This window comes from Echeneis naucrates, chromosome 22 (assembly GCF_900963305.1).
Source record: "Echeneis naucrates chromosome 22, fEcheNa1.1, whole genome shotgun sequence".
In the NCBI taxonomy this organism is placed as follows: Eukaryota; Metazoa; Chordata; class Actinopteri; order Carangiformes; family Echeneidae; genus Echeneis; species Echeneis naucrates.
This window is the reverse complement of record NC_042532.1, coordinates 9,004,065-9,105,009: the sequence shown is the minus strand read 5'-3', so window position 1 is coordinate 9,105,009 and position 100,945 is coordinate 9,004,065. Positions and strand designations below refer to the sequence as shown.

At 42.1% G+C, this 100,945-nt stretch overlaps 7 protein-coding genes across 15 annotated transcripts; 5 read left to right on the top strand and 2 right to left on the bottom strand.

The window, feature by feature from the left end:
- Window positions 1-1,479: 1,479 nt before the first annotated feature.
- Window positions 1,480-28,853, bottom strand: dnajc17 (DnaJ (Hsp40) homolog, subfamily C, member 17). Of its 2 annotated transcripts, none has more exons than XM_029493584.1 (11): window positions 28,662-28,853; window positions 23,523-23,592; window positions 22,036-22,094; window positions 21,863-21,950; window positions 21,613-21,689; window positions 20,866-20,983; window positions 19,987-20,036; window positions 17,769-17,846; window positions 15,919-15,999; window positions 15,179-15,298; window positions 1,480-1,738 (listed from the first exon to the last, which is right to left on the bottom strand). In XM_029493584.1, exons 1-11 carry the CDS (start codon window positions 28,740-28,742, stop codon window positions 1,616-1,618), a joined length of 945 nt encoding a protein of 314 aa, XP_029349444.1. In that variant the 5' UTR covers window positions 28,743-28,853; the 3' UTR covers window positions 1,480-1,615. The 2 variants fall into 2 exon arrangements, with proteins under 2 accessions (XP_029349444.1, XP_029349445.1); XM_029493585.1 differs by having other exon boundaries at window positions 19,987-20,020; window positions 20,880-20,983.
- On the top strand, window positions 7,956-11,223 carry LOC115035652 (cdc42 effector protein 3). The gene is made up of 2 exons (XM_029493586.1): window positions 7,956-8,205; window positions 9,638-11,223. Exon 2 carries the CDS (start codon window positions 9,765-9,767, stop codon window positions 10,383-10,385), a length of 621 nt encoding a protein of 206 aa, XP_029349446.1. The 5' UTR covers window positions 7,956-8,205; window positions 9,638-9,764; the 3' UTR covers window positions 10,386-11,223.
- A 3,406-nt stretch (window positions 28,854-32,259) lies between the features above and the next one.
- On the top strand, window positions 32,260-44,401 carry LOC115035634 (inverted formin 2). 6 transcript variants are annotated; one of them, XM_029493563.1, is made up of 23 exons: window positions 32,260-32,451; window positions 35,261-35,671; window positions 36,273-36,388; window positions 36,569-36,728; window positions 37,527-37,560; window positions 37,801-37,942; window positions 38,129-38,261; window positions 38,439-39,101; window positions 39,424-39,569; window positions 39,696-39,757; window positions 39,840-39,942; window positions 40,041-40,126; window positions 40,264-40,364; window positions 40,469-40,539; window positions 40,616-40,723; window positions 40,814-40,884; window positions 40,961-41,081; window positions 41,202-41,366; window positions 41,510-41,612; window positions 41,725-41,874; window positions 42,177-43,037; window positions 43,305-43,358; window positions 44,095-44,401. In XM_029493563.1, the coding sequence occupies exons 1-22, from the start codon at window positions 32,442-32,444 to the stop codon at window positions 43,355-43,357; spliced, it is 3,870 nt and encodes a 1,289-aa protein (XP_029349423.1). In that variant the 5' UTR covers window positions 32,260-32,441; the 3' UTR covers window position 43,358; window positions 44,095-44,401. The 6 variants fall into 6 exon arrangements, with proteins under 6 accessions (XP_029349423.1, XP_029349421.1, XP_029349422.1 ...); XM_029493561.1 differs by having other exon boundaries at window positions 40,616-40,884; XM_029493562.1 differs by lacking the exon at window positions 43,305-43,358 and having other exon boundaries at window positions 40,616-40,884.
- Window positions 44,402-44,917: 516 nt separating this feature from the next.
- adss1 (adenylosuccinate synthase 1) lies at window positions 44,918-48,825 on the top strand. 2 transcript variants are annotated; one of them, XM_029493576.1, is made up of 13 exons: window positions 44,918-45,167; window positions 45,935-46,037; window positions 46,122-46,184; window positions 46,282-46,332; window positions 46,461-46,527; window positions 46,649-46,756; window positions 46,843-46,924; window positions 47,007-47,133; window positions 47,220-47,374; window positions 47,916-48,040; window positions 48,201-48,298; window positions 48,391-48,540; window positions 48,657-48,825. In XM_029493576.1, the coding sequence occupies exons 1-13, from the start codon at window positions 44,979-44,981 to the stop codon at window positions 48,707-48,709; spliced, it is 1,371 nt and encodes a 456-aa protein (XP_029349436.1). In that variant the 5' UTR covers window positions 44,918-44,978; the 3' UTR covers window positions 48,710-48,825. The 2 variants fall into 2 exon arrangements, with proteins under 2 accessions (XP_029349436.1, XP_029349437.1); XM_029493577.1 differs by having other exon boundaries at window positions 46,122-46,187; window positions 46,279-46,332.
- A 594-nt stretch (window positions 48,826-49,419) lies between these two features.
- On the top strand, window positions 49,420-53,320 carry siva1 (SIVA1, apoptosis-inducing factor). Its single transcript, XM_029493588.1, has 4 exons — window positions 49,420-49,599; window positions 49,977-50,165; window positions 51,988-52,141; window positions 53,099-53,320. The coding sequence occupies exons 1-4, from the start codon at window positions 49,479-49,481 to the stop codon at window positions 53,145-53,147; spliced, it is 513 nt and encodes a 170-aa protein (XP_029349448.1). The 5' UTR covers window positions 49,420-49,478; the 3' UTR covers window positions 53,148-53,320.
- A 7,978-nt stretch (window positions 53,321-61,298) lies between these two features.
- On the bottom strand, window positions 61,299-64,992 carry zbtb42 (zinc finger and BTB domain containing 42). Its single transcript, XM_029493569.1, has 2 exons — window positions 64,862-64,992; window positions 61,299-63,499 (listed from the first exon to the last, which is right to left on the bottom strand). Exon 2 carries the CDS (start codon window positions 63,483-63,485, stop codon window positions 61,893-61,895), a length of 1,593 nt encoding a protein of 530 aa, XP_029349429.1. The 5' UTR covers window positions 63,486-63,499; window positions 64,862-64,992; the 3' UTR covers window positions 61,299-61,892.
- Window positions 64,993-70,813: 5,821 nt separating this feature from the next.
- On the top strand, window positions 70,814-100,435 carry akt1 (v-akt murine thymoma viral oncogene homolog 1). 2 transcript variants are annotated; one of them, XM_029493575.1, is made up of 14 exons: window positions 70,814-70,966; window positions 75,593-75,778; window positions 88,341-88,469; window positions 89,952-90,063; window positions 90,421-90,544; window positions 91,075-91,206; window positions 91,329-91,394; window positions 91,995-92,063; window positions 92,195-92,320; window positions 93,486-93,614; window positions 96,650-96,864; window positions 96,972-97,059; window positions 97,277-97,379; window positions 98,409-100,435. In XM_029493575.1, the coding sequence occupies exons 2-14, from the start codon at window positions 75,733-75,735 to the stop codon at window positions 98,486-98,488; spliced, it is 1,419 nt and encodes a 472-aa protein (XP_029349435.1). In that variant the 5' UTR covers window positions 70,814-70,966; window positions 75,593-75,732; the 3' UTR covers window positions 98,489-100,435. The 2 variants fall into 2 exon arrangements, with proteins under 2 accessions (XP_029349435.1, XP_029349434.1); XM_029493574.1 differs by having other exon boundaries at window positions 90,421-90,547.
- The last annotated feature ends 510 nt before the right edge of the window (window positions 100,436-100,945 follow it).

Sequence of the window (100,945 nt, the reverse complement as noted above, 5' to 3'; positions counted from 1 at the left end):
ACATTATCACAAGTTAAGGTCCAATTGAACCAAAATTATTTCTTTTATCGTCTTTGGATTATTTTTTTCTTAAAGAGGTTGTCACTTATTAATAACAAATGACAAATAATAGATTTATCCTGGAAACTCATGTAAATTCTTAAACCACCAACTGGAAATGATATACATTATTTTGTGCATGGGTTGCATAGGGCAGATATGGCATCCAAGTATTCGATTTACAGCTATACCGTATATACAGAAAAAGCATGCATTTCATGAGCCTCTCAGTCTTTAGCAGATCCTTGGAGATATTGTATAAAAAGTCCAGGGAACAATCATTGAAAACCACCAGATCTACAATGGAGGGCCTCCAGAATATGTTCACTTTTCATCACATGGGACCACAAGAATTCCCATAAATGTCTACCTATCGTTCCAATTGCAGTTTGATTGCTGGGTGAACATTGGAACTCTGTGGTTGCAATTCCTACAGTACTCGACTAATTTTACAGAGTTACTAAATCAATATGCCAGCAACTGAAAAGAGTAATTTTTTCACTACACCCTCTTAGCTACAATAATACGGTAATGATTGGTCACAGCTAACGAGACAACGGTTGACATTCAAATTCCATCATTAAATTGCTTTGATCAAATATGGTGTTACATGGCCAATCCCTCCTGCTCTTTCACAGCACAATGAACACAATAAATACTGTTACCATAACTGACCAGCTAAGTTATTACTGTTAAGTGGTACTGCATTAGATGGAAAAATAACTGCAATGACCACGGGCACACACACACACACACACACACCATTTGCAAGAGCTTGTACGGATGCACGTTAAAACAAATATATAATCCACCAATCGCACAGTCGCAACTCAACACATTTAGACATATAGACATGACCGAGATGATCCGGTGAGAATTGAATATGTAAATGGTGTTACGAAGGTGGTTTAAGTGACTTTGAACATGGTCAGTATTTCAAAAACTGCTGATCTATTGTGATTTCCACACATAACCATCTCTAGGGAGTATGCTAGGTGAAAATGGTTTGTGGATTCCGGAAGTCAGAGGAGAATGGCCAGACAAGTTAGATCTGATAGAAAATCGACAGTAATTCCAATAACCTCTAGCATTTTTGTTAGTTTTTCAAATAGCTTAAGTTTTGGAATCATATGAACCAGAGCTGAATTGTTAATTTACAAGACAACCACATCAACAAAACACAAAAATTGAGATTTACTTCTCACTATATTTTGAATTTGGCATCCAAGTTTTGATAGAATGTAATAATACTGTGCACCACTGATTCATCCCTGCAGCCTGAGTGTTCCTACCTCTGGGACCGCACAGCTTATCAGTGAATCCTGCAGGAGCCCTCGCTTCATCACTACTATGTCTCTCACGTAGTCATCCTACATTCTCAATAAAGGGCAAAAAACAGCACATTAAAACTACAGATTTGAAAATATGTGGTTCTTTTTAGTTATTAAAAATATTTATTTTGCCACAGTGTATCACATACAAAAAATAACAAAAGACACATATGCTTTATGAAACTAAAGCTCGAAACGGGTATCCATGAAAGTTGCAAAATGGTACCAAGCTGTGTTGTGTTCTGCTATGATTTGGAGTCTTCCTCGTCTTCTCTTTGCATTTGTTCTATGAGTCTCTGTCGCTCAGCAGCCTGCCTCATCCTCATCATCACCACACTCTCATAGTCACGCTCATTAGTCAGGGAACCCTGCAGAAGAAACGCACATGACAATAACAATTAGTAAAGTAATGACAGAGCTGAAATGGAAACAACCCAAAATTTTGTCAGTAAAACAACCAATTTACATGCCTCCCAAATTCCAAATTATTAGGATGGGCCTTTTTCTTTGTTTTCCAAATTGTTTTTCAGATTTGACAAACATACAGAAAAGGTCTCATGTAAGGGTTAAATATTTTGATAGACTAAGAAGTCACATGGCCCCAAAATAATTATTCAAGAGAATTTTGTCATTACCGAGGAAGGGAGCCTTAGAAAGTTCAACATTTATTTTATACGATGACAACAGTGAAATGGCACAAGTGTCACAGTCCACTGTATGTTTGTTTTCACAACCGTGAATGTGGGTGCAAAGGATGTAGAGGAATGGTGGACAGATGGTCTCACCTCAGTTACCATCATGCATGACACAACAACCAGCAGAGAAACTGTAACGGATAATTCCACTGCCTGAGGTCATTAAACCCCAAAAGGAGGAGGAGGGGGAGGCCAAAATGAGAACTGAAATTTAGACTGGCAGTCAAGTAGCTTTTCACTCTGTGTGTGTGTATGTGTGCGTGTGTCTGTGAGTATGTGATTTCTTTAAAGGGCTTGGACAAGGATGGCGAGAGATTCTCTTGCTGTTGCAGGAATCAGAGAGGTCAACCACTAGCTAATCAAGCAGGGTGGAACACAGGCCGGAAATATATATATTTATATACACACACACACACACACAGGATGCAGAATGTTTGCGTTCTGTTCACAACTATATGATACACACACTCACAAAGACTTTTGTGCCATTTTAAAAGGGGAGGGAGGCATGTATCCACAGAGTCAGCCACTGTTTTATAGGATTATATCCAGGAAGTCTGCTGGGCCAAGGAAGTGTCTATTTAACAAGACAGTGAGCTGCAGGAGAGAGTGAGTGAGTGTGTTCATGATGGACTGAGAGCGCAAGGGAGACCAATTTGAAGAGGAGACAGGTTTTTTTTGTCAGTGTGATCTCCGAGCTCTGGCATCTGGAAAACATCAAGGGGACTCCAGCATCCATGTGCTGAGAAAAAAAAGGGTAACTGTGGAAGAATAAGAGTGGAGAGGGTTGGTGAGGGGAAGTTACCCCCCACTCCCTCCCTCCAGCCCGCCCCTGGATTGAGGAAAGCTGCTATTATCATTCCAGTAATGTGAGCTCAAGCCCCTGTCGGACACTTAACTATGAAATATCACGCAAACGACATTGGGTAAATAATGCTTATATCTTCTAGCTGAATGAAACACAAGTAAATACACAATCATGCTGGAGAATATTCTCCCCCCTCATCAGCAAATACATCTCATCTCTGCCCTGCCCTCCACTGGTCACTCCACTGAAATGCACCTGAACTGGTCTGACCTATTCTCTTCCCAGTGTGGTCACGGGTGGACTCTACCAGGCTAATGATGTGGGAGCGATTCTGAGCTTTAGCAGGTGCTTTATGGTCAATGTGACGCATTTCTTTTCAGGATGAAGGATGTTTCCTTGCCTGGGGTGTTAACTTACAATGTACATATTTAGCCAATGCATCACTGTGTAACTAAATAGTTGTTGTGTGCATATGCGTGTACGTATGTGTCTGTGTGGTTTGCAGTAACACTGGGGCCCAGAGTGAGTAGGAAACCACAGAATACAAACAATGGGCCCCCGCACAAAGCCAAGACAGGAGGGTACAAGGCCACCACTGAGGTAGGATAATTGTAAAACACACATACGCACACATACACACAAACAAGCAGAGAATTAGCTGTGTGACATCAGCACATGGCAAGTCCTCTAAACAGAACATCCCAGCCTGCCTTGAGGCCAATAATGACATCATGAATACCAGCAGTGCTCTGAGTCATGCAATATAACATACGCACACACACGTGCAAACTGCTACACTCTTTCCCACAAAAGAGGAGGCATCTCTAAGTGCAGGTGGCCACTGCATTCCCTGAGAATAACTTGTGTTTGTGTGAGTATGTGAGCATATGAGGATGAGTGTGTGCGCATTTATGCAATAGTGACAGAATATCAAGCGGGAGGGACTTTCAGATGAAACGTCTACTTCTCCAAAAATATATTCAAAATTAAAGTTTAAACATTTTAAAAATTCAACAGCCTCAATGTTCCGTAATTTAAATTTTAATAGGAGCTTTTTGTGCGCTATATGCTAAGTACAATAGTTTGTTAGCATGTTAACTTAAAGTGAAGATGGCGATAAATAAAAGCAGGGAAACCGGTAGAGTGTTTCACTGGTCTCTTCACAAGTGAAAGAACAAAGTTTGATGCTCAACCCACAATACTTTTTCCTAAACTCAGAAACTCCAAAAATTGCTAATCTAGAGGTCTTGGGAACTCTACTGCAATGAAAAGTTCTTAATACAGACTGCCATTTCAATTATGGTGATGACATTTTTCTCTCCTCAAAACTTTTAGTGATCAATCCTGTCATGTAACTGTTATGATTACTTTGACTACCACAAAGGAGTGGTGTAGTAGTTTTTCTTAGTGACGTTTGAACACTATATACAAATTGAGGCCCAGATGTATTTTTGTGTGTAGTTAACCTTTTCAATGCACATGTCGTGCAAAAATCTGCTCTCTGAATGAATCGCCAGGAATCCACAGTTTCCATGTCTGAATACAAAAATGCAGACATACATATCTACCGATCACCAATTATGCACACACAACCATACATGTCAGTCTTTTTTTTTTTTTACAAAAGCTGCAGACATTACGGACTTAACTGGGATAGATGTGCACAGATTTATTATTTTTAGATATTAATTTCAGGTGTCTATAATACTACACAGTAGCCACAAAGATTTTTGAGTTGAAAAAGTACATCTTATTTCTTTACTAGTTCAACAAAATAATTGTGCGTGTAGATTCAGCAACTCAGTCAAGTAAAAGGAGAGAAAAGGTCATAGAGGATGTAAGATGTCATGTAAGAAGATGCAGATATATATGTCTATGCATGTGGACATAGTTGGTCACAGCACTGGATGGATTAGAATCCAATTGGACAGAGATGGAGTGCCCCTTTGGAAACATAAAGCTAAGGAAATAAACGGTGAAAAGAGAAACGGCAGCGAAGACCTGAACTCCTGGTGCCCTGGCATTTCTCTTTATGATGGATGAGCTCAGGGATCTTAGAATAGGAATACGTGGGGCTTTGGCCTCTATAATATCTAACAATACAGCCTTGTAAAAGCAAAATTATGTCTTTCACATCCTAGCCTTCCCAGAAAAACCCTGTGATTGTAAAAGATTTCCCATTACAACAAAAGCTGCCACGGGATTGGTAAGAATGCAGACTCAGCGCTGGAGATGTCAAAACGAACTCAGGTATTATGAAAGGAGAAGAAAAACAGAAAATTAAATAAATGCCCTAAACACAATTATTTAAAATGTCTGTGGGTTCAGTGTGCGTGTTCCCATATTAACAGGGCTCCTTATCCTGAATATTTAATGCGCAGAGCAAATGGCCAGTATAGTTAGTGTATTGTTTATTTCAACCATTCTTTTTTTTACCTGTATTCAAAGTAATCTAAAAATCACAGCCATGATTGAATAATTACTAATGATTCGGTGCCCGGGGAGACAGCAGTGCATTCCTAGTTTTCACTGACCGCCCACATTCTCTGGAAAAGAACAGTATGTTCAATACATTAAAATTTTTAAACTCAGGACTGAAAAGATATCATGTCTGTGTATGCAATAAAGCTCAAAACCTGCACAAGATTTATTTGTATCATATTACTACAAATTTTCTGGTGCTTAATTTCTGTCTTCATTGGATATTTCGGCTTTGGCTGAATGACACGGGAGGGAAACCAGCTTCAAACACATGATGTAGCAACTCACTTCACATCTGCAGCCACCCAGGGTTCTTTTAAAAGCTTGTAACACATCTCCTGATAGTTAAACACATTCTGTGATTCGTTGCTTTCAGTAAATTATAGAGCAAGGATCGCAGCTATTTTGTTAATGGTTCATGATAATGGGGAATAATGGTTAACCAAAAAAAAAAAAAAAAAAAAACTGTACCAGTCATACTAGTCTCTACTTTTCTATTCGTGAGAAATGAATGAGAAAGTGTGTCCAAACTGACTGATAGTGTATTCCCATTAATTCTGCCCTGATTTAAGGATACTGTACCCTGTCATGTGTCTTGGTGAATCTGCAATTGGTATTCAACGACATCACACCTGGACTTTGACTGATGTCAGATGACTGTCATGTGGCAGTCATACAACTGAGTCTGCTCTTCCTCTAAATATCTAGACCCACAAGTTTAAGTTGGAATACCTTCAAAAAAGCTCATCACTGAGTCATGACTTTGGAGACAAACAGCGATGGTAATGGTAAGGATGATGACAAGTCCTAACTGGAAATTGAAGACATTACAGAGTAGTTGACAGGGAGGTACAATCAGATTATGCGGACTGCCAAATTTCAATTATCTTCTTTCATACTTTTCATACGTTCAATTGGCTGATTACGGTATTGAACGATGATTTTCATGTAGACAGTGCGTGCTGTAAATCTAGTCTAAATGTTGGCTTAGGGCCTCCAAGGAGTGGAAGATGGAGAGCACACAACAAAGGACCAGAGGAATATCCACCAAAGCCTCAGTTTGGGCTTCTAGCGCCAGTCAAAGCAATATCTGGAAACACTTTTTATCCTGCAACAACAAGAACACGCAATATCCCAGATTTCAGGCACAGCATAGCTACATCAAACCACACTGCCCACTATGGTCAGGCCTTAGAAAAGAGGCTTACACAGAAATCCAGCTAAGGCTAAATTCATCAGCTCAGAGGCTGCATCGCATGATAGCATGACAGCACAACAAACAGAGTACTGTAAGTCCAATCTTGGTCAGACTGCAGGTCTTGTAGGGTCACATATACCACAGATAAAACGAACATGAAAGCAGCTCCGTAGTTATAGGTAGAAGCAGGAAGGGTTTGAAACATGTTCTGCGAACAGTCTTGATTAAATGTTATGATAATTTCATTTTTGTGAGTAATTGTGTCTGGTCTTACAGACTGTTCTGGCTCTACAGTGCAGAGTGAGAGAACAAGAGAATCAAGTGGCACGCCTATTGTTTACTGGATCAATTTGAAAAGACTAGAGGAAAAATGAAACCTATGATTGGTCTATTTTCTTCACACCCTGCATGTTTAAGTTTAGTGAACAAGAGGAAGTATTGCAACTCAGGACAAGGGCTTTCAGAGCCATGTTTTCGCCTGGAACAGTGTTTATTACAAGTCCTGGCGAGAATATCACAGGCTGATTTTAATGTGCTGACAAGATCAAATAATTCATAAAAGAATTGTTCTAAACCAGAGGAAAAAAATGCACAAACACATTAACCGATCCATTTTTGAACAAATTCAAGTGAGCTAAAAAAAGTTTGCTGTTGTGAAACAATTTCCAATTACTACATTCCAAAAGCAAAGACAGCACACCAGGAGCGTGAGAGTTAGAAATGACACAAGTTACATCTCTTCTGCAACCCAGCGCACTGTGCTTGTCCATACACGTCTGTGCGTAATAGTTTGCTTTGATGAAGCTATAGGCCTCCAGTCAGGCAGAAGGGCCTGTGGAGCGAGGTGGACTCAGAGGCTTTACACAAGCCGCCAGCAGGCAGGAAATCAGGATATCAACAGAGCACAGAAACAATGACAGAGATTAGAGATAAGTTAAGTCCCTCCTCTGGGTAACGGTCATGTTTGCTCACCAACTATGGCTTCCTTTTTATTTTATTTTTTTAAACATACGCACACATCTACACACTCAACCAGTTGTGCACCTATGGAAACTCTACTGCTCTCGTCCTTCCCACCTAACAAGCACACTAACGCTTCACTCAGAAGAATATTAGCTGTTGTTGCTGCCTCTCCATATCACAGACATTGAATCAGCAGTCCCTGCATTTCCCACAGGTAATAGGTCTTTCCAAAGAACCAGCAGGAACTTTATTGCTTATGACTAAGAGGCCAACTCACACTGCAACCACAATGATATCATCTGACGGTTGGCAAAAATCTGAAAGGGGATGACAGCTTGAGAAAAAAAAAAAAAAAAAAAAAAAAAAACCTCCACCTGGGTTCTTGAACACTCACCTGCCTAGTATGGATAAAGGTAAGATGAGGTTTCTCTGCAATTACAGTTCAGTGTATTAAATGCCACACTTTAGTGCGAAAGTTGACACAGCTGTGCCACTGAAGAAAATGTCATCTTAGCGAACTGCCTATCTGTCTTGAGACTATGCAAGGAGGGCTCCTCCGTAACCACTGAACAAGTCCTATCATGCCAAAGAAGATTGTCAGGCTGTGCAGGTAGACACAACCTAGTTTTCTGACAGAGACGCATGTTCACGTGAGGGATTCAAATGCCCTTTATTTCCTCGGCAAGACAGGTAAGAATTTGATTATCCGTGTTTATCGCTTTTGTTTTTCTTCCTCTGAAAGAACCTAGTGTATGAAAAGAAAAACCAGGAAAGCAATTTCTTTTATTTTATGGCTGAAATTGTGCTCAGACAGATTCCGTCACAAAGATGGATAATTTCTGGCAGTGCTGAGAGAGCTTTTCTAAAGTGTTTCTTGGCCAATCGATTTTAATGGAGTTCTTTAATTTTTACTTGGTCATGAACTGTTTCCTGAATGTGACACTCATGGGCAAAATCCAAAGACTCCTTCATGGCCAAACTGACATGTTTGGAAAGGAATGCTGTTGTGTCCATGCTCTCCAAACTCCTGCTGCTACTAAAGTGCCGATAAAACCTTTACAAGCCAACAAAACCTGTTTGCTATAGTGACTTACAAATTTACAGAGTGTGTGCTTCAAGTCACGAACATAGACCTAATGTGGGCAAAGCCGTTGTTGTTGGGAGACCATAAAATCACAGGCACTGAGCAGATTATCTAATCGACATGCCAACACTGATGAACTGCATTCTGCTTTACCCAAAAAAATTAGTCCAGGTCACGGAATGCCCTCCCCCCCACACACACACCAAGTTTGAGTTTAATTTCAAGTGGTGTTGGATTGTTTTATTTCAACCATGATGTTTCCTTTCAAAATTTGTCGATGGAAGTTAAATTATAATAATATAAAACCCCCAAACTACAAAATGGATATTTATTTTGAAATATAATGGTTACAGTGTGATGTTATTTATGGAAAAAGAATATTTTATTTTACTAACTTTCAAATCCAGACTCACTGCATAACTCACACCACAGCAAAATAAACTGACTGCATCCTAGCTTTTTGTGCCTCCTCTGAAAATCATAAACATATGTTTATAAGAAAAGTTATCTTCATTATTTCTGACAGAAACAGTAAAACCTCAGGCTCTTCCTAAACTAAATGAGAGGAGATACAACACAATTACATGCAGGACAACAATTGCCTTTAGGAATGTATTTTTGTTGCTTCTCTTACTGGAAGTCTTCAGCAAACTAACAGACTTCTTTTGCCGACCACACCTGGATTTACGGGAAAAACCTCTCATTCAAAAAGTAAATATTTGGGGGTGAAAGCTTCAAAGCATTGTTGAAACAGCCCATTGCTGCCAAATAATGCTGAATTTCATTAAAACAGAATCAAGAGGAGCAGGTGCAATCTCTAAATAATGGCTGCAGACTCACATCAAGCAGACTAATATGGTCCAATCCTTACATCTGGTGCTAAATTACATGACAAGCACAGGCCTGCTTCATATTCTAGCATGAGAGAGAATTTTGGATTATCAAAAACTGATTTATAATCTAGTGTTATATCAATTCCATTGACAGAAAACCTGCTATCATTTTTTAAATTAAAATTCTCCTTTTGTTTTGTTGCAGATGGCATTATGATGAACTTTGCCACATCCTAAGGAAGTGATTGTCAAATAGAGAAGACACGAAAGGCGACAAATACTTTTCAGGATACATAAAAACAGTTCACCTCATCTCAACCAGATCTCCAAAGATGCCATTTGGAACATCGTTGCACAGAAAGGCAGCCTCTGGTCGCTGGCCTGGCAGGAACTCAAAGCGTCGCGAGGTGCTGTCAATCAATATGATTAGCCTACCACTGGCAGATTTTCGCCACATCTCACACATTGGCAGCAATGCCTTTACAGACAGCTTTGGAGATCTGTCCTTCTTAAAAATGGGCCACAGTTTGCTTTTACAAAGCTCTCAGAGTGAGCAGAACCTCTTCATGGCCTGCTCTCCACCACCAAAGCCCCCTCGTCTGAACCTGGATGAGGCAGGGGGTTCAGAGAGCCCCAACTTGTCCATTGGCTGGCAGGATAAAACTCCCCAGAAGAGAAAGAAAAGCAGTTCTATGCCACTGCTGGACAGTGAAGACATAGAAGAACTAGCAAAGGAGGATGAATACCAGAGGGGGCATAATGCTCCTTACAATCAGACTCACAACTTTGAACGAGGTAGTGTGAGTTCAGATAAGGATGGAGACTCTTCAGAAATCTGTGACAAAACTGATGAAAAACCAAGAGATGAGGACAGTGGCTTTTCATTTAGCCTGGACCTCGGCCCCTCAATCCTGGATGATGTTCTGCGGGTGATGGACAATCTCCACAATTAGACAACTCAATAGCCAAGCATAAAAGGAAGAAATTGGAGGGGGGCGGGGGCAAATATGGTAACTATGTCAGTAATATAATAAATATCCAATAAACTATGATCCCAGTATATTAAGCAAATGGCCTTTGGGGGCAGCATCTATATTTAATGCAGGTGAACTAGTATACTGGAAAGACTGATAGAAAAAATTGTTTTTCAATATTTTATTAAAGCATGTTTAATTGTGAATCAGATCATCAGGAAACCTTTAGGAATACCTTTTTCTGAAGAGAACCAGATATTTTGTGTGTAGGACACTGTTAACTGTAGTACTTTTTGAAAAGAAGTACAATCCGGTTTGAGAGGTTAAACCAAGATCAGACAACAACACAAAGTTAATGATCTCCTTAGATTCACCCTTTGTAGAGGTGCATACAATGCTTAAGTTAATAATTTAACCCTGTCTAATGCCAAACTCCAAGCTGGACATTTTCTTTCTTTTACTTTGCTCCTTTTCTAGTGTAATCCCCCAAATCACAAAGCACTGTGCTGAAAGCGGCTGTTAAGACTTAAGAGTGTTGTGTTTAAGAAAAGAAAAGCTGCGGCTGGAATCCAAGGTCCTCGAGCTGTGATGTCTTGGCTTGTGGCGTGCTTGCCAATCTATTGTGTGCAGAGGGCAATTTCTCCTCCGCACGCATCCCAGAGGCCCCACTCAAAGGTAGACCAAGGTACCCCCCATCTCCCTCAATGCAGTGAAAACAAACACTTAGCTCTGCTTCCAATAAAAGCCAGCCAGTGGTGGCAGTTTGGGCGGCAGACCAACACAGGCCACAGGTCCATGACCTCAGAAAAAAGAAGGGGAAAAAAACTGGATCAAGCTGTTTGCTTAGCTGTAAATCAGAGTCCAATGCTCTGGTGAGTGGTGCACGAAAGGGAAAGTGGTAAAGAGTAATGTGATACTTCCACATATGCAGGGGGTGTCGAGGGAGGAGGACCAGAGACATCCATTAGTGCAGCACAAGTCCTGATGAGGTTTTAAATACTACCTTCTGACTAAACAGAACCCCAGCACTCATGAAAAATGCATGCTTGCATCTCACATACACAGCAATGCAAGGAAAGAGAAAAACACCTGTATGTGTAGAAACACCTGGTCAAACTGAGACTTTTGCAAAATATATTTTCCTCAGGTCTATAGAGAGGAGAGTCAAGGCAGTCTGTGCCTTAGTGAGGGGTTGACAGAACAGGCAGTAGGGCAAAGCCAGTACCAGTCAAATTATAAAGTGGCCCATGGGCCTTGCTGCAAAATAGACAAACCACAACTGTCTTACTTCTAGAAATAGATTTAGAATTCTATGTATGTCCAAACAGAGGCAGCAATGTTTGTGGGTACATCCACAGTGTATATCTGTTTTGGGATCTCTTAAAAATCATAAACTGCATATCACTGCCCCTGTTTCTTGTATATGTTATGACAATAACACGTAATGAAACTTTTTTTATGTTGAAAAATGTACTGTTTTGCATTTTGGTGAAGTAAAGAAAAATATATTTCAAATTCCAAGTTTAGTGGTTTTGTGGAGAAAAGTGCTGGTGTCAACATTTTAAGAGCTTGTTTGAGACTGTTTACACACCCCGATGGACTGACATTTATTTAGGTTGTAACTGTCAGAAGCATCTGTGGAGGCTGGAAGTCTTGTCTGTCCCTTTTACAGTTTAAAAATAAATTATAGCTTGAATTATCCAACACTTCCAGCATTGCAGTTCTGCATACAAGTAAGTTTTACATAAAAGTCTACATTAGACAGGCTTATCAAGCAGCTCTTCATATTAAGTCATGATAGTACAGTGAACTGGACTTTGACAAAACTGCACAGTTACTAATCATTCTCCTGCACCACAAAGAATTGCTTCAGTGGGTAACCAGGATGTCTGCAATTTGTTTATGATAAGCAGAGAAAGAGACACACTTACTTTATTTTAGACAATATTCCTGTCTGCTACAATAACCCCAAAGATTCATGTTTTCACATATTTTCTGGATAAAAGACAACAATCCTTGTCTCTAACCCTAGTGTCTAATTTACACAAGTGCCCTCAGTGTGAGGAATCACATAAACTAAAATCAACAAGCATTCAGCCAAATGACTGATGTGAGAAGAAAGAGCCTGTAATTGAGGACAAATTATCTTGTCCGCACTGCACAAACTGGCTGAGTTGTGAAGTATCCCAATCACATCTGGTACCACTTCACTCCTTCCAAAAATCTAAACTTGCTGTCATTGAGATTACCAAGAAACCCTGTCCTCTCACTAAAGAGTAGTGGTAATGAGTCATTTATTATTTATTTATTTATTTTGGAGGTTAGAGAAGCACAGAGAGAGGAGAAAAAAAATGATATAAATATTATTTAATATTTGGTTAGTTGACTTTTCCGTCCCTTATTTATTAATTCTTTCATGTATGTCTGTTTATATATCCACATTTTACAATTTAGAATTTTTAATTTATCTTTCTCTTTCCTTATTCTTGGCTGTATTTATTCTTTTTTATGGCACTCAAATGACTCCATACAACTGTTACATGGTTTTACACGGATTTACACACAAAAAGGGAATTTTGTGAAAACCAATATTGTTTATGTTTTCCGTATCATGTTAGGACACATCATCAAGCCAGCCCATAACAGCTATCCCCTCTCATGAGATCCACAAACTGGATGTAGTTGGGCGTAACGCAGTCATTTGGAAATTCTTAGGTGAGAGTGCACTTTCCAATCTCTAGCAAACCAACAAGCTGCAAATACAATCCCAGAATACCTGATCTGCTGCATCTGGTCTGTTTCATGCCAAGCTAGTAACACCACTGGCTCAAGATGGAAGAAGCAGGCAAAAAAGCTCAGGTTTAAATGCATACATTAGACTCATTTTAAATAATATGGTATGCTAAGCTATATAATAAATCACAAATAAAGAAACAGTGAATAATGATGTCATCATATCTCTGGAGACACCACTGGCCAGAAAAAAACAGGTGTCAGTGATTCCAAGTCCAAGACAGTCAGGGAAGTTAGATATGAATATTTGTCAAACTGTGGAATCCATACAGTTGTCCACTCGTACTAATACTATTTTAAGTACACAGTATCTGAGCAGTACACTATGTCTGTTACCACATATGCCAGAATTAATATAAAACAAGCACAATGAGTCATCAGGATTCACTGAGATTTGCACGTGTGTGCACGTTATAAAATAAATGTTTTTACTCATGAGAATGACTTACACTTCTTTCAGAAACCTTTTCTCAATCTCTCATTTATTATATCAAAAGGTGAAGATTTAACAAAGAACAGTCTGGAAATGAAAGGGGAGATTAAATTAAATTAATCAAGGAGCATGGGGAGCAGCACAGTTTGGAAGATGTGTCCCTTCTCTATTTTGAAAATTTCATATCCATGGTAAAATTGGATGAATAAGAGCAGTTTTATCTGCTTTCTGGACAAGAGGAAGCAAAACAGAGCAAGCAGGTCCACAGGTCCTCAGTGTCTGTGAAATAATTTAAAATCCCATCACAGTATTAGTTAGTTCAAGGTCTCTGGACCCTGACAGGGATCTTCAGGGAGAATTTGTGGCCCTTACCCCATTAGGCCCCTTAAATTACCCCCAAATTAGATATATCAAGCCTATCAGAGCTGGAACTGAAGCTGAGGCTGAAGTCATTCATGTGTTTCTCTGAGCTCCCAATAGTGAGAGCAGGACTCCCTGAGCACTATGTTTGGATTGACAAGGTTAAAGAGGCAAGTCCACGCCCAAACTGTTCATCCAGCTGGCTGGAGTGGGTGATGGAGTGATGAGGGGGATCTGATTTTTACATTACAGATAGTTTGAGAAGACGGATGCTACATCCTCTGGAGCTTTTAGTGAGAAGTATCTTGCTGAGGGCTAAAATGAAAATTACCCAGCTGTAGTTATGTTTTCATTCCTGGGTGTAGCACCAAGAATAAAAAGCTTAAACAATGATGAAATAATCAAATTTGGTGAAATCTGTGAGGTGCACCTGGTTACAATAATGACATTCATGAAGATTAGTGTGACAAGTCCCTGAGTGCAGGCTGACTCTCAGATGCAAACCCTGACAAGGGATCAGCGACATCGCACTGGGCTCAGGGGTGAAGCCCAGTTCAGCAACAGCTCAGGGGAGAAAGTTAGACAGACTGACAGAGAGATCGACAAACCCCAAAGCTTAAAGATCACTACATCGGGGAGATGAAATGGACCCGACAGAAAACAAATCATTTCTTAATACTAATCTAATGACAAGAAAGAAAAACCTTGCATTTTCCCAGTGGATACAGCTGAAATGAGGTTACTCTGTCTGGAATGGCATTAATGTGCTTTTATCATCTCACATGCCAGGCTATTATTATAGCAAACTGCCTCTCCCAAGTTGCAATATGAAATGCAGCATTCCTGGGGTCTCCCAGGTCAGACCCATTAATGAGCAGCCGACCAGGGGCATTGAGCCATTGCCAGGCCAGCACCTCACCACTCCAAAGTAAATAAACTGAGGTCCATTTAACCAAACAAATTGTTCTAGGTCAGACTAGGGGAGTGCAAGCACTGGGGCAATATTTGTACGGCTGATATGAAAATAAAACCTCAGAGAGTTTACATACCTCTCTTTGTGGAACATTGTTTAGGCAACAGTATTTGTGTTGGACATGGTATACATGGGAAGACTTGGTAACATGGAGCAGACATGCTTTACGACAGACTAGGGAATGCACAATGCATTTTTGTGTTATACCAGTACCTGTGAAGACGTGAACTGGCCAGGCTGAGATATGGGAGCAATAACCTCTGGCTGTCCTTCAAGCCATGAAATCTTCAAAGGGTTACCACTCAGGCCACTTTCATTCTTCGCTGCTAGCTCCTAAACATGCAAAATATCACGTTAGTGGATTTTGAGATGATTTTCCTTGTTATATCAGGCCAGAATAGCAAATTCTCTGAAAGTTTAAAGTTTTCATATATCAATCAAAACAGTTGGTATATTATACATATGAAAAACACATGCAGACATGGACAAAGGTGGATTATAACTGGCCAACTCCCCAGAGCAAAGATAGAACTATGAGATGAGTAGGAAGCAACCACAAACTGCAAAGCCAGGTCCTGGTAAACTGGCAGACATGTTCCTTGGAGGGAAACCACATGCCATGGTGAGGAAACCACAACACAAAAACACACAATCAGGACAAAGGCCTGAGGATCTATACAGTGGGGAACAATGAAGCAGCTCAAGTACAAGTACTGTCCAATGGCTTCCATCCCCACTGTAGATTGCTTAAAACATCAGTTTAGGATGCAGGGACTGTCTTGTGGCTGGGAAGTCTATGACAAGTGTCATTCTTAGTGATAATCAAACTTAGCAGGTGACCTGCTAAGGTGGTTAGCAAATCTGATTCCGTGCAAATGTCTGCTTTGGGTAAGATTTTCATTATTGGGCAAACAAATAAAGGACACAAACTGGGGGAAGAGTTAGGTACTCACAGCTGCTCTCACAGTTGCAAATTCAACCACAGCACTTCCTTTCTTCTTACTGGATAGAATAACATTCAAAATATCCCCATACTGGAGGTAAGGAATGGAAGAATAAAGGAAAAATTAAAGAGAGGAAGAGGAGAGATGTAAAACATTTAAATTAGCATTTCCTTTAAAAGCACAACCCCTCAATATGAAAACACAAAGCATGTGTAGACTCAAGAGCTCAAAACACTAATGAATATAATGGACTTGTGGGAAAAAAGTTAAGATTCAATATGTGTTTGGTTATTGCAAACAAATCACTAATGATATGGTTTTTATGTTTGCGGCTGAGACAGTAATATTGTAAGGAACATTCAGTAACATCATGTATAAAAGTGAGACCTCAGAGACTTCTCAAAAGAGGCAAAATGTCATCATTTTAGCTACTGCGTGTACACTGACAACATTTGACAAACAATATTTTTGGCTTAGAAGCTGGAAGAATATGTGGCAGACATCCAGGTTCCTGCTTTAAATCAGAGCATAAAGAAAAGCATGGTCAAAGAAGGGGATCGGGGTGAAGAGCATTTCAGCAATTCCCTGGCCACTGTCAAAGGCAGTTATGCCTCTGTTCAGATAGAAAGGGTAGAGGAAGGGCTTGGAACATCAGAACGTAATCTCTGTTGAAAGCAGTTTTTAAATTGGAGAAAATGCTTTTCTAGTTCCTCAGGGTGTGTATCAACTACAACCTGTCTTTTGTCATTAACCTTCATGCACCCAAAGATGGGACTCGGGAGCCAAGAGTATGAAGAATGTGGCCTTTGACAGTCTCATTCTGTGAAAGTGTAGCTTTCTGGGAACGGGAAAGTTCAGGAATGCTAATGCTTACTAAGGACACTCTAGAGCAAGCCAACAGTGACAAAGGAGACTCTCAAAAGGCCTCTGTTTCATAAAACACAAATATCTCAACATATTTTTTTTCCTCTTTAAACGAGCATGTATTAGTTTGGCCGGCCAAAGTACACAAGACCGCGCACGTACGCATGCACAATTGCACACGTACCATTACTTACTTTCCCACAGAGTGGTGGCTATTTCTACTTGCCCAAACCAATAACTGTCACTCAGTAGCACTTTGCCATCTCAAACATAAAATTTTCCTAAAATGTGTTCCCTTTGCCTAAGTATTAAAAAGGAACAACACTTTTTTCCCACTCTTCTCTCTGACACAGCCTTTCTGTCTGGGATTATATTGATTGAGTGTGTGCATAGGAGTTGTTCGTATGCCTTTTTCCGGATGAGTTGACGTCAATGACACTTGCCCTATCCTCATTTCAGGCAAACAAATGCCCCACCAAAAGCCCTTGTGACGGATCATAGCATGAAGTGGTACAAGGTTGCATGAGAAGAGCACATTTCCTAATGCCTCTCTCAGCGCTGCTTAATCACCTGGTAAGAGGGGCACAAACAATGGTGTGCATGACTTTAAAAGGGCACTATAACATTGCCCTCAGCACTTTCACTGCAACAAAACTTAATGGGCCTTGTTTAAGGGGAAGAATAAAATGATCTACAGCGCTGATGTCATGCAGACCTCGAATATTGTTGGATTCTGCAGGCAGATTTGTTAAGATAGAGCTTTGCTTCTGGACAAGGATGGAGAGATAAACTTTCAATCATTAGACAGTATGTGCAATCTTCTATTGTAAAATGAACTATATATTCAGATATAGTGAACTGAAAATTTTGATTAGAAACAATTCATAGATTAAAATACCCACATGGGAATCGATGTCTTTGGTTAATCCAGCCAATAAATTGCCTCACATATGAAAGCACTTTTAGCGTTCAGGCACTATGTATTTGATTTTTACCTTCTGTAGTAGTTTCAAAAGAATATCTTGAGAGTAGCCTCCATTTGTCTCATCATCTTTTTTACACTTCCACTTCAACTGGAAAGAGAATGAAGACATGAAGAAAGGACACATTAGTCATGGAGACATTCAAGAACTAAAGAGGTGCTTCATAATGCCTCAGCATTACACAACTAATTTAATTCAGCTGACAAAGAGACAAGGCATGCCAGGTAGGCTTCTAATAGCACACTCTTTACCATAAACAGCAGGACAGACTGGTGTTATGGGGGAAAGATATTGATAACTTCTTGGAACATCACTCTAGCATCACCTGCGAGTCCTAATGTCAATATTTATCCAAAAGTGTGCTGGATAACTAAAAAGACTGAAACTTAATACATTGATCCCTTGACCAAAGAGAAGCAGAGTCTCGCCTGCTTTACTGCAGCATAAGGACCCAATAAAATAATGAATTAAAACCTCCTAAGCAGGTTGATACCTAATATGGTAAATTGTGGGAAAAAAGTGGCAGCCATCCTGTAGGACATGTTGTGATTGCTATTGCAGTTAATCGTTTAACTGATAAAACTGGTTCCGTGCCTTCAGTTGTGATACTTGCTTTTTGAATGCAATAAAAGCTATTCTTAGAAATTACTGAGCATCTTTTTCTGCTTAAGAGCAGCTTCCACAAGAGGCATGAAGATAATTTATCCTTTTTTTTCTTGGTTATGGCCCTGTCACTAAATGCTGATGTGAATTCCCATAGACCTAAAAAGAGACATTGTGCAACTTCTCATATCCACGTACAAAGCACAACAGAACCTAGCCAACCTCACACTAACTGCTTAAAGTATTACGATAAATGGCAGCAAGCGTTGATTCAGCTCCAGCCTTCTGTTCACTGTCAGAGAAAGAACATTTCTGGGAATTTCCATGTCTACTTTTACCAGCAAATGTACATTCTTCTTCCAACATTCTCCACTGCTCACTGATAACCTTCTTAATCATTAATCTTGTAATTAGATGTGCAGGTACTTGCATGAGGTGATTACACTGACAATATGTTCTTGTTAGTGTATAAAAAATATACATAGACAAAAACATTTGTGCAAAGAACCCATTTGTCTCTTTGTGTGTTTAATATCCACCCATCTGTAGAAAATAACATTTCTTATGAAAAGTGGCTGAAACGTGCTTAAACAGAGGAGTGTCTTAATATAAAGAGTTTAAAGTTAATAATTCTGACAAAGATCATGTATTTAACATTGCAAAAAATATCTAAAATGAAGTTAAGATAGGTTTTGACTCAAAGGAATCAGATTAGAATACCCTGCAAGGGGAAAAAAATAGAATTAACTCTTAGTGGCTGAATGCTTCAACTGCTTAGACTAGCTACAGGTTACATCCATGGTACACTAGAATAATATCCCTTAATAACTTATATTACTTGATTTATATACATGTGCACGCACACACACACACCCATTACATGGTTATTGGTTGGTTTGACGCCCTATTATAACTAGTTGGTTAATAGCCTGATTCTGATTTGTAGCTATAAGTATCAACCAATAAGAAATACAGTAAAAACCAACTAACCAACAAATTAGAATATAGTTGCAAATCAACTAACCATTAAAAAAATGAAAAACATATTCACAATATTTCCAACTATACTCAATTTTTTCAAGTGAAGTCCAAGTGATTGTTTGTGACAGATTTGAAGAGATTCCATCATAGCATTACACAAATATCATCTGCAGTCTTGAGGCTGCTGTTTGTTTTTCTAACTGAACACACAAACATCAGGGAATATACTGCTGAACGAAATGACTATTAAATTTTAAAACCAGACTTAGTATCTAAACACATTAGCTAACATCCCCAGTGTCTGTTAATATGCACAAGCCTGGTCACTTCCAGAAGTTAATATAATAAGCCCTCTCTTGGCAAAGAAACAGTTCTCCTGGTGACATCATTGCTACTCTTGAGGAAAGAGTGTTAGAATATGCCATTGAGACAGTACATGTGGTCTCCAAATAATTAATTACAAATGTCTAAGATTCTATCAGCATCCCAGCTGAGGGTCCGCCTGCATGTTCACTCAGATGGGGCAGTTTCTCCTTAATATTCTGGGACCCACCTCCTCCTACAATCTTTACTCGAAGAATTTACCCAACCTTTGTCTGACCAAATCTCATTCTGTAAATGAAAATCCTATAGTTTAAAGTTTTACCTTCAATTTGGGGGTCACCCTATTCTTGGAACATCTATCCATTCCTGAGTCTGAAAAAACAAAACAATAACACGTACATGAGATGGTGAAGTGAAACAATTTTTTTGCCAGAGAAAGAAATGTAGCACTCAAGATAGCATGCAATGGACTCATGCAGATGGACTGCAATTTAAAACTAGCTGTCATGTGGTAAATGTATGGTTCTGTTACAGTCTGATGATCCACAGAGTGTCTCTCGAGATGGAACAGACAGACTGATCCAGAGGAGGCTGAGTAGGCCTGACTGCGTGCAAATGGAAGAGACGTGCTGACTATGCATGAGTAATTGTCCAGCCACAAAAAGGGATCGAGTCAAGGGCCAAGTTGCAGTACTTTACTTATACACCCACACCTCCATAGTCTTATTTTACAAGACTTTCTTTTTTTTTTTAAGTCTGCAGAATGGAGACTACAGAGCTCTAATGCAAAATTATTGTCAAGGGGTTAAAACTTTGATGGACAGTCTGGGTGTATGTGTGTGATGCTGGGCATTCCTATATTAACTTGCCAAGTTGACTTGCTGCCAAGAAACTAAAATAGACCTCTTCAGTGTTTTAACACAAAACATAAATTCAAACGTACATTCAGTTATTGTTATTGGGGTGTTGTTTTTTTTTCCTGTGAAAAATATTTGGTGAACCACAGGGTGCCTGGTGACTGCTGTGGGCGGACTGACACTATGATGGTTGGGAAACATCACCCTATTGAGGTTTCAGGAGAGTAAAATTGCTTCTCTGGATCTAACTGGATTTACCCAGGCAGAACAGGACTGCAGTGAACTGTTTTAGTTACGTGGGTGAGAGCAAAACAAATGATGCTAAATCTTGGAAGCAGACATACATCTCTGAGTGTACTCTGCTGTTTGCGGCTGTGTTTCTCTTTCCCTCTGGATCTGCTCTCTGATGAGCCTTTGTTCTTCCTCAAGCTGCCTGGATCCCTCCTCTCTTAAACGGGCTATCTGTTGGACAAAGAAGCAAAAAAGCAAATAGATAAACAACAGAAACATATGTAGCTTGGTTCTTCATCAAAGCACTTATGCAATTACATCGCCTGTGGCTCTCCAATCCTATGTCACCTTATCAACAATACCCAGAAAGTGTGCAGACCCCCGTATTTTACCAGTCAAAGCCGTATCACCTTGAGATCAGACAGAAAATGGAACAGTGCCACCTACTGGTTATCTCATTCACACAATACTTGAATGTATTAATCGTATTGAACGCATGCCATCATTCACCTTGGAAGCAATCACACTGGCTTTTATTTATCACTGGCTTTCTGAACAAAGTGCATCAAGTCATGCAATATTATCTAATGGGTGTACTGATAATTATGATACGGGAGTGAAAAAAGCCTCCTTCAGACAGAGCCTTTGTTCTTGACCCAAGTCTTTGGAGGACTTCAACTCAATCAGAGGGAAGTATTTGACGAAGAACAGAATAACAACACCTGGGCGTGCTTAAGAATTTCCTGGATGCTTTGGAATACCTTGGAACCAGTAAAGGGCTGATGCCTGATATATAATGGAATATTCTGTAGTGAGTGGTGGAATATCATGTCTCATATGGTTTCTGTGAATTCTCTTACCTCTTCTTCAAGTGTTCTGGTGATTTGAACTTCCTCCTGGCTCTGAGCTTCTGCTTGTCGCTCTCTGGCCTCCAAATCTGTTACAGCAAAACACATACACACACAGAGGACTGAATTGCCTTCATACTGAATCTCTGCTCCACAAGACAAAATCATGCTACTTATGACTTGATAATTTTCCAACATATTGGACAATTTGTGTAGCAGTCCTCATAATTTTAAAACAAGATGTTTTAACTTTTGAACTCACCAAGCTTAATTTTCTTTCGTTTATCATCTAGTTTTCTGTTTCGTTCTTCCGCTTGCTTCTTGGCTGCGCAGATCTTGTCATAAGCAGCCTGAAAACAGCATTTGGCACTGAGATGAATTTTGACTATGTGCGTGTGTATCAGTAAAATTGTGGAGAGAGCTCTGTGGTCCTACCTTGGCAGCAGCATCAGTTAGAACCTCAAGGGCCTGAGACAACTGGTGGAAAAGCTCAGCTAGAACAAACATAAATGTTTATTTATTATTCATTTCATAATCTTTCTCTAATCTTTTTTGCATGGCACAAACAAATTCCAATTATGATATCTTTCATAGCTATCTGTATCTTTATTAGAATCCCCATTAGTACAAGCTCATCTAACTGAACAAGCAATCCAATATGCAGGGAAGAAAAAACACATTATCATCCCTTCAATTTTCACAGAATCAAAGACAAACCACGTGTTTTGTCAGGAAAATGCTTCACGGGGGTCCCCAATAATGCACGCCTCCCTATCCATGAACAAATAAATACATATAACAAATAAATAAATAAATGTGGTGAGACAGGAAACATTTTATGTCACAAATATCACCACACAGACTCTTGCCCTCTCCATCAATCTTACTTACAGCACCCAAAGGGGCCATTGCCACAGTCACCTTGTCATGCCAGACTCGAGCTCCCCAGTTGTCATCTAAGATACACACGCTAAAATGTACACAAGGAGACCGCAATCCAATTCCCCATCATACAACCATGGCACAACTGCACATACAAGTTAGGTTTAACCATTCACTTATGAAAACCCTAAAGAACCGATACTGTTACTCCCTGTGGGGACTACTCCACACAATAACAGCAGGCTCTACAGATCATCCTACCAGCAGAAGCGGTCAAGTTACCTAAATGCATATAATCGGCTGGAATGAAATTTAACAGGGGGAGACCTGCCATGCCCACGAGGCAGGAGTGTCACAACATGGGGAGTTAAGGAAAATGAGCAATTGTGGGGGTTGTATTTAGTCAGTGAAGAATCATGACCCCCAAGTCACCTCTTACTCGCACACAACCTTTCCCTGTGGGGCAGCAAGTCCCAAAACTTGCTCCGCTCTCGTGAGATAGAGAATGGGTCTGTACATGTGCGGGTTAAAGTGTTGAGGCCCTCCAAACCGCTTCTTTTCCATTTCTGGGAAACCGACCCCCTGCTTTTGTATTATCCCACTCAACCCCACCAATTTCCCAGTTTTTTTTCCACTGACATAATCAGGAGTTGTCTGAACCATCCAGTAACCACATAAACCTCACTTGAAAATATGCCTCATGACCAGCCTTTTGTCCAAGGTGCCTTTTTTTTCCCCCTCCTGACAACAAAAGGCTACATTGAGATTTCCTGGTCTAATTGTGGACATGCTGGCTGGCGACAAGCCATACAAGGACTCATAAAGCCACGGAGTGGGTTGGAGTGTGGTGATGGTGGTGCTGGTGGTGTGTGGCTGGTACTGTCTGGCTAATGAGCCGGGGAGGAGGGGGCTCTGGTTAGATTTCCTACAGAGTACTATGGCTACGCTCTCAGGCAGGATTTAAATTGCTGAAAGCACTACTCTAAGGGTTTAATAGAGAGGTAGTGGAAAAGAGCAAGCACATTAACTGGCTCACTCACCTGCTTTTGGGTTGTCTGGGTTCTTGTCCGGATGGCATGTCAAGGCTTTCTGGCGATAAGCTTTCTTGATCTAGGAGAGAAAAACAAGGGCAAATAAAGAATGAATCATCCACTTAAACACAGATTTTGGGCATTTGAAATTTAAATTCTTTCACTCAGTAGCAATAATTTTTATCCTGTTGTCCTTGGCCTAGAAAGCGCAAGTCCGGATAAAGATGATGGCCTCATTTAAATAATAGTAACAAATAGTAACAGTCTCACATGGAAGCGCTGGGGATGAAATATGGTCTCAATTTAAATAAAAAAAAGTCTGGGATTGTATTGTTTGGATCAATTAAACACCTGTGCTGATCTTGTGCTTCATGTCCTTTTGGCATCTTGCTAATAGAATCTAAGCACCACAGTAGACAACGCAGAGTGACTTATCCACACAAGAATGCAAAATTATTCTCAGACCTGTTGTTCATCTGTACATTGAATGTGCCCTGAGTTGCTGGCTACTATTAGCATCTTCATTCTGTCTTTAACAAATCTGAGAAGGATGCAATTAATATTTTAGGCTGGTAGCCAAAATTTTTGTAAAGTGGAAAAACTGAACAATACTTTTGAGTATTGTAATATCATGTGACATTTTAGTTTTGGATATTTTTTTTAAGCTAGGCCACTACTTGGAATGTTAACCCTTCATTGGTACTTCTAGGGACCAGTTAATGACAAGGTGGTTTTCATTAGATCTCTGCTCCTCTGGAGAAAGAGAGGAAGCAGGAAAACTTTCCATGGAGACCAGAGGGGGTTGCAGAGTGTGGCGATGAAGCTCGCTGCACACAACCTCTAAGAGCGCACGCTCATATTTATGCATTGCATGCAAAGGACTTGGCACATGTATCCCCATATGTCCAAAATCAGACACAAACACACACACCGACATACATGTTCTCGCCAGTCTTAATCAGCCATGCCAAAGTTCTGCATGTTTTCACATGCACCTCCCTTAGCGTAAACCAATCTCATGCCAGTACGCTATAGGCCATAGAATTTGGGAGCTCCTTTCTTTCTTCAAACCTGGGAAATGTTTGCATTAAGCAGCTTGGTTCTGTGTGTTGTTTTGCACAATTTACTCTACAGACTCCACAACAAAGCATACAGACCTGACTTTACTTAAGGGCAAACAAAAGTTAAGGTAAATCTGAAGGAACTGGGAAGGATGGTGTGATCCGTCAATGTCCATGTCTTTTTTCACAGCGACTTCAATAAGTCTTTAGGGACAGTAGACTTACACAGATTCGGCAGGATGCCCATTGTGAAGGTACTAAAACTAAGACTCCTTACGGTTATATAAAAACCACAAGCCCCCAGTGAAGCCCATGGAAATTATTGTGGCTCAGATAGTTCTTAAATGCCACAAGTCCTTTCCTCCATCCCTTGGTCAACACCAGATTTTTTCTCATTATAGTTCCAACATTGAATGAAAACTTGGTTCACTGAGAGGGCTTTGAGAGACTAGACATCATTAAAAGATATTTAGACTTGCTCCTTGGCACAGAGCCTTCCTTCAGATCAAGACTGACATGCAGCGCTATGGACGGGTGCCAAACACATATGCTTACTGATGGCCTAAGTATGTTTCCCCTTTTTGCGCCTGTCTGTGTCTGTCCTTTTGTGGTTCTATGCGTTCACTGTCAAAAAGTTTTGTCCTGTACAAAAACATTTGTCAGGTAAAAGGGAATGAATATGCAAGTTTACAATCAGTTGTTGTGACCACAGGGAAGCAAAAAAGTGCCTGTGCCCTAAGCAACAGCCAAGCAGCACTAACAGTTGGACTACTTCCTGCCTCATAGAGCCCAATCAGTGCTTTGACATCACAAGGACTTCACTACCAAATTTCAGGTACATGTTGCTCACCATTTGCAGATAGATTTTATTTTAGTTTTTTAAAGCAATTTTCATACATGTGCAAGTAGCTATTGGCTTCTATTTCACACTATATAGTATAAAAATCAATAACAATAAAATCAACTCAAACTTGCTTACATGGTGTGGATCACTGCCTCATGGTTTTGCATTTTATGCTCAGATTGAGCATAAAACCCTAACCCTGGGGGGTGGGTTGTGCCTTACTTCACAACAATGTTATTTTGACAACAACGAATGCACCTTAATGCTTAAAAAACTAATTTAAATTCTTATACAGAAATCAAGTAAGTAATTAATGTGGATAAAAACACACCAAACTATTGCTATGGTTCTTTAAAGAGTCAGTCAGTGTCCTGGGTTCACAATCAGCTCACTCTCTGCTTCTCATGTTCTTTATCACCTGTGGTCAGCTTACAAGATAAACATGGTCTGAATCTGCTGTAAACGCTGGAGAAGTTTAACATTTTCAGGACAAAATTCTGGCCAGCTGAGCTCTTGGACAACCTCACACTGATTTTCTGGTGAGCAGCCTTATTGCACATTTTCATCTTTGTCTCACTGGGTTCAGCTCAAGACATCAACAAATACGCTGCTCTATACAGCATTTCACTTCAAAATTTCTTACTGCCCTTTCTCTTATTTTCTCTCCATCTCCTTCCCGTTTCAAAACTTCTTTTTACTATATCTTGTCAAAACTGCACTTCCAGCTCTGTTCTGTTAAATAATACATGACTACACCCATCAGTGCTGTATCACGCAAACCTTATGCTGGAAGACCCTGAAGCTCCTTTGTGCTAAAAACTAGAAGTCATGGAAAGGTTAGCACATGTGGAAAAGAGCTCTAAAATCAAGTGGCATCTTTCTACGGGACTAATCCAGTCACTGTAGCAATCATCTTTGTGTATTCAGTATGACCTTTTAGGATTGTCTCTTGATTTGGAACTGTAGCCCTTTTGTTATCAGAACAGCAAGAAGTCTGTTTCATTTTCTCCATTATACCTAAACTATTCTATACTGTCACATGTTTCCCATGGGTGACTTTGCAGAAAATAAAGAAAAGACCCCAATTGTGCAGCAGCAGGTCAACAGTAGCCTAATGGTTAGTGCCTGGTGAAACGCAGACTCTCTGTGCTGCCCTGATCCTTGCCTGCCACAGTCTCAACTGCATGCCTACATCTTGTCCTCATTACCCTACTCTTTGGTGCCAATAATAGTTGACAAACTGGTCCCGGTGCAGTCACAGTACAGTCCAATTAGGATCCCTAGCCTCAAGTCAGATTAGCTGCCTGATCTGCCATGGGCCCATCCTCCTTAATTACAACACTCTGCTATTTACAGAACTTTATCAGCTAGAGGAAAATAATGGAAATAACTAGAGGAAGAAGGAGAGGAGCAAGTACATAGGCTCAAGCCAAGAACAGCTGGAGAATGGGAGAAGTAAAACAAAAACTTCATTGACGATAAACCTCATGTCTTACATTTCAGCAAATTGCAAGTCATACCAGACATTAATCAGTATTATGCTGTATTAACTCTTAATCCAATGAATGATCTGATCATTGTTGAATCAAAATTAATTTGCCCAAAGCAGAGCAGAGCAGTTATAACTAGGAATAACCAGATTGTGTCACTCATATTTTTATTGTGTTTTTACTAATGTTACTGCTTGCACTATAACACATTAGTTACACTGCAATTTAAATAGCTGACTAAACCACGTTCATTTTGTGTGGTCTTGGCTATGGTGGCAATATGTGGTAGGTAAAACACACAGTTTTTATTCAAGCCATGCTGTTATGCATGAGCAGAACTCTTAATGGTGGTTACCCTTCCACAACAGCCTCCCTTGGCACTAAAGCGTTAAAACAAAAGTCATCAATAGTCATTAAATCTTAAGTCTCTGACATGCCATCTTCCACAGCATTTATCAGACAGCCAAGGTAAAAGGAGGCTCAACAGCAGCAAATACTGTAAGAGAGGAATAGAACAGGAGGAAGTTGTAGAACACAAATAATCTACGTCAAAGAAATATTTTATGAGCAGGCGCAAGGCCCACATATACAGACCAAAGCATCAGCTCCCCCTGTTTCTGATAAACAAATCTGATATTCGTGTTGCAGCAGAGGTTCCACAAACTGGGATGTGGAAACCTACTTTTGACATCTGTCTTCTCACACTTGATTAATTTTTGAGCTTCCCAACTCCAGGCTCAATTTTCCACACAGACACAAACCTTTGCTATCTCCTCCGACCATCAAAAGACCTCAAAGAACCAGCTTTCTGCATTTTGGAGTCTCAGTTCTGCTCAAACCACAACCACCAACTTCCTCTGGGATATTCCTTTGGGAAGGACAGGACTTTGAAATACAATTAAGAAATTAAGTTCCTCCCTTGTTTTGGCAGTGATTTTAATTTCCCCATGGGACTGTGGATTCTGTTAACTGGAAACTCTGAGGAGCGGCAGTCTTAAGGATTTTGCTGGATTCAGGTTGTTGTGGTCAGCCACTCTGGGCTGACAAATGAAAGTAAAAGTTGAGGTACCTTTCCAGATTTAAAAAAAAATGCACTCAAGAACAGAATTAAATTCAGACAAAAATGTGTCTGTAGGATGGTGGAGTGAGCAAACTGATCGTCCTTCGTCTGCCACTGATATCACTACAATTTCTAACCCTCTTCATTATTCATTTTCCAGACCTGATCACATGTAATCCTATTATCACACCTTGATTTCATGTGACCAGTTCTGGAGGTTTAACTTTATACATAGAACATAAAACAAGTTGCCAAACTAAAAAATATTCAACTTTCTTTCTATCTGGACTTTATATAGTTATAGGAAGCTATATGTCCTTATGCTAGACGGAGTGCTTCGCTCTCAGTGATCCCAAAAACTTAACTGATGCAACATCGCCGCTGTGTGGTGTCTTGTTTGTGTCACACCATTGTGTGTTAACCATTGGCCCATCAGTCTATCTTTAGCTAAACTGAGACTCAATTGAAATGTCAGTCCTCGTTCTGCTAACATTGAGTTTCTCTTTAATTCCGTTCTACATTAATCATTAAAAAACGTACACACAATGCAAACTAACACTCCATAGCCCCGTACGTCTTCACACACTTACAGCCTCTGGGTGTACAGACAGAAATGTGTGTTAATGTCTTCATTCCTGCAGTAGCAGGCTTCGGCTAACTAGCTTAACTAGCTTTGCTAGCTAATTCGCAAACCTCTTTCGCTGAAGCGCTGTTCTTAATGCCCAGTAACCCGTACAGGTCCATTTGTAGGATATCTTTGGCCTTTCCGGACATTTCTGCCTGCAGTCAACCACAGCTCTTACACGTTTGTACAACAAATGTAGACGCAATCTAAACGTTTGACGAGTTCAGCTGTTTGTTGCTGCAGGCCGCATGTGTTGGACGTATGAGACGTGACGTCTAAGGAAACCCGCTGCTACCTGGGAGCTGTAGTATTTGCTCTGCTGTGGTCTGTTTTAGGCATCAATTTCATTTTACTATTTCATTTTTTTGTTTGTTTTTTGTGGAGAAGTTGGTTGTATAGTACGTTTTCTGCCGGGCCGAATAGCATGTTTGACGGTGTATATTGAAACATGTATTCTCACAGAATGCCTTAATAGATCCTAGTTTCTCAAGCAAATGTAATTTTTAGAAAAATATACAGAGTTATAACTGCTAGCTTAAAAGTTTCTATTCGTGTATAAAATGTCAGACAAATGGCAAATTTAATCATCTGACTAAATTATATATATGCCAGCTTTTATTCACATTAGACGGCAAATTGCTAAGTGACATGATCTAGCCAGGCAATTTTTCCACCACAGCCAAGTGAGTCCAAGAATTCTGTCAATTCTGAAGTCTTTCACACTGCAGCAAGTCACTTTTGCATCCCACAGAGGGAGGAAGCAATCAAGTTGTAAAGTCACTTTACATTTACCCACAGTGGATTGCGTTTAATGCATGTGAAAAATATTTAAATAATTGCTTTTTTCTATGATACATTCCACTAGTTTGGAAATTTGCTTGCTTGATGTTTTCAAAGCTTTCCTTATTAGAGCTTCTGCAATCAGTGAGATTTACAATAGAGATAAGGCCACAGAGCACCTAAGGTCACACTCAGCACAGCAAGGAGCTGCACCAGTTCATCACAAACAATGAAGTGGTCACTGAGTTGTAAATGGAAAAACTACACATGAAAGGGTGTGGCATTTAGAGGCAGATGAAGTGACAATCTAACACCAGAAATGCAAACAAAATAGAACCACTAGTATTCTGAGGGAAAATATAAGTCATCAGGAACCATGCAGTTGTGGCTGTTCTGTACAAGAAAACTTAAAACATACAACAAGCGAGCAAGATATGAAGAAAGAACAAGAGTAGGCCATCACATAAATTAAAAACATAATGAGGAAATCAAAACTCTTCATGGTCAGAAACATGTTTTATAATGGTCTGGGAATGTTCTGGGATCCCTCAGGAAGAGCTGGGAAATTCTGGGGGAAGGGATAAGACAGAAATCACCGCGTATACAGTGACCTGTGGACATCTACCTCTTATGTTTCCACAAAACCACAAAATGTACTTGAATTCTCTTAAATCTGTGGATTAAAGTGATGACATTTTATTTATTCAAGTTTTAAGGGTGGAGAGTCATGTCATTTGGAGCAATTATGCAACAGACATTTTTTTGAAGATAACATCAGGGTTTTTTACTGCAATTATGCAACACACAAGCACACAATGTAATGATAAACCAATATCAATATCATCTTAAAATATACACATGCCTGTGGGGGGGGGGGGGTACAACACTTTTTGGGCAGCAGGGCTCCGCCTTTGTTTGTATCTGGCTAAACAATTGTTTAGCCTATACTTAAGTCTGTGGCTTGATCTCATTAGGCTTTTCAACTGCTTGGATAAATTGTAAATATAAACAATAAAAAACTTCTCTTGCTCCCTGTTTCCTGTTGACCTCTCTCCCACTTTTTACAGAAATAAAGGCATAAAAAGCCTCAAAGAAAATATAGAGTTATAATAATATTAATAGTAAACTGTGAAGGCATGTCCTTTGTAAAGGCAGAGATAAAGAAACATGCTGTGACATGTCCATCGCTACTTCAAAGGCATTTTATTAGTACATGATTCCAATCATTTTAGGTGCTCAAAAAAGATTAGCTTCTCTCAGGGTGAGCATCTGAGGTGTTGGTTGCTCTGGCTCCTATAGAGAGAGCTTTGTTCAGCCCATAATATCGTTTGTAATGAACCTTCTATGCTTGCAGGATACTAATAGCAAACAAAACCCAAACCCTGTATACACTGAGCACAGACACACCCAATAAGGGAGAAGGTGTTCCATCTGGACTGGTGAGTCAGTTTCTGCCTAAAATCGTGGCCAGAATCACATTTTGTGTATATACATGCACAAATAAATGAAAGTGTTAACGTTAACGATAACGTTGATATTAAAATATTAGTTTGAATGTGAATTATGCTGATGTCTCTTGTGATCCTGCTCAACACTTCAAAATGAAAACATTGATAAAAAAAATTAAAGAAATTCTACAAGGGTATTAAAAACCCCAGTCATTCTTATTGCTTTACCAACTTGCTTACATTCACAGTCCTAAAGAGCAATAACTCTCAAAGCATATGTGAATTTCGTGCACTTTCTATTCTTTCACCCACTTCAGATACTAAAATGGGTTTTGTGAGACATTACAAAGGCCCATTCTTAATCCCAAGCCCAACTGTGTAAACAGTATAGAGTAAGGAAATGGTTCATATTTCTCTGATTTCAGCTCTAGATCCCGAATTCTGATTATTGTCGGAATAGTTTGGACTTCAGTAAAAGTTCAAAGTGAAGTGCGCCACAAGCACATCGCACTTTAAGTCCACAAGATGCGTAAAATGTTGGAGCATATCTGAAGGCTGGAAATAATAATAAAATATTCTGATGGACTCGTGAGTGTCACTATAGTATAATTGTTTTCTGCAATAGTGAGAGGAAATGTTTAAAGAAAGACTTAAATCAGGTAACCCCGCCCGTGGATCGGATCCAGCGGACGGTGCGGTGAGTGTGGGAGGATGGCCCAACCACTGGCTGCCATCAGCATCACAAAGCGCTGCAAGACGCACAACAGCGAACATGCAAGACCGGAAGAAAAACAATGCCTTCAAAATAAAATCTTCCAACGACCAACAAATCAGCATTAATATTGTCTGATGAACCGTAACAGATATATTTGCATTTTAACTCTCCTTTTTACACCGCTGTGTCAGAGTGGGGTTCGTTACCCAAGTTAATGTGGGCAGGCTGGTTTTATTTCTTATTCAGATGTTTTTTAATTGGAGCATATATAACGTAAAGTTTCTGACAACACTAAGTCACTGCAAGTTAGCTTCGGTTGGGCTAATTTTTAGCCGTGCAGCTAACCTTTTTATTTTATTATTTTTGTGGACTCTTGTGTTGCTTATGTGTTTACTTGATGAGATAAGTCATTTTGTTGGCTAGAGGTAGTTCTAGTGTCCTTCTTAAAGTGTCTTTCTAGTGTCCTTTTTTTGTTTGTTTGTTTGTTTGTTTGACTATTACTGATGATAGGCCCACATTTTTTTTATTAAACTTTCAACTGTACTCAGAACCAATAATTCTAATTTCTAGACAGTTGTGGGAGAGAAAAATACATCAAAGTTTGTTTGGACCCTAAATTGAAAATGTAGGCCTTACGCATATATTTTATTCTGGAGGTTTTGGGCGGATGTCGCAGCTCAGTAACGCGGCTCTTTACTGCTCAGCAGTGAATGAAAGCTCAGGGGCCGTGGATCTTTAAAAGCTCTGCCATCCCGACATCATACAGCAGTTTGATCCAACAGTTTGAACTATTTTCTTCCACGTTTGGTCTGTGTGCGTTGTAAAGATGCTGGCCGGGTGAATGCGAGGCGCTGCCCACCCGAAACACACAGGAGGACGAGAAACTGCAAGTGTGTATTTATGGAATGAGAGCAGGTAAGGACTGAGATCCTCGGAGGTGATCTAGGACGATGCAACAGTGTGTTGAGATGTGACCTGTCCGCGGTGTTGTCTTCTTGTTCTGCCGCTGGATTTTAAGGTGGCCGGTCCGGCTGCGTCCTCCGGTAGGTGAGAAAATCGCACAGCAAAGTAACGACGTCGCACCGTTAAATATAGCTGTACAAGTCCCTTTTCAATCACGATGTGCTGGTGCATTCCGCAGACTGGCACTGATAACAATCTCCCGTTTTCTGGCTGTGATGTGGATGTGGTGAGCTGTTTGGACTGGATGAAGGCGAGAAGGTTGCGACGCATGAAAAAAAAAAAAAAACACACTTGAAATTAGTTTACATTTTCAAGGATATGTTTGGAACACACAGGACCTCACTTTGTGAAATCAGTCTAATAATTGCCGAATAAAAGCCCTGACAGTCTGGAAGTAACGGAAACTAAACTAAGACACAAGACTGCTCCAAAACAAGCTGCTGGACTTTGAGGCTTGTTGGTCACTCCCTTACAGAGCAGAGGGGAGGATAGGAGGAAACCAGCTAAATCTGTACCAGATGTTCTGGGTTGGAAGGATCTGCTTGTAAATGCTCTAACCGTTTATAATGTGGGTAAACCCAAAATAAAATAATAAATATTATTCAGGAAACCATGATGAACATCTGCCTAAAGGTATGTATAAGGTTAAGACAGTGCTCAATGTTCAACATGTAATGCCACTGAAAGCATCCTCATGTCATATGTTCTTGCTAAATATAATCTGGGGGAAAAAATGGATAAGAAAATGTGTAAACTGAAATTTATTAGCATTAAATTCATTAGTTTATTTTATTATTGCTGGGATACATGGCACACTTTGTAGTGGAAATGCTTCTAATCTGCTGCATAAGCTTTGCATATGTGTTAAAGGAAATAAATCAGCAGAAATGTTCCTGAGTGTTCCTAAGTGTTGAAGCTGTGCAGTAGCAGTGGGCTGATGTGTGGGTGGTTCAACCAGAGGACAGACTGAGTAGGTTTGTCTTGTGTGCACTGAATCAGCCTGCTATTAGTGGTACATGTGGGAGATCTGGCAGACAAGGTCCGCAAATGACAGTTTCTTATATTGGAGGAATGCGCAAAAAATGTCTAAATGCTGTTTTTTCCAATTACTGCTGATCTTTGATGTCGTTTGAAATACAAGCCAGATGTTTCTGTGCAAACAGCATGCCCCTCTTCTTGGGATCGAAAGTAGGGTGTTCAAGAACGAAACAAAAATTTCAGAAGAGGAACATGAACAGTCACACCAGTAGGTTTATCGCGTGCCAAAGTTCCTGCTCCAGGAAAGTCATTTCCTTCCCTTTCAGGTCACAAGGTTCCTGAACTATCCCGGGGAGTAAAGTTTAGAGGACACATGATACACACACACATGCCAGCACCAGTTTCTTTCAAGTGCCTTAGTCATGACTTTGGCTTTACAGGAAATGCTCCATGGACCGCAATAACTTCACACTCTTGAAAATATTCCCGGTAAAGCAAGCATCAACTTGCAACATCCGCTCTTTGCCTACACCAAACAGGACTACAAAATGCTCTCAGGAAAGTGCCTAAACTCATTTGCGCGCTTCAGTCCTACCAGGCCAACTGGGCGCGTCCCATCCTTTTTGTTGCTAATGAACACAGCTCTTTGAAGAGATGCCATTGTCTGGGTGCTTGCTGCCACGGTAACACTGTCACACTGGCAGCAGGATTAAAATACTGCAGTCAGAGCTAAGGAATGCGTAGCTTTGTTAGAATGCCTTGTTTTACATTCAAGTGAACACAAATCCAAGTGTTCCTCTAATTCAGCTCTTTAAAAGAACAATTTACAAATAGCTTGTAATCCTGTTTTCAGTTTATATGTTAGCTCCTAACCTGGAGAGCCAAAGTAGAGCTTGGCAACATCTGGATATTAAACACATACATTTAAAACCCTCCGGTCTGACTGAGGAGAACCTTTTTGCAAAGCATTGCGTTTGTCCATGCTCATCACTCAATGCCTCATCTGTATACATTATCCTTGCCAAGTGTGAAAGCAACAGCTGGTGAAGCGCTCGCACTGTTATTTTATGCTGTACCACCTAATATCACTGCTGCAGTGTAGCGAGTAAGTATTTTTAGCCTTTTAGAGAAAGTTTTTCCCCTTTTTTGGTCTGAAGTTTATTCTGTTGATTCTATTAGAGTGTGGGAATGTGCTTATTCTTGTTAGTTAAATACAATGTAGTGGAATAATTTTTTTAGAAACTCTGGGTTAGACAGGTTGATGCAGCAGGACTGTGCTCTGGGGACATGCCAGGAAAAGGGCACTTGTGGGATCAATGTGTGTATTCATGGCAGATGTTTTGCTATGATGCTTATGAAACAGCCAGTCATTTTTTTGCATTCACTTTGCCCTGTGAGTGTCCAGGTTGTCTAGTTTTTACCTCCTGGACATACGCTTGCTATGTGTTTCTTTATATCATGAATTAGGATACACATTTGCTGGACAACACTGAGCGTGGCTTTGTGCAGTTTTGATGAGCTGACAGGGAATCTCTCTTTTCCGTCGGATTAAGTTGGAATGTTTGGCAGCTCTGGTGATGACTGGACTGCTGACATATCTTTTTACTCATACACAACCTGCAGTGCTATCACTTCCTATTCTCTTTTCCTTTCCCATAAGGCGTAGTTGTATCCTGCTTCCTGTGCTCTACACAGCAAAGACAACGACTCCTATATTGGTGTGAACTAACAACTTTGTTTTCATGTGCACCAACCACACTTTTTATCCCGTTTTCCTCCACAGCCCTGCCATCCACAATGTCAGGAAAGTCAGACGGGAAAAAGAAGTGGGCAGCTGTCAGGGATCGCCTGGGCTCCTCACAGGACTCTGATACCCCGCAGGAAGCCAACCTAGAGAGTGCTGATCCAGAGCTGTGCATCAGATTGCTTCAGGTTCCCACCGTAGTGAATTACTCCGGACTTAAACGTCGTCTGGAAGGCAGTGATCAGACATGGATGGTGCAGTTCTTGGAGCTAAGTGGGCTGGATCTGCTCCTGGAGGCCCTGGACCGGCTCTCAGGGCGTGGATGCGCTCGCATTGCCGATGCTCTTCTGCAGCTCACCTGTGTCAGCTGCGTCCGGGCAGTCATGAATTCCTCTGCAGGGATCCACTTCATCATTGAGAATGAGGGATACATTCGGAAGCTTTCACAAGGTTAATGTCCTTGCAGAAGCATTTTAATATTGTGAAATAGTTATATATTGCCCATTTTCCTTCATCACATGTTCACCAGGTTTAGGCTCAGGTTATATTTGCTTGTGAAAATAATTACAGCCCTCCCTCAAAAAAAAAACAAAAAAAAAACTCGCATTTAAGGACCTGAGGCACCTCTTGTTTCTCGTGTATTATTAGTCAACATTTGTGATACTACATTCAACTGGTCACTTGATTCAGTCTGTCACTGTGACTCACGCTGCTGTGCAGAATTTTCTACTCATGTTCTCCAGTTCTCATACAGAGATGACTCATTATGGGTAACTTCAGGAAATCCCTAAAAATACTGTGTCAGTGTTGTGAATCTTGGATTCCCCCCTTCAAACATACACATGTTTATCTTAGATATAACACCTCATCTTTAGAGGGCAAAGTTCAAGATGAGCTAACAATGGTTTAAAAAAACCCCAAAACAATCTGCTTGTTTCTAGACATGAGGGAAGCTCACACAGAGAGAAAGACAGAAAGGAAAATTCTATAAAAGAAACAGGGATATATGAGCTTTCTACCTAAATTGGTGTGTGATCATGATGCTCCACAGCCTTGGACACCTCCAACACTATGGTGAAGAAGCAGGTGTTTGAACTTCTTGCAGCCCTCAGCATGTTCTCAACAGATGGCCACTGCCTGGCGCTGGATGCCCTGGATCATTATAAGGCAAGTAGATATAAAAGTAAAGTTGGTGTGGAATTTGTCTGACATTATCTTGGCTTGTTGAATAGCTTGAATAATAAAACCCAGAACAGTGCCCTCTAGTGGCAAGTGTAATAAGGATTCTCATAATTGCAGGACAACACTTGAATAAATTACTGTAACTGACCTTGAATTCCCCTTCAGGGCGTGAAGATGCAGCAGTATCGCTTCAGTGTGATCATGAACGAGCTGCAGGCAACAGATAATGTCCCTTACATGGTCACACTCCTCAGTGTCATCAACGCCCTCATCTTTGGGACAGATGACCTCAGGCAGAGGGATAAGATGAGAAAAGAGTTTATCGGTGAGTTCTTTGTTCAGCTGCTATTTCACAATTATTCAGGTCTATGAAGTCACATCATGAGCAAACACACAATGTGCCTCAATTATCAACAGTGTTTCCCCTCCAGGCTAAAAATGAAAGCAGGCCACCAGCAATGACTCTTTCACAAATATCTCTGTCACTGGGTCTTGTCTAAGAATAGGGCTAATGGCCTCCTTCTGCTTTCCACTGAATGCAGGAAAACTAAGCAAACCGTAAATGCAGACAGCATTGCGTACCTATGCAGTTCGCAACACAAAACGGGATATGTGAGAATTTCTTTTCAGTCTTACCCAGTGATTAGATCACACTTTGGTGATAAGCAATCTGAATGATACTCACTAGCTATCTCTCCATGTGTTTTCTAAGTAGATAATCCCTTTTAGGGTCAGCATCTATTTAAAAAAAAACAAACAAAAAAAAACAAACACTTGGGGATACTCATAGTGACAAGCAGAGCTGAACCAAGCCTCGCCAGCCAACGAGGCACCTGAACAGGCCCACACTTGAAGTAGTTTTGTTGATAAATAGTTTGAGCTATATAAACCCTCCGGGATTCATGAAAATGCCACCTCTCACCTTGGACCAATTAGCCATCTGATTAGCCACGCCTCCTTTGTGATTGCTCACCTGCGACATCATGCCATTTCCCCAAACCTAACTTCTTGCCATAGTGAAGAAATGTGTCAGTTTGTTTGAGGATACGTTTTCTAAATAAATAAATAAATAAATAACTGAGCGCTGCTTTACACAGTGTGCTGTGTTATTGTTGTCTTGCAGGGCTTCAGTTGCTTGATATTCTCCCAAAGTTAAGGTGAGCCTTCCCTCTGTTGTTCGCATTTGAATTTGTTTCAATGTGTAAGACAGGTATAATGGTCTTAAAGGGTGAAGTCCATAATCACTGCAAGTGGAATAACGCTTTTAAGAAAAAGATGTGCTCTTTTTGTTCATTAGTGACAGCAAATGGTTTAAAGGCCTTATATATATATATATATATATATATATATATAAAGAAGTGTTGATTTGTCCTCATCAGCATTCTGTCTTTGTGCAGGGAGCAGGAAGATGAAGACTTAATTATTCAATGCGAGGCTTTTGAAGAGGCGATGGCTGAAGATGAGGAGGAGCTGCTGCGGGTGTATGGGGGCATTGACATGAGTAATCACCTGGAGGTCTTCACTGCACTCTTCAACAAGGTTAACACTGCCTGCCTTTGTCATCTACTAAGAGAGGAAAGATTGAATTCATGATAACTTTGTTACTGATTCCCCACAATAATGAAAATAGTTTCTCGAATGAACTTTTTGTGGTAATGACACACGATTAAACAACTTGGATGCAAACATGACAAGCTTTCCTGATTTGTCCGTATGTATGTGCAGGTGAGCAGCTCTCCAGCCTCTCTTCAGCTGCTGTCCATCCTCCAGACGTTGTTGGTGCTGGGGCCGAACCGCTCCGATATCTGGCTGGCTCTGGAGGCAATCACTAATAGAGCCATACTGCTGGCCCAGGACTGTGAGTGAGCGCAGAAGCAACAGTTCATTCACCAGATGTCAACTCTCTGAAGAGGGGAGGCTGCTGTGTATCATTAGTGGCAGGATGACTAAAAGCTTTTGTTTTAGTGAGAGAAGTAGTTTCAAATAGGGTTCATCAGTATATGCATGTGTGTTTGTGTTTGGATTTGTGCTCCAGCTCAGATGGAGTCCTATGAGAAGCTCATGCAGCGGCTGATGTTCTTCAAAAGCAAGAGCTGTGAGGGACATCATGAAGTGGATGGGCAGCAGGTCATGGTGGATAAAGCAGTACAGACAGACCTGGATACTGTGCAGCTGGACGAAAGCACAACATCCCCTCTAAAGCCCCTCTGTCCCGCCCCCCCACCACCGCCTCCTCTACCCCCTAATACGACTGGACCTTTGCTCAAACCTTCTAACAATTGTCTGCCCCCACCACCACCACCTCCTCCACCTCTACCTGGAGGCCATGGTGGACCTCCCCCACCACCACCTCCTCCTCCTCCACCTCTACCTGGAGGTCATGGTGGACCTCCCCCACCACCACCACCACCACCTCCTCCTCCTCCTCCATTACCTGGCATGCCACTTCCTCCACCACCGCCACCACTACCCTGCAGTCCAGGCATACCTCCCCCACCACCTCCACCTCCAGGCATGGGTGGAGGACCACCACCCCCACCTCCCTTACCTGGCATGCCACCTCCACCTCCGCTTGTCCCAGGTATGGTAGTGGCTCAGAGCAGTCACACTTTGGGGTGCAGTACACCAGCAAAGGCAAACCGGTGTCCAACCCTGAGGATGAAAAAACTCAACTGGCAGAAACTCCGTACCGTTACAGGTGAGTCGATAAAACATAATTTTTATCATGAGCCAGAGGCTGCCTCTATCTATGTCATTCCATCAAACCAGTAAGGAGCTGTTCAGGTTTGATTAAATAGAACAACATGATAAAGAGACATGGGGAGTGCAGACGTGTATACAAATAGCTCACCATCTGAAAGGTCAACGAACCAATTGTTCATAATTTGGTATAATTTAATGTAGATGCTGCTGAGGATCCCCCCGAGCTTTCAAATGAGTTTCAGCCATGGTGGAGTATTGATAAAAAACGAATCCACATGAGCTCATGACAGGTTTCTCTCTCCTCCACATGCACACAGATGGTCACTCCATGTGGGCTTCGGTTCAGAAAGAGCCGCCTCCTCCAGAGCCCGACTACAGCAGTATCGAGCAGCTGTTCTGTCTCCCGATGACCGAGCACAAAGACAAGGGGGCAGCTGCTCCTGTCAAGAAGGAGCCTAAAGAGGTGTGCTTGGTCAACACTCGACATCGCTCCTCAGAGCTGTAGCTTTCAGAACAAACATGTCTGATTATCAGAGCTGAATAATCAATATGCCTCTCTTTTTTTTTTTTTTTTTTTCCCCCCCAACAGATTACATTTATTGATCCAAAGAAAAACTTGAATGTGAACATATTTCTAAAGCAATTCAAATGGTGAGATATTATATTCTTGCACTTTTATGTATATTTTTGAGCTCTTTTTATATCTCAGAATTTAAAAATTTTCTCTGTACAGCAAAAATGAAGAATTTGTAGCCATGATCCAAAATGGGGACCGAAATAGGTTTGATGTCGAGGTGCTAAAACAGCTTCTAAAGCTTCTACCAGAGAAGCATGAGGTGAGTTTTGGTCCCACATCCTACATTCCTAAGTATAGACGTTGATACACAGTTGAAAATAAGCTTGCTTGTCTGAGCTGGTCTTGTGCCTATTGTAGATTGAAAATTTGAAGTCATTCCAAGGAGAAAAAGACAAGTTGGCGAATGTTGATCGCTTCTACACCTCCCTCCTCACTGTGCCATGGTAACTTTCATCTCCAGTGCTTGTTTGGGACTTGCGCGCATGCTGCATACTTGATATTTTCAATTATATGTTAATTAAATTATGTCAAATATCTGTTCCGATATTTTTGCCCAATTCTTGCTGGTTTGTCACTGCAGCTACCAGTTGAGGATTGAGTGCATGTTGTTGTGCGAGGAGACTTCATCTGTCCTGGATATGCTCAAACCGAAGGTCAAGCTTGTAGAGGATGCCTGCCAGTGTAAGTTGAAGATCTTTGTTTTGGTTTTAATGAAATATCAGATTTTATGTATGATTGAAATGACATTTTTTCAATAAATTTAACTGGAAGTAACTGTTTCCCAGCTCTTAGAGCAAGCACGCTGATGCCCAGTTTCTGCAGGCTAATCCTTGACGTGGGCAATTTTCTCAACTATGTAAGAATGGCTTTATCTAAATTTTACTTTATCTGACATTGAGAGGTTGTGCGTTTAATCACTGGCCTAATTTCAGGGAAGTCACACAGGGAACGCAGAGGGGTTCAAGATCAGCTCTCTGCTCAAGCTTACAGAGACAAAGGCCAACAAGAGCCGCATCACGCTGCTTCATCACATCCTGGAGGTACAGACCTGGTTCACAGCTGTCATAACTGCCCACCCCTTCAGTCATGAAACTGTTACATTAGCTCACTCTGTGGTTTATTTTCCAAAGGAAGCAGAGGCAAACCACCCAGAGCTGTTGACACTGCCAGACGATATACAGATCTGTGAAAAAGCAGCAGGGTACAGAAACCTTTCAGGTTTACTTAAACTCGTGTTTTTCTAAAAGGTACTAAGAGGTTTTGCACTTTGTGTTCAGCGTAAACCTGGACTCAGTTCAGTCTGAAGCCAGTGCCCTGCTGAAGCGACTAAATGAAACTGCCAAAAAGGTCTCAAACTCTGTGGAGGAGGTCAAGGAGCAATACACAAAAGTCCTTGAAGTAAGATGATAGCCACTGCTTTCTCTACAAATGGAACCAAAATAGATTTGTGGAAAATGTCTCGGGCAAACTGATCCAATTAAGCTAAATATTGTAATTTTTTGCTTCTATTTGTTCCAGGAAAGTCTGGAGGCATGTCAAGCTTTAAGTGAAAAGTTTACCAAGATTAATAATCAGAAGAGTGAGCTGGCTGTGTATTTATGTGAGGATCCTAACCAGCTGTCACTTGAGGAGCTATTTGGGACCATGAGGACATTTCGAGAACTTTTTATCAAGGCCCTGAAGGTCCGGAAAGTTTCTTTTGTTGGGCGTTCTCGAATATATGCTAATATTCCAGTTTTTAATTCCTGCCCAAATGCTACAAAGAAGAATTTGTAAGTACATTTTGTACTTTGCAGTGAGTGACATCCTTTCTTTTATGATAACAGGAAAACAAAACCAGAAAAGAGCAGACAGCCAAGGCTGAGAAGAGAAAGAAGCAGCTGGCAGAAGAAGAGTCCAAGAGACAGAAGGGAGAGAATGGAAAAATTAGTAAGTTGAACAGCCTTTTTTCTTTCTTTCTTTCACGATACTGGACGTTTCTCACCAAGATCTTCATTGAATAGCAGTTGAATTCCTTCTTCTTTTTTTACCTCACCTCCAGTTAAGAAAGGCGTTGTGCCACCAAACGATGGCTGCATCATCGACCACCTCTTGGCAGATATCAGGAAAGGTTTCAGCCTAAGAAAGACCAGGCCAAGGTGCGATTCGGAAAGCCCTTCTAGTGAAATACGTAGCGATACCTGCCTATCTGGTAAGGACAAGAGACTGTGGCCCCCATCTGCAGTTCCCAGCTCCTCCCCTGAGCCATTTAACTGCAAGCCACAGCACAGCCTTGCTGCTTAAACTGGGGCTTTTTGTTCATTTTTCACACCGTGGTCTTGCTGAGCTAACGCCATTGCTTTGCTGCTTGGTTGTGCTTTGCTAGCATTTGTTTCCATGTGGAGCCTTCTTCTCTCTCATGTGTTCCTGCTCACTCCAAGAATTGTATTTTAAAAATAATAGTAGCCTTTGCATATGCCAACCACAACAGTATTATTTCCTTCTCCCCCTCAGGGTCAGGTGTGACGCCTGCAGACGGAGAAGCGGTAGGAGTAGCCACCATTTCCGCTCCCACCAGTTCACAGGCAGAGGCTCACCAGCAAAACGGCTTCATCAGCCCATCAGAAGAGACTCCACCAACACCGCAGAGTGTCATGTCAGACGGAGCAGCAGTACCTCACAACACACTCCCAGGAGAGCCAGCCATAACGCCACAGGCACCCCTGGAAAGACCTGTTTTGTTGCAGGAGGGTCATCACCCAGGGAAACTTCCTGCAGAGCCATCACTAGATATGACACCCCCACTTTCTCAGATTGAAGGGGAACAGCAACCGCCTCTCACCACAAATGGCTTTTCTGTACATTCAACTGAGACCAGCGTCCTCAGCCCATCCTCACTCTCAGATTCTGACCTTCTAGAGGCCGTGTTAGAGAGCACTTGCAGTGTGGTAGCCGACGAGAAGCCGATGCTTGCACAACCAGCTGACATTGTGAATGTTGAGATAGAGAACTGTCCTTTACCCAAGTCAGACATGAGTGTTACACAGGGTAATGACAGCAATTTAATGGGAGAGGGGAAAGGTGAGACTAGTAATAAAATAGCCCCTTTAACAGAGACTGTAGGACAAGAGAAGGGTGTAGAACAGGAATCAATAACAACAACACACAGCCATGATGAGGATGTAAGTCAGAAGCATTCAGACCCTAAAAGCAATGTGACCATACTCAGTGAGAGCATTGAGGGATTTGACGTCCCAGATGGACTGGAACCAGAGGATCTGCCATCAGTATCTGAAGCAGAGCCTCCGTCCCTAAAGCCAGAACCAAAGAAACAGCAGAGCTTCTTTAAACGAAACAAAAAGAAGATTCATCAAGGTAATCTATTCATTAACTTCAATAAAGAGAATGTTTGGAATGTTAGCCTCTCGACTTGTCTGAAAGGGAAATCCTTATTTGGTTTGTTTTTATTGCAGTTTGTATTTTATGTATGGGCTATTTTAGTATATATTCCTAATTATTTTGCATGATTCCATGCATTTTATTAGAGTATGGATGCAGTCTTTATTATAGATGTGATGGATTCAAATCTGTTGTCAGTTTGTTTGAATGTTCTGTTCTTCCGTTTTGACTCTGACACAAAAGGTAACAGTGGGAAAGGACACACTAAACATAAAAACGGCTGTGTGTTGCAGTGAGGTAGGTCAAATCGATGGGATGGCAAACTGTAAACAGGACCATCATCCTAATGAATCCAATCACCGTCGAAGCTCTGTCTCAAATAACACGTCATTTGTTGATCTAACTGGAATCCAGGTTTCATTTGTCTGTGTTGTCCAGCTTTTAATTCTCTCTCTCAAACTTTCTAACTCAGTTTTTCTTAAAAACCAGAAGTCCTAACAGTGTTTGACCCAATGCACGTGTCTTAAGGTGATTCTAATCATCAACTTGGGGAACATACTCTAAAAACTACTAAATAATTTAACAGCTAAGAGAAGCTAACATCAGTGTTGTAGTCACAAACAACCTTGACATTTGTGACATAAGTGTGAAGTCATTGTGGACTGAGTAATTTCATGTAAGCTGTCACTTTGTGTTTTCTCTGTCCATATTTTCTTGTCCATCAGCTGAATCTGCAAATGGGACTTTTTTTTTTTTTTTTTAATCATCTAACAACATACTTGTGTGCTTCCTGTGACGTGTGCCTTACTGATTTGACTTCAATGAAAGACACATGCTGTATTAAAAATCTTTTTATAACTAAAAAGAACTTAAGTTTAAAGCACATGTACTCGTGTTTGCACACCAAAGAATTTTGTGAATAAACCTTTTGGGCCTTTGAGCTAACAGTTGAAATATAATCCTAAAGATATTAAAGTATTTTATTTCCATATGTTGTGATTCCATAAATTCATTTTAGTCTTTGTTTCCCTAGGTGACTCCAGAAAAAGGAGATCAAGAGGAAAAAGAAAATCTTAATTTCACAGAGGAGTTCTGAACTGGAAGGACTACAGTATATTTTTTGTGAATCTTTCAGGAGGATTCGGAGGTCCTCCTTTTGCAATGATTTACTTTCCGAGACCAAGAAGAGAAAACCCAGCAGAAAGGCTGGGATCTTCACAGCATGGATGTAAAACATGTCACTTTATGTAAATGAATTATTGTCTTTGTGTATATGAGTTGCTTTTGATTCAGAACTATTCAAAAAAAAAGTTGTATATGCTCTGTATGTTTTTGGGGGTTTTTTTTGTTTGTTTTTTTTTTGGGAAGGGGGGGGTTGTACAATTGTTGAAATATTCATTGGATGTGTTTTGCTATAAACTTGATTTACCTTTCATCTCCTTAAGGAATGAAGTTTGGTGCAAGATATTTAATGTAACATGAAATATTGAAATTGTCTGGAATGATGTGTTAATTTCTTTACATACTAATCAGATGATCTCTAAGAGGAAATATAAAGACGGAATATAACGGATTGTAACTTTTAATGTTGTACCAGTTTTAATAAAAGTGCATTATTGTTAATCTTTTATTTTTTTTTTAATCATTATCAGCCCTTTTGATAAGGCCACTCATTGACTTGGTTGTGTATTTTAAACAGTGATCAGTGGACTCGATGGCGGTCAATGTTCAGCCTGTTTGCTCTGATCCTCAGCTGCCTTAGAGACAACCATCCCGCAGAGGGACGCAGCAGTGTGTGAGTGCGCGTCTGGCTCTGACATCATCGGCTATGAAGTTACACATATGGCAATGCCTCTCTTGTAGACGCTTTAGTCTTCTTGAGGCGGGCGGACTCGAGCCATCGCCACTACTGCCGCCATGTCGCTCTCCTGGTCGGCGAAAGACCACAAAAACACCGGCCAGCCCGCCGCCGCCGGGCCGAAGCGGTTGCGCAACGACATGGGCAACAAAGTGACGGTGGTGCTCGGAGCGCAGTGGGGAGATGAGGGCAAAGGGAAAGTCGTGGATTTACTGGCCACCGAGGCGGACGTTGTCTGCAGATGTCAGGTAAATGTTGGGCCGTCTTCATGCTGAAAGGTTTATTCTTGTGGAAAGTCCTGAGCGTGTCCCTTGGATTGTGCGCAACAGGTGCGCAGAGTGAAAACACCGTGCTCTGTGGAGAACAGAATATATGTAGGAGGGAAGCCTTCTGACTATCAGGACTGTGGATGTCCATGACAGATTAGGCGGACTGTCATTCAGCCCACTTTTTTTTTTTTCAGATGGGCTACATGCCAAATACCAATAATGTTAACACATGCCTGAATTCTTTGTTAGTTCTTATCCCTGATTTGAAAGTTTCTCTTCCTGCCTGATCACAGGAGAGCTCCTGGCAGGTTAGGGTCTGTCCCCTTGCAACAGAAACATAAGACTCAGGTCAGAAATCAGAGGTCACAGCGGCGAGGGGATGGACACTCAGTGAGACCTGCCAACAGTTGGTGTGTTGCACTAACTGCACTGACAGGACTGGGACCCTGTGTTCTGGAGGCTTGAGAGCCCCTCCCACTAGCCTGGAGCGAGGTCACATTCTCAGGGTGGCTTGATACGTGAGAAGGCCAGGCCTTAGAGTGGCGCATCCACCAGTGGCAGCCAAGTCTGTTAAAATAGGTGCTGGAAAAGCTTTTTGAATTGGGAAGAGGGTGGCTTGCCAAAATAAGATATGCACCTGCATGTTGCGGCATCATCTCAGGTGATTCTGCCTGCTTTACTGATATTATTCCCAAAAAGCTGGCTGTTGTACATGTTCAAAGTGAGCACCCTGCTTTGATTTACAGGGCGGCAACAACGCAGGACACACAGTGGTAGTGGATGGAAAGGAGTACGACTTCCACCTTCTCCCAAGTGGAATCATCAACCCTAAAAGCATATCACTTATCGGTAAGGGCTTTGATCTGCAGTCAATGTAGATCATCACTTCAAGTCTACCGAGTCTACAGTCAACAATCTCTTTTGCTCTTGTAGGTAATGGAGTGGTCATACATTTACCTGGCCTGTTTGAGGAAGGCGATAAAAATGAAAAAAAGGGTAATAACAAAAACACACTTCCCACGTGATGTGGGCTATTAATGTAAGGATAAATTGGCGTGTACTCACGTCAGTGTAATTTCTGTTCACTGACCAGGCCTGAAAGGATGGGAGAAGAGACTGATAGTCTCAGACAGAGCTCACATTGGTATGTTCCTTTACTGAAGATTTCTGTAGGGTTTTATTTTAATAAAATATGTGCGGCTTCAGATACTTAAGACACTTTGAAGTGTGAAAAGGCTCTGCTTTATTGAACTGTTTTCTCTCTCTCTGCAGTTTTTGATTTCCACCAGGTGGTCGATGGCTTACAGGAAACTGAAAGACAAGCACAAGAAGGAAAGAAGTAAGGGTAGGGAAGGCAATGTGGGTCGGCGTGGCTTTAGAAGGAGCCAGATCGCTCAGAATTTCGCCTAAAGATAAAAGATATGCAAAACCTACAGTAATCCCCCTTTTTACATTGACAGCATTGGAACAACCAAGAAGGGCATTGGACCTGCATATTCTAGCAAAGCATCTCGCACTGGCCTCCGTGTATGTGACCTCCTGGGTGACTTTAAGGACTTCTCTACTAGGTGGAGTTGAGAAACAAATGGCATACAAAGTTAAATGGTATCATGGCGAGTTGTGACATGATTCACGACTTCCTTGCTGCTTCCAGATTCAAGAACCTCGTCCACCAGTACCAGTCCATGTATCCATCCTTGACAGTTGACGTCGAAGACCAACTGAAAAAACTAAAGGTAGTACCTGATCAGAGGGAGCATTTAATGTATTTCCAATAAAACAAACCTATATATATTTCTGCTGTCATGTTTCATGCAGGAATACGCTGAGAGATTGCGGCCGATGGTGAGAGATGGGGTCTATTACATGTATGAAGCTCTTCATGGTTCTCCAAAGAAAATTCTGGTTGAAGGGGCCAATGCTGCTCTGCTCGACATTGACTTTGGTAGGGCCTGCAACATCAAATGGATGTTGTATTATTTTATATTTATTTTTTAGTTTTTTGTGTATTTATATAATATTTCTCTCTAGGAACTTATCCTTTCGTGACGTCATCAAACTGCACAGTGGGCGGGGCATGCACTGGTCTTGGCATCCCTCCTCTGAATATTGGTGATGTGTTTGGTGTAGCGAAGGCCTACACCACCAGGGTGGGAATTGGAGCTTTCCCCACAGAACAACTCAACGTAGGTGCTCGATGATACTTGCTATTATGTGTGGTGTGCTTCCTCGGCCATTTTATTGTATGAGGAAGAGACACATGGTATGTTATGTAACACACTGATACTGATGACTTCAACACATACAGTGTGTTTGTGATAATTGGACTGACACACAAGCAGCAGGACTGGAGGAGGAAAGGGCATGGTTTGTGTTTGCTGGGCGAGTGCAGCTGTCAAATTTTGTGGTTGACGGGCTCACACAATCTTTACCTCTGATGCAGGTCACATGTTCACAGGGATAAATTTAGGGTCAGAGCCCGGGTTCAAGATATATTTACTGTGTGTTCTGGGGTTGTGTTACTTGTCACGGGATCTGACGATAGAGACATAGGTCAAGATGTTAAAACTTTATCTCCAAGCCCTTGTGACATTTTATTCTACTGTTTATATAATTAGTAATTGCATATATTTAGCTTGCTAAAGGCTTTCCTTAATGTTGGACTTACATTGTAAGAATATGAATGGTGAAGTAACAGTTAAGGATATTCTTTGTGGTTCATTGTAGGCAGTAGGGGAGCTGCTGCAGACGAGGGGTCATGAGGTGGGTGTAACCACAGGGAGAAAGCGACGTTGCGGCTGGTTGGATCTTGTCATTGTCAGATATGCTCATATGATCAACGGCTTCACAGCGTGAGTGGCTATTCCACTTTAAGAAAAGTTTTTTGGGATCATTATGTTTTTAAATGCAGCAAATGTACCTATACAGGCAAATTTATTTCCTTCCACATTAATTATTAGTCATTGCTTGATGAGCACCTACCTCACTAATAGTATGGTACTTCTCTTGCAGCATTGCCCTGACAAAACTTGACATTCTGGATGTGCTGGATGAAATTAAAGTTGGAGTTGCCTACAAACTGAACGGAAAAAGAATTCCCCATTTCCCAGGTAATTTACAATGTCACATAGGAATCCATATAAGTTAATTGATAATATTTTTGTAGGAGCGAATGTTAATAGCCGATCTCTTATAATTATAGCCAACATGGACGTTTTGCAAAAAGTGGAAGTTGAGTATGAGACCTTCCCTGGTTGGAAGACGGATACATCTGCAGCCAGGAAGTGGAACGACCTCCCAGCCAAGGCACAAAACTACATCCGCTTCATTGAGAACCACATTGGAGTTCCCAGTATGTTTCACACAAAATAACTATCAACAAACACCAACAAAACCAGAAAAATGTGACTTACGCAGTTTTTTCTACTTGTCTAATCTTGCTCTGTATCTTTTTTTTTTTCCATTTAGTCAAGTGGGTTGGTGTTGGAAAGTCCAGAGAGTGCATGATCCAGATGTTCTAAAGGGAGAACTTCACCTTGCCTTGATGGACGCACAGTTAATGCGGCACAAGTGGCATATTTTCATCACCTAAAAGATCTCTTCCACAGTCTAATAAACATGATATATAGGTCTTGGATATGTTTGTTTTGTTGCTGGCAAAAAAGCCTATTCTTTTATGATAACAATTATTAGATTTTAGTTATACCAGAGGTGTCAACCTATAACCATGTCACCAACTAAAGCAGCATAAATGTTTTAAAATAAAAATAAATCAATCCATGGTGGGCACTCTGCAGATCACTTTGATTTCCAAGGATTGATTATATGGGATATTATAAGGATTATATATTATAAGGAATGATTTTATGTAAAGTAAATATGATCAGTTGAATGAGTAGTCCATAAACCATACATGTTGTGTTCATTGTGAATATGTAGATCATTTTATCACGAGAGAAAACTTTACTAATATAATCAAAATTAATATGATGAGAAAATGTGCATTTTTCCTTTATATGCTCTTTTAATCCTCCAACTATTGAAATCTGAATTTAAATTGGAAAAAACAACACTCACCTCAACCCCTGAAGGCAACACAATGCTGGGAAAGTTTAATGGCGAAGCCAAACGTCACGTGAAAGCCGAGCAGGTGTCGGATTGGCTCTGCTCCCTCACGTGATAGTGAAGAACGCGTGTGATTGGCTCCTCACTGCATCCGTTGCTACTTTTCCCGCAACAAACAAGTGGCTCGTCGTAAAGGATCAAGGCTGATGTTTTTCGGCTGCAAAAATGCCAAAAAGAGCGTGTCCTTTCCCAGAAACTTTCTCCTCTCAATACAAAATACACATAGGACAACAGGAATTGAATAATTACGGTGTCTTTGGGCACAAACACAGGCAAGAAATCTACGGTGAGTACATGTTAGCCGAGGCAGCGCTGCAGCGTTAGCTGCGTCAAAGCACACAAACGCTTGTTTGCGTAACTTGAGCAGAGACTGTAGGTTTCCAACAAAACTCAGAAGATTTTTGAAATAGTTGCCTTGCTACAGTTTGGTCATTCGTTCATACGACGGCTAGTCGTATGAAATTCACGCCCTTTCGTTAGTTTGGCACTTTGACCGTAGAAACCTGAAATGTAACTGTTGAATAAAAGTATTCACAGTATTTGCCATTACTGCGGAGTGAAAACGACAGAGTACAATCAGATTGCTATTGATATGCTGTAAACATCAGTTCCCCTGGTCACAAATCATTTCATCACAAGTGGCTCTTTTTTTTCCCCTCACAGAAAAGACGAAAGGTTTGCTCTTCACCGGTGCCAAGGCTGTGATGGGTAAAATATGGACTGGAGAGGAGAAGTGCACAAACCCGAGGCCACCTGGACAAGTTGAGACACCTGCATGTAGCCAGACACTGCTGAAAGGACAGACACTGATTGGGCATGATGGGAGACTGACCAAAGCAAACGTTGCACCAGGTGAGCGCCAAGTCAAAGGATGGTTACTGACGCATCCCAGAAATTGCATCACTTGACAGCTGAACGGAAAATCAGCTCTTACAACTTCATGCATGTGACCTCAGTAGCAATTAAACACAGCAGCAGACCGAGCGTTCATCCTTCTGTTTCTTACAACTAGTCTGCTGTGAGGCCTAGTGGTGCAGAAAACAGCAGCTGTTATTATATACCTCTTTTAGTCTTAGTTTGGCAAAAAGTTGAAAATGGTATCTGCTACATTTCAGGTATCACCTCATCTGCAATTCCAAGTGAGCAGAAGTGATAGAGGGTAGCGTTTAAATACTGCAAATTACTAACTGAGCAGACAGACTGGTCTGAGAATTGTCACTTCTATATGATCACAACAAACGCACAATGTTTTAAAGTTAAGAAATTGTAGCTCACACACTATAGCCTCTCAATTTGGGGTGCCATACTTATAGGTGAATGTCAACAAAACGACACAGATCAAATAAAGAGGCACACCATTTTCTATGTTTAATATCCCTTAAATAGGCTACAATGTGTTGTGTTGAAGATGACATCACAATAGACACTGCTGTCAGACAAAAAAAGAGGTACCTGGTACCAAAATAAGTAAAGTCAATACAATGCGGTGCAGAAAACCTTGAAACCTATGAAAGAGCGGAATGGAGCCACTGAAATGGAAAAATATTAGTTACGTTGAATCCAAAAGAGAGATTGACACTTAATAAACCTAGCTGTTATGAGCTGCATCCCAGAAAAGTAGTGGGGTCTTTCAAAGCACCCTGACAGAATCTATAAAAGAGGATCCCTTGAGGCACACACACAACGGTAAGACCTCACAGAGTGCATTATCCAACTGTAGTGAACATGCACCCATAAAATTGTTGGAAAGATTATTATAACTAAATCCACAACATCTACTTATGTCAGTGTGATGAAAAGTGTAAGAGCCACGCATTGGTTTTGGTACTGTTTATTTTGATGTCCTGTTGCCATGCCAATACGGAGGTTTGGGGTCACATGGGCATAGTAGGAGGTAGGTTAGGAAAAAAAAAAAAAACACTGACTAACCTGCACTCAGGTGGGAGGAAAGCAAGGGTAGCTGTAATTTTTGTGGGCTGCTTTCATATGTTGATACATATGCCAATACTGTGTATACTTCTCCATCAGACATGCATATCACTATATCAGAAGAATGCTGTAGCTTGTGTGTTTTATACTAATAGAAACTTGTATTAAAAATAAACTAAAATTCATAAATCTGTTTCTCTGTATCAACCAGCAGTGCATCATACACATTTCTCGACCTCTCAGTTGGCTGTAAAATGACTTGGGAAGGAAGTCACTGTAGGGCTTGACTGTAGGCATTCACGACAAAAAAGCTTTCCCACACTGCTGACAAGAACAATCTTTTTCTTGGATTGAAAATTAGTCAGGTGATCAGATGCACATGTGACGAGTTATTGATTAATATGCAACTTCTCATGTCTATGCTGGGTGTAAAAGAGACTCTACAAAAGTAATTCATAGCAAATGTGTGTTAAATCTTATGTGATCTGGTGACATTTCATAAATTTACCAGAGAAGGATCTTAGGGATGGGACGCTCGGAGGTTTTGCTTACAAACTGACAAATTAAAGTAATTTTCTCAGATGATTTTTAAAACATCTTTTTAAAATACTAAAGTTCAGTTGCTCCTTTTCACCAGCAGATGTCAGTGTTATCGTAGGTTTGACCAGTCAGTTTGGTTACTCTAACTGAGGTGATTTGCCACATGCTATTTAGGTGGCTTTATAGATGTGTGCTCTGCATCTAGGTGCACTGCCGGCTCCTGCAGGCTGCTGTGTGTGTCAAAGGAGCCAGGGGTCCAGGGCACCATGCTCCCAGTGTGACCGTCCAGCTTGTTCCTCCTGTACCCGCCAGTGCTCAAGCTGTTCAAGCCACTGCTGCTCTTTCTGCACCATCATAGAGTGAGTCACATTTTGATTTCCTTTTGATCCAGTTTCCAAAGTGCCTCAATATTAATGGAGCAGTATCTATATTTATATAATTTTCCTATTAGCTCTTGAATTTTTTTAACTACAACTATGCTGATCTCCAAAGCTTCACCTCTCCTGCACATTAATTTGTAATGTTGAATTAAAATGACTTGTGTGTTGCCTAATACAATCAGAAATACTGTGACCTTCAATATATCGGTGTGCATCCTTAGCTGGAATCCACTGTAGCTTTTTTTTCTTCCTCTCTTTCTCCAGAACTGAGATACAAGGTTTCGTTAGATCCCTATAAACAATTAGACTGCATACTGAGGTTAATTAGTTGTCAGTCAGAAGCACTCTATTTGCCATTAAAGACATGTTTATACAGCACAAGCTGTTCTTCATCTAGTATGAAAGGCATTTTTCCTGTGCTTCCACCATGTATTGTGTGAATCGAGCTGGACTGCAGATGTTCATTAATGTCAGTGGGCCAAAAAAAGTCCTGTCGTTTCCTTGTATTTGAAATTAGATATCCATAATAATCAATAGACATGATTTAAAGGAAAAAAAAAAAAAGACCACACTCAACCCTGCACCCTGTGGCTCCTTATCAGCTTTGGCTCCATTAAGTTCTTCTGGAGGTTTAGGCATCTGAAGGCAATGGAAGCAGGAAGCAACACTGCATCTTGTTCATCTTTTAGTATACATAAATTATACATGTCTTTCAAGTCTGTAGGAGATGTCCATTTATGCTGAAAAGATGGAGAATATGGAGGGAAACTTGTGAATTATGTTCACTACACTGTATGGTCATTGTGTGTTTTGCATAAGTAGCTCTAGTGGCTTCTATCAGAATGTCCAAGTGCCCGAGTACCGCTGAGCAAGACAAGGACTTTGAGCTGTGAAGTCATTCTGCACAGTCAATTGAATCTTTTCCTTTTTCCACAGTTATAGCAGGCGATATGATGAAGTACTGTGCTGCAGTTGCTCAGGATAAGAGAAGATTGGAAGGATCATGAGTTTAACATACTGTGTATGTAGTGTCCTCACATGATATTACCAAGACTGCGTTTTATACCTGTGATTTTTTTTTTTCTTCTTTTTTTATTATTTTGATCCAAATGTATTCCTGTATATATGTGTTTCTAAAGTCACTGAAATAAACTTGAATGGTTTTGTATTGAATGAAATCCTGAGACAGGTTTTTTATTTTGATACATTTAAGAGGTACAGTAACCATGAAAAATTACAAAATAAGATGTCTGCACAATAATTCATCAGCCAATTTCAAGGTAACAGAAGGGTCCCCGTTTGTCACTGCATCAGTAGATGGCAGCACGCTTCGGGGTCTCGACTGAGGCTTTCCACTGACTGTGCCATATTCAGGGTGATACTCAATCCATGTTCTCAGTGAATGAACAAATTTGTCCCACTATGCTAAAGAGGCACTTTTTCAACCTTTTAGTTTAAGTCTACACTTGGCAATGATAATGAAATTCCTATCCAACCAGCCAGTGCTGACCTTGAGAATCTGCTATTAGATTTATTTATTAAAATAAGACGACCCAGAGGTTGAACAGAACTGTGGGTTTTTGCAGCAGACAATTTGGCTGCAATCATAGCTGCTGGAACTGACCTTGATGTGTTGTCTCCACTTTCTTTTGGCTGCGACTCGTCATCGATGGCTGGTTTCAGGATCGGGTATTCTTGGTGGCACAAGTGTTTAGCATTGTGATATAGAAATCAATCAAATGGCGAGGTGTTTAGAGATATTAGCTTGAATGAGTGCACTGCCTTGAGCTTAGTGCAAATGTGTCCACGAGCTGTTGAGTCACATCCCCTTCTCAGTGGCCCAGTTGTGGCTCTGGTCTTTGGGGAGCTCTGCAGTTGGTGTCCGAGGACACCATTTGATTTCTGGCTGAGTGAACAGACAGCTGCTGGTTAGAAAGGCGTCAGGTTGTCTGCACATTTCTTGATAAAGCATTTAAGAATTTAAGGTGAAGAGAAAGACATTTACTCTTGAAGAACACATTTTCACTTTGATCCTTCATTAACTTGTGAAATCCATTATAAATTCATCTGCAACAGATTTATAAACCAAAAAATGTTAGTTGATGTTAAATGCAAAATTTCTATTATTTCCTGCCTCTCAAATGTAGGAATAATGATTACAAACTGAATATCTGGGTGTTGGACTGTTGGATGAAACAGAAGATATCTGCTGGCATCATCCCAGGCTCTTAGAACCTGTGGTTGGTACTTTGTGCCAAATCTTTAGACTCCTCAAAGTCTAAAGATAACCAACAGATGAACTGATAATGAAATTACTTATGTGAAGCCCCAATGGATTATTGGAGCAATAACTCCCAAAGGTACAGAAGTTCCCTATAATTAAATATTACTAACTAAATTGTCTGTCGTCCTGTGTCCTTGGCCTTTCATTTTCACTGCCCTCATTAGCATAGGTCAAATCAACAAGTAATCCACTATGGTTACATCCAATGAAGGAGACTTGATCCGTGTCATCACTTTTCTCTACATCAGTTATCTGATTAACTGAGAAATGGGTAAAGTTTGTTTTCCAATCAGTCAAAAAAGGTCATTTTTGAGCTTCCAATGATCAAACATAGCTTCAAAAAGTTTAATTTATTGTCTTTTGGACAAAATGCATGACAGTGGAGATGAGTGCCATTTATAAAGAATATGATCCTATGAATCATACCCTCTTCATTCATTGTTATCAACCAATCCATGGATGTTTCCTCTGCAACTGTCAAAGTAGTTCATGCTGTTGATTCTCTCCTAAGACTCAAAAAATTATGAGCAAACAATTTCCAACTTGAAGTGCACTAAAGGAGCCCACACATCCACCAAGGCTACGTCACTCCCGCAAACACACCAGACTTCAGAGAAAAGGACAAAACTCCCACTAACTGATCCAGACCTGCCCCATGTCCTATCTCTCCAGCAAGTTCAGTGCAAAACAGTTCATTTCACTCCAAGTACTTGGAGGAGGATTAATCCTGCTGACAAATGAACAGACACCAGTGGAAATGTAGCCCTCACGGTGACGGTTAGACCAGGCAGTGGACTTTCCTGTGTGTCATCTAAAATCTTGATTGTATTGATTTGGGTCTCAGTAGAGGGAAGGATGTTGATGCTTTTAGCCTCCTCTCCCCCCTCCGCGCTCTGCTAATAATGCTGATGTACTCACTGCAGCTGCCGGAGTTTTCAGTACATTCCCATTAATGACACTCGAAAGAAAGAAAGAAAGAAAAAGGGCACAGTGTACTTTCTCTCAACCCCCGTTCACCCCACCCTCATCTTTTTCCCTGGTACATGTATGGCTGGGTGTCTGCGAGGAGAACGGGGGCCACATCGTCACCCACAGCGCTCCAGACAGGACCAACTGCAGGCAGCCAGCGGGAGCACGTGGCTTTGTCTTTCACCCATTCTTTTGGGGACCAGCTGTGGTCTGAGTGCAGTGAGTGTCGAGCCCAGTGATGTTGCTGCTATAAATATGCGTCAACGAGTGTGAGTAAGTGACAGCTGTACAGTGGACCAAGGACACACTGCCTTGGCACTGTCGGAGCGAGCCACTCCAAAAAAGGCAAACCTAGTCTGAGACCACTAGTTGATATGTATTTATCCACTTGTAGCGACTGATATCTGCCACACATTGCTCAGATTCTGCCATCCATTATCCCTTGTATGGATAATAAGCTGCCAATGATGTTCCTTAATTGAGCTGTCTTTTTTTTTTTCTCTCTCTCTCTCTTACACCAGACTTTTATATTCTTCGTTGTGAATTAAATTATTATTTATTCTTGGGAGCAATATGATTTTCTGAAAGTCAAAGGAATGGCTCCTCTAAAATTAAGTGGATGATAACCATATGCATGTGTGTTGATATGGAGAGAGAAAAAGAAAACTACCCATGCATATGTGTGTGTGCGCATTGTCTGTACACAAGCGCATGTGTGACTGTGTTTGTGTGCCCTTTTCAAGTGTGACCACCTGTCTTTTGTTAAGAAATAAATAAATAAACACAGGCCACACCAGCTGTCCCTGGCAGTCCGTCCCTTCAGAGGTCAAGGGCTCCCACCGCTGGCCTTGTTGAGGTGGTGGACACTTACAACTTTCCTCTCAACTTCTCTGAAGTACCTCTAAACACACACAGACACACACAGAGACACACAGACACACGGAAACGCGGACGTGAAATCACTCCCAGCCAAATGAGCCAGCCCTTTGAGTTTCGGAGAGGAATGTTTTATTACACCATCGAATTACACTGCACATATCCCAGCTCATCACCCTGCAGCTAAGCCCTATCACATGGCCCCTACTTTCCATGTGAAGGTTTTGGTCCATAGGAAACACACACACACACACACACACACACACACCAGGCAGTCTAAGCCCTGGTTCCTGTTAGGCAGATGTGAGGTGTTGGTGCCAGTGAGTGCTCTGAGGCCTGCTGCTGTGGATGTTTAGAGTGTGAGGTGGCCCCTTATTTACTGTGAGCCGGCTGAGGCTGTTCAGGCTGTTTATGAATGATCTTGGGAGGACATTGTTTTCTTTATGTTGTAGCTGCCCAGCTAGCGCCACTGTGTCGTCTGTTTGTGCATAAAGTACGTGCAGGGGAGCTGGGCCAGACAATAGCCTTGCTGAACTACTACCCACGCACACAATAGAGTTGTGGGATGAGGGCGAGGTTTGGGGCCGTGGTTTTGGGGGCGGCGGGGCTGGAGGTAGGATAGATGGGGGCAGGGGCAGTTGGATGAAGCCCGTGTCTATATGGTGTTCCCAGAATGGGTGAGCTGGGGTTGGGGGGAGGGTGATGGGAACCCGAGCACATCCCCATTGGGATCACGTCGCAGAGCAGCTGGATTTCTTTCATGCTGCAGCGGGGAAATAATTAAAAGCTCTGGCCATTGAAAATGTCCAGTGAATTGGCATGAAGTTCCTTAGTAAGACACTCTCACACATTTGGTATATGTTTATGTAGATGCCCGCGTGCGCTTTAGTCTGCTAAAGCCAGTTTAATGAAGTTGCGTTATAGTTCCGTGAAAAATTCAACCGGCTTTGTTAACCCATGTTTATCTCCTTCGGAGAGTATTGGCAACAGGTCAGGACCCTGTCTGGAAATGGTGCTGTCCTTTAGCTTAGTTTATGGTTACAGAGGGATAGGGCCGGTAAGACCAGCAGTTTTATCACATTCTGTTGTCTCTGTACACATTGCAATGCTGCCCACATACCCCATCTAAATGATTGTTGCTGCTGTATGTCAGACAAGGACTCCTCTTTAATATTCTCCATTATTTTCATCCTAATGATTATGTGTGTCTGATTATAACATACAACTTTAAAAAAAAAAAAAAAAAAATCTGAAACTAACAAAAAACCCATATCGAGTGTGAAACTAGTGTGACTGTGTGTGTGGGGAGATAGGGGGTGCAAAATGAATGAAATCCACGCAACCCAAGAAAGTTGTTCCATTTAATTCTATGCATAATCTTAATGAAGACCTAAATCAAGATTGTCACATGTCCACAGCACACACACACACACACAAGCACACTCCAAAAGCGCAAACAAAGAAAATGCACATACAGTTATAGATCAAAGTAAATTGCCTCAATATCTAAGCAATGTCAATTCTGCATAAAGATTGTCCTCTAATCTCTACACCACTAACACTGAAGCAATTGATTACTATAAAATATACTTTTCTTATTAAAAAATTATATTAAATTCTAATGGCACTTCTACAAATTCTATTAAAAAGATTTTTGTTTGACATTTAGAAGCATTTTTCTTTTTTTTTTTTATAACCAAACTAAAAACAGAGACAGTCAAATGTTGCACAAGAAGCAAATGCAATAATAAATATTTCTCATGATTATACACAATTTCACAGTTGTAACCTGCAGAGGACAAAATTCCAGTATCCGCATATAGGTCATTTTTTGACTTATATACTTAGATCATACAGCATGAGTTAGGCAAACATAGCCCTCGGTCAGGAGTCGCACTGTTTCTGTTGGACTCAACAATCAAAATCTCAGTGTTTCACATTCAACAGTGACATAAACTGAGGAAGAGACTGTTAGTTCCTAGGAGTGCTAGCTGAAAAATAGACACCTTGTCTTCAGTTTAATACATCCAAAACAGATTTAGTCACAAACAAATATGATCCAAAGAATCTCAGATCGCCAATGTAATCTCTTACAAAGCAGCAAAAATTAAATGAAATAGTAATAAATGGACTTGAAACTTTTAGTTTTTGTGGTTTAACATTTTTTGATATGATAGAAAAAACAGGAACGACAGCTGTGAATGGTTTCACATCAGTGGGCCACTGTTGCTGTGATTTGAACTTTGACATCGCAGTCAAGGGCAGAAATGTACAATATAGAAAAAGGCCTTCTCCAGATGCAACACCTATTCGTGTGTCTACAAGGCACATTTGGTGATCATCCTGGAGGTATAAATAAAAACTGCAAACAATAAAAAGAAAGAAAATTTTCACATATCATTAGTTTGTCTAAGTCTGTACACATGTACATTGGAGAATCAAACGATTTTAACTTGTGCCACAAAAAGAAATTTCTTTTATGGAAAAAAAAAACAAAAACAACAACAACAAACAAGACAAAATCTACATTCCTGTGGGTTCAAATTTAAATATACATTACTAACACTACCCAACATCAATGTCTCTGAAATATATTTATTGTTCTGATGACTAACTGAAGTGATTAACCTGTCATGTGCAAGTAAACAGGGAGCCAAAGCACATTTCTTGAAAAATTACAAGCAACCCGAGCTCCAGTGCTGACTGCAGGTCAAGGAGTAGAATGAAAACAGATTGCACATAATTCTGCGAGAACAGGTTGGATTCCTTCGTGCCCTCCACCACCTAAAATTCTGACAAATCACACATTTTGTGTGTGTGTGTGTGTGTGTGTGTGTGTGTGTGTGTCCTGTATTGTCCAGTATTGAACATAAAAATAAAAAAAAAAAAGAAGAAAAATTAAATAGAACCCCTTAGGGTGTCTGTGCTGAAATGCACAGGTAGTCAGCACCTACATCTGACCTCTATTTCACAGCTGCCAAATATCTCGTGTCAGTATCAACCAGTTGTTATTCAATCGAATACTTTGAAGACAATACTCTAATAATTCTGATATTCTCTTGATAGATGTGTAGTCAAATCACTGGGGTACTGCTCCACACGCAGGAACAATGAAGCGTTTATAAACTGCATGCTGGGATAGGGGGGTTGGTCTTTGATGCCTCCAGACAATACACCTGTTTACAGTCTCCTTGGTCTCCCTTTGCTAAATACATTTCTCACATTCCATGGGTTCCATTCAATACAGAAAAGTGCAAAGAGAGACGTGCGCTGGCTTTTCTCCCCACAGCTAGGAGAGAGATACACAATGATCCCTTGAGAACTACCTGTGACTCTGTGGTGGTGGGGAACAATGCTTGTATTGTCTCATTTCTATAGGTAGCCAATGCTGAATCAGTGTGGCTTCGCTTGTGAACAACTGTTTCCTGTGGCACAACAGCAGTCAGAGTGGTTTCAAGCACTCCGATTTGTAGTGAGGTGGAGACCAATCACGCTTTGAATATGAAAAAAAAAGGAACCAATTGCCCCGGGGGAAGACATGACACTTTAAAAGACTGTAGTCTTAATAAGACACCTGACTCTCTAGACCTTACATGTTGTCACATGGAAAACAAACACTTTGATAAATAGAAGATATATTTACATTAAATATACAAATAGTAAGAAATAGCAGCCTAGACAATAGTGTTGAAACTATATGCATGCTAAAAACAAGTGCTTCTCTATGTTCCATGTGACAAATCTCTCAGAGGTTTCTACACGGTATATTAAAATACAATTACAGTAACTTGATTTGCACAGAGAAAATAAAACAAACAGCCCCAACACCAGTTAATGAGTACCAAAATTTCTAGGCAAGACGCGATGTCTGTCAAGCTTATAGAAATAAGAACTACACTAAAGTAAACCCTGAACCAAGTCAAACTAATAAATAAATTCTGATCAAGTCTTCTCAGGACAGATTAGACAAATATAATGAACTTTTAGTGCTACACCCCCTGTTAAGAAATTCATATAGCATCTATGTGAAGAGACAAAAAAAAAAAAAAAAAAAAAGCATTTCCTGCCCGAAGATACTTTCGAGGACTTTAGCATCACAAGAGGCTCCAGCTTCATCAGTAGTAACTTACACACATACAGTAAAAAGATATAATAATGGGAAAAGTTAATTCATAAAGAAAGAAAAGTCAGTAGATTCTGCTGCATGGCTCAGCTTTGATGAACAAACAGCGCTGACAAAAGCCCTCAACAAAACACTGAACGTCCACCTGTCTCCTTCTCCGCCCCCTTCCCCCTCTGGTTAGTGAGGGTTTGCTTTAAATACCATGTCAGTGAAGCCTTTGTGCAATACCAGGAAATAAAAAGGTAATTTGCTAGTAACTACTTGCCTCTGAACTCAAAGCTGGTCAAATAAACATTTATTTGACAAGGACTTGATTTACATTTGTGTAAATGATTTAATTAAAGGAAACTCTTGGGTCAATTGGCATTCAAGTGTAGACAATTACCTTTGTGTCCACCTGGTATTTGGAGTCTAATCTTGATGTTGAATAGGCCTTAAAAGTCACTGAATTTGACAAGACATGGTGAAATATCTCATCTTTGTTTTTAGTAAGTACACTAGGTGAAGTGTTGATAACTTCAGTAGGCACCAGTGTTACAGGCATTAGATTTTTTCTAACTACTTTCCATCCCTCGTCTGATTATACTACTTATTTCTAAGTAGCAATTACAAGGCTGTTTCATCGATGTGCGCTTAGCAACTGAAGAGCTGGTAACTCTCCCCAAGGCAAAAAAAAAAAAAAATATGAAGATATAATGGTCTGCTTGTCTTGTTATAAAACTATAACCAGGTTCATTTAAAAAAAATAAAATAAAATAAAATAAAAATAAAAATAATAATCATACTTCTAGTAGTCAAACTTCATTAGTTTTTTTGCCTTCTGATAGTAGACTTGTTAAGGACACTAAACAAATCCCAAAAAATAAATAATGATGATGATGATGATGATAATAATAATATAATAATAATAATGATGATAATAATAATAGTGATAATGTAGGAGTTTTTTTTTTTTTTTAATTAATTATATTGCTACTCACGGACGGTTCTGATTTTTCATGTGCACAAAGTCTCACCTACTCTGACGATTGTATTAACATATGGATTAGCCATCAACCATATGAACATAGGATGCTTTTTTTTTTCTCCTTTCAGCTAATGTACTCCAATAAACTCAAGAACAGATTGACACAAACAGGACAGAAACAAACAAGTGCATCATCTGATTTGTTCACCTTCGCTCACACAGATCCATCTTAAATCTCACAGCACCCATGTTAATCTCAACAGCCTGTGCACCTCTAACTGTCTCCCTCCAATCAGCATCTATGCCTTTAACTCAGTCCAGCACAGAAAACAGATCCAGTCCTAAAGTTGCCACATGTTAAAGTTGAGAAATGCCTTTGTGGGGGTAGAATCCAAAAGATGTGTTTCCAACAAATTGACAGCATGTGAACACAAACTGGAAAGTTGTTCAGTAATGGTATTCAGTGCGTGAAAAGACAATTTGTCGTATGTTGTGGCACTGGTGAGGAGTTTTATCCAATGGCAAGAGTCTTGACAAGGCCACAGTGAAACTTCCTGATGTGGCGGTAAAGGTCCCCAGACTGGGTGAAGCGCCGTTCACACCATTTACAAGCGTGAGGCTTCTCACGTGTGTGAACTACAGCATGCCGACTCAAGTTATGAGAGTACTGGAAGCTCTTCCCACACTGGCCACAGGTGTATGGCTTCTCGCCAGAGTGCGTACGCTCGTGGCGCTTAAGTGTATACATGCAGGAGAAGGTCTTGTTGCACTGCAAGCAGGTGGGGACCGAGCCGTCGGGGGACAGCTTGGAGCGAGCCCCTTCCTTTTCACGGAAGTGCGAGCTGAGGTGCAGTTGCAGCACATGAGGGCTGGGAAAGACTTTACTGCAGAGGGGGCACACGCACACCTGTTGCCCCGGGGGCAGGAGCACCCCACTGGAGGTGGAGATGTCTGAAGAGGCCAAGTCGTCCTCCTCCTCCTCACTGTCTCCCAGCAGCCTACCCCTCCTCTCCTCTAGCTCCCTTCCTGGGGCGCCCTCCCTCCCTCTGCAGGCCTCCCCCTCCTCGTCCATCAGGTCCTCCTCCTGGGAGAGCAGGGCGGCTGTGGAGCCGTTGTTGCCTGGGAAGAGGGCAGCGAACCCTGTCACCACTGAGCTCCTGGCACTATTCCCAAAGCGCTGGCTCTCAGGGCTCGTCGGCTCACTGTCCTCCTGCTCTGACAGCAAGTCGTGTTCATCTTTAACAAGTGGCTCAATGCCCTGCTGCTGGCTGTCGAGGGCCAGCTGTCCCGAGACGTAGGAGGGGTGTAAGGGATCTCTGCTAGACAGAGGCTTGAAAGACAAATCCAGTGCACAGTCCATGTCATCTGAAGCCCGGGACCTCTGGGACAGCGATACGGTAGAACTACTGACATCAGCTTTTGTTTTTCCAGCTGTTGGGACGCAGGGCTCGGCCTCTGCTGACACATAATTGACACTTACAAGGTCCGGGGACCTGCCAGAGTGACCGTTTGCCTTCTGCCTGCTCCGCGCAGACCTATCACAATCGGTGACAGCCAGCCTGACTTCGCTCTTGTCCATGTCAAACTCTTCTGCTGGGGGGGCCCTGTGAAGCCCCTGAGATGGTGTCTGGAGCTGTCGCCGAATGAGCTGCTTACTGTGCAGCTCGCCATCTGAGGAATTTTCCCTGTCCAGACAGCTGAGTCCCAAACCCTCGCCCATCTTTTCATCCAGAAAGGAAAGTTCCTTGTCCTTAAGCTTGCCTTTACACACTTTGACTATATCATACATGTGGAGGTAACTGGCTGCTGCCAGGACATCCTCCACCGGCAGAGTGCTGAATTCCAACTTCCCCTCATACATAAATTCAAGGAGCAGACTGAAAGCAGGGGCTGTCACAATGTCACTGTTGAGATGCACAACGTCCCTTTTGTCTAGCTGGTCCCTGTAGAAGAGATGGAAGTACATGCTGCAGGAGGCCAGCACGGCTCTGTGCGCTTTGAATCGAGCCTCCCCGACTAGAACTGTGCAGTCACAGAGGAAGCCTTGGTGACGCTGCTGACTCAGACACTGCAGCAACTGGCGGCTATGGTCTGGGAACTCCATTCTTCCTTCATAACCTGATGAAAAACAGGAAAAACAGGACAGGGGATGAACGAAGTAGAGGGCACAGCCAAGCAGCCGTGGCATGCCAGAGGCAAGCGCGTATGGTGACCGAAAACACACAGAGGGAGTGAGACGAAACTTCAGCGCTGATATGATTGAACCAATTAAAAAAAAAAAAAAAAAAAAAAAAGTGTCAGCAAACGGGCATGACCTCGACCCCCCCGCCGCGCTTTGTGATGGAAGTTCACCAAACCCTCCCCGGTGAAATCAGACAGGTTTCAAAGTGCACCCACCGGTCTCCGCCGGTCACTTTACCTAAGTTGAGAACAGAAGCGGTCCATTCTCTCCGGTGATGCAGGTTACGCTCCGCTGCGCTCACCCGCCCACGTACCACGGTGTGAATGGATCAACTCTCCAAACGGCCCTCGGCAGTCGGGGTTTTGGTGGTCACCCCCCCCAAACACACACACACACACACACACACACACACACACACCACCTCTACCGGGGGAAAAAAAGCGAATAGCGACGCGTCAGTGAGTTTCCAAACGCACACAAAACAGCGGTGTTTACAGACCAAGCAAGTGGAGCTGTGAACGGCAGCACCGCTCCGTCCGTCCGTCGGGGAGGAGGGATGGCGTGAAGAGCGGAGCGGAGTGAGTAAACTGCTGCTCTGTTTGCTAATTACACTGCAAGCTGTGGAGTCAGCTGCTCTGACATCACCGCAATGGAAACGCTACCTCCAGCTGTGCTCCCCTTTATGCCATATGTTAACTCCGCGCTGCGCAGTGCAAAAAAATTTATAGAAATAAATACACACCCAGAAGAGAAAAAAAAAACTTCCAAAACTGACTGGATCCGCGAGTGGTACAAGATTACACGGCATTTCCAACTTTTCCTCTCCAATCGGGTCATTAATCGCCAAAGGGAGAAAAAAAAACGCACTCGACGAGGACAAAACGCTTTGTGCCCCCTCCTTCTTTTTACTCACACACAGCTGTGAGGTGTTTCTTTAAAGGGGTTAATTCAAAACAGAGAGGGCAGATGGCACAGAGGGGGGAAAGTGACTCCGGTCAATTGAATATTAAAGTTTGATGCTACCGAGAATGCCGTGCGGACATTTTGCCCACATGAGTTCTGGATATCTTTTTTCATTTAATCTATTTTTTTTAAGATAAAGTGTAGGTAGGTGGTAAAGGGGCCGAGGGCGCATTGAACCGAGCACCATGTCCGTGTTGGGAGACGCATTGCTGGGATCCTTTTAAACAGCAGAGGAACTCGCAGCAAAAGCCAACTGCGCTGAACGAAGCGGCGAGGGAGACACTCTTTAACTTTCTCTTTCTCCGCTCCGAAGCACGAAAACACGCTCTACTCACATTCACTTCCGCCCACTTCGTCGTCTTTTTTCCTAAAAGCGCCGATTTCCTTTCATGATGTGCGGCCAGATGTTCGCTTCTCCTTGTCGTTTCTTGAGCTTCGGTCCGACCCCGGCAAGGCAGGCTGCACTCAGCGCTGCTGTGTGTCAAGCAGGTTGATAATGGCACAAGTCTCGCGATATTATCGCGCGGCCACAATAAGTTGGGGAGCTGCTCCGTAAATTCGCACAGCGGCGGCAGCAAGTAGCAGCGCACACTGGGAACATCAATTGGCTGCCTTATTAAAACACCTGTCCCATGTAAGGGGGGGCTGTGCTCTGCTCTGCAAGTTCAATTCTCAGTATGGAAAAGGGAGAGACGAAGTGTCACAACTTAGACGTATTGTTTTTAACCGAAAGCAAGCTCTGAAACGTTAAAGGTGTCAAAGTTAAAAGTGTAATTTGATCACTTCTTTTTTTTTAATCCAGATCTCATTGAAGTGAACGAGCTTTGTAAAGATAAAATCCACCTTTCAAATTTCACTAATTTGACAAGCCAAAAAAAAATGCTCTTGTGTTTTTTCTTTAATTCTTTCCTTTTACACCTCTTTAGCACAGAGAATTGGTATTTGTGAGGGTTATCCAAACCAATAAAAGAATTGCAAATTGTGCTTTGTGGTTTAGAGGGTCTGTGGTCTTTTGGGTACTTTTAAGGGCCGTTCTCTCTAATCCTGCTTTGGGTTGTGGAATTCCCTGGCACTGAATCACCCAGTGCCTTTGTTTTTCTCAGACCACACCAGGTCCTCGCTGTGTTTTATTTAGCTTAAATCATCTGAGGACAGGCAGGGTGATTTCTGAGAGCAGTGGTTTAAAAAAAGATGGACACATTTGACCAAAAATGAAAAATAACAACTCCTGAGTCTGTTTTGTAATTGTTAAAGCTACTGATGATGGCACAGTGGAGAAACAGGGGCTTGAGGTTGCAGCTGCTCATCTTGCCCCCCCACCCCTTCTCTTCCCTCCTCCTGTCCCTCCCTGCGCTCCCCCAACTGCCTCAGTCACCTTTGCCCTGTGTTCCAGCTGTCGTGTGTTTTGAAAGGGCCATTTGCAGCTCCTCACAGCCTCCTGACACAGAGGGGAATGAGCTATGTGACGGGAGGCGGCAGCCACTGGTCGGAAGGGGCCACCGGCTAGATTCTTATCCACTTACTGCTTTATTCCATTTTTAGTCCGGCTGTTACTCTTACAGACAGTGGATATCTGCACTCTGATCATGTCCAGATGATCGTGAGCAAGACAGTGTCATGGTCTCGAAATAAAAACTCTCCTTATTTAGTTAATTGGATCCTAGATAGGAAAAAACAAAATGATGAGTGACCTCTTACTTGATAAAAGCCCATCCAATAAACTAAATATATTTGAAATGTCTGATGTGTGTGGCACACGAAAAGCAAATTACCATTGAGCACTGATACACACACACACACACACCATCCATGCAGGGGCAACAGTGTGGATAAGAATAGGAGCAGTGGCCCCGTGTTTCACTGGCCCTGGCAAACTTAGGCGCCCAGTAGAGGAGGGGTGTGTGTTCACAGGGCAAGACAAAGCAGTGGTTGTGCCTGGGGACCGTGGCCTCAGAGAGAGAGGCTCGGCACGGTGAAGGTTCTCACACACACAAAAAGATAGAGAGACAGAGAGAAGGAGAGAGAATGAGAGTGGGGGAGCGAGTGAGGGGGGTGGGGGGGCACTTCCTGGAGGTTCATTCTTCCTCTCTGCAATCATCAATGGCATTCTCCCCCTGACCCACTCCTCTCTCAGACAAACAAAAGACCCCACATTCCAGTGTAGCCTGACCGGCCAACCAGCCAGCCATCCAACCACAGTCGAACCACATCACTCTCCCCAACTGGACCAAAGTCTCATCATGGGGGTGGGCTTAAGCTTTGTTGTAGATAGTTCTCCAAGGACACTTGCATTCTAACCTGATGCATTAAAAACCTTAACCTTCTTCTACAAGTACTGATTTGGGGGTTGAGAAATTAAGCATTCCTCTTTTTTCTGACCTTGGAGACCAATGCATTTTTGTCCGTTACACATTTAAAGGTGCTGTATTGTGTTTTGCTGCACTGTCTTACATCTTACTCATTAGTGCCACATTTTTCAGTTGTGCACCATAGTTAGTTACACATTAAAGTTTTGCACACAGCAAAATTTTTGTGATGTTAAAAAAATATAGTTGTTCAGCATTTGGGGAAATACACTAATTTACTACGAAACAGATAAGGGAACGATATAACAATACAACAATCTATGTCTACGTGGATGCTGGCACTGAATAGTTTAGATTAACAGTAAGTCAGGAAGTGTGTTGTCCAAAGATATTTGTGGCATCTGTAAAGCTCATAATTTTCCATCATATGCAAAGTTATATGCATGATTTTTGGGGGGGTTCCTAGCTCCTGATTTCCTGGAGTCCCAGTTGCTCCCACACAAGAAATAGTCCAGAATATAACATTTTGCACTTTGGCTTTTGTACAGATCAAACAAATGTGGCAATTAACGAGCTTCGGGGGTGCTGGTCGACAAACTTGAACAGCCAAGATAACAGTTTCCCACCTTTATGCCAAGTTAAACTAACGGGCAGCTGGCTTCAGCTGCATACTTTCCTCTCAAACAGGTGAGGAAGCGCATTCAACCATTCATTTCACACATCTTTTTTTTTTTCATTGTACAGATCCAAAGTGTAAATATAGAAGCGATGAACATGACACAAATTGTAAAAGACCTTTGTGGCAAATTTGTGATTTTGGTTTAATTAATAATTGTCTCTTATTTATTTCTGCAACACTGCAAGCTAAGAGCATCACTGTTCAAAACTACTCGCTATGAAACTGAATCTTCAGCTGCGTAACAGATAGATAATACAGCCAGGAAAATAATGAGGCAGTACAAGTAACATTGCACTGCAGATGCTGGGAGATGCAGTATTGGTCATACCCCCCACCACTTCCTCTCTGTTATGGACCTCCTGCTCTTCTTTGTCCAATAATTGCTACTACATGTTATCTATTCTCCTTCAACAGCCTCTGCTCTGTTTTGTTTGTTATACTCTGGACAGATACTGTGACTAGACAAGAATCAGATGAGTCCGTGGCAGGAAAGACATTATTAAGTCATTTTGACTCTTTGATCTTGTTACTTTTGCTTTGAACCTGAAAAACAAACAACAGGCGAGGCATTCCCATCACCAGAGCAGAGACAGCTGAGGAGGAGGAGGAGGGATGCCCTCAGTCAGCTCTGTCTGTATGACAAGAACAGCTTGCAGTGAGGAACATATTACAGTCTAAGTGACAAAGAGGGGAAATGACAACAGAGGGGGCTGAGAGACAGAGGGCAGAGGCCACCAAGTTTTTCATCACGGGGTGAAAGCTGGCAGCTGTCCCTGCTCTCTTGTTCTAAAATTATTTATCCTGAAACTTTTCACTGTCACTGTCTCACTTTTTTTTGTCTTGCACATATCTGCGGTTTAATGCACAACACTGTATAATCACAATTTGGGAAGAGATGTAATCTTTAAAAGTATGACAATGCAAAACATTGCAGTTGACGGTATATCTGACAAATTCATGGCGGCAAGTTTTTAGACATTTTAAGGTTTTAAGGTGAAGGAAACATGTTTTTACTTTGTGGCCAAGTCATCTGAGGGCTTCATTTGATACAGTGGATCTGACTTCTTTTAGGTCTGACTGACTGGCTTGCCCGTACCTGTCCTGAACTGATTTAACTCCTAACTGTCTGGCAGGAAGTCTTAGTGGCTGCAGGTGACTGTTAATCTTAAATAATCTGGTTTAACAAGCGGGTTTACTGTGTGATAAAAGATGATAGAAATCTTAATGCTCTCACATTGTACTTTTTCGATTTAATCAGGGCATATAACTAATTTCTTTAAATCTGCTCTGGTATCATGTTGCTCAGCTCTTTCGACAAAAGAAATCTGAAAGATGAAGAATGAAGAGTTAATTCTGGTTCTTGGAAAATAATATTTTGACAAACAATGCCTACTTAAGGCTCACTTGCCAGCTTTTTTTTTATATCTGAGATGGGTCTGTAGACTGGAGCGTACAGATTTGAATCCATCCCCTCATGGATAGAGTGTGATGGTGCATAGCACCCTTGTTTCAATTTCAACTGAGATAAATAAGAAGTGCAGTACAGAAGTGCCACCACAAAACAAATCATAGTTGTGTTAAGTAGATTTTGAAAGATCTAGCCTTAGACCCAGAGAAAGAAATCTAAAGGTTCTATTTAATTCTGAATTTCATGTCCCATTCTGCTTTTATTGGAAATGTCCAAGGACCTTTCCCTGGTCTTTCCGTATCCTCAGGAATCTCCAAAAATGCACCATAAATCATGAAGTAGCCAACCTCCTGTCTGAGTGCTGACAGGCAGCAGGACAAAAAGCATCACATACATGCCAAACTACTTACAATGGTTTCTTTTTAGTAAGTTTTTTAGTCTTTTTTTGGTAAATTGTCAATTCTAAAATGTTTTTAAGCACCTAGGCCGGGTCCAGTGTGGATATCAGTGAAAGCATTTTCAAAGTGTGACATTAAAATTTTATTCCTTATCAGCTCAAAAGCATCCCAAAAGCATCTCAAAAGCTCAGAACTCATGCTTTGGTCTGCCAACTGCCTTTTTTGCTGTTGCTGTTGCTGTTTCGTGGTTGAATTTGTTGTCCAAGTAAAACACAAAGAACATTAAATATATTTTTTTTTATTTCAGCATTCAGACTGACAATATTTAGATATGTTTCTAACTCTTTTAGGCATCTGCATTTCTTTATTGTTTTATCATGGATGTTTTATTTTTGTTCAGCTCTTCATTTACTTGGAAGTCTAATTTAACCAAATTAATTGATTAACTGACTATCTGACTTTAGTTGACCAATGCTGAGTACATTTACCTTATTAACACATCTTTAACTCCACTGCATATCTGATGTATTGGACTTTTTCTACACAGCATTATGTGCCATTATTACTACACTCTTAGCAACTGCTTATTCGTTCCTGCTGGAGCCAATCCCAGCTCTCATTGGGTGAGGGTGGGGTCCACCATGGACAGCTTGTCAGTCCAATGCAAGGCCAACACATAGAGACAGACAGAGAAAAACAACCACTCACACTCAGACCTGCAGACAATTTAGAGTCACCAATCAACAGGCATAGGAGAACATGGAAACTCCACCCAGAAAGGCCCCAGGCCTGGGAACCGAACCCATGACCTTCTTGTTGTGGGGAAACAGGGCTAACCACTATGCCACCCCAGTCATTTCTTTCAAACTTATATTTACGTGGCAACTTTTATAAGACTATATAACATTATTTAACAACAAGTTATGCGTACTATTATATTATAGTATGACATATAATCCATTCCAGTAGTATTAAAACAAATATTTACACTTAGTCATCATAAAATGAATAATCTGATTGATAAAAAGTTAGCTTTGGTGGTCAAGTTTCTTGCAGCTTAAGTATAGATATTTATTAGTGGTTGATTTTTTTAATTTTTGTTCATTTCAGTTTTCTGTGATGGTAAACTAAGTACCTGGGTGTTTGTGACAGACATAAAAATAAATAAAATCACAAACGTGAACAGGATAATGATAAAAACTTCAGCTACAACAAAGAAGTCAGATGGATGGATAGATAGTTTTCATCTGTCTTTCTCTCTTGTAGAAGCTGAGTTACAGATTCATGTGATGGTCCGTGGGCAGCACAGGCTGTGTTCATGGAGGCCATACAGGATAAGCTCGTAGAGACTCTGCAGGCTCGTTTTTGTTTGTTTGTTTGTTTTTTTGCTTCTTCAATGGGACGGCTGACACCACGCCGCTCCTCCTGCCGGAGAGCGGCAGATAAAGGGCCGGCGCTAGGACCCGGGAGAGCGGGCTGCCACAGAGGCATTGCAGACTGCGCGTTTGGGAGGTGTAGTGGAAGAAAGGCAAGAGAAACGGAGTAAATGAGAGCACTTTTGTCCAGATTGTTGAAGGACTTACCAACTTAATATTCCGCCGAAACAGCTCCCTATAATGAGACGGACACACAGTTGAATTCCTGTCCAGGTAAATGTCCGCGTTTGCTTCGCATTGTTAACTACAAGAGGTCGACAGCTAGACAGGGTAGGTCCCCATTGTACTTACATGGGATGCGGTTATTCTCACCCAAGCTGCCCTGCTAGGCCCCATATCCTTTCTATCGCTAAATGCAAAAGGTACTTTCCTGACTCCACTCCGCTTACAAGTTGTTTTAGCAGTCAAGCCAAAAGGCTTATGAAGGTCCCGCGCCGATTAATAACGTTGTTTTTTTTTCCACCAACAACACTTCGTCTCTGTGGATATTAAACCATTCATTTTTTTTTTACAATGACCACTTTTGAGACACAGCCCTGAGGCCAAAATATCTGCATGTTGCTTTGAACGCTCCGTCTTTACGACAGAGTTGTTGTTTTTACTTTACGGCCCGGGAGGTAAATGAAAACAAATGAGCTCAACAGGAGAGCAGTTTTCATTCATTGTTATGAAGTACCGCTGCGTTTGTTTACTGCTTTGACGGAATAATGAATCACCAGACAATCGTTTTACGTTTAGTTTCCAGCTTTGGTGGCCCTGTTGCAGCCACATGCAGTCACAGAAAGTTGTGCATCCTTGTTGACTTCTTGTTGTTCCCATGCGTTGGCTCTGAAAATGGACTTCCACTTGGCTCTTCGAGCAGCAGGGAGGTCATTTGAAAATAAAGGTCGTAATGGTCTTGATGTCCTGTTTTCCTCCACAGTAAACAGTACAGCAAGATAATGCATGTGTTTTAGTGTTTTTGTGATGGGTTTCACTCTCCTCACTGTCATCATCCCACCTACAGTGATGCATGTGTTTACTGAATCATGCTAAGTACAGGGGTTCATGTCAACTAGATTTCTATTGGGTGTCCATGTGAAAACATTGTCAGGTTTTGTGGATTTAACGCCTAGCTTGATATAAACCTCATGGTACTCATGTTATGTGTTTCCTTCCCCCAGAGGTCGCATTTACATGTACAATATGGAAAGAGAACATTGTCCCTGTGCATGTTGTACCTGTTATGCCTTTAAGCATCAAAAAGTTTTAGTCGGTCATGAGACTACGTCTGTCCAATGTGTGTGTGCAGTGGGACTTGGCATGTGACCCGGGGAAGACGTAACAAGCTGGTGTAATGATGCAGCCACTGACTGCCTGGCTGTCCCTGTTCTATTTAGAAAATACCAGTCACCTCCCACCCAATCCCCTTGTAGCCCCATTGACGCAAATGTGCCACCAGTTGCATGCAGAATCCGAAGAATGTTGTTTGAAGTTTTGTCCCGGTACATGGGCAGACTTAAAGCATCTGTCTCTGCTTCGGGAGTTAAGATGTACTATCACTGACGAGCGTACGTGCCTGATGATGGCAGTCCATGTTACAGTTACCCTCTTGGTCTGAGTCACAAAACTGAGAATACTCTTTGTTTGATTCAGCTTGTTTGCTGGTTGCTCATGTTAACAGCCAACTGTCGAGGATGTTAACGTGTTATATATATTTGAGTCACTCCAGGTTTGTGCTTTATCTTCAATTTCGTTTCTGGCTTGTCTGAACAGCCTGAAATGGAATACATTAACATGAATCATGGAGGGGTTGCTGTTCCTGTCATCATGGGATTAAAGCAGCAAGCCTCCTTGGCTTTCAAGGTTACACTAGCAGTGGTTTGATATTTAGCTACACCTATTCACAAAATTCTTATCATTGGTGATGTGTTTTCAGGGAACTTGAAAGAGGAACTTGGCACTGTGTAGCAGATCACAGTAGTACTGGTTACATCGTCTCTTACAAAGACAATTCAATTGTCACTTCACAGATTGTTTTCCAGCAGCAGGTGAGCATATGAGTGAGTGTTACATGAGTGTAATGTTGTACCTAGGTTACAGTTGTAACTGTAACCTAGGTGCTGACACAGTTGCTTAGCCAGCCAACAGCAGATAATGAAGTAAAAACAGTCTTGTATCTATTGATCTGTGATGAAGGAAGTAGTGTGGTGATGGCGGCCTGATTTTCAGCTTCCTGCTGTAAGCACAGGAGACTGTCCTCACCAGCCTCAGTGCCTCAGTGTCAGGCTCAACGTGTGGCATCTTTGCTGCACAACACAGATTTGCATTGAATATGGTGGCCCATGGAGCTGGGGCCTGAAAGATGAATGATTGAAAGCTGCACTGACAGCAGGGTAGCGGGTAGGCAGACAGGGCAGACAGGACGGGCGGGCAGGCAGGCAGGCGGGCGGGCAGGCAAGCAGGCGGGCGGGCGGGCGGGCAGGCAGGCAGGCAGGCAGGCGGGCGGTGGCCCAGAGGCCTGAGGACCATGTGACCTGCTGTCAGGGTACTGGGTTCATTCAGTGGCTGCTGGCTGCAGCGCTGGCAGCAGCCCAGCTTTTCCACACAGGCCGCAGTAGCAACAGGTCGCTCCCATTAAAACAGCAGCACTCTGTTGTGGCTCCAGAGCCGGTCTTGTGCATGTGTTGCTTTTTTGGCTGTGGTGTGTGCGCTCCAGTTTGTTTTTGTGATGTATCCCAATGTGTATATAATGTGTGCGTGCTTGTATCAGAGTACACACTAAGATGCTAAAGGGATCCAACGGTTTGTGTGATCCCTAGTTTGAATTGCACTTGGTGTGCTATTTCAAATCCCGCTCCCACGATCCTTCCAACATCGACTGTCCGACACAAGCACCACAACCCCAGTGCAATAAACAAAAACACTGAGTGAAAATAAACCCTGCTTTCATAAACTTACTTTTGCTCATTGAATGGAAGTGAGCAGAATGAAAGTAAAAAGCATGTTGATCACACATTCAACGACAGATGTACCCGAGCCTGGGGCTGTACTGATATGACTTGTAGTCTGTCAATAGTCACATCCACTTCCTGTTGTTGTCCCCACCAGTAGGCTGGATGGGGCCACTCAAACAGAGCTCTCTTTTGATGGCTTTACTCTGATGGAGCAGCAGCAGGCAAATTGATTTCAGTCAATGGTCAGAGATTGCCTAGTGCAGTATGTGACATTTGTGTGAATAAGCAAGGCAATTGATCATTCTCCCGCCTCGGCCGTGCACTCAAAGCTGTATTTATATCATAAAAAGTACTGAATGAATCAAAAGGTCAAGTGTTTTAGTAATGATAGCCTGCAATCTTTTTCATATGCAATGTTCATGGTGGAATTTAGTCCCATTATTGCATCACGTGACCGAGTGCTGTTTTATCTGGTTTTATATCAAACATTGTGAGTTAAGTTTGAACAGGTAAGACTGCTTCTGTAGCTTGAGCTTTTACCCACACATAATTTTCAGTCTGCATTTTACTCATACAGCTCCCTGAAGACCCTCTCACACATTGGCTTTATCTAAATGTGACAGCAGTTTGCTCCCACCACAGGCTGGGTGTGAATAAAAACAGCAACACTCACATTTGCGGCACACAAAGGAACTGTAAACAAAGTGCCTTCTCTTCTCAACATTCATTTTGTGACACCTTGAGGCCTGTTTTTAGTTGGTGGTCTAAAGCTTTTAATCATATCACATGATCGTTATCAGCAGATGGAGGTTTCTTTGTTGTCACATAGAGGTAAGAAGGAAAAAAAACATTTTCTTCAGCCGTCTGTGAATATTTTAAACATGTTACCTAAAATTTAACATAAAGTAATAAAGCATCACCATGGCTTATCTTGCGTTCTTGAGTAAAGCAAATGATCCTCATCACGATCCTTCTCATGGTATGATAACAGGCTATGATATGATATAGGATATTTAATCGTCAAGTGGCAAATCTAAATTGATGAAAAACAAAAATTAATAAAATTATATCAGAACATACTGATGAAGAATTATATGTTTGGAGGCAGCTGGACCTGAAAATGGAATCTGTAGAATGATCATAAATGTAGAATATAAGGAAGTTAATAATCAATGTCATGATGGGAGGGGGGGGCAGTAATTGGCCTCGTAGTGAAAGACTTGAGCATTGCTCTGTAGTGAACAGAGCATTTGGAAATTCAGTTTGTTGCCTGATGTCCAGTTTTATTTGAGTTTAAGCCCAAACAAAGATGTGCAAGTGGAAAAGTGACCCCTGCCATACCTCTCAGAAACTCATTTACCCAACTCTGCATAAACGGACACATAATGCTCAGTGAACCTGCACAAATACCTCAAATATCTAAACTTCTTACCCCTTGTCTACAAGATAAAGATCCAGGAAAAACTGATCTAGATGCATGACCTACCCCGGAATAAACCACAAGTTGTGCAACTGCAAAATAAGTTTTGAAGAATTGAGAATGATTTGATGACATTATTTCCAAACTCTGCTGCTCTAGTTGTGAGTAGAAAGTCTATCAGGAGAGGTGGTGTTGTGTGCGAACAGCATGGAATTTTCCAATATGGGAGACTTCTTTGTAAATGCCAAAAGCCACAGCCTTAACACAGATATTTGAACCTTGACGTGGAACAGGTTACACATGTGAAAAGGACTGCTCTGGGGTTTTAGCATATACTCCACTAACCGGACCATAAATCACAACGGTCTTCTCGATTCCACTGCCTCTCCTCTACTATGTTGACCTGAGGGTTAATATTCAGACAAGTGGAAAAACTCTTTCACCTCAATACAGGGCTAATTTTTACTCTTCTTCAAATAATAGGTAACCATCATTGAGAAGGCATCTGTAAACCCCAGGACCCCGTCTCCAGGCTCCTGTACAGGGCTGTTTGAAGAAAACTTGGGAAACGAAGCTGTGTCTCTTCCTGTGGGAAACCTGGATCCTCCACCCTGCCCACCAACATGACCAATGTGGTGATCGTCAAGGAGGGGTGGCTGCATAAAAGAGGTGAATAGATATTTTGCAGAGCGCTTTTTATGCTCTTTAATTGAATATCTGTTGTAAAGAGTCATCTGAGGAGCCACCTGAGGCCTTGTGGTGCTTAAAGCCATGCTGGAATAAGTTGATTACTGTGCTCACCTAAGTATTCACAAAATGTGCTATTGAATGTGCAACAATTGTTTACAATTCAATCAAGATGTAGCATGGTCATTATGACCTCATGTCCCAGAAACCCCAAGTGGGCAAACCAGCAGACCTACCAAGTTGGCACAGAACCCTGAACATGGAAAGACCCTAAAATATCTTAATTATGGAAACATTTCATTCATCTCGTTATTATTTGCATGAGAAATGTATTTCAACTGCAAAATGGCTTTGCTTAGTGCAAGTGTTCAGTACATGCAGAGCAGACTTCATCTGCTATAGTTTAAGTACAGCGTGGTGAGTCAAGTTTTTGACTAATTGTTAAAATATTTCACGAATCCACATGACCTCTTCTCATTCACATACTTCATTCCTGAGGTACACGGATTAGCAAGAATTTACTGTAGTTTGCTTGCATCAGATTTGTTCATTAAAAACTGCAGAAAAGCTTGAACATGTGTCCAAGTTGATCGATCACTGGCAAACCTATGCAAACAAGCAGTATGCAAGATCTAATGTAGAGCTGTAAGCCATCCAGTTGCAGAGTCCCCAGTGGGCCCCATTTTGCTGTTCTGACAGTGCTGTGTGGCGTGGCGTGGCGTGGCTCTCAATCGGGCACGAGTCCTGTTGTTTGGACGAAGAGGCATTCCTCACATACCTGCTGGCTTTCAGCAGCTTTATGTGTGCATACTAACCTCTACCTTCAACTGTGTCTGCCCCACTCCACCGCTGTCTCCACCAGCCCCACTGGAGGCAAATATGAAACAAAAATCACTAAATGCTAGGGGCCCAGTGCTAAACCAGGTTTTTACTGGAAAAGGTGAAACCAAGACTGACTGAGGGGAATAAGGTGATGGGAGCAGTTCACAAGGAGAGTTCTGGGGCTCAAGGGGGAACCAAGTACCACTGTGGTGCTGTCAGCCCTCACTCCCCCCTCCTCAAGGCCTGGGCAAAGAGCATAACAAGCTGCTGTTTTAGGAGAGGGTCAGCTTGGTTCGGTTCACTCGGTCCTGGGCAGACACACCCTGGCCATTCCAGGGAATGTAGGGATAAACTAATTTGCTGTTTGTGTTGTATTATAAGTTTTTTGCACATTTTTGCTGGTTTATGCTGAGAGATTTTATGAATAAAAATAGCTCAGCCGGTATTCCACAGCAGGACTGCACCTCTGTCAAGTCAACTTCATGAGGTTTCATGAGATTCTGAAGTATCAGCCATTTTTAAATATGTAGCTGTTTAAGGTAAACAGTGTATTTCATTTAGTATAGTTAGAAAGTACCAAAAACACTATTTTCTAGCTATCTAATCTACAATCCACAAGTAACATTTTTTTTTCAGATATGTGTCATTTATAACACAAACTGTTTTATTGCATCTGTCCAAGGGAAAAAATTAGAATAGTAACGTCTTTTCCTTGGAAGTAAAATTACATTTCTTCTCCCCAACAGTCAGGTCATGTGTCTAATATTGTTGTGTGCAAAAAGCACATTCTGCTGCTTATTATTAATTGTCCCACAGATTTGGCATATGTCCATTTTTCCTCACATTCAGGAGTGCTGATTAAAAAAACAGAAGATGTTGATTGATGGGCTGTGTAAAATATAACTGAAATGGGCAAATGATGACTGTTCAAATAACAGTCAGGTAGGGTGACAGAACATCAGAAAACACACACACACACACACACACACACACACAGAGTGCTAGCAGTGACACCCTTCTATTTGTGACACACACACCCTCATGCACACACTAAACAAACAACCCTTCAGGAATAGTGAGTTGGCATGCTGTCGCAGCCCAGCAGCTGTGCCCTGTGAAATGTCACCCAGAGCTGCAGTGTTTTGATTGGAGGGCGTCCGCCTGCCTCCTTGACAGGAAGGCTTTTAGTGTCGCGTCACTGTCATGCAGTCTTTGCCCCAGAGTCACAGCACAGAAGGTGAACCTGCAGTAGCCCTGTCTCGGTGTCCATCACTTTACCAGGCAGCCCCCACTCAACCACTATCATGATGCACCTTGAGTGGAGTGGAGTGGAGATGTCTGTCTGTCTGTCTCTGTGTGTGTGTGTGTGTGTGTGTGTGTGTGTGTGTGTGTGTGTGTGTGTGTGTGTGTGTGTGTGTGTGTGTGTGTGTGTGTGTGGTGGCGCCACCCAAGTGACTCACATCACCATGTGGGCGTAATAATAAATGGCTCATACTGCTTCCAAGTGTGTTCAGCATGCTCATTACTCCCATTTGTGCACTCAAAACACTAATTTAATGTTGTACAAAGAATAGCCCTCCATATATCCATCAACATTGTGTGTGTGTTCCTTGGACACGGTTTAACACCAAACCATGACTTAACAAAAGCAGGTAGAACTGAAGGCTGCCTCCTCTTCTCATAATGCTCCATTTAAAGCTTCTATCTCATAGCAAACGCATCATGGGGACAAAGCACTGCAGCTCGGGTCCGCAGCTGAACACATCCATGACACTTACACTCATTCATTGATTCCTGCCTGATTAATCATGTTTAACATGCACGTATGAACTCAGCAATTCCTGAAAGGAACTGAAGTAAACATTGTGCCACAGTACCCCGTAGAGCTAATCTGTCATCAGAGCTGCAGATTCTTGGCCTCCAAATGCTCTGTGTATTTGTTCCAGACAGACTGCACTCAGTGAAATGATCTCATCCTGAAGGACACACCTTGATAGTTTCTCCTTAAGCCTTGTGCTGCAGTAATGTGTCTGGCTTGTGGATGCTGTCGGGGAGGTGTTGTTGTGACTGTTATCTTGGTTATCTGTCCTGGAAGGACAGTCTTGGAATGCAAGGCAAAGCAGCTCAGCAGGACGGGAGTGCTGTATGTGTACGTCTGGACATGCATATGCAAATATCTGAGTGTATGGACAATGTGAAGCATATTTAATCAGAAGTTACACTGCCAGTCCGACATTACACAGTGCCCTTATGTGCAGACAGCATCACAGTGCAGCCTTGCAAAAATACTGTAACTTTGTTTTTACTATCATAACCAGTTGTTATATGTCTTCAAATGATACTTTTCTTTTAGATCTTTCAGAGTGCACCCACACACTTTGAATGTGCCTACGGCCTCTAGTGGCCACAGAGACCAGAGTAGTATGTTATTTCTTTTTGCAAGTGTGTTTTTCCAAAGTTTCCATCAAAGCCAGAGCATCATCAGACATCAAAGAGGCAGATTGTGGGTTCCCTAGTTTCCAGGGAAGCGCTGCGGCCAAGAACCCAGTGAAGCTCAACGAACAGCACTCGCTTGTCCTCCCCTCTTGCCTGGCCCTTGTTTGTTTGACTCATTTGCTCCCTGACAAGTATAAAGAGCCGGCCCCCTCGTTAGGCTAACGAAGGCCGCAACAACTGTTGGATTTGGGTAGCACGCTCAGCTGGCTCCAACTCATGAGAGGAGGCATGTGGGTGAGGAAGAGGAAGGGAAAGCGGGGAACACAGCAGTAGAGACAGAGAGATAGAGGCAGTGATGAAGGGAGAGGCACACAGAGACAGAGACAGAAGTTCAGCAGTGTCTCTGTGATGTTCCCAGAACATTGCTCAGTGACCCACTTGGCCTCAGCAGAGTGGATGGATGCTGTGTGCGACGTGCCACACAGACCCTCTCGTGGTTTGGTTTGGAGCGCATAAGCTGATTTGTTCCTTCACTGGTCATATGGCTGAAGGACGCCCGTGAGCTGCTCCTCCAAGCGAGACCTTGTTGGTGTTCCAGGGGAGAGCATGAGACATAGAGTGGGAGCGAGAGGGAAGGGGGTTCAGTCTGTGCGTGGGTGTTGTGAAACAAGAGGCACGGTAGTTGATGTCGATGAGACTCCTTTTTTTGTTTTTTTTTTTCTCTCATATATTTGAATATCTGTGCTCGGTGCATCTGGTGAACAGGCCTGCAACAACTCGGCCAACATTTTCTACATTTGTATTAGTTTTCTCTGTAAGAGCTCAGTAAGGGAATGTGCTTTTTCCTGCTCTTCAAAAGGAGCAATAGCACCTGATTAAAAGTGTCTCATGATACTGCAATGCTGACTGTCTCAGGACCTCAGGACTTTGACTTGCTGCCAGCTCTGCTGCTGGGCTCGCCCAGGCTCCTACACATCCCCTCATTATGGCTGTCATGGGCCACACACTGCTGCAATACACAAACACATACTTACACACACACACACACACACACACGCATACAGGCGTATTACACACTGCAGAACAGACAAAAAATGCTCATCCCCCTTGCTGGTATTTTCAGCTGTATTGTCAAACATTTTACAAAGTAAGTTTGACGAGCACATAAAATTACAAAATCCTCTTATATGACAATTAGTTATAATAAATTAACCTTTTAGTAGTTTCACTAAAGTTTTAGTTGTGTGTGACGCATATTTTCAAGTTATACAAGCCATAAAATATTTCTGTGCAGTTTTTAATTTCTCTTAACAGTAATAACACGTGTATAAGTACTCAAAAGAGAAAGTAACATAACTTATGAAACTGAACACGGAGTGAATCAAACAAGAACAGGATTAACTTTTTTTTTTTTTTTAAACTATGTGTATTTGTATTGGCTTGAGATTGAGACAGATATTAGGATTTAGTAATGTCAAAATTTTGAGGGGATGCTTTGATTTTCATTGCAGTCATTAATCATTAATCATCAATCAATCAATCAATCATTATAATAACAAGTTAACGGTTACAAAATGCCAGTAAACTAGACAGAGAAACTGAGAGATGAATCACGGATGGAAGTTTTATTATTTATTATTATTATGCAGATTTTTTTCCCACAAAACTTTACAACAGACAACTCCAGCTTTACTGGTTAAATACGGACCCAGAACCTGACTGCAAGTTGAAGTGCCATACAGCTCGGAGAGCGGGTCCCCTGTAGTCAGGGTCCAGCAGCAGAGGGTGTCACACCGGGATGCTGAGGCTCTGGCCCAGCGTCTGGCCGTCAGCGCAGACCCCCTACTCTGGGTAATGGGAAGCAGTCTTCCTGCTAAATGTGGTGGAGAGAAGTAAATTACTGGGGTGCAGCTGTTGGCAGGCAGGCTGGCTGGCAGAGTGGGGAGGGGGCCAGGAGGCTGAGGATGATGGCACCTCCACCGCTTGCCTCCTCTCGCTGTAGGCATGCTGTGTGCTTACTTTGCTGTGCAGAGTCCGCCTGCTCACCAAAACTGTGGCGCTGAGCTGTGTCCCCTGTCTCTGTCTGTTACACTCTTCCCTGCCATGTCTCTGTCTTCAGCCCTGTGTTTCCTCCCCTTTTCTTCCATTCTTAATCCCACAGTCTCCCTCTTCTTTCTTCTCTATATCTCGCGTCTTTCTTCTTTGCCTCTGGCTGCCCCCCCCCCCATGATCATCCCTTGCTTCTAGCACACGCTCCCCACCCACCACCCTGTTGCTAGAATAATGGCCCTGCTGACAACTCAGGCCAATAGCGGAAGCAGCTATAGACCAGCGAAAAGCTCCTAGTCTTCGACATCAATCACATCACTGGCATCTCTTGCCAGTTTAGGGAGGGCAAAGAGATGGAGAGATGAGGGGGATGCTCAGCTGTCGGCACACTAAGAGTTGACTGTATGCTCAGATATGCGTTACATCTTCCACATCAGCTTATTTTGGTACATATTTTGGGAGTTATTACGCAAAACTTTAGAAGTTTTCATCTTCTAAGAGGAAGTTGATCCGTGCCATTTTTAACAGCTGGAGCATTTCCCCTTCTAAATGAAAAATATCCTCTGGAGTTTATTCCTTGCTTGTTTCGGGGTGTTACATCTTACACTGGTCATTGAGAGTTCATTGGCACAACTTTGCTCTAAATAATGTGTGTTTATTTGTTTGCCATGCAGTAACCCAGTTAACTAATCCATGGGCTGCTTGTTTACTCAGGGAGAGGGGGCAAATCTCAGCCCCAGTGTGGCAGAGGGAACTTCCCACAGTGTCTCTATGGTAATCAGCAGGTGTCACTCACCACAGAGAAGAAGTGAGGGCTTTCTTATGAGCGTGAGAAAGAGGGGCAGCTTCCATCGTGCTCCCCCACCCCCCTACACCCCCTGCCTTTTTTTCCTGTTGGGGTAGCAGCAGCGACCGCAGTGACAGAGAGAAAGAGAGGGATAAGGGTAGGAGACAGAGAGGGCTACATTGGAGGCCTTCCCCGCAACCTGTTGATGCTGCTGCCAAAGCCCTGGCAATGGAGACCCCCATCCAGCTGCATGGGAGAGAGAGGGGCCAACAAAAGTGGTTTGGAGAAGGGGGTGGGGTGGGTGTCAGGAAGATGTAAAGAGAAAAGGAAGAAAATTAAGGAGCCCAAACTGCTGGACATTTAAGGATGGCATGTGAGGCTGATGCTGCCTTATATGGTCACAGTGAGAGGGACAAATGGTTAGGTGGGTGTCAGGGCAGCATGGGAAGCCCAGCACAGTACTCCATGGCTCAAGAGCAGAAGATGGTGCAGGGCGGAGTTTGTGGTTGCTGGGGCTCAGTGGTGACCCCTGCATCAGGGAGCCCCCTCTCCTCTGGAGCGGGTGGCCCGTGGCTCATTGAGATGCAGGGCACAGGGTGGCAGGCCACAGCTGCAGCCTACAGGCAGAACCCGGCAGAAAAGGGCCGAAGGGATGGCGGGGGCGGCTGAGGAAAAACCAACAAAAGGCGCAGCCCCCTGCCCCCTCCTCCCTCGCTTTGGAGTTCTAATTCCCTAATCCTCAACCTCCGCCTACCCCTCCACCCCACAACCCCCCCTCCTTCTCATCCGATTCTCACCACTCAAACACAGACACACACACGCACAGTTCATGCAGTTACCACTGGCTCCCTTCCTCTCATCCCCGAGCTATGAATGGGCAGACGGGGACAAAACCCAACAGCAGCCCCCGCAGGAAGTCCAACCACTGGGTGTGGGCACTGAGAGGCGCATTTTGTCTGACCCTCTCTGGGTTCCTCTCCCTGTGTGTGCATGCACTCACCCACTTGCACTATGTGTATACAGTTTATACGGTGCCACATGACTATAGTAGAACTCCCAGTTTTAAGATTATTCTTTTGAAAATGGTATTAAAACTTCCTCAAAATAAAGGACAGAGGAGGAGGAGGAGAGAGGGATGATATGCGACAGAGATGTTAGTTTGGACACATCGCTCAGACATTGCGGCCTCTCTTTTTGGGGCCACATGATGCATCTTATTAAAAGCCAACAAACCACAGCAGCTGGGACCTCCACATTCCTGTTGTTGTCACATAGAGATGGACAGAACAGGACGCTCCTCGGAAATGGCCACTAACCTCTGTCACTATCTGTCCTCTTCCTAAAGCCTTCCACATTTTTCTTTTTTTTTTTCTGTTGACCCTTAAATGAGCCTATCCCCCCAGCCCTGACTGTTAAAGCCTCTTAAAAAAGTTGACTTGTAAAGGGCTTCAGTGTCAAAAAGGAAGCACTGATTTAAAACGGAATCCATTTGGATCCTGTTTTACGGACAATTTTTTTCACAATTGAGGCGAAACATTTTGAGTATAAACGTCAAACCAGGGTCAGACCAGCATCTGACTTAAAATATAATATAATGACCTGTTAAAAAGATGTTTCAGAGGGGTGGGGTCACACACACGTATAAGCAAACAAGACAAGTTTGTCACTGTATGCAGCTGTGGCTGAACCTGTTCTACCCCCTCTACCTATTGTGTGTGCTTGTACGTGTGTGTCTGCAGGTTATACAGGGCGTGTTGGTGACATGCTAGAGCTGTCCACACACCGGGCCATGCAGCATTTGGCAAATAAAGATGAATTCTGCTGTGTTTGGCAGCGATTCTCCGTTCATTATTTTCCACTTTGCCCAGCGCATATCCCAGACCTCAGCAGCTGCTTGTCATGTAAAGACACTCTATCAGGCCCTGACAGCTTCTCCCATACACACACGCAGGCACAGTGCACACAGTGGCTCATACACACTTCACTTGCGTCCTCCTCCCACTCTTCCCACCCGCCTCCTTTGCACTCCTACATATGTGGAGAACATATGTAGTGATCTGTCTCACTACTACTGCACTCAGCTCAACTCTCTGCACACTCATTCATTTTAGTTCTCTCATCTCTCATCTGGTGTCATATCAGTCGTTTCATTCTGCTATCCTTCCTCCAATTCAGTTGAGTTGACTCACATGTTTGCTGTCACACTTGACGTTTATTAGACAGGCTCTGAATCACAGGCACAGATCATTTGGTGTAGCAGCGGAGTGTGACTCTGTTACAGTCAGACCTGACACTTTTTTATCTTATCTCGGTTGTGGTCAGCATGTCTGTTGGCTAGTTTCCTGTTTTTGAGAGCCCATTGACATCAAAAGGGTTTAGTTTACAGGAACACTGCGATGATGAACTGAGTTAAAAGCAAACGCTTCTCCTGTGTTGTTATGAGGCCCATTGTCCTCGTCAGCACTCTGTACTGTGTTTCTTACTGTACACAGGATGCGTTACAGTCTAGTCTCCAAAGCATTGAAGTCATAGAAAATATTTGATACTATTGTAAAGAAGAAAATTACATTTTGCAAAAGGATTATTCAATTGGTCTATGTTACAGCTAAATATTACTCCTCTTGCAGGATTACCACAGTAATATCATTTTGTACGCACATCTAAACTCCCAACTGTGTTTGAGTCAACAGTCATAATACAGAAAGCACAGCTGTTGGTTTCACTCTCTCATCTTGTTGCTGCTTATGAAACAGCACGGTGTGGAAAGTAGAACAGAACAACAGTAGAAGGGGAAATTTGTGTAAATGGGAAGCTGACAAGGGTCATCTTTGTTGTTTACTCTCTGAACGTAGACTGTTTGCTGGGGGTTGCACTGCAGAGTGATGGTGATAGAGACACACACACAGCCACACAGCCACACACACACAGGGAGAGAGAGACAGACAACCGGATATAGCTGCTTCCACTGTTTGTCATGTGACCAGGTTTGTGGTCGCAGATGAGGAAATTGCAGTGTCTAGAAAGAGCATGCCATGCACTACTAAAGGATGTATGTTGCAGATGTAGAATTGCATCTCTGTGAGTTTTCTTTTTTAAAACGTCAAACATTGACTGTGAAGGTTCTCGGTCAGCCAGGACAAAATTTTTTAGAAGTACATTTAAGGCAACTGGGCTTCTGTTGCATTTGGCAAAATGTCTTCAAGCATCTACAACCAAGTCTCCTTGCCCTAGATTTAACTTTCTCTGAGGTCAAACAACAAAGAGGCATGAATTATACACAAACTTTTTTTTTTAATAACCACCTGTGGAAAACTAGATTTTATTGATGCCATCACAGTAGCTTTTTCATGAATCAGTGTCACATCTAATCCTCACATAGGTTAAATAAAGAGACCGCTGTCAAGAATCTTGTGACTGAGAATGGTGAGCTGACATTGTCATCTCTGACATCTATGCAATACTGGCCACCACTACCGTACACATAATGCCATGTGCTGCTGCGTCACAAATGACCACCCATGCTACTTGTGTGCGTCACTGGAGCTGGCAGGCGGAGCTCAAAGCTTTCCAAACTAGATGTTGATTTAATCTGTTACACACAAACACCTTTCAGTGCCCACCACAGGCAGTGTCTGCACACAAATGCACTCACACACAAGCACATACATGCATGTGTACACATAAACACCTGTCTTTGGACTTCAGGAGCTGCTATAATCTACATAAGGTTTTTATCTCAGCCTGGAAGTGATTTGCTGCATTCCTTCTGCCAAGCCAAAACTCCTTAACTCAAAGTTCAGTCTCCATTGGTGAAATGAGCATTTAGTATGGGCATGGTCTGGTGTCATGGTATCAGGTAGGGGGCTCATTATGCTGTCTCCGCGTTGTGCACATACTGTCCTCAATGTGGGCTGGCATGGACTATAGCAGGGGGATATGGGTCAGCCAAAACCTGACCACAGAGTGAGGCACCAGCTGGGGCCCAGCTGAGGAAAACATGGCTCAGTGTGCAAGGCACGGGAGACTTTATGGCCCCAGTGTGAGAGATTTAGGCAACTTATCTTTGTGTTGTTTAATTCCAGCTTTGTAACCACTGGATGACATTCACCCTCAATTGGAACTTCTTTGTGCTTTGATTATTAGTTTTATTCCAAATATATCTTCAAGCACCATTTTTGCTGTGGTACCCTGCATTCTCTGGAGACCGGACTACACAGGACGGTGTTGGTGATGGATGTAGAACTTGATTAGTGAGGCTTCTAGTTTAAAAAAGACAAACTACTCATCACAATCACATTTGTGATCCGTTGAATCCAGCATAAAGGAAAACGAGCAGACAGATTCCTGCCGGTCTGTATTACACTTAGGACGGACAGCAGATCCTGTACAGGCGCATTTTGAATGGAGGCAATCTGACGAGCTAATTTCTAAATGAGCGATGTGTGGTGTGAAAACACTTACTCTGCAGAAAATTAAATGAAAAATCTCCTCTTGTGCCCTGATGAAAAATGTAGAAACATATTGGACATCTGTTGTGGATTGAAGACTAAACTATGTTGTGCTCTCAGGCAGATGTTTCCTCTGGTGTGGTGATTGGTGCCAGCACATTGCCAGTCACAGTAAATCAGGTGTTTCTACACTTGGGCATTTGCTTTTGGTTTAATGGCTTGATGCTCTGCAGGAACAGGATGTACGTGGAGCCTTGTTTTTTTTTTTTTTTAAGGCCTCAACCTGCTCCATTTTGCCCAAATAACTGAGCTTTTCTCAAGTGTACTTTTCCTTTCCCTCGTCTTTGATCTCTACCCATCTCTAGAAAAGCCATATGGAGGATGTCCTATTAGAGTTCAATGCTCATGTCATCACTTGTGAAAAAAATATGTAATGGAGAAGACACAGGAAGAGGAAGTTCATAATTTGATGTGTCACAAGTGACAAATTTTTAAAAGTGACAAAATCTTGACATCCCTTAAGTATTGTATTAGATCATAAACTAAACAAAGAAGACATTACTAGCTGCTGTTTGGTTGGCACTGTCTCAAACAGATCTGTTATCAGTTTCATCAGTCAGGAGTGTGCGCTTGAAAGAGGATAACAGAAGCTCATATTGACAGATCTCCTACCTCCTCGACTCCCCCCCCACACACACCACACACACACACACACACACACACACACACACCATACTTCTGTGTTAGAGGAAATGGGGCAATTAAGGACAGCTTGCTACAGCTCTGCATGGGGTTAATATGCAGCGCCATGATTAAAAATAAATTACACTTTTCCTGTATAAATATTCAAGTCCCACTCCACTGTGTGCCACTGCCTTGTTATGGTATGTAAGCTATTTTTTTCTCCGTCTGCACAACATCTGGCGCGACATTTCCTGAAGCATCACCGGAATAAATTGAGTTTTGTTTGCCCTACGAGAGATTCATTTGTGTGATGCTAGTGTGTCTAAAAGAATGGGGTGGACATGCATGGCATGAAGTTATGGGTGTTGCAGAGAAATTGGGAATTGTGGAAAGTTTTATAGGAAAATGAAATTGAGGTTTTGGCAAATATGATGCTGGTGTTACAGGAAGATTGATAGGAGGTTGATAAAACAATAAACTACATTTATTTTAAGGAAGAACTTCAGGTCTGAGGGAGTACTATTGTATGCGTGGGGAAAAAGTTGTATAAAGCCTTTTATAGCACTAAGGGGAACTTTGAAGTCTGATAAATGTCCTCAAGTGGCGTCACTAGAGTTCGCATTGGTTGGAGAAGATAACAAGTTTAAAAATTTACCAGGCCTTTGTTACTCCCTTCTTGCTTACAGACAAGCAGCTCGAGACCACATTAGCCATTACCAGGCTAATCTTAAATTCACCTCTCGGCAGGCAGATAGCATTGTGGCAGCAGGATGCCTCTTGTTCTGCTGCAGCGACTTTTCAAAAATTTTGTCAAGAGTTCGTTACTCTCATAAGAAATACAATGCTAAATGCACAAAATATTAAATAAATACACAAATAGTTAATGGGGGGGTTTCAGACAGATATCATGATCCCAGAGAGTCTACTTTGCCAGTGACCACTGGGAAGGGGACAGACGGGCCAGGGGACGGGGTCCTGACTCCTACTAAAACCACAATTTGTCCTGCAGCTGACCTAACACTAAAAGAAAGACTGTGACAAGATGGTCATTTCAGGGAGCACCACTGAACAGCATAATAATTATATTGCAGGAAATTGGTTGCACTGGGAATTCAAATGGAGGAAAGACTATACTGCTTAGTGATTAATCATGAAACCACCATGTAAGAGAAGTAGTTGAATTACCACCAGTAGCACTGGTATTTTGAAAATGTAAAAGCGTGTGAAGTTTCTAAGAAACTCTCATTACTTTGACACAGGTTGCTTCAATTTGTTTCTTATAGCTCAACTGTCCCTTTCGGTCTCTTTCTCATATCAGGAGAATACATCAAGACCTGGAGGCCGAGGTATTTTCTCCTGAAGAGTGATGGTACATTCATTGGTTACAAAGAGCGACCACAAGATGTTGACCAGCTGGAAACCCCCTTAAATAACTTCTCTGTAGCACGTGAGTATCTGCTTCAGAGAAACCACCACATTTTTTCCCCTCTGTTTCTTGGCAGCTTGTTTTACTTTTATTTTGTTTGCTGCCTTCCTGTTTTCACTTGCAATGTTTTAACAAATGTGTTCATTTGGGGGTTTTTTTGTTGTTGTATGTATGCATTTCTCCTCTTTCCCCACCCTGAAAAGTAATTGTTAAGATCAAGCAGTCACACCAAGTGACTATGAGACAAAGGAACAACAGTGGTTCCTCTTATATAGCCTGACCAAGCATCTCTTATCTTTACTTTGAAAGATGATGAGCAGAAATGTTAGTAATGTCGAGTTTCTATCAATAGGAACACCACTCTGAGAACAAATTATATCACTGAATGGGGGCACACAAGACATTTGGCTTCGGATTGTAATACACTGAATGCTGCTCTTCTCTAAACTTTCTGTTTTAATACTGGGGCAGAAAATAACAACATGGGGAAAAAAAATGCCCCTAGTAGCCCAGCCCACTCCATCTTCACATCAGAGAAAGTTGCTGTGATAAGCTGTGCAGATGACTGAACACAGCAATTAGACAGCATACTGTTTGTTTAACAAAACGTTTCCTCGCCGACACTCTTGAGTTATTGTGGTTATTAGCCGCCTGATTTCAAGTATTTATCTGCGCTCCGCTCTGAGGCTCTGTCTCAATCAGCCATGGCGTTGGGTTTTTTGTCACCACTGCGACCCCACAGCAGAGGACACATGGTGTGTCGCTGGCTGACGGAGCCGCTGCAGCTGGATTACATATTCACCATGATGGAGCCATGTTGGATCTCAGTGGTGGTCCACTTTTTCTGTCCTCCATCTATCAGACAGAGGCCATTTTGTGTCACGTTCTGACATATTTGCTGACATGTTTCATTTGGGAACAGATGTTAATGTGAAGGAGGTGCAGATGGAAATCTCTGCTTTCTAAATTCAGTTATTAGACTGTTGTGAGTAATTGTTTTGCAAACTGCTTACCAGACAATTATTTGCTGAGAAAAGATTGAGGATGAAAGGAAATGAAGTAAAAGATTTTTGAAATAATAAATCCAAAATAGCAATAAATAAACCATTTGTAATGAGTATTGTTGTTATAACTTTGCCTTGTCAGTTTATGCATTATATTTGGATGAAACTAAATTTAAATCATTAAAAATGCAAGCAGAACTGACTTATTTCTTTAGATATAGTTTACAAGGAATTGTGATTTTAATTCAACATGACACAAATTTCAAATTTCAGCAGTGTTTTTTTTTTTTTTTAAAGGGGATGACAAGTTAAGGATCACAGTTGTTTTCCTCTACCAAAGTGCACCTGTTCTTTTCCAAATTGGCCAACAGTGTCTGTTAGGGTGGCAATAAAGATAAATGGCTATAACTGTGGGCCTGTCTCTCCCCTCTGCTCCCCTACACACTGGCCTTTCTCTCCATCTCCCCACCACCTCTCCTCCCTCCACGGCTGTGGTCAGAGTGCCAGCTGATGAAGACGGAACGACCCAAGCCCAACACATTTATCATCCGCTGCCTGCAGTGGACCACTGTCATCGAGCGAACCTTCCACGTGGAGACCCCCGAGGAGAGGCAAGCGAGGAACACACACCTTTCAGTTCAGAGAGCAGTAAAATACACATTTCACATACACAATTCACATGCTGAAAATTTGGCTTTGTTACTAGAAAGCAGTTTAGTAATTTAAAAGCATCTCTTGTTTTTCTAACATGTTGAATCACACACAAACACACACACACACACACACACATACAAACATGCACATTTAATCATTGTTATGCATTCACACAGGGTCCAGTGGCTATTGGCAGAACTCACACTTGAAATTGCCTTCCTGTTGATAAGAAGACAATTACGTGATTGGGCTGCTGGGCTTGCATGATGGTAAATGGGCTGATGTAAACTTTCTGCTGCCTGTGCCTCCTTTAGGGAAGAGTGGACTAAAGCCATCCAGACAGTGGCTGAAGGCCTGCAGAAACAAGAGGAGGAGATGATGGACTCTTCTCCGGACCCCATGGACATGGAGGTCTACCTTACCAAACCCAGACACAAAGTGGTATGGACCACTCTGACTTTGCTATGTGTCTCCTCTCTCTACACACAGACCTTAACCTCATCCATTTTTATTCTTATTCTTACAACCATGTCTTCCAAGTTGATCGTTGCTCTTCATTTCAACCCTACCTTTACATTATGTGTATTTGCTTCCCGCTCTGTGCCAACCAAGCTACTTTTTACTTTCCCGACATCAGCCCTGGGTGGCTTAGCACCAGATAGCATGTCCAGCAGGTCTACCAACCCCCACATGGGCCATAACATAAAGCTCCAAGGCCACCAGATTGGATGTCCCTCACACAACCATTTTCAACATTCTCCTTAGGACTTGGGTCAGAGGTTAACTGAGGCACAACCACATATAGGCCAAACCACTAGAGGGATGGAAATTGTATAGTGGATGAAATAGTGCCTTAAATGCTTCTGCGTTGTTGTCATTGGGGTTATATGTCCTGGCTAGTTAGAGCACGAGTTTGTTAATGCTTCTGTTTGTAACCAGATGCCACTTTACTTCCTCTGGCCTTCCAGACTATGCACGACTTTGAATACCTCAAACTCCTGGGAAAAGGCACTTTTGGCAAAGTTATCCTGGTAAAGGAGAAGGCCACAGGACGCTACTATGCCATGAAGATCCTGAAGAAGGAGGTGATCGTAGCAAAAGTGAGTGGATGCCCATGAGGGAAATGTCAGTGGGGCTATGACTGATAATGGCTAAGTAGTTGTATAGCCATTGTAAGAGCTTCGCAAACACCCTTTGTGTCCCTTTTTTCTTTTGTTTCCAGGATGAAGTGGCGCACACACTCACAGAGAACAGAGTACTCCAGAATTCAAAGCATCCGTTCTTGACAGTAAGGAGCCCATCCATATACCTAAACCAAATCTCATTATTTTAGCTCACAGAAATCCTCTGGACCCTCTTCACTCCAACCCAGTAGCTTCCATTCAGGAAAAAAAGCACCATTTTCACAAGGAATGTTGTGGAGAGCTGTCCTTACAAAGACAGCCGTTCAGCTAGGCCTTTTTCTAGCCACACTGGACATTTTTGTTTGTTTGTTTGTTTGTTTTTTTGATTGGTTGTTATGTTTAGTTTCTTTCAATTTGTTAACCTTTTCTCTGTAAGTGGTGGGCTGCATTGAAAAACCTCAAAGGTCTAAGTGGTGGGTGGAGACAATACATTATGTGATGTGCTCCGTGCAATCAACTAGGGATACAGAAGTTGTTGAAAAGTCTCAGCCCATGAGATACACTTGTGACATTCTCCTAATTCTCTTTTCTTTACATTGTCACAAAACTGTAGCTCAATGTCAAATATTAAAATGTGTTTTTCAATGTTACAAACAGTTGTTAAAATTGCAGCTTCCTCTTGGCTCAGTTGCAAATATCACAAAGTTCTGCTTTGAGCATTTGTTTTTTGTTTTTTGTTTTTTTTGTTTGTTTGTTTTTTGCAGGGACTGAAATACTCCTTTCAGACACATGACCGCCTGTGCTTTGTCATGGAGTATGCGAATGGTGGAGAGGTAAACCGTTTTAACCAGTATTAAATCTGCAAGTCTGTGAATTGTGACGCAATGCTCTTTAGCTGGAACAGTGTTCTTATTTATCCTCTTTTCATTCGCTTCCTTATTGTCAATCTCCCCTGTCTCTTCAGCTTTTCTTCCACCTCTCAAGGGACCGTGTATTCTCAGAGGAACGGGCTCGGTTCTATGGGGCAGAGATAGTGTCAGCGCTGGACTACCTTCATGCTGAAAGAAACGTGGTCTATAGAGATCTAAAGGTAGGAGGAAGGAAGATGTCCTGACTGCCTCACATCCCTGCCGTCAGCCTCGTTCCTCTTGTCTGTCTTCCTCTCTCACTAGCCCACTTCCCTTCATTTCTCCCCTGGCAAGATATAAATAGTTTTTCCTCCACCCAGTGGCAGTGGCCAACGCTTATTGATCTACCTCACCAAGATCGGTCTCCAGACCTCACTGCAGCTGGAGTGAGGCTTGGTCCGTACACGTACTGCAGTTAGACAGAAATAACCACCAGTCCTCTTTGAACAAATCGCCACTGCCTCCCTTTATAGCTCACCATACAGTGTTCTCAGCGGGTGATATTTTTGCACTTGCACCGTGGATGAATGACATCATGTTTTAGGCTGGTAGCACAACACTGAGTCAACAAGGAGAGGATGTCCATCATCCTAGAACAGAAAAAAAAGGTGAAAGGTGTCAGCTGCTTCATTTTCAATATAAATCTCTGATACCCAGAGATCAGAGATGGATAGTGTTTGGTTTTTGGAGGGGTGACGCGGGTTATCAGTGTTGCAGTGGCATCTGTAGGCCTACTACTTCTAGCTGATTAAAACTATACTAGCCAGGTCAGCACAGTACTCCCTCTCTCCGTCGCTCCTTCCCTCCCTCTGTCCCTTGGGTTTATGAGGCAGGCTCCCAGCCTGCTAGGGTTCTCCTGAAAATGCCAGAGTAGCAGGATTGGAGGATGTGCTGACTCTGGCTAGGCGCTGCTGGCCACGTGTGAGCTACAGCTGCCAGGTGACTTTAACAGAGAGAGAAAGACGAAGAGGAAGGGAGGGAGGTCAAGCTGATATTAAAAGGACTCAAGTCATGACACTGCACGATACACAACCTTTAGGCTGTTAGGTTACTTCGCCTGTATTTTGGTCCCCAGGTGTTTTCACAACTTAATGGGTTAATGCAAATGTGAGTGGAAAGTGATTAGATATATCTAATAGATCTAATGGCTCTTGCATCACCTTCTCCAGAAAGGCCAAATGAAGAAAAAAATTATGTCTTTCAATACATTTCTAAAATTTTCTGGAAAGTTAACTAATGTTAGAAATTTTACCTACCAAAATGTTGTCATTAATGCCAGTATTTGATAACTTTTTTCATGTTGTTGTTTCATTTGTTTTATATCTTTCTTTTCCCTGTTTTCTTCAGCTGGAAAACCTCATGCTGGACAAAGATGGACACATAAAGATCACAGACTTCGGCCTGTGTAAGGAGGGGATCAAAGATGGTGCCACCATGAAAACTTTCTGTGGGACACCAGAGTATTTGGCACCTGAGGTGATCACAAAAGTGTTTACTTCTCTCTCTGAAATAAAGCCATGTTCCTCTTCTCCATCCAAGTCAACTTCCTGTAGGCATGCACAGATCAGTGACAAACAAAAACCAACAGGGCACCATGCGTCATCAGAACATCTAGAATTGAATCACTGGAACTCGACTGCCATTTGTTTTGATGCTGGTGTTGAGCAGTATTTAACACATTGGTCCAAAATATCCCATAGATGCTCAACTGGATTCATATCTTGCGACTGATAACATGATTCACATCACTTTCTATTTACTCCTTAACCCATTCAGTGAGTCTTTATAGAAGGCATACGGTTTTTCAACTATAAATATATGGTATATGTATGTGCCTGGGAGTTTTGTCTTTTGGTTTTTGTTTTTGGCTGAAGTGGTGCTGATTAAAAGGGAACAGAAACCCATATGTAAATAGATTTGATTGGACACATATAGAAAAAGAATAGGGTGGTGCCTGATAATGGATGTAAGATCCATCATGCGTGACTTGATGAAGATTCCAACCAAAAATGCAGCATGTGTTGTTGGACCTCAGTGAAGCGTGTAGGAGAAAGGGCAGCTGTCCCAAAATGCCTTTCTAATCTCCGGCTGAAGTCAAGCTAATGAGTGTGCTGTGTGCCCGGGACAGAGCAGCCTGCAGTCATGTTTGCTGTAAGGGGAGGGGTGTGGCTACTCCCTGTTGCGTGCAGGTATGACAAGTGTTGTGGCGGGCTGTGTAACTTGATATATCATTGTGAGTATTGGTGGTGTGTGTCTGTAAGTGTGTGAGTGTTTGCGCGAGGACCCTTGCCTGTTGCCATAAAAATGTCTTCCGGGAGAAGGGTGTCCATGTTGTCACAGTTGCTGTATCGTTGTTTTTAGCCTCCATTTGGAATTTTTCTGGTTGAGGGAGAAGGAGGGGTGATTGGCTGACAGTGAGTCAGGAATCGCGAGCTTTCACCCCTCAGGAAAAAAACATTGGACCACATTGGCTACAGCTGTTGTGTGGCACCAGGGTAGCCACAGCCCCCACCGCTGCCCAAGATGCATCACCTGACCTGCTGGCCTATCTGCATAGCTGTACATCAGCACCAGGTCTTGAAGGCAAGGGGGCTGGATATTTACATCTTCACATTGCACATCTTGGACAAACTTGGGGGGAAAAATTCCCTGACTTTTTCTTAAAAAAAAAAAAAAAGCCTCAGCGCTCCACCTGTCCACCCCAAGCTCTTCTAGCCCACTCCACTCCTCCACAGAGAAGCTCAGTCTACGATACCTCCAGCCTCGGCTGCAGAGAGCAGAGGGAGACATCAGGGGGCGTTACCATAGCAACAAGGTCGCTGGCGAGCTTCTCTATGGAGTGCGGGCCAGGCAGTGTTACAGGTTGTTCTGCAGTAAACAATGACCTTGTTGTGTGTGCTGCACAGGAATGCTGTAACGTCTGGGAATATTCCACCCAGAGCGCGGGTGGAGAGAGGGGGGAGGGAGAGGGAGGAGAGGCCCAATCTGCAAAAGCCTGGACCAGCTTGTCTCAGGAGTAAGGAGTAAGACAAATTCACTTTGTCACTTTTATTAAGCAGTTACAAGAAGAAAACCCATTATTGGCTGAGGGAATAGGGTTTTTCAGATTTGTGTACAAAGAGAAATACAAACAGGTTTGATCAAGCCCCTGAAAGTGATCTGGATTCATAAGCTTGCAAGATTAATAGCTGTCAGCACAGAACTTTGTGAGCAAAAAAGTTCAGTATAGAGAGCAGGGCTCCCGAGAGCAGCAGCAAGTGTTGCTTTTATCCTACCCCCCCTCCTCCCATCTGTGCTCCTTTGGGGCAATGTAACAGTATTAGTTTGGGGCTGGGGCCCAAGCAGGCAGGCAGTCCTGGTTACGTATATGAGGGATGAGCTTGGCTCCTGTGCTCCTGGCAGCTTCACAGCTGTGGCGCTCTTCTACATATATGGGGCAGCTGCGGGCCCAGCTGTCGCACGGTGTGAATCACACGACAGCAGCGCTGGAAATAGAGACGGCCCAGTAATCCTAGCCCCACGCCGGCTTCACGTTACTCCCCCTTGCCCTCCCAGTCCTCCTCCTTGATGCTCACCACTCACCGCAGCGCCAGGCTGAGTGCCCACAGACACATGCGCGACACACATGGTGGTTTTGTACCTTTTACGGACACATTCGTCCATCTGTTTTGTAAGACCGTCATTCTCAGCCCACTGAAGTGCCGTATTTAATTGTATTAGTGTTTCTTTCTTTTTACCTAACCTTGTATTCATAGGCCTGGATTGCTTAGCATCTCTCTGCTGGAGGTTTAAGAGAACAGACTGTTCTCCTTGTCTTGATTTCACCTTCAACATCCGCCTGGTGAGGTAGAATCCAGTACATGTCCCCAGAGACATTGGAACAACTCTGCTCAGCAGCACATTAGTCATGCAACAGGTTACGCTGTTTACTAAGCACACATCACTAGAGAAGTTTTCTAATTAAGATTTGCCAAAAAAAAAAAAATCATCCTATGGAAACACTAAGGCCAATCATTTCTCTCCCTGTATCTGGTTGTGTTCATTGATTCGTTCTTTTTTTCTTTTTTTTTTTTTTTGAGACCCTAGTCTGTGTTTGTTGCCACACATTTGCTTATTTAAGGGACCCACACCTCTCCTGCTTGTTGTGTTTGCATATGAGTGGAAGGGCCTGTGGTGATTAAATATGCAAGGCTCCAGGGGAAACTCTATCCTTGCTCCTAATGTGAGATGTGAGTCAGTGTTGGCTGTGGCTGCCTCAAGCCCCAACCGTTTGGGGAGAGCAGGTGATTTTGTTGGGGGTGGGGTGATGGGGGCAGTGCAGTTGCTTTAGGGTTTGTGCATTCAGCCTAAAGACCTGCTGTTCCAGAACCATGTGATGTCCAAACACAAACTTATAGGTCTATAGATCTATATTTCTTTGCCTGTTTACATAAAACACCCTCAGTTTTCCCCCCCTCTATGCTGAACTCCAGCATTGACTCAAACCTTTACCTGCCGCCTTTAACATGTAGGTGCTAGAAGACAACGACTACGGCCGTGCTGTGGATTGGTGGGGTCTGGGAGTGGTGATGTACGAGATGATGTGCGGCAGGCTGCCTTTCTACAACCAGGACCACGAGAAGCTGTTTGAGCTCATCCTTATGGAAGACATCCGCTTCCCTCGGACACTTGGTCCTGAAGCACGCTCGCTGCTCTCCGGCCTTCTCAAGAAAGACCCAATGCAGAGGTGAGTAGCCTCTCTGGCATCCTCCACTGTGAATACCAGATAGTGGACACCACCACTGTACAGTGACTTATATCATGTCTTATTCACTTTTTTACGTATTCTTCCAGGTTAGGTGGAGGCCCTGACGACGCCAAGGAAATCATGCAGCACAAGTTCTTCGCAGGAATTGAATGGCAAGCTGTTTATGAGAAGAAGGTCAGTTTCTAAACCCACACCACATTTCTCCTGTGATTGTCGTCAGTGAAATGACACCAGACTGAGATAGCTGTCACCTCTTAAGGGGTTGATAAACTTACATCACTTGATGCGCCACAGCACAGGATACAGATTGTCATCAGACCAACAACTGTTACCAAACTGTGTGGCATCGCTGATGTGCTGATATGTTTGTGTCCTGTCTCCTCTCCAACAGCTGGTCCCGCCGTTTAAGCCCCAAGTTACCTCGGAGACAGACACACGATATTTTGACGAGGAGTTCACAGGACAGACCATCACTATTACACCACCCGGACAAGGTAGCAGCAAAACCAGACACACTCACTCACAATGACACTTAATATGAAAGTACACCAGAACTGTTACAGTTTAAAACCACACAGCTTCGTAGCCATGTCTTTGAATGTCACAGTAACGCTGATTAGGACTGGAATTTGAAGATAAACTGCCATCTAACTTGTAAGATCATTAAACTTTCAGTTCAATCAAGTTGAAAGCAGATTTTATTTTTTCCAAAGTTTGTTGTATCACTAATGTTTGAAAAATGCTAATTCAGTGTCAATTTTATTTAGAACCCCTAAAATGATGTCGTAGTAGTTCAATATGAGATTAAAAGTCAGGTTAATGTCACAAAAGAGAGGTGTAATTTATTGAGAACATTTATTTTGTTGATACATCATTTTTCACAGATTTGTGCGTAAAGACAGTGTTGGCCAAAACTTAGTTCCCTTGAGAGCAGCCTGCCCTCTCCTGGAGAGTCTGCGCTATGAACTCAACGCCTCACAAAAGCATCAAATGATTGTGCATGACAGCCAGTCCGTTTACAGTGATTACTCAGCATATTTAAGACAAAAAGGCCATATTGAGATATTACAATTAAATAAAAATAATGACTATTTAGATATCCTGAGGGGGAAATTTCTTTTCAAAGAACATTTTTCAATTGATATATGGTGTGGATTGGACGATCAAGCAGATGATATCTTCAGTAGTTGTTTCTTTCTGACATTTTATACAGCTGACGAAACCAGTCGCATATTCTGACAGTATTTCCTGGTCCTATAAATTAAAGGAATAGTTACTTTTCCTGGGATGGGGTTGTTTAGTTAAAATCATTATTCACATTATATGTAATGTCATATCCAATATATTGTCAATATACAATGTAATTTTCAGAAAAATAATTTTGAAATAGTCTACAGAAAAATTGAACACATCAAATCTATTCATGCCATCGATTTGACATTGCTCACAGTGGTGTAATGCAGATATATCAATGGGAATGAGAAGTGGTGAAGCACTAACTGGTTTTTGCTGTCTGCCCTCAGATGACAGTATGGAGTCCTTTGACAGCGAGCGGAGACCCCATTTCCCCCAGTTCTCCTACTCTGCAAGTGGGACCGCCTGAAAGCCTCTCAAACATTCCTCTTGGTCCCACTACCCCTCCTTCTCTCTCCCCACCCAACTGCACTCCCAAAAAGACCAGAGCCACAGTCCTGTCCTTCCAGCATTTTCTGCAGATGCCGATGGTGGATTTAACAGTTACAATCTGAAAGTTGGTTTTTTTTTTTTTTTTTTTTTTGTGTGTTTTTGTTTTTTGTTTTTTTTTTTGTTTTTTTTACAGGAAGCAAGAAATTCAAGACAAATCAAAGATAACTGTTATTCTGTGTGGCCTTTGAAGACTGACCACAGAGAGTGTAAACACTACCCTGCATTTCCTGGTTGTTATGTTGTATACTGAGCAGGTATCCATACACCATAATGAATGGGAAGCTGTAGCTATGTTATGCACAGATTAGGCCAATGTAATGAATGCTGGAAAGGGCCGTTTGGATTGAACATAAACAAATAAATATGAACCAACCATTTCAAATAGAAATAGGCGTACTGTGGACCAAAAACATTGTGTGTGTGTGTGTGTGTGTGTGTGTGCACGCATGTGTGCGTGCGCGTGCGTGTGAGAGTGTGATAAAACTTTTCCTCTATAAGACTTCTAAACAATTCAAAAACCAGTTGCATTTTTGGCTATAAAAGTGAATGTACTGCCATAAATAAAGTCAGTCTTTCTGCATACTTATATGTTGTAACATATGGCTGGTTTTCCTAAGACTGAAATGCCCTCTTCTGGAGAGGTTTTATATATATCAAATTTTTCTACAACCGTGATGTAAAACTTTCACCAGTCGGTCCGTTGTATTATCATGCTGTGCCATGATAGTTCTGATAAATCAATTGTGCAATACAGTCTGATGTGAGGAATGGCAGACATGCAAAGAATGCAGAGTGATTAATCATTATGGTAGAAACTGGCCTGCAGTGGGCTCTTGTTGTAATTGTATGCACATCTGAGCTACTGACAGGCCACCAGTTTCTTTTTCATGGTAATAAATAGCTCCTCCAGCCCCCTCTTGCTCCTGAAGTAAGTGCTTATATTTCCTGATGCCTTTCTATCTTGATGTTCTGCTGCAGACACCTCCTGGTTTCCCTCTGATCAGTCAGGCAGTGCTGACCCATCAGAAACTCTTCTCTCCTCTGGGTTTTTCCTCCATGTACAGTACGGTATTGGGTGTTTTCCACCCAGTGCATTCACTGCAGCCTCAATGAGGTCACTTTAACAGAATACACTTCCTTAGGAATACTTTGCAAATGAACTGGGCTTCAGGGGAAAACACAGTCATCTTTGTTTTGCTTCTTTAGGGGACTGCTGTCCCTTCACAAGCTTCTGAGTTATTTATATGAGACCAACGTTGACTAAAATGACTTTTACTGTGCCAATGATATGCACTTTGCTGCCCCAAAATGATTGTATTTGGACTCTTATTTGTACTTTGTCGTTGGTAAGGACTAAATTAGCTTCTTTTATAATGTAAATTCAAGTGTGGATACAAATAAAACAAGAAATGCTTGTTTGAGTGATTTCTCCCCTTTTACAGATGGCTGAGGCTAAACTAAGACTCCTGGGAATTGAAACTTTTTTTTTTGTTGTTGTGGTTTTTACAAAGTGTACTAGGATGTTTCCAAAAAAGCTTCAGTATTTTTAAGATGACTGATAATCATTTTTCAAAAGTGCATCACGCGTTATTGAATGTAATGGTTTTTATGAATTTATTTTCATTTTACTCATTTGCGAACGTTTTGTCAAACTGATTGTTACCTATTCCTATGCACACTCACGTCACTCGCTGTCACATTCTGAAAATAGGGAAATTCATTTTATACTTTTTATTTCAACTTTTTTTGTACCTGCCCTCCCATATTTGTGAGACTGAGGACACCAGCTTTAGTAAACAAATAATATAAACTTTGTACACTGTTTTTACTTGTCTCTTACAAATTGATGAAATAAAAAGTCTTAACAAAAAACTGTAGACTCATCTTTTGTTACAGAGTCCTGCCCTTGATGATGGTAGTTAACAGCAGGCATTTTTACAAATAAAAGTATTTTCCCACAATTGTCTAGGGCAGTCATCTTGTTCATCCTCTTATTCCCCCTTTTCTCCTAGAAATGCTGGACTTGGACAGATAGTTCAGAGTTATGAAAACTTGTCACACCTATTTTAATGTTCATGTCCCTCCTGGTTATGACAAATGAGTTGAGGCATGTAAAAACGTAAGTATATGCTTGCTGGGCTCACACCCGACAAAACGCGGATAAGTGTGTGAGACGTTCCAGCATTCAGTAGCTCTCATTGTGTCTTGGCCATGCTCTCTGCCTCTGCAGGAGTACTCAGGTCTATGTCTGGGGTTCTGCAGCTGGTCTGAAACGGGGAGAGATCCATCCCCTGGGCCTTTGACCAGATGGTACAGTCTCTGGAGCAGATGTTGACAGCCAGGGCTCACAGTCTGTCTTTGGGCAAGCTGTAAT

Bases quoted from the DNA above. Each gene is read 5' to 3' on its own strand.
- dnajc17 (XM_029493584.1), bottom strand. From the start codon at position 28,742: ATGTCCGGAAAGGCCAAAGATATCCTACAAATGGACCTGTACGGGTTA. The intron at 21,951-22,035 runs GTAGGACCACAG...TGCTGTTTTCAG, and splicing joins TAACTGATGCTGCTGCCAAG to GCTGCTTATGACAAGATCTG. The intron at 1,739-15,178 runs GTACTGGTATAA...TTTCTTCTGCAG, and splicing joins GCCAGTTCACGTCTTCACAG to GGTTCCCTGACTAATGAGCG.
- zbtb42 (XM_029493569.1), bottom strand. From the start codon at position 63,485: ATGGAGTTCCCAGACCATAGCCGCCAGTTGCTGCAGTGTCTGAGTCAG.
- LOC115035634 (XM_029493561.1), top strand. The intron at 37,943-38,128 runs GTTAACACTGCC...ATGTATGTGCAG, and splicing joins TCACTGCACTCTTCAACAAG to GTGAGCAGCTCTCCAGCCTC. The intron at 41,875-42,176 runs GTAAGGACAAGA...TCTCCCCCTCAG, and splicing joins TAGCGATACCTGCCTATCTG to GGTCAGGTGTGACGCCTGCA.
- akt1 (XM_029493574.1), top strand. From the start codon at position 75,733: ATGACCAATGTGGTGATCGTCAAGGAGGGGTGGCTGCATAAAAGAG. The intron at 75,779-88,340 runs GTGAATAGATAT...TTCTCATATCAG, and splicing joins GGGGTGGCTGCATAAAAGAG to GAGAATACATCAAGACCTGG. The intron at 92,321-93,485 runs GTAGGAGGAAGG...TGTTTTCTTCAG, and splicing joins TGGTCTATAGAGATCTAAAG to CTGGAAAACCTCATGCTGGA.
- siva1 (XM_029493588.1), top strand. From the start codon at position 49,479: ATGCCAAAAAGAGCGTGTCCTTTCCCAGAAACTTTCTCCTCTCAATAC. The intron at 49,600-49,976 runs GTGAGTACATGT...TTCCCCTCACAG, and splicing joins ACACAGGCAAGAAATCTACG to AAAAGACGAAAGGTTTGCTC. The intron at 52,142-53,098 runs GTGAGTCACATT...CTTTTTCCACAG, and splicing joins TCTTTCTGCACCATCATAGA to TTATAGCAGGCGATATGATG.
- adss1 (XM_029493577.1), top strand. From the start codon at position 44,979: ATGTCGCTCTCCTGGTCGGCGAAAGACCACAAAAACACCGGCCAGCCC. The intron at 46,528-46,648 runs GTAAGGGTAGGG...TTACATTGACAG, and splicing joins CAAGCACAAGAAGGAAAGAA to CATTGGAACAACCAAGAAGG. The intron at 48,299-48,390 runs GTAATTTACAAT...TTATAATTATAG, and splicing joins AAGAATTCCCCATTTCCCAG to CCAACATGGACGTTTTGCAA.
- LOC115035652 (XM_029493586.1), top strand. From the start codon at position 9,765: ATGCCATTTGGAACATCGTTGCACAGAAAGGCAGCCTCTGGTCGCTGG.